This window comes from Lytechinus variegatus, chromosome 1 (genome assembly GCF_018143015.1).
Source record: "Lytechinus variegatus isolate NC3 chromosome 1, Lvar_3.0, whole genome shotgun sequence".
In the NCBI taxonomy this organism is placed as follows: Eukaryota; Metazoa; Echinodermata; class Echinoidea; order Temnopleuroida; family Toxopneustidae; genus Lytechinus; species Lytechinus variegatus.
The window spans coordinates 26,092,262-26,201,327 of record NC_054740.1 but is presented as its reverse complement, the minus strand read 5'-3'; the positions used below and the strand labels follow the sequence as shown (position 1 = coordinate 26,201,327).

Sequence of the window (109,066 nt, the reverse complement as noted above, 5' to 3'; positions counted from 1 at the left end):
CATCATGGAATGTGCAACTATAGAGAGAAGTCAGCAGTGAAATGTTACAAAATGCTTTGTTCTCTAACCAGAGTGTCCATTTCTACAGAATTTTTATTGTGACAGTGAATGTTTAGCAAAGTGTCGGTCAGTGGTGAATGGTGTTTGTTTAAAGAACGAAGTGTGTTTGAATACTACTGGAAATAACGAATTTAGCAACATTTCATTTTTGACAGATGCGCATTTATCACGTCTGTGCATTTCATGGTATTATGAGCATTACAAATGACACATGATTTGGTCCAGACTTTTGGAAACCTTGATGGCATTCTAGAAGGAATGTTGGTTGCAGTCCAACTTGAAGATGACTCACCATCCCCTTACATAGGGAAATTAACAAGATAGTGAGTGGTACATAGGTGGATATGCAAAGAAATGGGCACTGTGGATGCAAGGAGCAGGAAGAAATTATTGAATATACTTTATGTAGCCTCTGTGCTCTCCTGCATGTCGTGGGTGTTCGTTCGACACAACACCATTGCAATCTATTTTCTTATCCCTGATCGCACATTGACAATGATTGTCCATGTAACATAATGACAACAAAGCCGAATACAACCTACACAGTGCTGCATTCATGCCTTGCCATCAGATCAACACTTCCTTTTTTTGGGGGGGGGGGGGCTTATGTCTTTCTGATTATCGTCTGAAAATGACAAAAAATGCCATTAAAATCTTTTATTGTAGCGGAGATTGAGAGCTCAATATTGTTTACATTTTTCATTGACAATGTTCGCTGTCTTTATTTTTGTTGCATGAGATGCTTAATATAACTTATGTTTATCCAATATGCCTTTCACCTTGCATGACTTTACACCAATAATGATAACAATAGCACCCCATGTGTAGTTAAAAACAGCAAAAAGTAAATGCTTTATAGGCGAAGGGTACATTTCTTCATAATGGCCAAAGTGGTTTAAAATGAAAGTGACACCATTTTTTTAAAACTTGTTAAGTTATAGTTTCTTACCCAATATTTGAAATATATTTTGTTCTTTTCCCTTTTTAATCATCGGGTCCCAGTGACTGCTCACCTGCTTTTCGACGACCATCTGAACATGCCAGACAGACCAGAGACTTGTCACATCTCCACCGACATGACTAACCTACCAAGGACTTCCCACAGCTGACGCAACTCCACTGACAGACCATCGACCCTTGGACACCAACCTGACACGACTGCTAAACAAGACGAGACCCACATTTGGTGAGATTTGTGTCTCATCTAAAGAGTGAGATCCAACGACATGTGGACGCCAACCAATGCCTAATAGACCCAAACAGATGACTTACCGACGAGAATGTGACCCTCCGTGCTCAGGTAGAGGCTACCCGACCAAGGACCCAACGGCCAAACACGACTACCATTGACGACGAGAGGGTGATGATCAGCATTCCAGGGTCAAGTTGGGTGATGGCCAAGAGCGACTATAATGAGGCCTTCGACAGTCTTCCTCTGCAAAGGAGCTGATCCTTAAACTCATGGGGAAGGTTCTAACAAAGGGAAGAACGGGCAAAGTGCAATTTCTACTGAGGACAGGTGTTCAATGGCAAAGGAGAGTCTTAGCAGGAAGGTCTCTTTCCAAGCGATTGTAGCCCATGCAGAGCTGGTTTATCCTGGTGGGACTTCCACACAAGCCTTCCAAAAAGACATTCGGATAGCTGTCAATTCTAGTTGTAGGCGGGCAGACTATGTTTTGAGACATATGAAGGACCATTGAGCCTAAACCTTTGGTATAAGTGTATAAGTTCACTTCTAAATATTGTACTTGGTAGATGTGCAGTTATTTTTACCACTTATATTTGTGCATATTGTCATTAAGTATATTGCAAAGAGGTCACCAAGGAGAGTCTCAGCACAAAGGTTGGATTCCAGGCAAACGTAGCCCAGGCAGGCGGAGCTGGTGTATCCTGGTGGGACATGCACACACAAGTTTCAGAGAGATATCCGCACATTAGTAAATGCAAGTTGTAGGCGAGCTATGTTCTAAACCATAAGAAAAGCCATTCTGCTTAAACCTTTGGTATTAATGTATAGGCCACATACCAAAATCACAAAAGTGCCATGGCCATGTTTTTCTTTTGTAAATTATCTGGCGCAACCTACCCAGGGGGCACGGATTGGTTTTGAAAGTGGGGATGGGGGCTGAGCCAAAAGTGGGGGGAAGGGGGGGGGGGTTGACCATGCAAAAAATAATAAAAGTGCCAGGAACTCTGTTCCCATGGATCGGCCGATTCAGTGCCGCTGCTGCAAGGAGGTAGCCAATTGCAGTCGAATTTGGAAGAAGAGGACATTCCATGCATCACCACTCATGAAGACTTTAGTAAAGTATGTTTAGTGAAAGCAATGTTCCAGACAGCTCTTGTCGCAAGACTCAACTGCATGGGACACCGAGCCATACTGCCCGAAGAGCTTGATAGCGAGTAGGTAAAATTCACTCTTGTGAAGTTGTGTTGATTGAAGTCAGTACAGCTGGCAGCGACATGAACATGACTGATGCGTTTGTATTTTTTTTGGCTTGATTGATTTGATTCATCAGTTTTTTTATTATTTATTTTAAGCCTGGTATTACCTTCTATGGTTACCTCTGTATCAATCAATGCTTTGCAAAATGTTAAAAAAAGTTGCTACACAAAAGAAATTATGTGTTGCAATCTCCCCAAAATATGAATTTAACTTGATCTCGATTTGGAATGAATGACTTGCATGTACACTGTACTTCTAATTGATTGTGTAATGTCTAAATGGTGATAAGTATTAGTTCTGTTTCCTTATTTTTACTTTGTTTGTTTATCCATCATTTATCCTTACAGATCCTACCGATACTGCGCATACAAGATGTTCACATATTGGGTGCATGGTATCCTTGGCAATGGTCATCATCCGTCTGTGTATGAAGAGGACTGAAAAACTCTGAAGAAACAGTGGATTTATCAGTCTAGATTCATGCCCCAGAGAATACTGCAGCAGCTCACACCTCAGCCTCATGTCCAGCATCTGATGAAGATCCTCCTCCACCACCGCCACCCAATCTTATGGCGAAAAATCATTGGTGTACCTGCGGGAACTGTGTTCCCATAGGTTGGCCAATTCAGTGCCGCTGCTGCAAGGAGGTAGCAAATTGCAATTGACTTTTGGAAGAAGACAACATTCCATGCATCACTACTCACGAAAACTTTCGTAAAGTCTCGATAAAAGTATATTATGCAGTTTAAGAATACAACACAAAGATAGAAGTTTTGGAACTTGTAAAATGCAGATTGGAACAGGTAAAATGTAATTAATCAATGAAAGTATATTGTGTAGTCAAAACAAAACCGCGATAGAAATTTTGTATCACCGAAAATGCAGATTTGAACTATTAGGTTAAATTGTTGTGACTCTGATATTTTTTAACCATTGATCTATCCACTAGAGCAAATTGTGATGCAATACCATGAAAATTATTCCTGAAGCTAAAAAAAATGAATTTAACTTGATCTTGACTTGGAATGAATGACTAACATGTTATTCTAATTGATTGTGTAATATCTGAATGATGATTTCTGGGAGCATAACTTCTGTTTCCTAATTTTTACTTTGTTTGTTGATTACACTACAGATCCTACCGATAGTGCACAGACAGGATGTTCACATATTGGGTGCATGGTATCCTTGGCAAAGGCAACAGAAGAGTCATCCCAGCGTGTGCTGTGTTAAAAATTCGTTCAACATTTCTCGCTAGTGAGGGACATGAGTATGTTGGTTATCGAGAACTTCCTGATGGAGAAATACATGTAAAAGAAGTTCCTGAACAACTGGCTATATAGCTGTAGGACTCTGTACCATATGACCAATTTCAGCAGTAAAAACACTGTAGTTATGAGACGGTGGATCGCCCACCATTGCGATCGCAATGGTCATCATTCGTCTGTGTATGAGGACTGAAAAACTCTGAAGAAACATTGGATTTATCAGTCTAGATTCATGCCCCAGAGAAGACTGCAGCAGCTCACACCTCAGCCTCATGTCCAACATCTGATGAAGATCCTCCTCCACCACCGCCACCCAATCTTATGGCGAAAAATCATTGGTGTACCTGCGGGAACTGTGTTCCCATAGGTTGGCCAATTCAGTGCCGCTGCTGCAAGGAGGTAGCAAATTGCAATTGACTTTTGGAAGAAGACAACATTCCATGCATCACTACTCACGAAAACTTTAGTAAAGTCTGTTTAGTGAAAGCAGTGTTCCGGACAGCTCTTGTTGCAAGACTCGACTGCATGGAACACCGAGCCAGACTCCCTGAAGAGCTTGAGAGCGTGTAGGTCAAATTCACTCTTGTGAAGTTGTGTTGATTGAAGTCAGTACAGCTGGCAGAGACATGAACATGACTAATGCATTTGTCAATTTTTAGTTTCATTGATTTGATTCACCAGTTGTTGTTTTTTAAGCCTGAAATTACCCTCTATGGTTACAAGTATATCAATCAATGCTTTGTAAATTATAAATAAATTTGCTACACAACATAAATTATGTGTTGCATTCCATAAAAAATATGGAGCAAATTGTGATGCGATACCATGAAAGTTATTCCTGAAGCTAAAAAATGAATTAACTTGATCTTAACTTGGAATGAATGACTAACATGTTATTCTAATTGATTGTGTAATATCTGAATGACGATTTCTTGGAGCATAACTTCTGTTTCCTAATTTTTACTTTGTTTGTTGATTACACTACAGATCCTACCGATAGTGCACAGACAGGATGTTCACATATTGGGTGCATGGTATCCTTGGCAAAGGCAACAGAAGAGTCATCCCAGCGTGTGCTGTGTTAAAAATTCGTTCAACATTTCTCGCTAGTGAGGGACATGAGTATGTTGGTTATCGAGAACTTCCTGATGGAGAAATACATGTAAAAGAAGTTCCTGAACAACTGGCTATATAGCTGTAGGACTCTGTACCATATGACCAATTTCAGCAGTAAAAACACTGTAGTTATGAGACGGTGGATCGCCCACCATTGCGATCGCAATGGTCATCATTCGTCTGTGTATGAAGAGGACTGAAAAACTCTGAAGAAACAGTGGATTTATCAGTCTATATTCATTCCCCAGAGAAGACTGCAGCAGCTCACACCTCAGCCTCATGTCCAACATCTGATGAAGATCCTCCTCCACCACCGCCACCCAATCTTATGGCGAAAAATCATTGGTGTACCTGCGGGAACTGTGTTCCCATAGGTTGGCCAATTCAGTGCCGCTGCTGCAAGGAGGTAGCAAATTGCAATTGACTTTTGGAAGAAGACAACATTCCATGCATCACTACTCACGAAAACTTTAGTAAAGTCTGTTTAGTGAAAGCAGTGTTCCGGACAGCTCTTGTTGCAAGACTCGACTGCATGGAACACCGAGCCAGACTCCCTGAAGAGCTTGAGAGCGTGTAGGTCAAATTCACTCTTGTGAAGTTGTGTTGATTGAAGTCAGTACAGCTGGCAGAGACATGAACATGACTAATGCATTTGTCAATTTTTAGCTTCATTGATTTGATTCACCAGTTGTTGTTTTTTAAGCCTGAAATTACCCTCTATGGTTACAAGTATATCAATCAATGCTTTGTAAATTGTAAATAAATTTGCTACACAACATAAATTATGTGTTGCATTCCATAAAAAATATGGAGCAAATTGTGATGCGATACCATGAAAGTTATTCCTGAAGCTAAAAAATGAATTAACTTGATCTTAACTTGGATTGAATGACTTTCATGTACTTCTAATTGATTGTGTAATGTCTGAATGAAGATTAACCTAAGTTCTGTTTCCTAATTTTTACTTTGTTTATCCATCATTTATCCTTACAGATCCTACCGATACTGCGCATACAGGATGTTCACACATTGGGTGCATGGTATCCTTGGCAAAGGCAACAGAAGAGTCATCCCAGCGTGTGCTGTGTTAAAAATTTGTTCAACATTTCCAGCTAGAGAGGGACATGCGTATGTTGGTTATCGAGAACTTCCTGATATTCAGTTGTTTGTATGTAGGTGTGTATACACACCTATATACAAGCAACTGAACAGTCAAGCATTCACTCTAAAATTCAAGATACCTGAAGAAGGCCCAATTATGGCCAAAAGCTTGTGATTGTACGTCTCATTACTTATTCTAGCTGTATGTGGTTTAAGAGAGTGGACAGTTATGGAGATTCTCAAAAATGTGTTTGTCATCATTTCACTTCATTTATGCATTATATGATTGCGCATGTCCTAAAACTGATAAGACGTGAAGGAAATGGAAAGAAGTTGTTTTGATGGTGGAATCAGTCGATTTTATTACCTTTTCGGGTAACCCAATAACTTCTCTCTTTGCCTCTGCAGTTTGTTTTTAAATCCTGTATAGCTCCCTCTACAATGAAAAGTTCAATTGATTTCATGTGTTTACATTTGCTGCAGATTCCCATATAACCGTCGGTCTGTACTTACAGTGTGGATTGTCAATATGAAGCGAGCTTCATGGACTCCCTCCAAGAGCTCTGTAATTTGCTCTGATCATTTTGAAGATGCTTGCTTTATTACAGGACTGGGCAAACGATTCGTCTTATGCAGGATGCTGTCTCAACCATATATGATTTCCCGCCTCATCTTCGAAAGGTACAGTACATCATGTGTAATGAAGAAATATATTCTCTGTATTGTCTACCTTTGGTTTAACATTGTTTGAAACAAGAGCTCTGTAATTTGCTTTGATCATTTTGAAGATGCTTGCTTTATTACAGGACTGGGCAAACGATTCGTCTTATGCAGGATGCTGTCTCAACCATATATGATTTCCCGCCTCATCTTCGAAAGGTACAGTACATCATGTGTAATGAAGAAATATATTCTCTGTATTGTCTACCTTTGGTTTAACATTGTTTGAAACAAGAGCTCTGTAATTTGCTTTGATCATTTTGAAGATGCTTGCTTTATTACAGGACTGGGCAAACGATTCGTCTTATGCAGGATGCTGTCTCAACCATATATGATTACCTTTGGTTTAACATTGTTTGAAACATTCAATTTTTAGAAAAAAAATAATGAAGGGTTTAAAGAAATAAGGCTATAACATGAAACTGTCCCCTACATAAATACAGATTCCAGAAGTGAGACCACAGAGAGGTCCAAGGGACAAGAATTCCTCAGAATCGTACGAAGATGCATTTAGAATACGATATCGTTTCTCCAAGGAAAATGTCATCTACATCATCAACATGCTTCAAGCAGACTTGTAGAGGAACATGGAGAAGAACTATCCTCTACCAGTCAATTTACAGGTATCGACCATTCTACGATTCTATAACGTTGGTTTAATAATTCTTCAATCCTTAAAATCAATATCATCAAAAAGGGGAGGCGGAAGTGGAAGTGGATGACTTGGAAAACAGAGGGAGGAGAAATAACCTAATTTTTTTTCATGGGGTTCCTGAAAAAGATGGCTCTGGCTCAAAAGAGAATGACACCATTACAGTTGATCAGATTCTGCAGGAATTTGTGGGCCTTTCTTCTACTGATTACATGATTGATAGATGTCATCGAACCCCCTCTATGCTTTACTGTGTACTGTATGTTTATACCATTAACATGTTTGTCATTATTTCATTTTAATCTAAGCCAGTGTACTTTGCCAAGCTACAAATAGATTAGCAATTGTTTGCTCTATTTCTCTTTTGTATGGAGACTATGGCATGCCAGAAGGGAATCAAGTATTTATATTCGACACCAACTATAAAAAACTATTTGACCCGGCAAAATTCTATTTGACACAAAATATATTTGACAAAAAATATATTCGATAAAAAATATGTTTGACAAAAATATATTCGACAAAACATGTATTCGACAAAACATATATTTGACAAAAATATATTTGACAAAAATATATTTGACACAAAAAATATTTGACAAAAATATATTCGACAAAAAATATATTCAACAAAACATATATTGACAAAAATATATTTGATAAAAAATATATTTGACAAAACTATATTTGACACAAAATATATTCGACAAAAAATGTATTTGACAAAAATATATTCAACAAAACATATATTCGACAAAACATATATTTGACAAAATTATATTTGATAAAAAATAGATTTGACAAAGAAATATTTGACAAAATTATATTTGACACAATTTTATTTGACACAATTTCATTCGTCACAATTTCATTTGACCTACACATTTGGCGTACCATATGTGCGATGTCAAAAATATATTCGTCTAAATTTCTTTCCACAAAAAATTTCGACCAAAATTCATTCAACACTTTCGACAAAAAAATTTTTGACAATGTTTCATTTGATAATTTTATATTTGACAAAATTCAATTCGAAAAAATAGTATTCAAAGCTAAAAACATTTTATTCGACTAAAATTAATTCGATGAAATATCATTTCATTCGGCAAAATTTCATTTTACTACAAAATTTTGTTCGACAAATCATCATGCAGCTGGGCCATCAATCGCGATACCGGCCGATAGTACTAGTGCAGCGCCCGGGTTAGCGTACGCCGTAGTAACCGGGACGTCGGACGGGACGCATCAGGCAGCTAGCAGCAGGCCAGTACGGAGCTGGAGCCGCTGCGCCGGAAGCCTGAGTACACTATATCACGATTATGCCCATACATGTAGCAGTGTTGTAGTGCCTTGATGCTCGGCCTTGGCCTTAAGGCGCCTTAAGGCCTATTTTTTCAAAGCCTTGGCCTTGAACATTCAAGCCTTGGCCTTGAGGATTTTGAGCCTTGAAATTTCAAGGCATTTTCAAGGCTTTTTCAAGGCATTTTGTATTTTGTACTTTCATTTGTTTTATAAAAGTAATTATAAATGTTTCAATTGTTCTGTATATCTAATGACACTAAATACTATCAGTCAGCAGCAGCAGAAGCAGTAAGTGTACTTACCAGTGCCATCAATTGCAATTATCATCACATAATTATGTAACAAAGAGAAGTGATGAAAATTAATATTATTTATTGGTAATATGATGTAATCATGACTAATAAGGATAATGACAATATAATGATAATAATTATGATTAGGATTATAGTCAGTGGCGTAACTACAGGGGAGGGCATGGGGGCACGTGCCCCCCCCCCATCGGCTGACTAAACAAAGGAGGAAAAGAGGGAGAAAGGAAGAGAAACGTAGTGGGAAAGAAGACATTAATGTTCATTATAATGTTATAATTATGTTATGTTACATTACATAAGAAACATTGTTTTCATATAAATGAAACGTAATTGGCTCAGGGCATATATGTCTTCATTGTTCCTGGTTCTCCCATTGTCTGTTTACCGAGATATATAATCCTGTTATACTAAAACCTCCCGTTTTCAAGTCAATATACACCAAACTACCAAATATATTTCCTCGCATTTCGAGTTATTCTTTTACATGTACAATAGTATGCTTCTTTTTCATGAATACTTTAAGTGATTGTCCCATTTTAAGGTCTTAATATAAAACATTTCCTGTCCGTGCTTACGTTCGCAGTAGTGGATTGGTGAAAGATGTCTGCTCTCCATCAATTCCTAGAATGAGTCCTTAAAATGTCCCTTTTTCTGTTTTCTGATCTGAATATCAAAAATTTTCAGCTCGCGCTTCGCGCTCGCATAATTTGGTTAGTGAACTACGTAAGGTCTTCTTGAATTCCTACAAACAAGCCTTAAAATGCCCCTCTTCAGGTCTGAATTTCCTAAATTTTCAGCTCGCGCTTCGCGCTCGCAAAATTTGATTAGTGAGATGGGTATGTTAATCATGATTACAAGTGCTTTATTTGCATGTTTAGATGTAATTCTAACAAAATCAGCAAGCACTTATTGGCACTCCCATTAAATGACTGGTGAGATGTGTATAATCTTAATAGATAAAAGATTCCTAAAATATAGTCCTTAAAATCTTCCTGTTTGGGGTCAATATTTACAAAAATTTCAGTTCGCGCTTCGCGCTCGCATTATTTAGCGAGACAGGTACGTATCATAATTACAAAAGATTGATTGTAATGTCCCTTTTTAGGTTTGAATATCAAAAATTTTAAGCTCGCGCTTCGCGCTCGCATTATTTGACTAGTGAGATACATGTCCGTTTATTGGCACTGTCCTTATAAAAATATCTCTATTAGGTCAGTATACCTGGCAACTGGGCGCGCTTTGCGAGCTCACTAGGCAGTTCCAAGTTTTTGCTGGTGCCCCCCAATGCCGTGACCCACGTTACGCCACTGATTATAGTGATTTTATGACAGGAATAATTCTGACAGATCTGACTGCAATTTTGACAACAATTTTCATACTTTAAAAATAGCTTACTCTAAAGAATGATAACAAGGTTGATTTCTATTCCATTAGGTTTTCCTTGTATTATTTTCTTTGACCAACAAGAATGTTTTAAGTCTTAATGATATTCTGAAAAGATTCGGTAAACTTGAACACAAACTTCAATTTCGTCATTTCCAAATGGGCTATGGCATCGATGGCATGATGAGCCAAAAAAAAATTGAGGGACCAAGTATGGCATACAGAGCAAAATTTTAGGTTTCAAAATCAACAAATTTTTGGATTGTGCTTGCATAAATTATTGTTAAGTAAGGTTCGCATTCAATTTACACAAAAAATGCTTACAATGTCTACATGTAGTTATTAGGTCGGAATATTACAAATTTTTGAGCTCGTGCTTTGCGCTCGCATTATTTGATTGGTGAGTTATGTATCCTATTTATGAGTCACTAAATGCAGTCCAGAACAGCTTCCTTTTGTGGTCAGTAAAAATTTCAGCTCGTGTTTTGTGCTCGCGTTAATTTGTTTAGTAAGATGCACACCTTTTTCATGATTACAAAAACAGCTCGAAATATTTAAATTTCATTTCTTATTACATCTTATTACAACATCTCGCAAGGATGCCCTTTCAACATTGATTAGCACCATAATTGACCCAAAATCGAGTTTTACAACTTCAAAATTGATTTTTTTTTTCAAAACCACTTTCTCGCTATGCTTTCTATAGCGGGAAATTAAAGCCTAAATCAAAATATCTGTCTTATCAATTAGAAATCACTTAAAAAGCTTTGCTGAACTGCACCAAAATTCTCATTTTGACTTTGTAAATGCATTTTTGGCTTTGACCCCCCCCCCAAAAAAAAAAACATTCTGCCTCCCCTGTACCAGGTAGAGGAGAAAGACATATGTTGAGAATGGACATGCGAGGATCAGATCACCTTGGTAATAATAATTATTGCAATGTGAATCGCCTAGAACAATAATTTTTATGTCTAAATCTACATGATCTATCATGAAATTATTTTCGTTTTAAATGTACAAGGGTCAAAAATTTTGCTCGCTCACACCTTTTATACATTTGGTCCTGTGTGTCATGTATGCCGCCTAAGCATTGTTGTCTATTTTTTCCCATATATTGTACAATTGAAATGCCTTGGCCTTGGCCTTGAGGTTTTCAGGCCTTGGCCTTGGCCTTGGGTTTCCATGCCTTGGCCTCAGCCTTGGTTATTGAAGCCTTGGCCTTGGGCATTAAAGCCTTGGCCTTGGCCTTGGAGGTTTGAGCCTTGACTACAACACTGACATGTAGATCTACGTCAAACTCAGGTGAGGTTTCTCATTTATTTGGACGGCTGCTTTGTAGGTAAATAAACAGTGTATGATATTGCCCATGTAGTACGTACATGCGTTGCAATGTCCAGATCTGGGGTTTCCCCTAACAGCCCGAACACGTATGGTCAGTTCCCCCAATGTCTGCGCGGTCTCCAAAGTCTACGCACCCGCATATCTGCGCGATTCTATTAATAGAAGATACGCAACGAGCACGAACTTTACACATGCAATACATAGACAGGTATTCTTTAAAAAATCCGGCACAGAGTGGTGGAAAAATAATGAATTAAGGGTATTTCATGTGACAGCCTCAAAATGCAGCCTTTGTCATCAAAATCCCTGAATCGTGTGCAAGTGAATGAGTGCGCAGACATGGGGTACCGGTACCATTTTATTTTTCAATCTGAAAATGACTGCCTGAGGTTTTTTCCAAGAAAATCATATTTTTCTTTCAAATTTTTATGAGATATTTGGCACACTAACTCATTATGATGTAAGGAACATTGTCAACTGAAAGATTTTGTGAAATAAGAAGAAATTCATCTTAAATCTTAACTGAAATTGTTCGGTGCGCAGACTTTGGGCCCACCATCATACTACTATTAGTACTAGTAGTATTAGTGACTATATGACTATTGTAATTTGAATGACAAAGCAGCTTACGACTACAAGGTAAATCACCTAATATTGGTCATTAAACTAAAGCCTGTGTTCATGCAGTTTGTACATACCGTACATGTAACTTTTTTGTAACAAAAGTTGGCATTCATTTCAAACTGCCATACTAATTGATTTACATGTATGTGTCTCAATCTTGATTGTCTGCAGGAAAAACAATGTTGAATGCACAATATTTGACTTGCCATTCTTTTATCACCATATTGCAGGCAAAATGGTACCCTCAACACTTGCTTCCACTTCCAAGCTGATAAATGGAGAGATGAGGGCACTGGGGAAGATCCTGGGAGGAATATTGCTCCATGCCAGACAGAGTGTCTCCATCCTTAACCCAATGTTGGCAGAGATTGTACTCAAAGACTCAGCAACTGAGTGCACATGGGCGATTGATCTCATTCCTGATGATGGTAAGCGTGCAAGTGTCCAGAAGGTAATGGTGATGAAATGAAAAAAAGTAAAATTATGGATGTATGGTAATTTTTCCTTCTCATACACAGAAAAAAACTAAAGGCTAGCTAGGAATACCAGTGTTGGTGTTGATGTAAGTGGTGAAATAAAGCTGCCATTTTCTTCTAGGTTGTTCTTAAATGCATTCATATCATTATGTAAGTTTCCTAAGCTACGCCTTGGGTAACCCAGGGAACTCCCGCCCGCGTAGAGGGCGGGAGCCCAGGATCTTACGGGTAAAGGCATACTCACCTGACAAGCGTGAAGTATGGTCAAAATAATTCTCCGAATAAATAGTTAAAACAGAAATCAAGCACTTACCACAATTATATGGATGAAGGTCTAACGAGTGGTAGTTTTTCTGAAATCTGGGCACAGACTGGAACCTCAAAAAACGAAAAGTTCTCTCCTTCTACCCCCGTCTCGATCGGCCATTTTTGTTATGAATTAAGGGTGTATTCCTTCGTTATATTTATGGAACACTAGGAAAAAAGGTCAGATCTGCCAGTTAAGCAAAAAATCCAAGCGAAATACTCATCAAAATTCTAAGATGAATTCTTGGCCAAATCTTATGGAATTGAAATACCCACTTCGGCAAAGCATTTTATCTGATACAGGAGATATTGACAAAATGCTTAGATTTCCTGACTTGAAGTTGCTGTGCGTCACTGAAGCCTGCGGACAAGACTACATACAAACTAATCTACTTTCGAACTGATTAGCCAATCAGGTGAGCGTGTATACTTCAGTACTAGATCGCATGTTCGGTCAACCGTCAACGTAAGCGCGTAGTCTTGTTTCCAGCTTTAAGCACGCCGCAGCAACTGGTTTATTGAATACGGGAATACTAGGTCTATGAAATTATTTCGACAGCGTTAGGACCCTGTTGCATAATTCTTCTTTCAAGGTAACTCTGATTTCAATGGTAACTACCGTAAAAAAAAAAATAGGTATCAGAGCCATTCAGCATCAGGGTCTCTGAAGAACTTTAATACCACAAAAGTACAGATACCATAATGCCAAATGGTAAAGTTTCATGCAACGAGGACCAGACTGACATTGAAAATGAAACTTTACAGCAATAAGAAAGTTACGACCAGGAGGCATTTGTCATAGAACAGTATTTTTTATTTATTTATTCTTCTTTTTTTTTGCTGCTGTCCAAGTAAACTCAGCATTACATCATGTACATATTGCACTTCTATTTTTATATCTTGTCGGTTGAGAGTGATATCCCAAGAAATGCCACTCATTGTAAAACTGCGGTCTTCCAAGAGGATAGGGGTGCATGATGTGCCACCACCACCAGAACCTGCTGCTAAGGACAGAAGATTCTGAGAGAATGAGAAAACATAGAGCCAAATTAAAGGGAGATCAAGACGCATACAAAGTACATCTTAGGAAAGAAGCCGCACGTCTGCGTAACTATAGGAAGAACCTGAGCTCTGAAAAAAAAGAGAAGCTAGAGAGAAAGGCAGAATCATATGAATTTTTCTAATGCGTAGCCATGATATTAAATCATTACAATTTGGAAATTCCTCCCGAACATAAAGAAATCCTAAAAATGACTAACAGCAGAATCTTCATAATTTTAATTTTAGAGTCTTTACAATATTATAAATATTTACCTTTTTAATATACCACTGAATATTACAGCTGAATCACTGCATTGACATACATGTAATTTGAAATCCTTTTATTTTGTCCTGTTGTACTATATATATAGGAAATATGTTTCTTGGAGTGTGCAATTACTCGTTACCATATCTGTATGAGTTAAAGCAGTTAACTTAAGGTATCAAGAATTTTACTTCATATTGGCAACATTGGTTTAATTTGATTATTTTGTCTATGTTTGTTACTTTCATATTAGGTGATAGGTACAGTAGGCAGCGACATTGTCGTCAAATACATGGAGGAGACTGAACGTCCGGGTGTGTTCATCTGGCCTTCAAAGACTGATATATCCCAGGAGTGTTCCAAGAATCTTGTCAAGAGGATGCCCAACCCCATCTTTCTTGAAGATCTGAGCTCTCATAGACAGCAGTATTTTACATTTAGTGTCGGCGAACTCTCCTCAGAAGTTTGAACTGAAACATTACACAAGAGTAAACCTAAAGGTGTCCCAGAAATACTGTGACCCATTGTCATAGCAAAATCTTATTTCTATCACACTACCTTTAAGTATGGTGATTTGGGAGACTTTAGATGACGTTTATCATATTACTCTTACTTAAAGGACAAGTCCACCCCAGAAAAAAATTGATTTGAAACAATAGAGAAAAATCAAACAAGAATTATGTTGAAAATTTGATCAAAATCAGATGTAAAATAAGAAAGTTATGCCATTTTTAAGTTTCGCTTATTTTTCACAAAACAGTTATATGCACAACTCAGTGATATGCAAATGAGAGAGTTGGTGATGTCACTCACTCACTATTTCTTTTGTTTTTTATTGTTTGAATTATACAATATTTCAATTTTCACAGATTTGACAATAAGGACCTTCTTGGTTGAACCATAAAATGTTAAAACAAAGGTAATTCCACATGCTCAGGGAGGAATAAAACTTTGTTTATGATGACAATGAGGAGAAAATATATTTCATATAATAAAATACAAAAGAAATAGTGAGTGGGTGATGTCATCAGTCCCTCATTTGCATACTGACCAGGATGTGCATATAACTGTTTTGTGAAAAATAAGCGAAACTTAAAAATGTCATAACTTTCTTATTTGACATCCGATTTTGATGAAATTTTCAGTGTTATGCTTGTTTGATTTTTTTTTTTATTCAAGTCAACTTTTTGTTGGGGTGCAGTCCCTGACTCCGCGGCCCCACAGCTGGCAGAGGCCACGGCCGTGGACCTTGGTGTTGGTCTTGAAGTTGACGGTTGTCTCTGCCAACAGGATAGAGCTTCCGTCAGAGTTCTGACACTTTGGTGTATTTCCTCAAGGAGATCACTATTCGGATGGGGATGCGCCATTCTGATGGCCGGCCATGTGCAGACTGCGCGCGCATATCGAATGAATTTTTGGCATCGCATGTATGGTACGCCAAATGTTTAGGTCAAATGAAATTGTGTCGAATGATATTGTGTCAAATGAAATTGTGTGTGAATTAAAATTGTGTCGAATATAACTTTTGTCAAATATTTTTTTGTCAAATCTTTTTTTTTATCAAATATATTTTTGTCAAATACATGTTTTTTCGAATATCAAATATAATTTTGTCAAATATATTTTGTGTCAAATATATTTTTGTCAAATATATTTTTTTATCAAATATATTTTAGTCAAATATATGTTTTGTTGAATATATGTTTTTTGTTGAATATATTTTTTTTCAAATATATTTTTGTCAAATATATTTTATGTCAAATATATTTTGTGTAAAATATATTTTTGTCAAATATATCTTTGTCAAACATATTTTTTATCGAATATATTTTTTTTCGAATACATTTTTTGTCAAATAGAATTTTGCTGCGTCGAATAATTTTTTAGTTGGTGTCGAATATAAATATTTGATTCTCTTCTGGCGTGCCATAGGAGACACATAATTCTTGGTTATTACTTTTTCTTTTCGCTACTTTAATATGAAATTTAAGACTTTGTGTAATGCACCTTTGTTTTTTTTGGAATGCTTGTTGTTGGTTTGTAGGTTTTTAATGCAGAGCTGTTGCACGATTTGAAGCTATGCATTCCACCTTTGGCAGTAGCGCCTTGTGTTTGTTTTTGTATTTACAATGATCCCTCATCTTTTTCTTTATTACCTGTTTTGTTCTTTCTATTTATTGTCTTTTTGTAATATTTGTTTATGTTGTGGTAGATTTTATACAGGTTTTCCAGGTCAAGGCAGATTTTATCCAGGTAATGCTTCTTTTATTCTGCCACAACCACCCCCCCCCCTTTTTTGTATAATTATGTACATGTATATGATTGTTTTCAGTCATTGATCACTTGTAAATATTTGATTGATTTGAGATTGATTTTATACCAATAAATACATAAATATAAAAAAATATCAACAAAAAGGTACCTTTTGGGGGGATAAAAAGTTTGTTCTGCTCCGCATTTTTTCTAAACTAACAAATCTTCCATACACTTTAAACAAATGCCATTAAAAAGAAGGAAATAAAAAAACTGTTTTCATTTAGTGTCTAGAATGGCACGTGTTGAATTGAAAGAAAATTAAAACTGCAGTATGAAATGATTGTTCCTATTTGGAATGATCTACATTTAAATGGTAAATAAAGGGATGAAACTCTGTATTCAGCAGGTAGATTCACAATATTCTTGAGAGTGATAGGGCATAAGTAATTATTTTGCAAAGGAATATTTTCAAATGAAACATTTTGGGCAATGACAGAAAATATTTTGGGGTGTAAACCCCAACTTGGACCAGTTGGATGCAGGACGTACCATTCAGTCAACAACCATGCTGCCAGCAAGAAACTCAGACATATTACAACACTTAACAGAGCGAAGCTCAGCATTGTATAGTCGAGACATCTGTTTACGAGATAGTCGTCAGATCCCCCCCCCCTTCCCATAAGTTAAGGTCAGATATTTTAGTTTATGTTTATGACTATTAGTTCTATTAGTTAGTTGATACCACAAGGAGTCTACACACTTGGCTTTAAATATGTAGATTTTTTGTGGAAGCACTGTTCGCAAGAGCATGGAACCACATTATCAGTAAGATGTTCATACATGTATTTGATCTTTAGATCATGTCATTTGTATCTACCTGGGGAACGTCTAACAACGATTCAAACATGTCTAAAGGTTGCATTTAAAGATAAATGGCAGCTGTGTTAATGATTTAAAAATGAATTCATACAGAATCATATAAAATGACCATCCAAGTGTTTGTATGTACATTTATAAAAAAAAAATTGTACCTAATGATTCTGCAAGAAATTATGTAATCGCTGAGAAATTAGCAAAAATAAGCATGAAATTCGAGCTTTTTGTCTGGTCTTTTATTATCAATCAATTATGATACACTGCCTCACATGTGCTTATCTGTGTTAGTGATCTTCAGTTAGGGTGCCCAATCTAAAATTCTAGAATGTTTATTTGACTGTCTCTATGTTTATATAAATAATGACATGAAAGAGAGAACAAAATCAAAGCAAACATACCAACTCCCAGTTCCAAAGGTTTTCAAAAAGTGAAGATGTTAAGTGTCAAAATATGGAATTTCAAGGTCATCGATATGCCGCTTAAGCCCCGTAACTCCCTCCAGGATACATGTTTGTCATGTAAGTTGTATAATTTACTAGCTAGTTCAAAACTCGTTAATATTTCACCCTCTGTGTGTGTATAGGAATATAAATAAATTCATACATGTATGTCTATGTAGGGGAGTACGTGTAACAATGTACTGTCACAACCATTATTCATTTTCCAGAACAAAAACATTTTCCTCAATGATACTGACTGCACATAAAGTTGCAAAATTCATATAATTGAGAAATTAAATCAGCTTTGTAAAGAAAGCACATTTGAAACAGGCAGTGTTTCACTTCTAAATAAATAACAAATATATGACTAAACATCACACAGATAAAATAAAATGTAATTTTCAAAGACAATACTGAGCAGATCAAACCCTACTATTCCAGATCACTTGCACTGTCATCACTCCCATCCAAAGGTCAATGGTCGCAAAATGGAAAAACGCTCCTTGATCCCGAAATTACAGACTATACGTGGGACATCATCAGAATCGAACTTGATCACAAATGTGGTTGAAATTCCTGTGGTATAAAATCAGAAGTAGGAAATACACACCATAAGCCATGGGATAACATGAGCTGAAATTGATCACATGCTCAGGCATTTATAATACTGAACAGGCAAATTTGCTTTTAAGACTATACGATGAGTTCTTCTTTTGACCGATCATGGTTTTAGAGGATGGTTTAGCAAATAAAGATCCCTATCACTATCACATCTGGGGGCCGTTTCATAAAGCTGTTCGTAAGTTAAGAGTGACTTTAAGAACGACTGGTGATCCTTTCTTACGCGCTAAGCCATCGCCAATGAATATACCATTAACCACAAGAAAGGATCACCAGTTGTTCTTAAAGTCGCTCTTTTCTTACGAACAGTTTTATGAAACACACACCCAGCCAGCAATATTGCAATATTCTGAGTTGCGTCGTCTTGTAATACAGGCCCACTTGAATGATAACATACCAATTTACCATTCAATGCAATCATACCACACTAATTAGACAACAATTACTTTCACCTCCAACATTTTAGTTTCTCTGTATGAATAAATTTACAGGCTTATGTATTCTCTGTATCATTGATGGTTATCTCAAAATGTATATTTTGAAGAGCTGTTAAAAGTTCAAGTCAACCCCAGAAAAATGATGATTTGAATAGAAAGACAAAAAAATCAAACTAGCAAAACGCTAAACATTTCATCAAAATCGGATGTAGAATAAGAAAATTATGACATTTTAAAGTTTCGCTTATTTTTCACAAAACAGTTATATGCACATCTCAGTGGCATGCATATGAGACAGTCGAAGATATCCATCACTCACTATTTCTTTTGTTATGTATTGTTTGAATTATACAATATATCATTTTTTTTACAGATTCGACAATAAGGAGCAACTTGACAGAACCATATAGTATCAAAACAATGCTAATTTCACATGTTCAGGGAGAAATTAATCTTTGTTTCACTTGACCATGAGAAAATTAGAATATTTCATATAATAAAATACAAAAGAAATAGTAACGTCATCAATCTCCTCATTTACATACCGACCAGGACGTATGTGCACATAACTGTATTGTGAAATTTTCAGTGTTATGCTTGATGGATTTTTCTCTTTTTATTCAAATCAACTTATGGTTGGGGTGGACTTGTCCTTTAAAAGTACCTTGTATATATAATTCTCACTAATGCTCTTAATGATGTATATTGTGTGTATTAACACTTACGCAGCATGATGTGGTTTATTGTACTGTGTTCTACAGGCCCTTCCCCAATGGCAGTCCGGCCTGGCTGTGACAAGAACTGAAATACAACACAAAAGACACAATGAATTTGATTGTTTATTCAATTCTATATCCAATACAATACCCAACAACTAGCAGGTGACCAGTTAAAGGAGAGTGAAACCCTTGGAGCAAGTTACATGTAGCTTGTGTGAAAGTACATAAATCAAATGATAACATCATTAAAAGTTGAGCACACAAAACAAAGAAGAAAATATGAGCATTGGATTGTCGAAATCACTAATGCTATGAAATTCCTACCATTGGCAATGCAAACAAAGTATGTAATGACACACATATACAACTTGCCCCTTTGGAAACTAAAAAACTATACCCAAATATCTCTTCTTTGCCCATTCTTATGAGTATGACAAATAAATAAATACCGGTAATATAGGATTTGTATAGCGCACGTATCCACCTTGTTAGGTGCTCAAGGCGCTCCTATATTACCCGGCTAAGCTAGTCTACTGATTCCAGTGCACACAGGTTTTTGAGGAATTACTTCCTGCTGATATGCATTTACCTCACCTGGGTTGAGTGCAGCACAATGTAGTAAATTTCTTGCTACAGAAAAACGCGACATGACTTGGAATCGAACCCATGCCCTTCAGATTGAGAGACGAAAGTCTTAACCACTAGACATGAAGCCCCCACAGAATTAAATGGACTAATCTTGCGATGCAAATAAATTACCATTAGGTCTACAACCACTTTGTCTACTTTCCAACCATTGCGTCATGCCACATGGCCCATTCCAAGTCAATCAACAACCAGCTCATTTACTGGTCTCGTTGCAATTTAGCCCATTTACCAAATACCATTTCGTCTCCTTTCCAGTTATGCTACACTGACTTCATCTGATATTCACTTGGTCTTAGACCACCTAGTCTACATAATCAGATGAATTGTTACAAACTAAATTTTCAATTTACAAAATGAAAGTCAATAAGTAGATGAGGAAGAAATAAGACAATCATGGCATTAGACTAAATGGCAGTTAGACCAGGTGATAGTTGGACCAAATGGTAATTATACCAAAGTAATATTAAACTAAATGGGTATGACCATGGTGGTCCATGATAATGACTTGCAATCTGCAAAATAGGCCATCTGCTAGTACACCAAGTGGATTCAAAATATGTCTTTGAGAATTTAGAATATGAATGAGTTAAATCAAATCAAATCAATGAAATCTACGCAAATTTAATTCAATCACATCAAATCATATCAAATAAAAAATCAAAGCAAAGAAAATAACATCAAGATAAATCAATCTAATCAAATCAATTCATCAATTAAACTTAATCAAATTCAATCAAATTCAATCAAATTCAATGAAACCAAATTGATTCATCAATCAAAGTAAATCAAATCAAATTCAATCTGATCAAATCAAATCAAATCACATTAAATTCAATCAAATCAAATCGATTCATCAATCATATCAAATCAAATTCTAACTGATGAAATCAAATTCAATCAAATCAAATCAAATCAAATTAAATTTAATCAAATCAAATCTAATAAAATTCTTCGATGAGGAAGATCTAATAAGCTTACTTGGTAGATCATTCTTTGGAATGCTTGCTCTGTAGAGATATGCAGTACCCTGGAATATCCTCAAGGCACAGGTATAACAAAGAGGACTATGCCCTGAAATACCATTTAACTGGGTCTCTAAAGGTAGAAAACACAAAGACAGAAGCAAGAAATTAGTAAATACACAACTCTGCCAGTACCATAATGCTTGTATGTCTGATGATCCGTCTCTCTTATCTTAAAGGTCAAGCTCACCCCAGAAAAATGTTGATTTGAATAAATTGAGAAAAATCAAACTAGCATATTGCTGAAATTTATCAAAATCGGATGTAAAATAAGAAAGTTATGACATTTTAAAGTTTCACTTATTTTTTTACAAAACAGTGATGCACAACTCAGTGACATGCAAATGAGGCTGTCAATGATGTCCGCCACTTACTATTTCTTTTGTTTTTTATTGTTTGAATTATACAAAATTTCATTTTTTACAGATTTGACAATAGGGACCAACTTGACTGAATCATATAGTTTTCAGCAATGCCAGTTCCAAGTGTTCATGGAAGAATCAATCATTGTTTTACTTGACAATGAGGATAAAATTAGAATATTTCATGTGATAGAATACAAAAGCAATAGTGAGGTGATGACGTCATCAGTCTCATTTGCATACCGTCCAGGATGTGCGTACATGTATAACTATTTTGTGAAATTAAGCAAAACTTTAAAATTTCATAACTTTTTTTTTATTTTACATTTGATTTTGATGAAGTTTTCAGTGTTTTGCTAGTTGGATTTTTCTCTTTTTATTCAAAATGACTTTTTGTTGGGGTGGATTGTCATTTAATCATGGGAAAAGTTGTAACACCCTAAAATTATGACAACTTGCGCAGTTCATGGGATAAGGTTTGATGAGAGGAAAATGGAGGTCAGAATTACAAAAAAACAAAAGGTTGGTCATTGCCCACATAAAGTGGTCTGGTATGAATAGGGGCTACAAACTCAAACAGGTGAACACTTCAGAGATTATAAGCAATCAAGGATTTAATTCTGGTTGGAACTCAATTTACAATCAAGTGGAAAGTAGAATAGCACTACATTATATCTCATACATGTATGTAGTGCTCCAGGTTGGAAACTTTAGCTGAATTAATCCTAGGGAGTGGCAGTCACTGTGCAGTGCCAGATTCACGAGGCTCGATCACTTAAATGTTAACACCAATCATGGTACATGTAATAGTAACTCCCATCTATCTATGTCTTTTTGTCTGACAAGGCTGGGGTTTGAACTTGCGACCTCCTGGTTGTGAGACGCACGCTATACAAACATGAACCAACACACCGGTATCTACAGCAACTCACCGTCTGTTCTGTAATTATTAGCTGCAAGTCCACTCAATACTTCTTGTAGTACAAGATGGATATTATGATGGCCCTTTGATAACATGAAATCCTACATGAAGTCAAAATGTAACAGAGAAATTTACAAATTCAGACACTTTCAGGAAAGTAATTTTTATATTCTGCATTGTCATAAAGAAAGCAAGAACACACAATTCATGCACTTTTTTTCATAAACTTACAAAGCAGATATTTGTGTAAGTATACTGTACTTTGGAGTCTTCAATACATGATTCTCCAAACCTTTGTTTCTGGAAATACACCTTGAATTCTCACATTGTGAAATATCATGACCATTATAAAACCTTTTGAAAGAAAAAAAAAACAAGTCAAGCAATCCCACGACTTAATTTTTTCTTTCATTTTATCTTGCAAGATAGCATGGGTCACGACTGAGAATGGGAAAATTAAAGAAATATTACAATGTCATACCTGCCAACATTTGGAAACCCAAAATCTGGACAACCATCGGCTGGGGGTCCAGGGGCAGCGCCCCTTGTGGGGGATCAGGCCGCAGTGTTGAAATTACTTTTATTTTTAGGGAGCGATTTTTCATTTAACGAGAGCCATTTTTAAAAAAGTGATTTAGCGCATGGTTTTGCATTGCAGTTTTTCCTGCATGTACAAATTTATTTAGTGTTAAACATTGTTTATTTAATTGCTATTTATGTTTTCGTCATTGTTATCGATCGTTGAATTATTATTTCCTTTACTGTTGTCCATTTACATGTAGATCTAATGTTTATTGTTTGCATCTCACTACTTCTTGTATATTATATTAAATGGACGCTCAAAACTTTATTTTATATCCATTTTTGTCCATCAAATTGAAAAGGATGAAGTTTATCAAATTTGAACAGAACTTGCATTCAGAGGAATCCTTTTCATAAATACTTTTTGACTAAAACTCACTTGAAAATTATTTTATTAAATATTGAATGCACCACAGCCTGACAGCTAACATCACCATGTCAACTACTTCTCAAGCTAGGCTAGGCTATGTCTATGCTAGCGCAGCTCAGCAACTGAACAGAGCACAGCTATCAGTCAATCACCACCGCAAAATACAGCTACCAGTCAATCATCACCGCAACGCGGGCAGGTATGAAACTGCATTAGCGCCAATACGTGTATACACTAGAGCACTGACCGTTACTCTCCAAAAATCCCCACAGAAAATCCTAATTTCGGTCTGAAAATTGCGAGATCTGCGCCAAATTTCCTGAGCACCAAGTGGCTTAGTTCAGATTTGAGAAGTGGAGTCTCCGAAAATTACTCTAAAATAAAAAAAAAAGTGATTTTCTTCAGAGTTCACGATCTTATTTTCTTGCAAATTTAGGACGGTATCTTACAAAGTAGAATAGAAAAGGAAACTTTCTGCTATCAAAGTTACAGCAAGACATGGTGCTGCGCAGGGTTTTGAAAAATAGTACTATGGATATTGAGAGTTTGTAACTTGATACACATTTTTCTGAAGCGCCACGCCCGTGATTCTAAAAAATCCACTCAGTTACACGTCAGAATGCAACGATGCATGAAAGTACACACTAAGTTTACAATTTTTTGCCATTTTGAAAGTTGTAAATCTGGACGATCCCGATAAAAATGGGACAGTTGGCAGGTCTGCAATGTACAATAAATCCTAGGCAAAGAATAATAAGGATTAATATAATATAATATAAGATAATATGTAATCACTATGAAAGAGAAGCTTTGTGATTACTGGAAGGAGTTGAGGACACCGTGTTGGACCAATCTCAGTGGGTCAGCAGTTATGTTGCAATGAAGGTGAGACTTGCCCACATGTATTACGAAAATAATCAATTGAAGAGAACTACTCACTTTGAATATTGTTGATTCATATCTATTGTTGTTAATGATAGTATCCAGAACACTCTCACTAAATTTCATATCTAAACAGAAGAGACATGGAAAAAAATATACATCATTATGCATTCTAAATACTACCTTAAGCAAACATTACTGTAAAAGTCTTATATTTTGTGAAGTAGAGGTACTCCTGTTTACATGTAAATTTGAAGCTTTGGGACCCTAGAAATCTGTTTGTCTGGGGAGAAATTTGACATAGAAAGAGGTACATGTTCTCAAAAAAAAAAATGCTTAAATTTGGGCACATATTCGGCTTATGGTAGGTTGACACATGCAAGGGTACAGGTCTGTATTACTTTAGGAATTGTCAACTTCCTAATAGATTTCTCATACTTGTTTTGATTTTGCTATTATTTTAATCGATTAAGTTTGTTCTGTTGCTTATTCTATGATTTGCTTTATTTGTTTTGTTTAGCAACTAAAAACTAAAGGCCAGGGCCGAAAGCTTTACAACATAGTGTATACTTTGCTTCATCCTTGAATCTGCTCTACTCTTCACATACATATTATAACAATGATCAATGCGAATATATATATATATATATATATATATATATATATATATATATTACACACAAAAAGTTGTGTCCTGCAAAAATATGTGCCCATTCAGTCATTATAGAATATCCAGTAGAGTGTTTCATCAACACTTGTTGTCTGACAAGTGGACAGATTTGACAAATTTCCTTGATTTTGATTGGCCAATGTTACCATGGTAACTGTCGGATAAAGCAGAGTTTGTCCGATAAAATGACCAATAAATCCTTTCAAGAGATGCTCCAGAACACACATATTAGTTCTCAATTTTCTTTCTTGGCTTATGATACACACCTCGGAACCTGTTGAGACACCCTAGGCAGTTGTACTGCTTACAACCCCAGTACATATGGCAAAAGCTCCTTCGGCAGATACGACCTGCAGCAGGAATCAAAGAATGGTGAGAAATGCCGACAATGAGAAGGTCCCACTCTTTAATAATTTGAAAATAATGTTTGTTGAATGTATTTTATTTGAATTTTGATAATGTGTAAATTAATGTATATTGGAATGTGCAATATTTTCTCAACGGTTTTTCCATGAGGGCTTGCATGCCTCTGGGCAATAGTACTGAATTTTACTTTTGCGAGCCCTGGCCCATCGAAAAACTGTTTTCTTACTCTTTTCTTCTTTTCTTTCATTTCTCTTTACCCATATTCATTTATCCAATTTCAGATTGTATTTTTGTAATTACACTGTACAATTTTTGCATGTTTTTAATGGCCGAATAAATAATAATAACAATAATAACTCAAACCTACAGGAAAATGTGACCAGCCACTCCAAAAAAATAGTAATTCAGTCTTCAAATAGCAAAAATTAGATTATCTGAAAGAGTAATGCTTTAACTCTACATGTACATGCCCACTGTCAAATTTTGAAGTTGTAAATTTGAATAAATGACAAGATTAAAGAGTTTCTTTGACATCCTTGTGGACATTTCTTTTTGGAGTGTCTTGGTGTAGTGGTTCAGTCACTTGACCAAGGGTCGAGGTTTCGAATCCCACCCAACGCTAATGTCCTCTGGGAAGGCACTTATCAACGTTTGTCACTCTCCATCCAAGTGTTAAATGGGTCCCAGGATGGATGTGAACGTTGACCAATGTGATTAGATTGGCACGTGCGCACCGATAAATGGTTGCCTGGCCAGGAAACTCCCCAGAGAGTGGGAATGGTACACTTAATGTGTGAAACAGTGATGGATCTTATGACTAGGGTAATAATAATAATGTAAAGCACTCAGAAACCCAAGAATAAAGCACTATATAAATGTTACTATTACTATTATTATCATTATTTATGTGCACTATTGGAAGTTTCAATGGAAATGCACAGTGTGACATCTCATGTTTGAGTGAACTCCGAACTTCAAATGTATTTCTCTTTATTTTTTTTGAACTCGCACCAATATTCTTCTCCCTTCAATCAAGTACTTGTCAGGATTATAGTTGATTAATTTTGACAATATTATATATCATTTTAAAGCATAAGATGTGCCCTTTTCAAGCTCAAAATTCATTTTGGGCAACTTATTGATGGTTTTGGGGTGGGTGGTCACAAATAACAAAAGATAAGGCCAATATACTCACATATCTGTGGAGGAATATCTGGCGCTCTGGTTCTGTTTGGCATAGGCTGTAGGCAGCATGTGCAGGCTACGTGTTGTAAGGCATCAAGATTGCACTGGAATGGTGGAGGGGTTGGCATGGGGACAGGTATGCCTCCAACAGCTATTCGGACTCTCTTGGACGGAGATGAAGAGGTGGCAGAAGAGGTGGAGGGAACAGCAGCATCTCTTGAAGACGTGGAAGGAGCATTCCCTAGAGATCAAATAAACACATAAATAATATTAACCCTAATTCTCAGGGGGGGGCATAATGCCCCCCCCCTCGACAATTTTCCCGATATATCTGCTGCGCAAAATGTTTTGACCTCGACCCTTGCTGACTTTTTACTTTCAAGTCTCGCGGGTACGCGTTTACAACATTAACCCTAATTCTCCCGGGGGGGGGGGGGGGGCATAATGGCCCCCCCTCAACAATTTTCGCGATATATCTGCTGCGCGAAATTTTTTCACCTCGCAGCTCACTGACTTTTTACATTCAAGTCTCGCGCAAATTTTGAGACCAAATTTGTGACGCCCGGGTACGCGGTTACGACATTACGCAACATTATGCAAGTGCATGTCAGACCCAAAATTGCTCATAAACGTGATTTCATGTACAAATCCAATGCAAATTGCGTATTTAGCCAAAATTCATAAATGTATCATTATTTCTACTTTTACTGATTAAACTTAATTAATTTTGCCTTGTTTATGATCAGAATTATGTCTGGAACAATTTCCATTGAAAAAACAATAAAAAGCAAAAAGTAAAAAAACAACGAAATACATAAGAAATTCATAAAACAATAAAATACATTAAGAAATTTATTTCCAAACCAAATTTTTTTTGAATTACGATTGTTAAGAATGCTACAAAGAAAATTTTAACCAAAAATTAGCATTCTAGGAGCTTTATTTAGTGAATTAGAGCAAAAAGTATGATTTATGCATAAATTAGCATAATTAATTCATATAAAATAAAATCTCATTATTTTGGAAAATTTTACCATACAGCCTTGTAGATTACATCGCACACTACCAGCGTGCAAATTTTTGCGTCGCTCGCGCGATCGGCGGCCGAGATCTTAAGGGGGGGCCATGACAAGAATCAAAATACCCCGGGAGATTTAGGGTTAAGCAACATTATGTAAGTGCATGTCAGACCCAGAATTGCTCATTAACGTGATTTCATGTACAAATGCAATGCAAATTGTGTATTTAGCCAAAATTCATAAATGTATCATTATTTCTACTTTTACTGATTAATCTTAATTAATTTTGCCTTGCTTATGATCACATTTAAGTCTGGAACGATTTCAATCGAAAAATCAATTTAAAAAAGTAAAAAAAAACAAAGAAATACAAAAGAAATAAAAAAATAAAATACATAAGAAATCGGTCTTGGTACCAAAATCTTTTTCATTCACAATTGTTAGGAATGCTATAAAGAATATTTTCACCAAAAATTAGTATTCTAGGAGCTTTATTTAGATAATCAGAGCAAAAAGTATGATTTCACGAATAAATTAGCAAATTAATTCATATAAAATAAAAAATATATGAATTCAGTGAAATTTACCAATGCAACTGCATAGATTACGTCATTATCTACCATCATGCAAATTATTGTTGAGATCACGCAATCCGCGGCTGATATCTTAAGGGGGCCATAATGCCCCCCCCCCCCCTAGGAATGACAATAATCAAAATGCCCCGGGAGATTTAGGGTTAAGATGCAATGGAACAATACAAACATGCATTACTTGATGAAATATGCAATGAAATATACAAGATACAAAGTGCATTGTATCCTTTCATTCCTTTTTTTCATATAGACAAACAAGATTCAACATTGTTTTGTTATGGATTCATAAGCAAGTGTCAATATTGATGATGCTGATTGAAATATGTTGTTGATGATAATTCCATTTATTCAATTTAATTTTTTAAAAAGATGTTCCCTTTCAAGAGTTACTAGAATGAGCATGTGATGTGTCATTAATTAAGGTGAAATCAACCAATAAAGAAATTACATTATCTTATAAAATTACACATGAATGGAGACTTGAAATCTTACCATCACTTCTACAGGATGCAAACATGATGTCATCCGAGATCTTGTAATCTGATGATCAGTGTGGCAGTGTTTTAACCTGCATACATGTACTTGTATTGCTATGTGCGCCAAAAGCAGAAATGCGCAGCCTAACTCTGCCTAGAATCCAACAGAATATTTGGTTGCAATCACACTTTTGCGCATGACCTTGTCGCAGATCGTTACGACAGGAGTTGAAAGAAAGCGAAGCAATGGAAGATTCACCTTCGCTCAGACAAATTTTCAATGCATTCAGTTGCGGAAGTTTGAGAGAAAAAGTAGTCGGACCGACCGTATGGCCTCTGCATTAGCTTGTTTCAATACATTGTGTTGCCTTTAGCTGTAATTTGAGTGTTAGGAAAGCTTCCATACAAACCTGGCACCGCAGCAGTGCTTGTTGATGGATCCAGAGAGGTTTGAAGGGACATGACAGCATCTCTGTCCAATGGCTGTACATAGTGGGGACACTGTCTACAGGCACTGGAATAAAGTTTATAATGTTTGAACTATGCATGTTATTTATATCCTGGCCAATGTTTGAAATGTTTGCATCATGTAATTATGAACTAATATGTAGATTTTTTTTTTTTTTTTAGCCTGGAAAGCTACCCAACTCCAAATTCATCTCCATTTACATATTTTCTACTCAACTAATCTGGCACAAGGGTTTCATTTACACATCCAAATAATTAGTTCTTCATTAAGGGAGATTCTGCCTTAGATCTCATCTTACCAAACCTGACATCTATATACACGTGGCATTACGATTTCAATGAAAAGAAAAAGAGCATTAAATGGATGTTAGGAAATATATTCAATCAACGGCCAACTTTTATAACTGAAAGATCACTTTAAATCCATAACAAATTGTTTTATACTACTAGATGTAGTTGCAAGAAACAGGTCAGTAACCAATTGTAAATTTGCATATTAATCGCAAGCTGCCGAGACATAAAATTTATTCGGGGAACCCGAAAAAATTTGCTTCTGAATCAATACTTTTATACTTTTTTAAAACTTCTTTCAGTGCACCATAACATACCTGCCAACATTGCAAGTCCATAAATAGGGACAAATGTTCCATAAATAGGGACATACATGTAGGATGATTTGGGTGACAAGTTATTGTTTTCTTTCTCCCATAACATGTAATGTCCCTATGAAATAAGGACAGTGCAAAGTGCACCATAGGATTTATTAAAAAAAATTAGGAATATGGACAAAGCTATCATTCTCACCCAATCCTATGAACAAATGCTCACACAAATAGGGGCATACATGTACTATCATTTTGGGTAACACGTTACTGCTTTCTTCCCCCCCCCAAAAAAATAAAAATTGGGTCTGCCCCTATGAAATCAGGACATTTGCCAAGTATGTTATAAGATAGCTAAAGAGCTACGTACGGTGGTGGTGGTGGAACATATTCCTCCTCCTCTTCTTCCTCCTCATAATCCTCCTCATCATCAGGATCATAATCACCTTCTTCATCCTCATCGTACATAGGGTCATAGTCAAATGTCTGCAATAGTACACAAAAATGCATGCCAAAAGAATTCCAAGTGTCATCTTACATTCCAAAATTACAACAGTGTAGTGGTCATTGGATATTTTCTCACCCATTACATTCACATTTTGCATGAAAACAGACTCAATTCTGCGCTTCAAAGAGAAAGCACTCCATATTTGTTCCCACTCGCAATTTTTAGCACATACTGATCCTATTTTTCGGAACCTTAAAGACTCAGGACATTCATACTTTCCAAACTGCCATTTACAAGTACAGTATAAGTTCTCAAAAAATTCAATACCTACACTCTTTCAATATATTTTTGTATACAACAGCAACATTCATTCATATCCTACATGCCACTCATCCAACATCCACCTCACAATCCAGAAAAAATATTAGCACACAAAACAATCAGACATCACGGCTCAGACGTCTGGAATGATTTGCCCAATGATATTAAACTCACTGAATCTTTCTTTCAAAGCTTTGTAGAAAAATATCTTTTATTGAAGTATTCTTAAATATCACACATGCACATAAAGCCACTTGTACACACTTCATTTCTACATTTTTTTCTTTCTCCTTTTCTGATGATTTAAGATGTCAGATTTTTCTTCCAGGCCTATGGAATATAATTGGTTTCCATGTAGCCCTTCCTTTTTGGCTGCTATGACAAGCATTTATTTTGCTTATATAGTTTGCCACTGCATTTGTTTTTCACTACTTTTTCTTATCCTTTAATTGTATTCATGTCTAAATTTTGTTATGACACTGTTATAAATTTGTCACATTGTACTTTAATGCCATACTACGATTATGTCTATGTATTGTAAATTCATTTTGACTTTACAATAAATGCAGAAACTCCTGCAAAAAATTTCAAATAGCCCTTCAAGCACTTACTTTTACAAATTTTGTAATTGGATATTCGAAACCTACGAGCAAAGATATGCTGAAACCTATTCCATGCTTGAAAAGGGGTTTTATATTAAAAAACAAAAATACTTTGATATTTTGATCAGGCAATCAATCCAAACACAATACATTAAAAAGCAGTGTTATGTGGTTGCTATCTAGATTCTTTCCCTTCAATAACAATATGAATGGGTCTATCAATCAAAAGACCTACATGTACTACAGAATTTGAAAATTGAGATTAACAAATAATTCCTTGGCAGTCTGTTAATTTACTGTAAGAATTTTTTTTTTACCTTATTAAATGGAATACTGCAACGGGCATCCATTTCTTCCAAGTCTTCTTTTGTCCTCTTTTTGTCTGCAAGTCATGCAAAATAAATATTCAATTCAGAGATATTTCACAATGCAATAAAAATACATGACAGCTTTAGACATTCCTTAATACATGCCATCAATTAAACAAAAGTTGTGCAGGAAATCTGCATAAACCATGGTTTCAACCAACGTTTTTCAAAACCACCTTTGTGATTTCTTGCCAGAGTTTACAAGTCAATTCATTATGACATAATCTTCAGTGACTCTTACATTGACATGTCATTTCCTGTCCATTGGAAACAGAGGAAAGGATTTAAAATGATGATCAAAGAAACTCTTTTCAATCTTACCTGGATTTTGTTTGAGATAGGCATCCACTAGGCTGTTAACAATGTAATTATGGCCTATGCGCTTAACATGTTTTCGACACTGCAAGAGGAAATATACACAAAATCATATAACATAGTGTTATATCTATTGGATATGAAAACAAACAGCTCTAAACATGCTGATCATCATCATCATAATCACCAGCATCATCAACACCATGATGATTATCATCACGACCATCAATATCATCACTATCTTCATCATCATCCTTATTGTCATCATCATCGTCATAGCCATCTTCATCAATATCACCATCACAATCTCCATCACCACCACCACCATCATCATCATCCCCACCACCATCATTACCATCATCATCGCCATCATCATCATCATCATAATCATCATCATCATAATCATCATCACCATCATTATCATTATCACCACCATCACAACCATCATCATCATCATCATTCCCATCATCATCATCAACATCATCATTGCATACTCACTTGAGGACATCTCTTCGAGTGTTTCATCCAACCCGATATACATGCAGCACAAAAGCTATGCATACAAGGTTGAAGGCTGTACCACAAAATGGAAAAAGAAAAGATGCATGTATGAGAGCTAGATAACATTCGGCGAAATAATCTATTATGTTAAATACCATGGAAAGCATTGATTTTGACTGGTTCCAGAGGCCAACTATGGTCCTTGTCATAATCTTTCAATTATAGAAAAAGTAAGTTTTTACCCCAGTTCCCGACGTGAAATCTTTAGTGATATTCCATACACTCTTCATGTTGTATATGGAAAAAATCATTGCAAAAAAACATAGATGGCTAAATATAATTATGCAAATAGATGGATGGATGGATGGATGGATGGATAGATAGATAAACAGATAGGACGACATTGATCATTTGATGGATAGCCTGATAAATAGACAAAGAAAAGCTGATGGAGATAATAATATCAGGGCAGCAGGAGAAAAAAATAAACGGATACACGGACCACAAAATGACAGACATATAGTCAAATCTTTAAATACCTGATACACTTATGCAGTATATCTTGGCAGATGCTGCATATAAGGGTCTCAAGGATGTCATCTGATTCTTCTTCCTCCTCCTTTGGAGATTTTACCCCTTCTTTTTTCTTCTTCTCAGTATCCCCATCTCCCTTTTCAGAGGCAGCAGCCTTATCAGTATCTTCTATTGCGTTGGAAGATTCAACTGAAACGGATGAAGCTGCTTCTCCTGCTAGCTTTTCTGCAGGATCTTCAGCTACGAGTATTTGAATGACAATATTGCAATCGACTATCAGAATGTTCAACGTTTTAATGGTAATCCCACCAGGGAATTCAAGAGGGCGCTTCTGGACGGTATTGCAACTTGTTGCACTCACCGCTATCTTCATTACGAAGATCATTGCCGTCATCTGCATGCAGCTGTCAATCATCAGCCAGTCGTGCAGCACATGCACTGTAAACATACGCTGCGCTGCTTTCAACTACATTGGCGCTGGTTCAAACATCTACCGATGTCATTTCTCACAGAAGCAGGAGGCGGAGCCAACCTGCCAGGATCTTCGAAAAGCAGCTTATACCATACGCAAACTGAGAATTGTCAAGAGCAGTAGCATTCAGGACAGGTGCATGTAAGTATCGTGTAACATTGGTGTCAATGGGCAGCTGGCGCCACCTGCAGCGCGCACGAATGTCCAACAATATCCTCTTGACTTCCTGGGATGGATTACCTTTAAAGAAATAGAACCCAGATGTCAGCAATACCACTTGCTTTATAGGTAAGACCAGTGAATCTCAGGAGCAAAACTGGCCGGGTATTAAAGACACAGTAACATTTTCTAGGCCAAATTGTTATTGCACAATGGTGGGCAAAATGGTGTTAAGGAGTAGACGACCATCTGAGCCCCGTCTTACAAAGAGTTATGATTGATCCGATCAATCTCAAATATATGGAAATCCATCATTGTCATAATTTTTTCAATGGAAATTTGCTTAATATCCATTGAAAACAAAGAGAAGCATACTGATTTGTCCAAGAAACAGTGAATGCATGAATATACGTCATTTCTAGAAATATTTTGCCCTAACACATAATTATGTTAGATGTTGATGTTAGTGGCCTTCCATAGAAGTGATTGATCAGATCAACCACAACTCTTTGAAAGACAGGACCCTGCAGAAATTTGAAAACAGAATTCCATGACTTTTCCATGACTAAATTGCAGCTTTCCACGACTTCCTTTTGGGCACGTTTTCCAAAATCAGACACGTTATGATGGCATTCACTTCCCCTCACAGCCATCAGTTCCACCCACTATCTTACTCATGACATGTAATATCATTTATATGGGCCGTTTCTGACCAGGATACCATGAGAGTTGCGAGACACGACATACTGGAAAGCTGCCAAAGCAAAGATGTAAATGCAAATCCATGACTTTTCCCTGATTTTATTTAACAAATTTTCCCAATTCCCAGACTTTTCCCTCACTTTCCGAGACCATAAATTTTTCAAAGGATTTTCCATGAATGCAGGGACCCCGATTACATCATCCCTCCCCATTTAAATAGCACGATCTCACACATCAAGGCGAGTGTCTCAAACAGGCAACCAGTCATGGAATAATAATATAACTATCAGGTAACCAGGGACAACAACCACAATTGCTATAGGAAATTCACAACATGACTGAAATCACAACCCTCTAAATAAAAGGCATGCATATAAATCAAGAAAAGTAAAATTACAAGTTTAACTAGATATTCATATCTGCAAAAAACCCTGGGGCCTGTTTCAAAAACTGCTGACAAGTTATGCAAGACTTTACACACAGTTGGTGATCCTTTCTTGTGGTATACTATGTAACCATGTAGAGCTGAGATCACCTCAGATCATGTTCTAGTTGTTCTTTAGAAATTCATAAACAGTTTCATGAAAGACCACCCTGAATTCTTCCACTGAGATTGCATTCATAACATAGCTACTAAAATCAATACAGTTCAATGAAACTTACATGGAATTTTATCATCCTTGTTTACATCTTCCTCTCCTGCTTCAAGCCTTTTAGCAGGTTTACTTCCATCATCAGAATCCTTCATAAGAAAAAATATGTAAAAACTGTGGTAGGCTCCTTGCATTAACATTGTGCCCAATAGCAATAAAATATGTAAGTCATCAGTTGTGTCTTTAACATGACAAAATGGAGTGGAAAAATTTGCATTGAAATAAAATCGGCTTTTGGTCAATACACATACATGGAAATGGTATTATGTATTGCAGACTCTTGCCTTGATCAACCCAGGTAAGGTGAATGGGTAGCCGATAGGGTGCATTCTTTGTTTTAGCCACTACGGCAGCTCAGCTACAGGCAGGTTAATCATAAAATTCAAAGTTGTAAGCACAGTAGAATTAATTTAGTAGGTGCAATATTTCATGGACCTGCATACATTGTATGAAACTGGTCATAACTTATGTATGAAAAGTTCAACCCATCTAATTAGTAAAGACACCAGATTTTGTGGGTTAGCCCATCATCTGTCAATTCTGAGCTTTAACGCTAAGAAGACTGGGGAGAGGGCTGATTCAACCCCCATCAACATTTTTCGCGATAAATCTGCTGCTCAAAATTTTTTTTTACTGTGTCGCTCGCTGACTTTTACTTTCAGGTCTCCCGCAGCTTTTGAGACCAAAATTAAGACCCCCGGGTAAGCAATTTTGAAATTACGCAACATTTTGTAAGTGCATGCAGACCCAAAATCGTGTATGTATGTATTTCTTTGGGTTTTTCATTGCTTTTAAATGGATATTGCAGGGGACTTTCATTTTGACCATGAATAAGATACATTTATGAATTATGGCAAAAAACATTATTTGTATTTGATTTGTATGCAAAATCATACTCTTTGTTCCAACTCCCTAAATAAAGCTCTAAATGTCCCTTTTTCTGGTGTAGAAACTTTTTGTAGGTCTCTTAGCAAATGTATATAAAAAGAAATTGCGATATCAGATCAATTTCTTATGTATCATCCTGTTTTATGCAATCTGTTTTCCGACCTCTGGTTTTTCAGTGTGTTTTCAATGAACTTTGTCAGGGAATCTTTTGGGATCATAGACAGCCTAAAATAAGTCCATTTAGACCAACATAACAACAAAATTATTGATACACTGTACATTTATGATTTTTGGTTGAAAACACAATTGCTTTGACTTTGTACACAAAGTCAAAGCAATTGTAGACAGAAATGCAGAATTGTAAAAACCCTTGTCAATTAGGTTAAAAATGTACCCTAAAAAATATATGAAAGAAAAACAATTTTTTAAATGGTGATATAGACTGTTCAATTATTATTGGATTTGCATCTTTCCTTTGATGATAATACGTTTGAACAATAATAATTACATTTCTGCAACTGCGAAAGAGTGGCATGTTAAATCACATCACTACCGTAATCAATTTGGTATCAATTGCTACCTACTTTTTACAATATATAATCTTTTTCAGGAACAATAACTATCAGATTTTTATACACCAAAATTGTAAGCCTTAATGAAATGGACTTTTATAATCCTTCAAAAAATACAGAATATATAAATTTTTGCACTGCATACCTCATCTTTTTTCCTCTTCCTGGAAGCCCCTTCTTCATCTTCTTTGTCTTCGAACACATAATCTTCTGTATTTTCATCTGAACAATAAAAAAAGTCAAGAGACAATCTTAAAACCCCACCTTACAGTAATTTACACTCAAACCTGTCTATAGAGGGAACCAGAAAACTGGTTACTGGAGGTAGGTGACCTTTATAGTCAGGTTCTATCAAACATACATATATTTCTTTCGAATGGAAAACAATTTTGGTGGCTACTAAAGACAATTTGCAACTATAGAGAGGTACTGTACATGTAGCCACTAAGAGAGGTGTGAGCGCAGTTGTATTTTAAAGGGGAATCCGGTCATGGCCATAAAATGTTGTGTTGGAAAAGAGGAAAATACATTACAGAGAATGGGGAAACTTTGAAAGAAATCGGACAAGCAATAGAAAGTTATACATGTAGCTGCTTTAGATTTGAGATCACTAAGACTATGTACATGTAGATTTCAAATTGGCAACTCGGTAAGTAAATTATGACAAAGGGCAAGGACAACTTTCCCATAGGCCAATAATAATCAGGGATTTGTGGTTTTCTCCTAAGTACCAATTCATCTGGGGCAGTATAAACATAAGCCAGGTAGTATATTGTTTTATGTCCTAATGAAAGAATGAAGTGGTTCTGCCTCTGGACAATGAAACAGAGGGTCGTGGGTTTGAATTCAAGCCACGTTTAATATTTGTCAGCAAGAAATTGATCACATTGTGCTACACTGAACCCAGGTAAAATGAATAGGTACCTTGCAGGATTAATTCCTTGATGCACAAAAAGGGTTCATAATGCACAATCGAATACACAACTCCACGTAGATCTGTAATCATACAGACTGTATGCTATCAAAATTGTTTTCAATGAGATACATGTAAAAGAATACCTGGGTCATCCATTTCTTGTGTCTGATCCAGCCGTTCTTGCTCAGCCTCCAGCATTGCAACGTCTTCATATCGGTAAACTATATCTATGAAATAAATCAATAGAACAGTATAGAGTTTAAGGTTATTAATGATCAGGAGCTAAATTGTTCAGTGAGTTGTATTAAACTTCAACATCAAACATCGAATGCAAGTTAAATTTCAACCAATGAGAGGCAGGTACTCAGGACTATTTGAATTTGCTTTATTTTACAAATAATATGCTTTTTTCTTGCTGTGTAATATGCCCCTTGTGATCTCCATATTAAAGTTGTATCTACTTGATCCCAACAATTTAACAGCAAGGAGAGAGAGAGGGGGGACACTAGTGCCCACAAATTTAATGCAATAATTGCATTATTCCAATAAGAATGTCTAATGTTCACCTTTACCTACAAGTAAATCACACTCTTCCAAATATCTACATGTAAATCACACCCGTCCAAATATAAAGGAGAAATTGACATTAAAAACAAACTTCTGTCCCTAACAGTTACTTCTGCCAGCTTTATTCAAGGGAAAAAAAAAACAACAACAAAAACAAGACAGGATACTGATTTTCCACTTCTGGAAATAAACAAACCTGTAATTCTGTTTCAAACTTGATCTATAATGGAATTATTTTTTGCCATAGAAGATGTACTAAGCAGAAATGTGACTTCCATTTTGCTATAGTATATCGAAAGAATTTCACATGAAAAGAAAAGAACCAAACAGATTTTCTGTTTTGATCTTACAGGCTGATCACAGTTCTTATCAAATTGTGCTTATTTTTGTTTCTTCATTTTACTTACCTCTAGCCCCTTCTTTGCCCTCTTGGAGTACAACTGCTATTTCATCCCTGTGAAACAATCTTTGTTTCTGAAAATGTTGAAATTCAATACAAAATAAGCCGATTACCATTATTACTTTCTCTTGCAGTCAATTTCTAAACATGGTATAAAATGTGGAAATGCACAAATGTACAGGAAAACTTGATGCGGCAGGCTTGGATGCCATATTTCTATTCAATTAATTCCTGTTAATTCCTGTTTATTGTAAGTCGCCCTGCGTGGCTGACATGGTTTTTTGGTGCTCTCTGAGCTGTGTATAATTTCTACTGTTTACATATATTGTTTCTCATTAATAATTGTACCAGATAGGTTTGTTATTTGCAAGGATACTTGTAGCCAAATTTGCAACTGTATCTTGCTTGTATTGATGAGATATTACTGGATGTTCTTGTACATGGTTTTGATTTGAGCTTGTAAATCTGTAAGCCATTTTGTACATGTGTGTTATATGTCCAGCTATCACCATTCAAGGTCGCTCAACTTGAACGGACAGTTTCTATCTATTGAATGCCTGCATTAGAAGCACAATGGAGCCATTGACACTGTGCCTATTCACTCTCACTGTGTTAGCTTTTCAAGTGTCAACTGCAAGTCTACCTTGTGAAATTGAATACAACACAGGACACCCAGCTAAGGAGATTCACTGTAAGTACTCAAAACTTCGAGTTTCTTATTACTACAATTCGTCTGCGACATTTCAGCTCAAGATACTTCAGTCTGGCGATGTTAGTCCTAATCCAGGACCAACTAGTGAATACATCACCAGATGTCGTAGTGTTCCTATTCAGCGGAACTCCGACGGAACTAGAGAGCGTATTAAGTACGACAGGTCGATTTTGCTTCGAAGCAATCCTGCATGGGCCCATTTGAATCCAATGACTTATAATTATGACTTGTCAAGGATTGTTAATAAAACTTCAAAGAACAGAGGAAAGGTTCATCCCGACGTATGGAGGAACATCAAGGAGTTAGGCATCCAGGCTCATCTTCGAGGAAAGAAAAGATCGAAAAAGAATAGTCAGAACACAGACCGATAGCTACATCACATCTCTTGATCCACCTAGTTGTATTCCTTCACCTATACCGGTTGTTATAACAAGGCAAAGGAAACCAAAGTCTCTGGTTTCAAGAGAAATCAATTGTGATAATCTTAAGGCAGTCCCTATTGTATGTAGCTCTGTAGTACAATCCAATAATAATGTATGTCTAATTGTCTATGGAATGCACATTCTATTCGTAACAAATCAACCGAGATAACAGAGTATGTACAAGAAAATGATGTTGATATGCTGTTTATTACCGAAACATGGTTAAGTGAAACAGATGATGTAGTGATTGGGGAGTGTACACCACCAGGTTATACATTCATAAGTTATCCCAGAATCTCTAGTACTCGAGGAGGTGGTATCGGCGTATTGTTCAAAACATCATTAAAAATGAAGAAGAAGAATGATGTATTCGTTTCTTCAACTTTTGAATTTGCCCATATTACAGATATCTCAGGCTCAGTTCATTTTATTGTTGTGTACAGACCCCCTCCTTCAACCGTGAACATGTTATCTCTGTCAGATTTCCTTGCAGAATTTGATGAATTTATCACAGAAACTTCTCTGATTCCAGGAAAGTTAATAATAATGGGCGATTTTAATGTACATTGGGAAAATGCATTAAAGAATGATGTCAAACACATTATGAATACTGTGAGCGCTGCTGGGCTGGTACAGCATGTCCAGGGCCCGACCCATATCCAAGGTCACACCTTAGATCTTATTTTTACTCGTGATGATGCTTTCTTATTTGATTGTCATACGCTAGAAATGTGTTCATCAGACCATTACATGATTCATTTCTCCTTAAGAAAGGAGAAGCCCAATCCTAGTTTGATTACAGAGACCTTGCGCAATTATCGCAAGTTAGACAAAGTAAGGTTCATGAATGCATTGGAGGAATTAGTATCGTTAAGACCACATGATCATGATTGTGATGCACTTTTTAATTGGTATAGTGTTGAAATCACTAAAATTTTGGATGATCATGCACCACCCAAAACAAGAACCTGTGCTCCAAAGTCGCGCTCTCCCTGGTTCAATGAGTCTACACTTGTTGCCCGCCAGCACCGCCGTCAAGCGGAAAGAAAATGGCGCAACAAGGCTAGATTCGGACCGAAAACTATTTTTGGAGCAAAATGATAATCTTAACAAGGTTATTAGTGTAGCTAAAGTGAATTACTTCCAAGAGAAATTGAGTTCTTGTGATAGTAAGGAAGTTTATCGTATTATTTATTCTCTTCTGAATAAGAAGTCTGGTCATCTACCTATACATGACTCAGCATATACTTTGAGCTCACAATTTTCTCAATTTTTTGTGGAAAAGATAAGGAAGATTAGAGAAGAAATTGACGCTCTGAATGTTGTCCCTGACACTAGGTTTATTGATTCAGTTGACGAAACTATTCCTCTCTTTGAAAGTTTTCAATCATATACTCAATCTGATGTGTCCAAGCTTATTATGAATTTCACTAACACATCCTGTATGTTAGATCCAATTCCGACATGGCTTCTAAGAGATAATCTTGTTCAGTTATTGCCATTAATCACCGACATAATTAATAACTCTTTATCTACAGGTAGTTTCCCTTTAGGAGCACATTCATCAATTGTTAGACCACTGTTGAAAAAGCCGAACTTGGATAAAAATGATCTTTCAAACTACAGACCAGTTTCTAATCTCTCCTTCCTTGCTAAACTCATCGAAAAAGCAGCTTGTTCACAACTAGTTCAACACATCGAAAGCAATAATATGTTTGATTCTGTTCAATCTGCTTACAGGTCGCATCATAGCACAGAGTCGGCATTGGTTAAAGTTAAAAATGATATCATGTTTTCCCTTGACTGTAACAGAGTTGTTTTGATCGCACTTTTAGATTTATCTGCTGCTTTCGACACGATCGACCACAAAATTCTTTTATCTCGTCTTTACAGCAGAATAGGTGTGAGATCTACAGCTCTGTCATGGTTTGAGTCGTACCTCACAGGATGGTCCTCCAGAGTTAACATTACTGGTAAACTATCCAAACCCACTAACCTTGATTTTGGTCTTCCGCAAGGTTCGGTAGTAGGCCCCATCGGGTATTCTATATACACCCTACCAGTTGGTAATATTATTACACATCATTGTATCAACTACCATCTTTATGCCGATGACACCCAATTGTATATTTCATTTAATCCGAAAATCCCAGGAGATTTAGTTGTCGCTCTGTTTCGACTTCAGAACTGTATCTCAGATATTAGAAACTGGATGACAGTTAATAAATTGAAGTTGAATGACTCAAAAACAGAATTCTTCATAGCGGCCTCTCCACACAGTCTACGCAATCTGCCAGATCTGAAGTTAACAGTCGGCGATATATCCATAAGCCCTTCAGTTACTGTTAAAAATCTTGGTGTAATTTTTGATAGAGAAATGTCAATGGTTGACCGTGTTTCTCAAATATGCACTACTGTAACTTTTCATTTAAGGAATATTTCTCGAATTAGAAGATATATTACTCAATCTGCCTGTAACAATGCAATTCGTTCTCTAGTTCTGTCCCGTTTAGATTACTGCAATGGTCTTCTCTCTAACATTCCTGTTACTCAAGTAGATCGCATTCAAAGGCTTCAAAATTGGGCAGCTCGAATAATTTATCAAGTAACAAGATTTCACTTCTCTAAACCACTCCTTGAATCGTTACACTGGCTTCCCATACGACATCGTATAGTTTTTAAGTTACTTTTGTTAGTTTTTAAGTCTCTCAATAAGCAGGCACCTTTATATCTGCGTGATTGTTTGACCCTATACACCCCTCGCAGGAATGTACGAGCCTCCAGTGACCCATTCCGTCTCACATATAAAATCACTAAGAAACTGGCTGGAGATAGGACTTTTACCATAACCGCTTCAAAATATTGGAATCGCTTACCTTTTACTCTTAGACAATCACCATCTGTTCCTTCATTTAAAAAGGGACTTAAAACCTTTCTTTTTTCCAATCCAGATTTTTAGGATTGTACGTTTTCATTTGTATAGTTGTAATAATCTCCTTTTCTTCTTGTAAGCGCTTTGGGCCATTCTGGGAAAAGCGCAGTATATAAATAATAATAATAATAATAATAATAATAAAATATCTCAGATGATATCTTATTTTGTATTCAAACAAATTCAGGCATCTTCTTTACTCAACTTGTTTACTTCATTTTATTATTCTACTTTCATCATTATTATGTTCTTATGTCTTCATTACTTTACTGATTAATTTCATTTTCAAAATTTAATTTCATTTTTATTAAAATTTATATTTTTTTGTTTTATTTTGTATTCATTATATTCATTATTGTTCTTTTGTGGGTGTGTGTGGGGGGGGGGTAACCTAGACTGCACATGAAAACAGGTGAATGTTTTATAAAGCTATTTATACACTGTAGGTTACAAGTGACTTAAAGGGGTGGTCTAGGCTGGAGATATTTATGTCTCAAGAAATAGCGTAAAATACACAGAGCAAAATGCTGGAAATTTTTTCAAAATAGGATAACAAATACATGTAGGGGAAGGCGGGGTAAGTTGTGACACTTTTTGCATTTTGCATGTTAGAATTGATATGACTAGTAATATTGTAGAAATAAGTACCTTGCCTTTAAATTTGATTCTTGGGAAATGTTTTTCACCTACATATAACTTTCTACGCCCACACTGAAAGTCATCGTGACCTTTGAAAAAGCCAATGTCAAATGGCTCAACTTGCCCCATATATGGGGTAAGTTGTGCCACCGTCTGGGGTAAGTTGAGCCACAAAAACTACATATAAAATGTATGGGGGGAGAACCAGCATGTCAATTTTTTGTTTGAAGTCTTTTCACTTGCTAATTCTCTATAAATACTAACATCCTTTAAACGGAAAAGAGCAGTCATGTAAATTTGCTCCTTTCAGCCTGCATTTCAATCGACTTTTATGGTTTGTTTGTTTTTTAAGATACATTATAAGAATTACCATGGCTCAACTTGCCCCATGCTGTTTGGCTCAACTTACCCCAGTCCGAACTTAGTGCGATAATTTTGTATCCACACATTTATTATGCATCCATCATATAAAAGATTATGACAAGAAGATCCATACCTGGACTAACAATGTTGTCATAATGTCTTTACTATATTCAAAGACGTGTGTGTGAATAAAGTACTTATCTATTTCACACTCTTTTTTACTTTTTTGGCTGAAATTCATACTTTTCCCTCTAAAAAACTACTTTTTGTTTCAAAGTGGAAAACAATGTGGTGCGGTTAGGGGTTATGCTATGGGTCATCAATACATGACACCACCACAATGTCTGACTCATTCATTATTGGCCTGGGGATGGTGGCCCAACTTGCCCCTATGCTCAACTTACCCCGCCTTCCCCTACATATAACAAATAATTACATTTTAAAGATTTGCACTTTTCCGGTTCTAGGCATGTCTTTATGAATATTCATTAGTTGGGCAGATGATGTCATATCCCCACTTGTTCTTTTGTATTTAATTATAGGAAATTAGGTTTATTAAAAAAATTTCTACGAAGGACTAACAATTGTTTTGACAACTGATTATCAAAAAAGTGCATTAGTTATTTATTGCCGCAACTCACTTCATCACAATGGAGACACAACATTTACAAATGTATGAAAAAATGAAATATGTGACTTCATGTAATAACATAAGAAAAAGGAAAGTGGGGATGTGACATCATCAGCCCACTTAATGAATATTCATGATGATGTGCATATAACTGTATTCACGAAACATTGATAAACTTTAAAATTCAATAACTTCCTTGTTATCCAATTTTGATGAAATTTTCAGGATTTTACTCTATTTATTTACGTGTAGATATAAATATTTTCAGCCCGGACCATCCCTTTAATGAACGGCTGGTGATCTATTCTTGTGGTAAATGATGAACACAAGATTTTTCATTGACGTTACCTATTAAAAAAGATCACCCGTTGTTTGTAAAGTCGCTTGTAACTTACAGTCATCTTTATGAAACACTCACCATATACTATGTATGAAACCTACCTGTCCTTTGCCAATCTTGACTCCATTTAACCACGTACCATTAGTACTGCAGAAAAAAACAAAGAAAGAAAGAAAATGAAATTCGAATGAAGTTCACTGGATTAAAATTCATTTTTTTTATTGAAATTTTCGAAATGGGTTTTGGACAAATAGATTATTGCTCTTCCTTCACCACGACACATACTTTTGCCATATTCCTAAATGCCCTTTGTGATACGCCACAAACAATAAATTGCCACTTGGTCTACACCCACTTTGTCTACTTTCCGTTAGGTCTAATGCCACACACCACCTAATCACATTTCCTCTACACTGGGGGCCGTTTCATAAAGCTGTTCATAAGAGCGACTTTAAGAACGACAGGTGATCCTTTTGGTAAATGGTATATTCATTGGCGATGGTAACACGCGTAAGAAAGGTTCACCAGTTGTTCATAAAGTCACTCTTAACTTTAATACGAACAGCTTTATGAAACACCCACCAGTTCATATAATAGTCCATTTTCTATTTTTGTTAATTTTCAGTTCATTTTATCTAATATCCACTTGATCTATTAAACATCAGTATTGTAAGATGAACAAATTATGACTCAAGTCAATAGGAACAAAGTGGAAATTACATGTAGTCCAACTGGGCATTAAGCTTAATAGTGGACCAAGTGTAGTATACCTGTAGACCAAAAGACATTTAGCCCAAATTGATAGACCAAGTCGGTTAGCCCATGTGGTAGTAGACTATCGTGAAGACCAAGTCAATATAGACCTACAAACTTCCCCAAAATGAAATACAGTTTGAATTTGACCAACCTTGTATCCTCCAGCCAGATAGTATTGTTTTTCCTGGACAGATTGCAATGTCTTCCTGATATGAATTTATTATCCGGCATTGACAGGTCACAGGCTATGTAGACGAAATGAAAAAATCATATTGTAATATTTGACATGCGACCAGATATCTTATTATCACAAGACAGCACATAGTCTCACCCAAACAAACACACTATTTTCTTTAAATATCCCATTAACATTAGAGGTGCTCACGGGCCTGCTTCAAAATTGTCGTAATCATGTCGGACGGCAGTTAATAATAGAAGCTGCTGTTACATTGTTACAATACAGATTACAGATAGGGAGGGCTTACATACAAGATTAAGAATTTTGAACTTTGTTGAATTATTATGAATTGTTATATATTGGCAGTCTATCAGTTTCATATTCTTCTCTTTCTTTCCACTCTTCCTTATTCTTACATTTTTATTTTGCTTTCTTTGATGTAATACCAGTTTAAAGGTGCTTCAACCAATCAAGCTTTTAATGTAGCTTATGTTGCAACACCTTTCTATGTTCATTATTCACTTGTGTTCTTTATATTTTTATATATTATCTGTGTATTCTTTTACATTGTTCATTGTGAACATGCATGAAAAAATATATAAATAGATATTATTTGTTACATGGATATCAACTTAAGTATCAAGAGAGAGTCTGCCACCCTCTATAAGGGTCTAGTAGCTTAGATACATGTACTCTTAAAGCTACTACATGTAACAAAGAAAGCATGCTGGCTACATAAACATCAGCAAGTTTTTTTCCCCATCTTCTAAAAATATATTTTTGGTTTATTTTCCAAATACATAAACATCAGCAAGTTTTTTCCCCATCTTCAAAAAATATATATTTGGTTCATTTTTTAAATGAATAAGATGTACATGCACATGTATTTGTTTGAAAAAGAAATTAACATTCTATAAACAGATAAATGTGGGAAATGAAGTTAGGGCTTACCTTTAGAATCCCTATGTCATGAACTAAAGTGTGATGCCTTGTTCTAACACTGTTGCTCTCATAATCGATTATGACATTGGATGCTAAATTTACTTCGAAGTTAGCCCATTTACATGATTTAGGGCGAGATCTTTTACAGGGAAAGTTTGTTAGAAATCTCAGAGGTGTAAATTGCGTCATTGACCGCGGTATCCCCAATGATGGGGAACAATCCCTGGCTCCGTGCCCATGGAGAGTAAGCACATGTTAGCAAATGATTTTTACTCTCTAGGAGCATCCCTGGCTAGATCTACACATCAGAGGTTCATGACATTGCCATTGGATTCTAAAGGCAGCCTAGCCGGGAGGCTCCTGGGGATTAATATCATATAGGGACAGCGATTTCCCGTTTAAAAAAAATTGCCTTTTCCGTTTTAGAAAATCATAAATTCAGTTTCAGCATGTCAGAAAATGGAAATTCTGTTTCCCCATAGACTTTGTGTACAAAGTCTATTCCGTTTACACATTGACTAGCAATATGACAACACTCGCGCTGGTCAAAATTTGTATCTGCCACTGTACCAACAATGCTATAGCAAGGCTCGACATTAGCGGTGGCCCGGGGCCACCAAAAATTCATCTCGGGCAACCATTATTGAAAAATGTTAAGTTTTGGTGGCCCGAATCGGGCAACCAATAATTTTCAAAGTAGCGCAATTTTTCTCCCGATTTTGCGTGCATTTATCAACTTTCTACAGTTCAAATTGCAAGTCAATTCGTAATGCGCCTTTTTTGTTAATCTACACACAAATACACACACACATACAGATTGCAGTCATGACAGTATGTAGGCCTACCGCTAGCATACAGTAACTATTATTCGGCCGACCGTGCCGGCTGTCTGGCTGAGCTTTGCATGCGTGAAACCACTGCAGCTGGCTGTGCACTAGCAGACTATTCAGACTCAGGGAGCTGCGATGCGAAATGTTACTGCTAAGAAATCTTCCCCAGAACTTTGAAAATCTACGTCAAAGTCACATTTTACACCAATGAAATGCCCTTCTACTGTCCATATTACTGAAACCTGATAATTTGCAAGCATTAAAAGGAGGAATTATGACCTCTCTTTTGACTCAAAAAGACCGATTTCCAAATGCATTAATACACATAGGTGAGTACATCACAGTCCCACATGTGCATTTGTATGTATGTTGATATTTGGTTTATTTTCGAAGCTGTCTTGAATAGACAGCTTCTTTCTTTCTTGTTTATAAATGACTTCTTAAACCACTCTTAAGGAAGTAAATACTTTGGGAAGGCATTTTATTGATATGAAATGTGAATTTTTTCCATCATTTTGTCAAATATAGGGAAGGAATATTCTCACTGTTTTTTCCAGATAACTTGCCGTTTTCTTATTTTTTTCTGTCATTTTTTTACAGTGATTAAACCATTTATACCCCTTCCCATTGAATATGCCTGATTAAAGAACATGTTTCTACTGAATAATAATAATTTTCCCCATTTTTTCTGATAATTTTGTCTTATTCATTTTTCTTACATTTTCTTTTTTTTCTCAATTTTTTTTCCTGTTCTTTGTTTTTTCTTACTTCATTTTTTTGTCTTATTTCACTTATTCATTTTTACAATTTTTGCTTTTTTTTCAATATACTATTCTAAAAATTATTTTTGTTTATTTCCCCCTTTTATACATTGTTCTAATTCTGCAGCATATTTTCTGTGATTTTCTCCTGCTATAATATGCTGGAAAAGAGAAAATAAACTGGATTTGGGGCCTGCATTTAGGTTTTACGATCAAAAAGGAAGGAAAAATCATTGTTTTGTAAATCAATCTGAGTTTGCTATATGCACTATTTATTTACTTTACCATTATGAGTGTGTGTCTATACGGAGATTAAAAGTCCACACAACCTGGGAGCAACACAATTCTTTTATTCTCTTTCAATCATTTCATATTCACAATGATACATTGTAGAACAATTTATATATTACCACAAAATAAGCAAAGTAAAATAACAGCAAGCACGATTTATATACAAGATGTACAAAGAATAGTGGTACGTGGTAGTGACTGCAGAATATTTCAGTTTGTTTTATTCATTTTTAATTAATGTTTTTCTTTATATTTTTCGGGCCACCAAACTTTACTAATGGGCCACCAAAAAAAATTATTTGAAAAAAAAAAAAAAAGTTAATGTGGAGCCTTGGCTTATAGAATCCGTTCTAATCGGATCTATGTGGGTTCAGAAACACATTTAACATCAATACATCTTTTATTCTCTATTATTAGCATTATTTCATGGTTAAATGAAATTTCATCCATAATTTTGGGGTTTTTTGGACATCGTTTTCAGCAGTCAATGATTTTCACCTATCCGTCATTTTGGATTTCAAGACCCCAATATCGTACTGTTATATCTTTGATCATGTAGAGGGCAGCAACACACGACCGTGTTGTCCAAACGATGTGTGCATGTGAATATTGTTTTTCCCAACCCGGCCCGGGTACGGGTGAGGGGTTCGATCGAGTGTGTTGAAGTAGAGTGCAGTCACTATGTGTGAATTGTCATGACTGTAGCAAAGTGAGATCATGTTTCTGGGGTTTGTGGCCATTTAGTAAAAAAATACTTGCATCGGCCGATAAATATCATGAATCCCAACTCGATGCTAAAATATTTCGCACACTAGACCAGTTGAAGCAGGATTTAGCATTCATAATTATCGGCCGATGCAAGTATTTTTTTATCAAGCACTGCTCATTATATTGTTGTCCTCTATACGCGTCTTGTAGCTAAACTCAAAGTAGAGGAATAAAAGCAATATAGCTCTATGAAGCTGCTTGCTATTGTTGACCTCGTACCATCTAATATCCAAGAACCCCAGGATGACAAAACCTACTTTTGGGTTGAAAAAAGGCTATAAAAATTGGAAAATCATCTTTTAACTCTACAAATCATAGGAAAAACAAATTGCCTGCCCCAAAACCATATGAATAGACACCAAAACCAGAGAAAAAGACCACCAAATAAAGAAGTTGTCGCCAAAACTGTGATTGTGGGGGGGGGGCTTTGGCGGCCATTTTGGATTCTGGTCAGGCACACTTTTTTCTCGGACCTGAGACAAAAAATATTGTCATTTCATGTTGTGATACATTACAAGGAATTAAAAAAAAAACTGTTGTCATATTGAAATTACAAAAATACTTTTGACCTATGTAGAGCTACATGTATAGCCCATTCCTACTTATATTATTATGAGTAGGCCTTCATGTAAACCAAATATCTCATGAAAAATAAATATATGATTTTCTTGGAACAAACCTCGGGTGGTCCTTTTGAGATTGAAACAAAAATGGTACCCCATGTCTGCACACTCATTCACGTTGCAAGCGATTCGGGAATTTTGATGAAAAAGGTTGCATTTTGAGGCCTTCACATGAAATGCCCAAAATTCATTGTTTTCCCACCATTTTGAGTCAGAATTTTTTAGTATCCAGGCCTCTCGATTAACTTTAATTTTTGGAAGTCAGCCGGGCACCCTGGACTGAACTTTAGGTGGTCAAATGGCAGTTTAGGTGGTCACCACATGCATATCGAAAATATTGTATCATGATTGTAAAGTGTATCAACTCTGTATGCGTATGTTTGCTGCGAAACACTACATTTTAATTTTGCATTGTGTGATTATGTACATGTAATTATTTATGATGTTTATGTAATGTTTTTATTTTTTATTTGTAAAAGATTCCACAATTCAGCCTCTAGCTGCGAGAATCACTGAAAATAATACTGAATACAAATACAAAGAAAGAAAGAAGGAAGGAAGGAGGGAAATAAATAAATAAGGAAGGAAATAAATAAAGAATGAAGGAGAGAGAAAAAAGGGAAGAAAAGAGAACAGAGAAGATAAATGGAAAAATGAAGTAAAGAGAATGATGGGGAAAAAATGAAAAGAGAGAGAGGATAAATCAGGATGAAAGAAAGAATAAAGGAAAGGAACATGCTTCATTCTTTTAAATAATTAAATAAATAGATAGATAAATAAATAAATAAGTAAACAAAGAAAGAAACAAACAAAAAAAAAAAGAAAAACAAAAAAAGAAAAAAATGGAAGATGAATTAATGTGTGAAAGAAAGAATGAAGGCGAGAAAGAAAAAGAAAGTAAGAAAAAAATGAGGAAAGAAAGGGAATAAAGATAGATGGAATGAAAAAAAGAATTAAGGAAGGATAAGAGAAAGGATGAAGAAAGAAGGAATGAGGAAACGAAAAAAAATAAGAGAGAAAAAGAAAAATCAGGAAGGAAAGAAAGAATAAGGGAAGAATGAAGGGGAGAGAGAATGAAAAAAAGAAAGTAATTGAAGAAGGAAACAGAACATAAAGAAAGCGGAGAAGGGAGAAGGAAGCAAAAAGAAAATCTCGAGGAAAGAATGAAGGAATTAAAAAGAAGAAAAGAATGAAAAACAATGAGAGAAATAAGAAAGAATGAATTAAGATAATAAATGAACATAGAATTAAAGGAAGGAAAGCTAGGAAATAAAGATAGATGGAATGAAAAAAGAATTAAGGAAGGATAAGAGAAAGGATGAAGAAAGAAGGAATGAGGAAACGAAAAAATAAGAGAGAAAAAGAAAAATTAGGAAGGAAAGAATAAGGGAAAAGAAAAGGATAAAAGAATGTAGCAAAGAGAGAACCAAAGAAAGAAAAGAATGGAAGAAGGAGCTGAAAGAAAGAAGGGATTACAGAAATAAAGAACAAAAAGAAGAACGAGAGGGAGAGAGAAGGGAGCAAACAAAAATTTAAGGAAAGAAAGAAGGAAATAAGAAAAAAAGAAGGAATGAAAGTATGAGGAAAGAAAGCAAGGAAAGATTGAAAACAAAGATAGATGGAACAGAAAAGGCCAGCAGAAAGGATGAAGTAAGGATTGAAAACAAAGAAAAAGAAAGGAAGAGGAAAATTCAAACTTAAAAAAAATCCAATCATCTAAAAAAAAATACAGATCATTTTTTTATATATATCATAAAAATTGATAGAAAACTAAAATGTTCTAGAATAAATTATTAGATTTCAAAGTGAAACTGTCAAACTTGAAAATTAATGTATGTGAATCATCACGGCATCACACTCACACAGCTACAAGTTCACACCGATCTCAAGATTCAAAACGAAAGCTGAAAACTCAATAACTTGCTCCTCTGATCACATCACCAAATCAGTAATATGAGAATCCATATAATCATAACAAATTCCCGCCGAATTTGTGATTATATTGGTGGAAAAATATTTTTCATGTGGAATTGTTCACTCTTTGATCGGGGATGTCCAGGTACTTCCGGAGTGCAGGTAAGCACAGCCTGAATGCCTGCCACACACGGGCGGGAGGCCCGGCCATGTGCACCGGCTAGTACATGTTTGTATGCTGACTTTGTGTGTGTGTGTAGATTGAAGAAAATAGCGCAAAACCGGCTTGCTAAATAAATTGAGGGAATTAGTTGTTAACTTTGTTTTCTCTCTTTTTTGCTTGTGAAATATGGGAAAACGTTGAAAAATTTCATTTTCGGTCTTCTACATTTATTTTTTCTGGTGGTCAGCCCGGGCACTATTACCCGACTTTTAGGGTGCCCGACGGAGCTTTAGGCGGTCAATGGCCCCCGGACCGCCACCAATTTCGAGCCCTGGTATCTTTCTATGTATTGCATGTGTAAAGTTTGTGATGGAATTCACCTTTGCAAAACGGAATTCAGGTTTTTGCTCTGTACATTTTCAGTGACAAAACAAAGGATTTCAATTTTTTAGATCAATCACATTGTTGAAACGGATAACAGTTTTCAGAAACGAAAAGATCATTTTTAATGGAAAATCATTACGGTTAGCAGACAAGTAGCTCACGATCTCTGACTCAAGTAATTAGACGTATGGAGATTTATGATGTCTTTACGGAGTTGAGAAACGGGCCCCAGGAGCATCCTGGCCTGGCTTGGTAATCCAGGGTGACCAGACATCCCGTATTTCCCAAGATCGTCCCATATTTTGCTTCTTTATCCCATTGTCCCGAAAAACCCTTCCTGTGACACCTATTTGCCCCGTATTTCAGAATATTGAACAAAATGTAGTAAATACATTTAAAAGTGACAAGTTTTCATCCAATAACCAACAGATGATGGAGCAGAGATAACAACAAAATTGATAACTACACTTTTTCAAGTTCTGCGGTGATATTCTTGCTAACCCAATATATTGCAAACGAACTAGCCTGCTACCTGTGTGGCAGGCTACTACTAGCTAAGTATGTAGGATCGGAGCACATTCTCAATGGTGCGAAAAATGACATGATGAACAGTTTTTTCCACCAATATACTCACAAAATCAGCAGGAAATTTGTATAATCATATTTTGGATTCTCAGATTACTGATTTGGAGATATAATCGGAGGAACAAGTTATTGAGCTTTCATAACTACATCTAGTTGTTTCAGCTTTCATTTTGAAATTTATTGTGTATGATGCTGTGATGTTCATCTAATCTTTAAGTTGACAATGTTTTGCTTTGAAATTTTATTCATTTCTATAACAATTTAGTTTTTTAGGTTTTAACTTAGAAAGTTAGATATATTTAAAAAACACAAAATATCATTGATTTTTGTTGGATTGGATTATTTTTGTTTGCTTAAAGTTTGAACTTTTTCCCTCTTCTATCATTCTTACTTCATTCTTCTATCCTTTTGCTTGCCCTTTTTTTGTTCCATTTATGTTTATTCTGTCTTTCTTTCCGGATCCTTTGTCCCTTTCGTTTATTTTTCTTTCCTTCTTTCTCTTACTTGCCTTCTTTATTAAATTAACAAATTTCCTTTTTTATTTCCTTCATTCTTTCTTTCCTTAAACTTTTCTTTGCTTCCTTCTCCCTTCCTCTCCTTTTTCTTTTTGTTCTTTCTCTCCTTCCATTATTTTTTTTTCATTCTCTCCTCCCTTCTCTATCCTTTCTTTTATTCTTTATTTTCCCTTATTCTTTCTTTTCCACCCTTCCTTCCTTTCTTGTCGGATGCTTTATCCAACAAGTCCTTTTTTATCTGACAGTTACCATAGAAACAGTGACTCTCAGCCAATCAAAATTAAGGAAAGATGTCAGATCTGACAACTTGTCGGATGAAAATGTTTATGAAACGCTCCCGTTTTTCTTCTTCCAAAGACAGAAGGAAACTTTTTTCTTTCCTTCTTTCCTCCTTCTTTTTCTTTCTATCTGTATTCAATTTAAAGGAAAGACTTCCAAATGTCCCCTCCACTAATTTTTAAAAATACTTATCCAAAACCCCCTTCTGTCTTTCTCTTATTTCTTCATTTTTCTTACTTCCGGTGAGAACTTGGATTCGAACCTCTCGCTGCAGAACAAAGCATCTCCAGTCTGTCACCTTACTCACACTGAGCTAGCAGGAATTGTTGAAAGCCAGGGGTTTCATAACAGTTATCAACCGATATTACGACTAGTCTACTCTCCAAGAGTATTGGGTGTTCATTTTTCTGACTAAATAAACCGATGCCGTTGGGAATTACACACACTCAAATTTTTGATGGAATAAAGCCAATTTTGGTATGTATCCGACTTTTCCTTCTTAAAACTCTTAGATATATGTTAGATAATTCTTGATAAACCTCCATATTTTTTTTCAATTTTAGTGCAGGGGACATATGGAACTCTTGGCTCAGTCTTGCCAATTCAAACAATGATGGAAACTTTTTTCTCTTTCTTTCATCCTTCTTTTATTCTTCTTATATGTTTTCCTTCATTTTTCTTTCTCCTCAGTTCATCTCTTTTCTTTCTCTCCTTCATTCTTTCGTTCACTCCCAGATCTTTATCTTTTTTTCACTAGTCTAAGACTGTGCAACCTTCATTGTTGATCTTTTTTGCCAATCACTGCCAATTGTCCTGTATTTCATTTTGTGAAATCTGGTCACCCTGTGTAAGCCCCGGGGGGGGGGGGGGGGGGGCACTCGACCAAAAAAGTGGTGGGGGTGTGCCGCGGGCGAGACAAAAAACGGGGGCCTTGGAGCGGGCTTATTGTAAAATGGAGGGTCCTCGGAACGGGCTTCGGAACGACAATTGTTTGTGAAAACGAGGGTCCTTGGATTCTTGGAACGGATCGCCAGCGTGACTGTGAGTGCGTATGCATCGCTATGGAACGGTTAAATGCGTGCATGATGCAGCTAGCGCGGCCTCCGCCGGGGGAGCTCTGCGGCCGCTTTTCATCAAAATTGCAGCTCATTCAATGCGATTGGAGCGGCGTAACGAAAAATATGCGAAGCTTTGGAGTGGATTTCTCGCTTCTTTTTCCTCGATAAGAAAATGCTATGCCTTGGAACGGAAATTTGAAATGGGGGTCCCCTCCGGCCTCCGCGGCACATACCCACTATCATGACTATGCATTCTATACTGAGTGCCCCCCCCCCCCCCCCACCCCCGGGGTATAAGCCCACTGCACTCTGGCTAACATACAGGAGCACGAGTTTCGCGCAATCCACCATGTCCACGGGCCGGCGAGCGCGAGCAGCTTGCTTGGTCTTTGGAACTCACGACTGACTCTGCTTGTTCGAAAACACAGAAGCACCAGTCGCCTTTGGCAGCGGCAGAGCTTCAAGCCAGTGGCCGGTGGATCTCCGCTGCGATGCGGTTTCCGCCAACACGTAAGAATGAGATCTATTTAGTTTTAGCCCTTACCTTTAGCTCTCCCAACGGAAAATACATCGTTTGAAATAGGGATAATAAGACCATCTTCTTCGCTTATGCAGACAAATTGTGCCCACGGGCTGTTTGCCATATTTCAAGGAAATTTCTGGAGTTAGTTGCGGCGGTCTCAACCCTCAGTCAGATCTTGGTACGGTACGGTACGTACGACGCATGCGTGGTACTGTTAAAATGTATACCGGTACGTACGTACGTATACGAGTCATAGAGATGTATATTATTGACACTAGAGGGCGGACTTCATCAAATTGCTGTGATTCCATGTTCGGGGCTGCCGCCATCTTAAAGAGGGCAAGAGCGCGGATTTATAACACACGGCTCTATGGGAGAATATCACATATTTCACTTTTTTACATCATATTTTAAATTTAATGCTGTATGCAACGTTAAAATCACAAGGCAAAACATTTTTATGTTAAAATATATGATAAACATGCATATTTTATAAAGGAGATGGACTGAACATCCAGAAAACGGGGGAAAACGACAAGGTCGACTGAAGAGCACCGTGACAAGGGTGTCAGATAAGGTCAACTTAACACTTTAGAGTGTTCATATGTTCTCATTATTTGGTGCTCATTTGACACTCAGTGTTCAAGCAATATACTGTATTGAAACAACACTTAGAGTGTAAAATAAACACCAAATACTCAGAAGTGTTGAAAACGGGGGAAAATAGGTTGCTGTACGTGCATTACCTATGATGTAGATCAGGGCTTGGTCTGAAGTTTCCCCTCCTTTCAGTTAATTTTGAGGAAATCAAAGTAGAAATCATATGGTGAATCACTGATAACCCATTAAATATTGGAGACTATGCGACGTTATAGCTATATTTAACACCACGGGTGTTAAATCTAGCAGCCCAATCAATAAAGGACCTCACCATCTGGTGTTGGAGTTACACTGCCACTGGTGTTAAGATTACCAACATTAAGGATGTTAAAATATATCAACACCAGTCTTGGTGTTCGATTTGAACACGAGTCGGAGAATGTTATGAAGTTGACAACATTTGGTGTTCATTTGACACCCTCGAACACCTGCAGAAACGAACATTTAAACGAAAGTTTAAATCACCCATTGGTGTAAAAAAAATACCAACACCACTTACACCAGCTTTGGTGTAAGTTGTTTCACGGTTCGGATTCACACCATTTGGTGTCCGATTTCAAGTTCTTCAACACCTGCAGCCTGACGGTGTAACTTAACACTAGGGTATTTTTTTAAAATACCCCAACAACAGACAGTGTTGAGTTACTCCAGTGAAGTGTAACTTCTATCCAACACCCGCCTGTCACGGTGTTGTTTCAACACTTCTGAGTATTTGGTGTTTATTTTACACTCTAAGTGTTGTTTCAATACAGTATATTGCTTGAACACTGAGTGTCAAATGAGCACCAAATCAAGAGAACATATGAACACTCTAAAGTGTTAAGTTGACCTTATCTGACACCCTTGTCACGGTATATGCTATATGATGGCTAATATATTGAATAACTACTACTCAGTCGACCTCGTCGTTTTTCCCCCGTTTTCTGGATGTTCAGTCCATCTCCTTTATAAAATATGCATGGTTATCATATATTTTAACATAAAAATGTTTTGCCTTGTGATTTTAACGTTGCATACAGCATTAAATTGAAAATATAAAAAAGTGAAATATGTGATATTCTCCAATAGAGCCGTGTGTTATAAATCCGCGCTCTTGCCCTCTTTAAGATGGCGGCTGCGCAATACATGGAATCACAGCCGCATTACGCGCGCGTCAATGCGAGCGATTACTCTAGTGTCAATATACATCTCTATGATACGAGTACGATACGAGTATCTTGTCTTGACTTGATTTTTGTATAACAGTTTTGTCCTACGTGATTCGTTTTTTTTTTTGGGGGGGGGGGGGGCTTCGAGATCAAATTCTGCTTGTTATTCTTTAACTTAGATGTAATACAAGTGATCATAATTGCATGAGGTGACAATAGAGCACAAATAGAATATGAAATAAACTTAAAACAGAAATACAAATTGATGCAGGGGCACAGCTATAGGCCTAGTTGGGAGCACCGCAGAATGGTTTTGAAGGGGGGGGGGGGGGCGGAGGCTGATCACGCCAAAATCATAATGATGGTAATTTTTACGTTCTATAGAAATAACAAAAACTCTTAAGTCGAGTAAAGCACAGGGCCACGGTAGAGTTAGCAATTGTCTCCTTAAACAAGTATACCTTGTAGGCCTATTGCACCCCCTCTGAGGGATGACTCATATATCTCTTACTCAATACTGGGAAATGTGCAGAGTGCTTAAAAATTGCTAAGAAAGACAACCCTCATTGAATAAGTATTTATAGACCTATTTATCGATTAATTGGCCCTATATCTAAAATCATTGATAAGATTATTTACAAGAGACTATACAAGTTTTTGGATACACATTATTTATTCAATTCAAATCAATATGGTTTCAAAAAAAGTCATTCAACTGACTCGATTCAGTTGACTCGATTATATGATAAAATAACAATTCTATAGCCAATAAAGAACATGTAACAGGGGTATTTATGGATCTATCAACCTGAGGCATTTGATACGATTGACCACCAAATTTTACTTTAAAAACTATGGAATTTGTGGTTGCCCTTTCCTGGTTTCAAAGCTATTTAACCAATAGAAAACAATGTATGTTGTATAACGATATTTCTTCAACTTTTCTTACCAATCAGATGCGGTGTCCCATAAGGATCGATATTAGGCCCATTATTAATTTTGTTTAATTATATATCAATGACTTAACTTCTCTTCTATAGTTCATATTATTTGCAGATTACACTAACATATTTTACTCACATCACAACCTTAACACCCTAGTTGACACACAAAATAATGAGTTACTGAAATTATCTTTATGGTGTAAATTAACGTAAGATATTGTCTCTCAATATCAGCAAAACTAATTTCATGTATTTTAAACACATACAATCTCATACAAATTACTTACATTACAACATATTTATAGGTAATGTTTCTCTTGAAAGAAATCATCAAACGAAGTTTTTGGGTGTCGATCGTCATTGACGAAAAATTAGATTGGAACGAACATATACGCCATATAATAACCTCTCTTTCTAGGAATGTTGGTATGCTATATAGATTTAAGAAATATATTCTTTGCAAAACACTTGTGTTGCTTTATAATTCATTGATTTTACCGTATATAACGTATAGCAGTTTAGTATGAGCTACAACGAACAAAACAAAATAAATTCTATTCAAAACAAAAATAAATTATATTCACTTATTGCAGAAAAAAACACTTCACATTTCCGGTTCACAATATTTATCTCACTCCAAACCATTATTTTGCCAATTAAAAACTCTGACAGTATTTGACATTAATACACTACAGAGTTTATTGTTCATATTCAAATATTTAGATGGGATGCTACCGAATTCATTTAAAAAATATTTATACTTTGAATAAAACCATTCATGATTTTACCCACCCGTAATTCTTCTAGTTTACATGTAGTCGATCCAAAACTACTTAGTGCCCAGAGATCCGTAAGACATCATGGTCCTGACCTTTGGAGTCCTCTCCCAGACTCAATTAAATCATTTTGCTCCCTACCACGGGTGTCGATCAGGGAGGGGGGATGGTGGATACATCCCCCCACTTGGGGGGTGGCCTGTATTATCACCCCCCCCCCCAATAATTTAGGGTAGAAAAATTATAGGCCTAATAATGATGATGAAAAAATGAAAAGTTTTATCATGATGATAGTACTGATTACAGTATGCTATCAATCAGTTAGTTCCCTCTCAATTTGTGTATATTGTTACTAAATAAAAACATTCTTTTCCAGGACTTTTAAACAGATGGGTGGAGGTTGAAAATGAAAAAGAATGAAATGTTTATTTATATGATATTTTTTAAAACATGACATAAAAGGACCCCGACGAAAAACAACTTTTGTTGATAGGGTGTTCCATTCCACCAGTGGTGAATAAATTAATCTTAACACATCAATTAATTTAAAAGGATGGGAAAATAAACGGGAGTAAAAGGGTGGCAAGATACACAGGGAAAACCCATGGACGTAAATCCCAGAGGGTAACTTTTCTCAGATTCACACCTCCCCATATCAAAGTGCATGATGTTTAATTGTCCCATTTAATCTACAACCCTTTTGAATATCACTTCATATTTGTAATGTAAAATAAGTAAATCGCCAGGCATCGCTGTCATAAGAACTCATTGTAACCAAATTCCAATCCGCGAAATTAACAAGTTAACAAAAATATCTCTTTGCGCATAATAACAAAACGCGCTGGTCATAAAACATGTAAAAGCTCTTGAGCAAATTATCGCGGACATATATCTGGGGCCAAAAATGGATGCAAAGCGCAAAAATATTATTATTTCAAAATAACAAACTTCTTTCAAGCAACCCCAAGCAAGAAAGCAAAAAAAAAGAAATGAGAAAGGAATCTGAAAGTCCGCTTCAAGAAAAAGAAACAGCTTTATAAGTGACTTAGAACGGGTTTTCTTTTGTGCACTTATAAAGCATTTAAAACATGTTAAAATCACGGGTTAAAATCGTCTAAAGCCCCAGTCACATATAGAACCCGGACCCGGGGTGGTCCGGGGAGAGATCCGTGTTGGCGCCTTGGGCATCCTTGGAGGTCCGGGGTGGTCCGTGTTGGTCCTTGAACATCCGGGAGGCCAACACGGCAGTTTTTGACTGTCAAAAACATCCGGCGTCATCCGTGGACTGCCGGGTTGGCAAAGCCATCCGGGATGGTCCGTGTAGGTCCGTGTGGCTACCGTGTAGGTCCGTGTGGCTGCCGTGTAGGTCCGTGTGGCTGCCGTGTAGGTCCGTGTGGCTGCCTGGAGTATCCTTGGCAGTCCGTGTTTTTTTTTCCATCAAATCATTACAACGCTATTTACTTTATGAACTTTTCAGTAGTTGTTAAACAGTTGACACAAACATGCTTAATTTATTTATGATTAAATGGATGATTAAATGATTCAGGATATTTTCTTACGCTTTGGAGATTGGCCCCAACCTAATATTTGTAAACTTGGTGCATGTATGAATAATTCGTTTTCTCTTTTTTTTCTAATATTTACCCCAACTTTGTCTGTTATTATTATTTCACATTTCATTTTTTAAATATGTTGTATGTATATGTTATGTACCTGTTACATCGAAATTGTACATTAAGTTTTATACTACTGCCCTTCATCGACAGTTATGTGTCATGACCTGGGCCTATCTTAATTTTTATTATGTTTTCAATTGAATTGGAATTTTTTTTTCCTTTATTGTGATTTCAATAAAGTGATATCAAATCAGTGGCGTAACTAGGATTTTCCACAGGGGGGGGGGGGCAAAATCGTCCGCCAAAAAAATGACAAGCCAAATTTTTTTTATTTAATAAAAAACGGTTTCAATCACAAATAAAGGATTTCGTACCCGAAAAAAGATTGACAAGCAAAAAAAAAAGGTTTTCAATCACAAATTGGAAGTTTTGAGTTTTGATATCTTTTTTAAAAACATCATAAAATAATGTTGCGACAAGGATGAGAAAAAATGAATAAAGAAGTATATCAGCTCATATTATGAGCAGATTTAATTTGCCGTGCTGGTCAATATAGCTGCCGTGTTGATCCTTGAGCTGACGTGTTGATCCTTGAGCTGTCGTGTTGGTCCGTGTAGCTGACGTGTTGATCCGTGTAGCTGACGTGTTGGTCCGTGTTGCTGACGTGTAGGTCCGTGTTGCTGACGTGTTGACGACGTGCTCTGCCGGCATGGTCCGTGTAGATCCGTGTGAAGCTGCCGTGTTGATGCCGTGTTAAGCCCCAGTCACATATAGAGCCCGGACCATCCCGGATCTGATCCGGGGTGGTCCGGGGAGAGATCCGTGTTGGCGCCTTGGGCATCCTTGGAGGTCCGGGGTGGTCCGTGTTGGTCCTTGAACGTCCGGGAGGCCAACACGGCAGTTTTTGACTGTCAAAAACATCCGGCGTCATCCGTGGACTGCCGGGTTGGCAAAGCCATCCGGGATGGTCCGTGTAGGTCCGTGTGGCTGCCGTGTAGGTCCGTGTAGCTGCCGTGTAGGTCCGTGTAGCTGCCGTGTAGGTCCGTGTGGCTGCCTGGAGTATCCTTGGCAGTCCGTGTTCTTTTTTCCCATCAAAACCATTACAATGCTATTTACTTTATGAACTTTTCAGTAGTTGTTAAACAGTTGACACAAACATGCTTAATTTATTTATGATTAAATGGATGATTAAATAATTTAGGATATTTTCTTACGCTTTGGAGATTGGCCCCAACCTAATATTTGTAAACTAAGTGCATGTATGAATAATTTCTTCTATTTTTTTCTAATATTTACCCCAACTATGTCTGTTAATATTATTTCACATTTCATTTTTTTCAATATGTTATATGTATATGTTATGTACCTGTTACATCGAAATTGTACATTAAGTTTTATACTACTGCCCTTCATCGATTGTTATGTGTCAGGACCTGGGCCTATCTTAATTTTTATTATGTTTTCTATTGACTTTGTAAATTTCTTTCCTTTATTGTGATTTCAATAAAGTGATATCAAATAAAATATCAAATCAGTGGCGTACCTAGGATTTTCCACGGGGGGGGCAAAATCGTGCGCCAAAAAATTTGACAAGCCAAAAAAAAAAGTTTTCAATCACAAATAAAGGATTTCGTACCCGAAAAAAAATTGACAAGCAAAAAAAAAGTTTTCAATCACAAATATGGGTGGTGGCTCGTCAGGGGGGGGGGGGGGGGCAAACTGCCCCCCGTAGGTATGCTAGTGAATCGAATCGAAATTAAATTTGTCGTTCAAGACTTGAAGTACTTAACACTACTGTTAAAACCATAAACTGTGTTGTATAAAAAACAGCGTTTTTACTGGTTAAGAAAGTTTTGAGTTTTGATATCTTTTTTAAAAACAGCATAATATAACGTTGCGACAAGGATGAGAAATAGTTGATAAATAAATAAATATCAGCTCATTATTATGAGCAGATTTAATTTGCCGTGCTGGTCAATAAAGCTGCCGTGTTGATCCTTGAGCTGACGTGTTGGTCCGTGTAGCTGACGTGTTGATCCGTGTAGCTGACGTGTTGGTCCGTGTTGCTGACGTGTAGGTCCGTGTTGCTGACGTGTTGGTCCGTGTTGGTCCTTGTCGCTGACGTGTTGGTCCGTGTTGCTGACGTGTTGGTCCGTGTAGCTGACGTGTTGGTCCGTGTTGCTGACGTGTAGGTCCGTGTTGCTGACGTGTTGGTCCGTGTTGGTCCTTGTCGCTGACGTGTTGGTCCGTGTTGCTGACGTGTTGGTCCGTGTAGCTGACGTGTTGGTCCGTGTTGCTGACGTGTAGGTCCGTGTTGCTGACGTGTTGGTCCGTGTTGACGACGTGCTCTGCCGGCATGGTCCGTGTTGATCCGTGTGAAGCTGCCGTGTTGATGCCGTGTTTACAGTCATCCGGGGCAAAACTATCCCGGACCTCCCCGGATCATGCCGGCATTGCCGTGTTGATCCGTGAGGATCCGTGTTTATATGTGACTGGGGCTTTACAGTCATCCGGGGCAAAACTATCCCGGACCTCTCCGGATCATGCCGGCATTGCCGTGTTGATCCGTGAGGATCCGTGTCTATATGTGACTGGGGCTTTAAGGAAGTTTAGAGTTTTGATATCTTTTTTTAAAAACGTCATGATATAATGTTGCGACAAGGATGAGAAAAAAATGAATTAATAAAAAAATAAATATCAGGTCATTATTATGAGCAGATTTTAATTTGCCGTGCTGGTCAATATATAGCTGCCGTGTTGATCATTGAGCTGACGTGTTGATCCTTGAGCTGACGTGTTGGTCCGTGTCACTGACGTGTTGATTCGTGTAGCTGACGTGTTGGTCCGTGTTGCTGACGTGTAGGTCCGTGTTGCTGACGTGTTGGTCCTTGTCGCTGACGTGTTGGTCCTTGTTGCTGACGTGTTGGTCCGTGTAGCTGACGTGTTGACGACGTACTCTGCCGGCATGGTCCGTGTAGATCCGTGTGAAGCTGCCGTGTTTACAGTCATCTGGGGCAAAAATATCCCGGACCTCCCCGGTTCATGCCGACATTGCCGTGTTGCTCCGTGAGGATCCGTGTCTATATGTGACTGGGGCTTAAATCCCCTTTTACACCTTCACGGATGCAACACGGATCATCACGGATCTCAGTTCGTGATGATCCGGGGTGCCAATTTTGTATTTTCTAGCATTCCCGGAGTGAGTACGGAGTTAACTGGTTATTAACACGGATATGTACGGAAAAGTACGGAGTCTACAAGGATAGGCAAGGTAGCAATAGGGATCCTGTTTGATATGCTCCCGGAGCCAACACGGAATACCCGGATGATCACGGATGTTACTGGGTCTTTACACGGACCTTCACGGTTGCTCACATTTTCGTCCCTTTTTGCAGCATCTGGAGCATGCTCGTGCTTGGTTATGAATACGGACTATTGTTCATGTACGCAAACAATACAAACATTTGACCCCGGATAAAGCCGGTATCAACAAGGATCACCCGGTTCTTACAAGGAGCCTCCCGGATGCATTTGGTAGCTACACGGATGTACAAGGAGGCTACATGCAGGGATGAACACGGATGATTATCAGTCCGTGTACTCCGGGATGAAAAATTGAACATGTTCAATTTTTCTCCCGGACATGCCGGTACATCAAGGATGGCGCCGGATGAGTAGCCGGAGTGTACACGGTAGTCCCGGACTGTACACGGATGACCCCGGATTGACAATCCGGGATGATCCGTGTTGCTTCCGTGAAGGTGTAAAAGGGGCTTTAAGCCCCAGTCACATATAGAGCCCGGACCATCCCGGATCTAATCCGGGGTGGTCCGGGGAGAGATCCGTGTTGGCGCCTTGGGCATCCTTGGAGGTCCGGGGTGGTCCATGTTGGTCCTTGAACGTCCGGGAGGCCAACACGGCAGTTTTTGACTGTCAAAAACATCCGGCGTCATCCGTGGACTGCCGGGTTGGCAAAGCCATCCGGGATGGTCCGTGTGGCTACCGTGTAGGTCCGTGTGGCTGACGTGTAGGTCCGTGTAGCTGCCGTGTAGGTCCGTGTGGCTGCCTGGAGTATCCTTGGCAGTCCGTGTTCTTCTTTCCCATCAAATCTTTACAAATCTATTTACTTTATGAACTTTTCAGTAGTTGTTAAACAGTGCTAAATTTATTTATGATTAAATGGATGATTAAATGATTCAGGATGTTTTCTTACGCTTTGGAGATTGGCCCCAACCTAATATTTGTAAACTTAGTGCATATATGAATAATTCGTTTTCTCTTTTTTTTCTAATATTTATCCCAACTTTGTCTGTTATTATTATTTCACATTTCATTTTTTATATGTTATATGTATATGTTATATACCTGTTACATCGAAATTGTACATTTCGTTTTATACTACTGCCCTTCATCGACAGTTATGTGTCATGACCTGGGCCTATCTTAATTTTTATTATGTTTTCTATTGAATTGGAAAATTTATTTCCTTTATTGTGATTTCAATAAAGTGATATGAAATCAGTGGCGTACCTATGATTTTCCACAGGGGGGGGGGGGGCAAAATCGTTCGCCAAAAAAAATTGATAAGCCCAAAAATAAAAATAAAAAACGGTTTTCAATCCCAAATAAAAGACTTCGTACCCGAAAAAATTGACAAGCAAAAAAAAAGGGTTTTCAATCACAAATTGGAAGTTTTGAGTTTTTATATATTTTTAAAAAACATCATAATACAATGTTGCGACAAGGATGAGAAAAAATGAAACAAATGAATAAATGAATAAATAAATAAATGGATATCAGCTCATTATTATGAGCAGATTTTAATTTGCTGTGTTGATCCTTGAGCTGACGTGTTCATCCTTGAGCTGACGTGTTGGTCCGTGTAGCTGACGTGTTGATCCGTGTAGCTGACGTGTTGGTCCGTGTTGCTGACGTGTAGGTCCGTGTTGCTGACGTGTTGGTCCGTGTTGGTCCTTGTGGCTGACGTGTTGGTCCGTGTTGCTGACGTGTTGGTCCGTGTAGCTGACGTGTTGGTCCGTGTTGCTGACGTGTAGGTCCGTGTTGCTGACGTGTTGGTCCGTGTTGACGACGTGCTCTGCCGGCATGGTCCGTGTAGATCCATGTGAAGCTGCCGTGTTGATGCCGTGTTTACAGTCATCCGGGGCAGAACTATCCCGGACCTCCCCGGATCATACCGGCATTGCCGTGTTGATCCGTGAGGATCCGTGTCTATATGTGACTGGGGCTTTAGGAATGATGGTAAGCCCGATGGCGCACGAGAAGCCACACAGTTTGTAATTTGTGCTAGTCTTTATTTGTCCGAATCTGCATTTTATCATCATGCATTAAGAAGATAAAAGGATATTGCCAGTCGGGTTAGCTTTAAGAGAGAAGTTGTATACATCATGCTCAATAATCAGATCACTTTGTATGTGGTCCAGACAATCTTTGTCATTTTTTCTTTCGTATGAGTTTAGAATAGGCCTACTTGTAACACAAATTGAATTTTCAACGACAAAATTACATAAGTGCCGGACACTGCAACAATCTCAAAGAACACCATGCATATCAACCACTCCCAAATGTCCTAACTTGTGATTTTAGTGGGGGTAATGTTGAAAGATCCCCATCCATAAGAACATTAATGTCAATCATCCCCCTAACCAAGAATACCGATCGACACCCATGCTCCCTACACTCATTCAAAGGTAAAGTTAAGGTCGTGTTACTATCGGAATATGTAAAATAAACTTTCTTGTGTCATAATCGTGTTCTATTTTTCCTTTTCCATCATCATTGTAATTATTTCCACCACCACCACCACTGTCACCACTATCATCACCACCACCACCACCATCATCATCATCATCACCATCATCGTTATCACCATCACCTTCTTCATCATCTTCATTTATCATTATCATTGTTTGTGTTTTTCTTGATATTATAGCAAGTGTGTTGGCTTGTTAGAATTTTTCTTCTCTTTTTTGTATTATACTTAATTAATACTTGTATTATATGGTAAATAGATGGTTCAGTTTGTCATATTTCTTTTTGCTTACATTGGCAATCCATCCTCTGCTACTAATTTTATGCTAACTGATATATGCCTGATTTATTGTCAATACAAGTTTAGACGATTTGTCTTGAATTGCCTGCCAGTGCCGCTGCTTTAATTAAACGAGCGCCCGCTCGTTGTGGGCGTTGTGGCATGCGCCTGTAATCCAAGCTATGTGGGGAAGTTACAAATTGATGCAGAGGTTCGGTGTTCGAGCCCTGGGGAGCGTTTCATCAACATTTTTGTCCGACAAGTTGTCAGATCTGACAACTTTTCTGAATTTTGATTGGCTGAGAGTCATTTTACTATGGTAACTGTCGGATAAAATAGGACTTGTCGAATAAAACGTCTGACAAGTCCTTTCATGAAACGCTCCCCTGGTCACGTCTTTCGGATGGTGACGTTAAATGTCGGTCCCAGAAGTAAATAATCATATCTGATTGATACACGTCTGACAAAACTCAAATAAACACCCACACATGCCACATTTTACTCATGAATTCGAGCCTATTCGACGTATTTGTGACTATTGATGATGACGGAGACAGCTTATTGCGATTTTTGTACCCCCCCCCCCAGATCTTTGGCTTAGACCATCCCGTTTTCCAAAAATGTTTGGACATTATATTAAATCTTTAAAAAATCATATTCTTTTAATAAAATTCTTAAAAATCTTTTTAAAGAAACCGCCTGATCAAAACGAGTAAAATCTATTCATTCTGTTAGAAATAGTAAAAATATAGGTGAAGGTTTGAGGGTTCGAATTCCATTAAAGATTAATAAAATTAATAAAATATTGAATTTTAGATTTGTGACGTCAAACGAGCAGCTGCCCCACATGTAAAGTAATATAAAATGCATAAATTTAACATTTCTTATCGTCCCTGATTACTTATTTTTGTTTTATTTTTAGGAACGGGTGTGAAATGATTTGTCTACAAAATATATATGTGTATGTTTATATATATATATTAATATATATGTGTATGTGTGTGTGTATGTATGTGTATATAATTAATATAGGCATGATAGGGTTCAGTAAAAAAAAATCAATTTTGTGAGAAATTGATTTTTTATTGCGTATTTACCATAATTTTATGATTTGCAAGCCCAGTTTGCAGGAAAGCTGCTTCCATATGACGTCACAAACAAATAATTGAAATGCTATAACTTTTTTTGATGGATTTTTTCTCGAGCCTTATATTTTTCTGCTATTTTACCACAAACTTTTTGTCAGGATGAACTTACCCTTTAAATCTCAATATCCTCTCGGATGGTGGCGTATATATGCAAACAATATTAAAGGTCAAATCCACCTCAGAAAAATGTTGATTTGAATCAATAGAGAAAAATCAGACAAGCACAATGCTGAAGATTTCATCAAAATCGGATGTAAAATAAGAAAGTATGACATTTCAAAGTTTCGCTTGAGTATTTTTAACAAAATTATGAACGAGCCAGTTACAGCCAAATGAGAGAGTTGATGATTGTCACTCACTCACTATTTCTTTTGTTTTTTTATTGCTTGAATTATACAATATTTCAGTTTTTATGAATTTGACGATTAGGACCTCCTTGCCTGAAGCACAAAATGTTAAAATAATGGAATTCCACGTGTTCAGGGAGGAATGAAACTTCATTTCACATGACAATGACGAGAAAATCAAAATATTTCAGATTTCAAACAATAAAAAACAAAAGAAATAGTGAGTGAATGACATCATCGACTCTCTCATTTGGATGTAGCTGGCTCGTTCATATAACTGTTTTTGTGAAATGAAGCAAAATTCTGAAATGTCATAACTTTCTTATTTTACATCCGATTTTGATGAAATTTTCAGTGTTATGCTTCTTGAATTTTTCTCTTTTTATTCAAATCAAGTTTTTGTTGGGGTGGACTTGTCCTTTAAGTTACGCCCCCTCCCCCTCTTCCCAACTGCACTAATACATGCTTGCATGGTATAAACATGGACCTATTATTAATATTTGTGATAGGTCCATGGTATAAGCAAGGGACGTGGCAACATAGCGTGGAAATTCAATTTAAATTTAACCCGTTATGCTCATTTCGCTTTTAAAGAATCCTCAAATTTACCCTGATATTAAACAGAAGAGGTTGATCAAAAACTTGACATCCATTTACATTTTTCTGTTTTCTTTAGTTTAATGATTAAGAGAAAATATTAAGTTCACGAAATCCCCGGCATTAAATATTCATTGTTTAGTAATAATTAGCGACATTGGCAAATGTTTACCATTACGAGTGGTACAAAATCTAATCTGGTGCGTTTATCTTTGTTACAAAGATCCAGATTCTTTTGAGAATTTCTTCCTCTTTTTCCCCCTTTTTATTTTGCGATATCTACTAAAAGGGACTAAAAGTCCACTCTTGGAGGTGAAAAAAAAATCATTAAAATCAAATGGATGAATATGTTACATGAACATATAATACAAATATTTTACCCTGATGATTTCTATGAAAATAAAGTTTCCTAAAATAAAAGGGGCGCGAAAGAAAGCAAGTGAGTGAGCTTTAAAAATCGTGTGCCATTTGAAAAGGCCTATTTGAAAAAAAACTTTATGAATTAAACTATATCAAATTCACCTTGAAATAGAGCGAAGACTTTGTCTCTCTATTCTCTTTTATTTACATCTTTTTTTTTCTTTCTTTACCTTTTTCCCTTCTTTCGGTGGTTGTGCCACCAGCCCTCAAAGTGCCCCCGTTAAACATTCCTATTTTCTCCTAGATGCACCATTGTTAACAAATTAATGTACCTTAAAGGGGAACGAAACCTTTGGAAGTATAGGCTTGTGTAGAAACAGAAAAATCAAAGAATAAGAACAAAGAAAGTTTGAGAAAAAATATTGTATTCACTAATGCCATGGAGATCCTCCCATTGGCAATGCGGCAATGATGTGTGATGTCACATGTGAATAACTTTCCCTTTGATGGACTATAAAATAATACCCCCAAAATTCATCTTTCTGCTTCTTCTTTGTGATACAAACTCTTTGTTCATGATGTATTACATGCCCTCCTATATAGACAGAACACATGATCTACTGATATAGATGTGATAAAAGAGGCAGTTTAAGTGAAACATACTAAAGTAATGGGGAGAGTTGTTCACAAGTGACATCACACCATAGAGATGTATATTAATTAGCGTTATTAGTATACATCTCTATGCATCACACATCTTTGTCGCGTTGCCAATATGAGGATCTCCATAGCATTAGTGATCGCAATATTCAAACGCTCATAACTTTCTCATTATTTGTCCGATTTTTCTCAAACTTTCGTTGATCTGTTTCTTCGATTTTTCTTTTTTCACACAAGCTATTTTGTTCCAAATGTTTCATTCTCCTTTAATGAACTCTATTTTCATTTTCGGACTATCGAACAGATTTAGGGCCTGTCTGCAATTTGTTTCGTTTCGAAATATCGAACCTTCGGAATTATTTGAGCATGTATTTTATGTTCACTGCTCTTTCTGATGGTATAAACGTTAAATTTTGTTCTTGAATCCAAATCAGATTGATCATACACGTAATACTAAATTCCAAATCGCACACACGCACATCATCACCCACAAACTTTAACACGCCCACAGTCGCACACGCATCTATATCCACACTGTTTTCTCACGACTTTGTAAACGTGATAACCGTGCACAACCTGAAAATGGTGTCTGTCTTTAAAATGTCAACATGGATCGCGAGTCCGAGAATAATGAAATTCACAATCGTGAGTTAATCATTATGAATGATTTTTTATTATTCAAATACAAATGTTTAGATGTAGATCGTTTAAATATTTTCCATTGGCTGGAATGCTTTGAGCAAACAAAGCCTAGGAATTCGAAGCATTGTTAACGTACGCCATCCCACGGCTTTGTTTGGCCAGTATGTTCCGGCGCCCCCTAATATCCTTGAAAATTGTATAGATCATAATTATTTCAGATTTTGTGGCGAGCCAGTGCAATATTGAATTCGGCGAGTACATTGTACGTGCAAATATTCTGATTTCGAGGTTCAATCCATTGTTAATAGAGATTGAAACCCTTGGAACAATCTAGATTGCGTTAAAACAGAAATAAATGAAAATATATAGGTCAATGAAAGTTTGAGAATTATTGGAGAAATAAGAAAGTCATATGCAATTGAATGCTGAAATCGCTATTGTTATGGACATCTTCTGCTAATGCGACGAAGAGGTGTGATATTACACTTGCACAACTTGCTAATAACTCGATTTTATACTTATTCACTTAAATTCTCACTTATATCGAGCTTATTTTGTAGATCAGGGCTCCATAACACAAAACTGTTTTATTGCTTGTCCACTAGTTTTTAGAACTTTGATCATATTCTTTGATTTGTCTATTTTCACACAAGATTACTTGTTCCAAGGTTTTTATTCTCCTTTATCATGGAATTGATCACCCTCCTATTCTTTGTACAATCTCAAAATGCCGAATTGATTTCTGCAAAATTAGACAATATCAATACATTGTTTTGTTCTATCAAATCGAATTTTCTTCAAAATTAAATCTACATGATTTTGCATTGAAACACACCCAAAGTCCTGCTATATACTATTGCAAACAATGGCACACGTGCAATATTTTCCATCCAGCTTCCAGAATAGACGTTATGAGCATAGAGCTATTTGTTAGCTCCATGTTATGAGTGTATAATATCAGCCTTCATTATGAAAAGAAATTACGTTGCATTGACAATGCATGAAGACACACACACACACACAAATTAAAATGAATAATGAACGCATTACAACCGGGCGGCACCAGGGCATTGTGTTAGGGGGTGATCATGTGCCTCACAGGTGCGGACTTCCCCCCCCCCCCCCCAATTATAACAAAATTTGGCATTATTGATATTTATAGATAAACTAGTCAATAGGTTAATATATAATTTTTCCCTTTTATTATGTCGTCAGTCCGTTACTCTCTTTACACTATTAAAGATATATCTAAGTCATAGGGGTTATTGCCCCTATCCCACCGCCGAGGTACCACCCAGGCTATGTAGCTCACGAGAAATTGTGTTTTTTTATGAAATAGAATAAATATAAAGTAAGTGTTCAACACTTATTCCAGTTAAGACCATACTATCATGACTAAGTCCGGTACTTAAGGTTACATCATACCAAAGTTATTTGTTAGTAGTATTGACAGAGTGAAATAAAACCAACAAACCGATTAAAATAAGAATGTGCGAAATAAGCTCTCGCCTAAGGAAACAAATGCACATATTTATGTATCAATGTAAATTAAAACTGTATGATCGAAATCACATAAAAAATAGAGGTTCACCTATGAACTTGAATTATATATTATGATTAAAGAGCAACACACATGTTTATCTAAAATTTCACTCATGCTATTAAAACATTTTGTAGGAGGTCGGGAGGATAAACATATTTTGTTTTAGTGTTAATCTTCGAATTACAAAGTAAGCGATCGTTCATGAGTATACATTCTGCGTAATATGCAAACACTATTTTACTGAAATTTCAGAGGTAAAACTTGATCAGGGGCGGATCCAGCTTTCGCCAATAGGGGGGGGGGCGAAAAATATTTTCAGCAACATTTTTCTCGATTGGCCGCCATAATTCTATTTTCTGTTGGTTTTCAGGGGGTAGTCCTAACTAAAGACTGAAGGTTTAAGTATATGTTAGTTTTTTTTATTGTTATAAACAAGATAAGGTATCTCATGTGGTCTTAATGTATAATGCGAGCGCGAAGCGCGAGCAAAAAATTCTTTGATATTTTATGTCCTTAGAACTGATTCTGAGCAGTTTTTATAATCATGAACAAAGATAAGTATCCGACTAAACAATGCGAGCGCGAAGCGCGAGCCGAAATTTTATTACAGTAAAGTGATAATTAAGGGACTCAATTAGGACTGTTTTTAGTGATTAATGAAGAGGATACAAGTATCGCCAATCAAATAATGAGAGTGATATTCCGACCTGAAAACTGGACGGTCTAAGCGCGTTTTTATTTAAAATTTAAGAACAAGCTAGTGTGTCTCAAACAATCAAATGCAAGCGCGAAGCACGAGCTTAATTTTTTGATACACTGACATGATACAGGAGCATTTTGACAAATTTTGGAAATAATTTCCAAAGAGGATAGGTATCTCACAAATAAAACAATGCGAGCGCGCAGCGCGAGCTGAAAATTTTGATATAACAATTTGTGTAAATCAAACAAAATAATGAAAGCTTGATCTGTGAGCTAAAAATTTGTATGCAAATTGATTTCAGAACTGGATATATGAAGTGCCATTTAATCCTCTTGAATGGGATCCATTACACAGGCAATGCGAGCGCGATGCCCGAGCGAAATTTTTTACATCAAGTCTATTTTCCAATTCTTCCCCTCATCTTTTTCTTGTTTCCTTTCGGGGTCGGGCCGGCCGTTACGAGGTTGTAAATTACACATCATGGGTATAAAAGCTCTTTCTTACTTTTCTTCCTGCTTTTCGTAGTTTCTATCAAGATAAAGAGTACACTTTTTCTGCAGGTTGTCAAAAATAGGGGGGCTGGGCCGGCTCGGCCCCCTCCTGGATCCGCGCCTGTTGATCGTAGATAAACAGCGTGGTTGATGGAATTAAAATGTAAGCCAAGCTTCAGTACTTGATTAAGTTCTCCATGAGATATTTTATGGCCGTACGTTCTTTTTTTTGTTGTTTTTACCTCATTTGGGGCAAAAGTAGCAAAGAACATAAGTCCCGTCTTATTAGTGATTTTTTTTTCTTGTCCCCTGCAAAAAGGTAAGTAGCCCAATGGAAAAGAGCAATGTCTGTTTTCATGGATTAACATGTCACGGTATTTTGATACTCCAAAATTTAACTTTTTATGTTTTTATCGGTATCTGGGGAATAAAATCTATCAATTTGTGAATCCATATCCTTTTAGCGAGGGAGTGAAGCATCGATGTCAAATGCATTTTGATTTTCTTTTCATTTAACTTTATAAATGATTTGCTTCATATTTAAATTGAATTTCAAGTGACAATTGCAGTTAAAAATTAGTATAAAAAAGAAAATGGACAAGGGGTGGGGTAGCTACCCCACGTTCCCAACTGCGTACGGCCATTACTTATATGGTTATCGTGATACACATGGGTTCGATGTAAAATATTATCATTAGAATGATATCGTGACCAAACATATTCAGGCACAACATGATATTGATTTAAATAGAAACTGGACTTTGTAGTTTGTTGTATCCATAGCAACACGACCGAGCAGACGTCTAGGCAAATAACTGAAGCACACTGACGACTGCAGCCAGAAGAAGAATGCCAAATCCTGTTGAGAGCTTTACGGCTGTTATAAAAATTCAAAGAGTAAATAAAGAGAATTTTATAAGCGCACAAAGTTTCATGACATTAATGTTATGAGAATTGAAAGCCGAAATGGCTTATTTCAAATGGGGACATGACATTATCAGCTAACATACTGTATTGTCATGACAGCATTTTATATGCATATATTTTTTTAAATACATTGCTATTCTTTATTGTCAATATTCACTTTATCAGACTTTGATTGATAAATATTAGGCGTGGTGCTCATTAACTTTTACTATATTTATTCAGAAATTATTATTTTCAGAAGTCCTTTTCTGCAGTATTTCGATATGATGAATTTAGATGATACGAAAGGAAAATATAAATGTCAGTAGTTATTTAGTCGCTCTTCTGTAAATTCCCTCAACAATTCACAATAGCAGGAACAGGAGAGCGTTTCTTCACCATTTTTGTAGAACCTGATAACTTTGCTTGATCTTTATTGACAAGGAAGCATAAAAAATACTGTCAAAGAAAACATCTGACAAGTCCTGTCATGAAATTTTCTCCATTTTTTTTAAATTCCCTTCCTTTTTAAAATGCATAATTTGTTCAAATTCGGGAACGACGCATGGTGTGCTAGTAGGGAAACTAAATGTAAAGTTATTATTTTTTTAATCAAATTAATATATTCATACAACACACACCTCTGAGATTTCATATAATTTCCTTTTCTTTTCCTTTCATTCTCTCTCTTATTACTACTTAAATAATCATCATGGTGGGGGTCGCACCATACATTATATTTTAGAAGAAAATTACTCTGAACTTTCCACTAAAAGATAAGTGCACACCAACATAATGCCATTGAACTCATAAACATCAGTGTGTCGGGGCTATTAGTGGTCGGCTGGGTGTGCCTCTCGTCTTTGAAAAAGAGGAACGTCGGTTCGAATCCTAACCGTGGCGTAACTTTCTCTCACAAGAAATTTATTCACAAGGGAATACATATACAGTGCGTATCAAAAAAAAGTTTACACTTTGAAAAAGCCCTGGGAATTAAAAAATATACAACATGTGGGTAATTTTTTTCACATATAATCTTAGGTTTGGGTCTCATCTATCCAATGAAAGTAAACGTTTTAACAGAATGTTACACTTGAGTGAGCACTGTCCATTTTTGTAAAGCTCGCAGAAATATGTTTGCGCAGAAATGCTTGTTTTCATGCTGTGTCCAGGAGAAAGGGTGAAATCAAACTTACCCTGCGAAACATTTCTCACACATTTCCCTTGCACTTTTAGTCAATTGAAATAAAACGGATACATTAAAACATTTTATAACAGTTTTGTCACCCAAATTGGAATTTCAACACATAGTAAGCACAACCTTTACCCTTTTGTGCCAGCTGGATCTGAGGACATAACTGAATCTGAAAAAAAAGTTTATATCAGACATCTCCAGCATTTTTTTCACTAAGTTTTTATCATTTAAAGTGGGTTTACATTTCATTTTTCAGTTAATACTTGTTTCTCCACACTTTTCCAAAGCTTGACAATGATTAACAAAATGAAAATCAAGCCTGAGCCATTTCATGTAAATCACAGTTCAGTGTAAAGCACATATCGTCACGATGGCCCTCGGTGTGTGGGGGGAGTGCATGGGGTGGGGCACAATGCACTCTTCGAAGTGTTTTGGTCAAGGAAACAAGTTGAAAAGGTAAAATATATCTTCGAATCAATTTTACTAGCTAAATTCCATGTGTTATTCATGATTAAGGTCTACTTTTATTCGCATAACTATTTCAAAATTCTGCGCAAATCATTTTTCACTAACTTTTCAAAAGTAAGTGGTGCTCACTCAAGCGGAAATATTTTGCGACAGTTATATCGTCATTTGCTTAAATGGATCTGCACCAATGGGAAAATGTGGAAAATTCGTCAGGATATTACAAATGTATAATTTTACAGGACTTTTTCTAAGTGTAAACTTTTTTTTGATACGCACTGTATAATGCACTCAATCCTGGTGAGGAGAATGTGTATTAATATTTATAATGTATGTTTGATTTGTATTTGCTTGTAATGCTGATAATGGAAATGGAAAATAAAACTTGAACTTGAACTATCCGGCAGAATCTTGAATTCAACAAGTGCTGGAAGCACCAGATGGAGCTAGAACCGTATATAATTTGCGCCTTAAACATGATAAATGGCGATTTTTTTTTTTGGGGGGGGGGGGGTGTTTTACAAAAAGGGTATATGCAACTATTATCTATTAAAAAGAGAGTTCACGTGTAAAAAACCACCTCGATTCGACATGTATTTTTGTTATTTCACAAAAACATGATTCATGATATTTGCACACGATCTCGAGTTCTCAATAAATATTGTCATGAGATCAATCTTTAGGGAGTGGTTTGGATCAAAATCAGATGCTGACATAGTGTAAATGTCAATATTGTTTTGCTTTTTACTATGGCATCGTGCCAAATGGTAAATAAGTTTTTATCTGAAGTTTTAGTCATCAAGTAAATATGCAGATATTTGATCATGGTCGTTCATAGAATAGGGGTTAAATTTCATTGGGTAAAGTAGGAAGTTCGTTTAATAATAATTTCAGCGAATCATGTGATTTTATTCGAGTTTTATCCAAAAGAATAACACTGTCGACTTGTTCTTTCATCTTGACTTATTATTGGTATCAAAAAGTTCTCCGGTCTGAATATGATTATATCTAAATAAACAGAGTACAATTCGCTGAACAAACTGCTGAAATTTCATCGAAATATGATAACAAATAACGAAGTTATTGAATCTTATATTTTACCAATATTTTTTGAGAACAGATTATATATGCACACCGTCATTAATCTCCGTAAGGTGGGCTGATGATGTTGTGTCCCTCCTTTCCTTCATAATATGTTATAATATAAATCATATTTTATTCCACATTTCCATACATGCGTGTATGATGAGTCTCCCTTGTAACAAAATAAGTCGCAGTAAGGAATATCTTATGCATTAAGTGACTTTTCGATCATGAAATACAAAAGGAAACTTGAGAATATTACATCATCAGTTTGCTCATTTAATATTTAAGACATACATAGACATTTCACTAAAATAATGCATATTTTAAAATGTGATAAGGTCGTATATAAGTCCTTGTCCGACTTTGTTAAAAATTTTCAGTGTTTTTGTTTGTCTGAATTTTCTTCATCTGTTCATAACATTATTTTAAGAATAGTTGGTGCTTTTTTCTTAAATGACATTATTACCATTTTTGCACTGCATTAACATTCGTGTCAAAACAGACCTATTGTTTTAGCCCAGATAATTTTTGAGGCCGAATGCTTACAATGTACATCACAAGAAAAAAGGAGGAGACGAAATGTCAAAGTTGTCGTGTACCTATTTTTCAAAGCAACAATACCTTCCTTTCAATGCAAACAAATATTTGAATAAAAAAAATCACCATTGACCCTTTTTTAACTTGGCTTTTTAGATCATTTTTTTTGCTTTCAACCATCTACAGATGGAAATAATACAAAAAATATAGTACGAGAGTTGGCACTTTAGACACTACTTTGTCAGATGGGAGAAACGAGTCTAAAGTGATGATCTCGACTTATATCTAAGTTTTTTTTTAAATAAGTCATCAGGAATCACAATATTCACAATGGTTTACATGATCAAAAATAAAAACAGGGAACATAGGAGGGAAAAAAGGAGATTAAATGAAACATGCTAAAGTGATGTTACTTTGATTATGATACCTGGTTCTCACTGTCATGCGATCACTTACAAACGCGATGATTGGTCCTTTGTTACTGATTGCGAAAAAATTGAGCCATTCATTTCTTTTCGCGATCAATATACGATTGACACAACGGATCTGATACGATCTTATATGATCTGATACGATCACTACGATTACTTTACGATTAAGACCGCCGTTTCAATAACCCCGTGGGTTTGATATGTATCTTACCATCTGCAGTGGTCATTTCAGTAGTTGTAGTATTGGTAACTGTGGTAAAGAAATGGAAAGTGCGAAGCTATAGTGGTTTGAATCATAAGCAGTTACACACACCCTCCCGCACATCCCCACATATACAAGAATATTGTATTCGACTTCCTTTGATTATTTTGTTCATTATATATATATATTCAATATATATTATATATATATATTCAATATATATATATATATATATATATACACTCTAAAAAATGAAGTGATAATTGATAATTTAGCTCTTAAAGAGCGTGTATAGTGACTGCACTTCGGAGTGCTAATTTGTCTAGTTCAAATGTGAACTATATATATATATATATATATATATATAAGTAACAAAATATGCTGAAGATAAAAGGTAATGCTTTCAATGCCAATATAGGACCTCCGTCTTCTTCAGGAGTATATACAATGACATTGTATATACTCCTGAAGAAGACGGAGGTCCGTCGAAAATTCGAGTAAATAAAAACTATATTGGCATTGAAAGCATTACCTTTTATCTTCAGCATATTTTGTTACTTGTCTATTAGAGAAGCCAATACGTGAAACTTTAAGATATATATATATATATATATGGCGGCTTGTCATTGTTCCAAATCCACCTTCACCCGACAAAGGAAATTATAATTGGTATAGTGTCGAAAATCTGTCTATCTGACGGTCAATCGAATTGGGTTCGGCCTAGCCACTAACCCGTCTCTGTGGTCTAGTGGTTAAGGCACCGGCGTTCAAAGCTGGGGGCCCGGGTTCGATTCCCGGCAGAGACATTTTTTCGGCATCACCAATTTTTCAAAAGGGTAGATAGCTCTGGGGAACCTTGATTTAAGCTACGCCTACCATTGTTCTCTTCATCAATTTCTTTACAATATTTAAATAAAAAAGAGTTGCCAAAAGCTGTTGTACATGTATAACTTTACATATATATATATATATATATATATATATATATATATATATATATATATATATATATATATATATATATATATATATATATATACATGTATGTATATAGCTCGAGGGAACCTTGATTTAAACCAAAAGCTGTTGTACATGTATAACTTTACACATCTGTATTTCTTCTCCCATACGTGTCCTGTATCGAAGCAATAGATTTGATCCAGCTGAGGCATGGCGGCTTGTCATTGTTCTAAAACCACCTTCACCCGACAAAGGAAATTATAATTGGTAGAGTGTCGAAAATCTGAAGGTCAATCGGATTTGGATCGCCCTAGCCCCTAACCCGTCTCTGTGGTCTAGAGGTTAAGGCACCGGCGTTCAAAGCTGGGGCCCGGGTTCGTTTCCCGGCAGAGACATTTTTCGGCATCACCAATTTTTCCAAAGGGTAGAGAGCTCAGAGGAACCTTGATTTAAGCTACGCCTACCATTGTTCTCTTCATCCATTTCTTTACACTATATATATATATATGTATAACCCCTCAAAACAAGTTCTGCATTTCAATGTTGAGGAATGATATTTAGCTTTGTTACTGAGGTATGAAAAATGAAACTGGTATCACAATTCCTCTTTACAATGATGTGCCATCAGCTGTGATTATGTAATCATGGAATGTGCAGTTACCCTGAATATAGGAAAAAGTTAAATATATTCAGTCAAATATATATGTATATACATATATATTCAGTGAAATATTACAAATACTACAAAATGAATTGTTTTCTATAACTAGAGTCTCCATTTCTATAGAATTTCGACCATGCAGGCGGTTGACAGTGAATGTTTTTCAAAAGTGTCAGTGGTGAAGGGTGCTTTTGTTAATAAATGAGATGTGCTTTAACTGTTGAATGCTATTCGGGGAGTCAATGGTGCAGGGTGTTTCAGATGAAAATTGTAAAAGATGAAATTTTTGCTTTGCTTAGTGCTTGCTTGGAGTGAAAGCTTTCATTAAAATTCAGTAACAATGAAATTAATATCTTTTTTAAATGACAAGGTAATTCATTGCGCTAATGAGAATATACACAATGTGTGGACTTTCAGGCATCAATGCATGATAAACATCACTTAAACCCGGTCCATCCTCGAAAACAATGGGACATTTGCTATTGGAAAGAACGAAATTTGCAACATTTGATTTTTTTTTTACTTTGCTGCATATTTATCATGTCTGCACATTATTTGATAACATTAGCATTACAAAATAATGACACATGATTGTAAAGATGAATATTCACGCTTTCCAATGATACCACTTTTACGTGATGATAGCACACTAAAAATAGAGGGAAGCTCGATCGAGCTTAAAAATCGAGACTTTTGAGCTGAAAACTGGTAAGGACGTTTGAAATAAACAACACGGTAAACAAGCGCGAAGCGCGAGCTGATTTTTTTTTCTGATTTAGAACTATAAGCAGGACTTTTGAAGCAATGTAACCATGAAGAGTATGGGCATGGAACTCGCAATCATAAACACAATGGGTATCTAATCACACAATTTTTACATTGTTAATCAAAATCGGACAGTCTTTATAATAATGAAAGGGATGGATAACAATCTATGTTGCGAGCGCGAATCGAGAATTTTTTTATATTTCGACTTGAAATTCAAACATTTTCACACGTTTTTATATAAAGGAAAAAAAAGATGCAGCATCTGTAATTGACAAGCTGTGTATCTAAAAGGTCAAGTCCATCCCATAAAAATGTTGATTTGAATCAATAGAGAAAAATCAAACACGCATAATGCTGAAAACTTTATCAAAATCGGATGTAAAGTAAGAAAGTTATGACATTTTAAAGTTTCGCTTATTTTTCATAGAACAGTTATATGCACAACTTAGTAACATGCAAATGAGAGAGTCGATGATGTCCATTATTCACTATTTCTTTTGTTTTCAATTGTTTGAATTATACAATATTTCAATTTTTACAGATTTGACAATATAGACCAACTTGATTGAACCATAAAATGTTAAACAATGGTGATCCACTTGTTCAGGAAGGAACAAAACTCAATTTCACATGACAAGGGGGAGAAAATCAGAATATTTCATATTTCATAATCATATAAAATATAAAATAAATAGTAAGTGTGACATCATCAGTCCCCTCATTTGTATATCAGCCAGGATGTGCATAACTGTTTGGGGAAATTAAGCGAAACTTAAAAATGTCATAACTTTCTTATTTTATATCCAATTTTGATGAAATTTTCAGTGTTATGGTTGTTGGGTTTTTCTCTTTTTATTCAAATCATTTTTGTTGGGATAGAATAGCCCTTTAATGAATATAATGAGAGCGCTAATTAACCGCGAGCTGAAATTTTTGATAGACCCATTCTGACCCGAAAGGGTATTTTAAAGCACTGTCCAACATGAAGTAAAAATTGGGAAAGGATATGAATCTCACTAAAGATGTTTTTTTAATAATTTGACCTTTAGCCTGGACATTCTATTCACTCTCTGTAGAATAGCGCAAGCTGACAATTTTTGATATCTTGACTAAAAACTTACATTTTCACACGAGTAATTGAACAAACAGCGGGCGTTAAGCGCGAGCTGAAATTTTAACATACCAACCAGAAAGGGAAATATTAAGAACTGCCAAATATGAAGGGAGATTGTGGAGAGGATATCGATCTCACTTAATATATGATACGAGCGCGAAGCGCAAGCTTAAATCTTTTTGAGATTTAGAACCGCCCTGCGCTTGCATAACAGAAAAATCATAATTTTTTCCAACATCTCAGACTTAACTTCGTTTACCCTGTCCCCTCCTCTCTCTGATTCTACTCCTTCCTTATGTTTTCCTTTCATTTTCATTTTGTCAGTTGTACTGGTAAAATTATTATTTTTCCATCGAGGCTTCGCCCCTCGAGAATAATAGCAATGTCAGTCCAACCCCGGACGAATAATATTTGTATACTATACTTTCTCAAAGCCTGATATATTTGTATACTATACTTTCTCAAAGCCTGATATATTTGTATCTCACATTTATAATATTTTTTTGAAGCATAAAGTTGAAAGATTGCAAAGTCTCATCAAACGTTTGAATTTGACAACACTATATGCATGTTTTACTATCAAATGCCTTTCATTTAACTGCAGATGTCAACATGAGGTGGTTTCAGTTCAAAATATTGAACAGAATATTTATATGAAAGATGCTGTTACGATTCCCAATTAGTTACATATGACTTATGTACTTTTTGTGATAATAATGAAGAAACTATTATGCATATTTTTTGTTCTTGTGCCCACACAAACGAAATATGGTCTCAACTTGAAATTTGTTTTTCTCGCAACAACTTGCATATCAAATTTCAAACCAGAATAACTATTCGGTTTTTACGAAACAATAATGGTGCTCTTAATTGTATTTTTACAATGGTTAGAATATAATTTTTGTAGCAAAACGCAAACACTGTCTTCCAGTTTTCGACCATATTTTGTCTAAAATAAAATCTTATTATGGTATGAAAAAGTATATATATAAAACAAATCTCAAAGAGAAGAAAATCATTAAAAGAAAAAAAAAATTTACTTTATTACATTTAATCTATCAGATATATATATATATATATATATATATATATATATATATATATATATATATATATATATATATATATATATATATATATATATATGTATATATATATATATATATATATATATATATATATATCATATATGTATATATTATATACATATCTTGTACGGATTCTTTGTTTCTATTGCACTTTGATTGTCTTTTTTATAAAAATATTACGACAATTTCATGGAATATTGTATTGTACATAATTCAACTTATGTGTCATATACTGTGTTAATTATTATGTATTGTTGAAAAAATATATATTATAGTGAATTCAATAACGGAACCCTGTGGAAGGGTTAAAAGAAAGAAAAAATAATATTTGTTTCTCATTATAACCATTCATAACTGATTGCGATGAAATTTGAACCATTCATTTTTTTCTGCGATCAATACGATTGACACGACTTATCTGATACGATCTGATACGACCATACCCCACGAGTAAGACCGCCGCGGCGCGCAGTTCAATAACCCCGTGGATTAGATATGTATCTTACCATCTGCAGTGGTCATTTCAGTAGTTGTAGTATTGGCAACTGTGGTAAAGAAAATGGAAAGTGGAAAGCTATAGTGGTTTGAATCCAAAATTATAGGCAGTTACCCCCCCCCCTTCACACCCACCCCTAACCCCCATATAAATATATATATATATATATATATATATATATATATATCTTACGAACAACGCGGTTGTCCCTTCGTTACTGATCATGCTGATTGCGATAGAATCTGAACCATTCAAGTTTTTCTATACGATCAATACAATTGCTGTCAATGTCGACCGATCTAATACGATCATTATAGTTACTCCACGAGTAAGACGACCGTTTCAATCTTGGCGCGGAATATGACAGTGGGAACCAGGTAAAACCCCGTGGGTTTGATATATCTTACCATCTGCAGTGGTCATTTCAGTAGCTGTGGTAAAGAAAATAGAAAGTACGAAGCTGTAGTGGTTTGAATCCAAAATCATACGTAATTACACACATACACACGCACACACCACTTCCACCCTTACACATACCTTCACACACACATATAATGAAAATAATGATATATGATAAAAATACATTTCATGAAACGTTGGAATATTTTTTAATTATTGAAAATCCCCGTGTAACGTATACTAGTACTCGATTCACCTTAACGTCACTTATTTTTACCTACTAAATCCATTGTTCTGCATAACATCGATTTTCCTCATTTCGCTTTTGGCAGATAATGATGATGATAATGACAATAATAGTAATAATAATATCAATAATGATAATATTTAATCTTTAAACTATAAATAATAAGAGGAATAAGAGGATCGATAGTAATCATAATCCAGACTTTTTGTGGATCTGTTTATACAATTTTATAAACACTAAAAACGCTGTTTAAAACTTTATTGATTTATCAAGTTTATGCAGCATCGCTTACATTAAGACCAAGTTGTTTAAGTTTAAACAACCATGCTTGATTTATTGAAAATTAGGCCCAAGTATTATAAATTAATTGTGTTGTTTAAGATTTAATAGACTTATTTAAAGGTTCACAATATCGTAAAACGCGTTGTTCAAAAAAAAATAGGTCGGCGTCATCAGTTCTGTTTACCAGTTCATGAAAGCCATTTAATTCCATATATTTTTCCGAGAGGATAACGGATTGCATGGACTAAGCTGATCATTCTGAGGTGGTTAATTATTATTCTAGCGGACCAAACATGGAGTAGTGTGTGTGCAATGCTTTGTAACCAAAACAAAATGGCGCTATATCAAAATGACTTTTGAACTAGATTGGATTAAACAGGATTTCACCGATTTAGGAGACACTAAGTCTCTTCATTCCTAATTTGCAATCTTCAAGACCCTCTATGAATTTCAATACACTTACCCCCGGTAGTAGTTGGTCCTTGAGTCACAGCTGCAATGACAGTTTATAAACAGGAAATGTTATAATAAAAAACAAAAAAGTTTGTAACATTTAATATCTTGAATATCCAAGAAAGATTCTGATACAGTCACAAACGATGAGTACAAAAATGACTTTCTACTAGAAGCATGCTACATGCACTCCAAGAAAACAGACTCCTACCGTCTCTTGCATAAAACTATTTACCTGAGATAACTACGGTAAAAACTAAAAATTAAGGTTAGTCCAATTTTTGCCATTGACTTTAACACAGGGTAAAAATCAGGTAAAAATACCTGAGTTTTCGCAAGTAAAAATTTTTATGCAACAGGCCCCTGGGGTGTTTCATAAAAAAATGAAGTATGACTTTAGTCTGACCAATGCAGTCATGCCTTCTCTTCCTCAAAACTAGACATTTGAGTGCGACTTTAAGTCATACTTATTTTTTTGTGAAACACCCCCAGTGCCCTGTCTTACAACTAGTTACGATTGCTCCGATCAATCTCAAGTATATATAGAAATCCAGCACATCATTATATTTTCAATAGGAAATTTGCACATTGACCTTTGTAAACAACAAGAGCCACACTGAATTTTCAAGGAAACATTGCTATGAATGTATGAATATACATGTAAATCATATCTAGAAAATATTTTGAACAAACATGCATTTAGATGTTGACGTTGCTGGCTTTACAGAGTGGAGGTTGATTGGATCAAGCGTAGCTCTTTGTAGGACAGGGCCCTGATCGCTTTATGGCCTATAATATATATATATTTCTAAAGGCAGTATCATCGGTCGGTTTTGAGTCCGTATGGTCGGTGAGACTGAAACCTAAGCCTTCATCAGGGGAGCGTTTCATCAGTATTTTCATCCGACAAGTTGTCAGATCTGACATCTTTCCATAATTTTGATTGGCTGAGAGGCACTGTTCCTATGGTAACTGTCGGATAAAATGGGACTTGTCGGATAAAACGTCCGACAAGTCCTTTCATGAAACATCCCCCTGGTCCCCGTCTTACAAAGGGTTGTGATTGATCCCATCAATCACAACTATGGAAAGCCAACAAAGTCAGATATAAAATGCAAGTTTGTTCAAAAGGTTTTCTATATATGAATGTATATCTATAAATTCATTGATTTCTTGACGATTTGGTGTGTTTTCGTTTTGTTTAGAAAGAACATTTTGCAAATTTCCTGTAGAAAAAAAATATGATACTGATGAATTTCCTTAGAATTATATTGATTGGATCAATCGTAACTCGTAAGACGTGGATCCTATAATATGAGTAAAATTCTATTGTGCATGGATTACAATTTCAAAGATGTTTCTCTTATCATCACGACCCAGACGTACACTGTAGAAACTGTGGTGTTAAAACTGACACCAATTGGTGTTAATAGAGGACCACACCCTGAGGTGTTAAAATTACACCCTAGAGATTGAACATAGCACCAAAGGGTGTAAATGTAACAACCAAAGGTGTTGTAATAACACCTATACGTGTAAAACTAACACCACCAAATTAACACCGGTGTAAAATAACCGGTGTGGTCCTCTATGTACACCGGTTAACACCACAGTTTTTGCTGTGTAGGCTTTTCAGTCGGAGAAAGCCAAGTCGGAGGAGAAGTCGGGGTATTGCCCGTCTGGATAGAGATACTCCGACCGGTCGGGGTATTGCCCGTCTGGATAGAGATACTCCGACCGGTCGGGGTATTGCCCGTCTGAATAGAGATACCCCGACCTTCCTCCGACCAAGATACTCCTCCAGGTGTCCTGGGATGTCTTGGTCGGAGTACATCTCTACACCGACTGCAGCTTCCTCCGACCGAAACAGCCTTTGTCTTGCACTGCAAAAACTCCGGTGTTGATTTAACACCAGCCCGGAATCTATATATGTCCACACCAGTGAAGTGTTAAACAACACCAGTTTCATTTTGGTCTAACACCAGAAAGGTGTTTATACAACACCAATTGGTATTAACACAGCATCGGTTTCATTCCAAACCGGTGTGGTTTTAATACTTCTCTGGTGTGGACATATATAGATTCTGGGCTGGTGTTAAAAGGCATCGGACTTTTTGCAGAGTGGTTGTGTTGATAAGAGAACTATCTTTGGAATTCTACTTCATGCACGATGGAATATTACTTTACTCCGTCTAGGATCCCGCGTATAAACAAGGTTAATTATAAACAACTAAACTCTTCAAATTCTTTTGCTGAATCATGCGAGAAATTTTCATAATCAAAAGAATGAAAATTAGATAAAATGAGATTTAAAATAACGTGTTATTCATCATCCAGATTTTGATTCTCTTAAGTTTTTTTAATGTTATTTATGGTAATAGGCATCATGTTGGCATTGCTTTTGAGTAAATTTAAGAATATGAAATCCTATTAAAATTATATGAATCAGTCTATTCTAAAAATTCTTATTGTGATCAACAATTAGAAAACGATAATGATGATGGTGATGATGCAAAATGGTGATTATGATTATGATGGTGTTGACGATAGGACTATCAGACTATGATGAAGATGATGATCCCATTACGTAGTTGCAAACTCTACCACTTTCGGCGGTAGACTATTTTATTTATACCGCAGATTACACATTGAAATTTTCACTTCCAAAAGTTTCTTTTATTTTTTCAAAAGATACTACCGCTCTTTCAAATATTTCATAATTTCTACGAAATAATAAAATGGGCAGTGTGATATTACAAACGTTAACTTATAAGAAAAGGTCCAAGCCTGAAATGGTCTTTTGAGCTTTGTCTTCTGACCCCATCATTCTCATGAAAAAAAAAACATACCCAAAGGTCATGTGTACGAAGTGTAAACATATTTGATGCAGAAATAAAGAAATTAATAAAAAAAATGCCCAGAATCTTAACCTTTTGAACTTTAGCTGACCTTTGACCCCATCATTGTCGAACCTCTGCATCATTTTGTAACTTCCCCACAGCTTGGATTACAGGCGCACGCCACAACGCCCAGTATCATGAGTCACGGTTTTTATATTTTTTTCGTTATAAGTTTCGATGAAACGTTCCAGTTCTTCTTAATGTCATTTCCACAGTTCTGAAATTTATCCTGATAACCTTTTTTATAATTTCTTTTCAAGATTCACTACAGACTGGTCAACATGCCAATGCCAGCTACACTCCGGCACCATATCTTGCAAGGAAGAACCATACACTGAAATTTGCTGTGCCAAAATCGACAATTGATTCCTACAAATACTCCTTCTTCCCAAGGACAATCCAAATATGGAGCCCCCTGCCTGGCGAAGTTGTAGACAAAAACGCTACACCAGCATTCAAAGAGGCTGCGCTTCCAACCGGATCTCTTGTTCTTTAAGATGTATCCAAGTTTTTACTTGCACAACACACTCCCTTTTATTGTAAAATAGAGATCTCCACTATGGCACCAATCTTTCCCGACAAATTGCAAAGTTCATTCCAGTTTAGCTTATTGAAGCTGTGAGAGGAATTGTCGTATCAAGTAGCTGTATAGAGCTGAAACTTAACCTATATAAATGATACTCATTAAAAAAATCAGTGGTAGGGTTGACCAAGTATCCCTGATCATCTTGATATTAAGTTCCAGGTCACACACTCCTTGTCAAAGACCGGGGTTAAAGATCCACAAGGGTTAATTAACTTGACCATTTTTATTGTTTTCAACATCTCTCGGGTTATGATTTGAATCTTTGAGACAATGTCGAAAGTATAGGTCCTTATTGCATAAAATTACATATAACAGTTCGGCAAATAGATGAATGAAATTTCAGGTAGCTATAGTCGAAAGTGTATTTTATCATCATAATTAATAATGCGCAAGACGAGGCCTATTCATCTACCGCTGCTTCTATTTTGAGGAGAGGTGAGAATGGCAACGGCGTTCTCTTTATTTGATTATGATGCACGATGATCATGATTTGATGAATGTCTTACTTTTGATTACGTTGTAGTCGATTTGACAGTCTCATAGGCTCAATACACCAACCTAGAAATGTTCTTTCCGATGAAGTTTTTTCTTGATTCGTGATTATATGGGGTCCTAGAACAAATTCAGCTTGGTTGCTTAAAGTTACCGTTTGGGCAATTTTGCTAATTTGCATAAATCCAAAATGGCCGCCAGATGCTATCTTGAAAACCTAACTTTTGAACCCCTGTCCACAAAATGATGAATGATAACTCATTTTAGGGGTTTAGAGATGTGTAGAATCGATTTCTGTGATCATTTTTGCAATATAAAGTCATCTTCTGGTCAAATCCAAGATGGCCGCCAGATGCCATCTTGAAATCTTGAAAAATTGACTTTTGATCCCCTTGCCCCAGAATGACGAGTAATACCTGCGTTTAGGGGTTTGGGAGTGTGCAGAATCTCTTTCTGCTTTCTATTTTGCAATATAATGTTATCTTTAGGTCAAATCCAAGATGGCCGCCATATGACGAGATCTTGAAATATCAACTTTTGAACCCTTTGCCCCATAATCATGAATAATAACTCTATTCGTGAGTCATTTGGTATGTTGATTCAATTCATGCTGTAATTTTGCATAATGGATAATTTTCAGATCAAATCCAAGATGGCCGCCAACCGCCATCTTGAAAAATTACTTTCCGAGGCTTATACGTGTTAGAACTAATGTAAAGGGATTTCAGTGAAAATACTCATTTCTTTTATTAATTCTCAAGTTTTTGTCCCAGAATCATGAATAATCCCTCTTTTCGTGAGTTATTTAGTTTGTTGGTTCCATTTCTGTTAATAATTTTGCAATATAGGATCATCTTCATGTCAAATAATCCAACATGACCACTAACGCCATATTAAGAAATAAAACTACATTACTTCCGAGACTATGAACCTTGAAGAAGTGCTCTCCCTAATAAGGTTGTTATGTATTGGAGCTCATATAAGGGGATTTCAGTGAGAATGATTCGTTTCTTTTAATCACTCCATTTTTTGTTCGAGGTCAAGTCATGTCTAAGATGGTCAGATGGTTGATAGATTTCGTCATTAACCGCTTACTTTAGAATGAAACCATTCAAGGTTTGGGCTATGATTTCGGGAGTTTTGACCCTTTTTTATTCATGGGCAACCATACCTTTCCAGTGAAATTACCTTAAAGTATTATTTTAATTAAAACGTGATTTCTCCGTAATTTTTTTTTTTAAAAAAAATAGTTTAATTATTAACTTCCTTTATAATTATTATTGGACTTTTCCTCCTGACAAGAGCCATTGACTTGGTCAGCAGGAGTGCACTCTTAAGCCTCCTGCAGAAGATAGGCTCCCCCAAGACTGTTCCACGGTCAGGATTGTTCTCATTCGTGAAATGTTTTACGGAAACGATGTCGCCCCTGCCTCTCATGAAGTGGGAGTACAAGACCTAGTCATACATAACAGCTGCCTGTCCTGTGCATTTAAGGGGTTTGGATCATCCATCAGCCTTTGAGACAGTCAGAAATCTTGATAGACTCAAGACACCGACTGTCCTCCAGATATGTATATCAACAGCACACACTCGTCTGGTTGTGGTGGACTCCTCACCTACCTTGGACCGACTATATGTCTCTTGCCCCCTTTCACAGGACAAATCTGTCACAGTCATGGCCAAGCTCCTGCACGGAAGTAAGTCCTGGAAAACTTACGCCGGCCAAGAAAAGTGACTAAACACCTTCCATGTCAGCTGCCTCGGACGTATCATGCACGTTAAGTGGCAGGACAAAGTGAAAAATACAGAGGCCCTTCAGCTTACGTGCTGGCATCAAAAGCTTATTCTCGCTCCTTTTTTTAATAGTCAAAGGCACCTCAGGTAGTTGGGGCATGTTTGCCGCATGAAACCTTGGCGAAACCCTTCTTGGATTCGCCAAGGTAAGGTGAGCTGTGTGATTGGTCTCACCCCATCGATAGATCACACCTCCGTTATAAAGACACCTGCAAACATGGCAAACGTGACATAAAACTTGCCGGCATAGACACTAACACTTATGAAGGTGTAGATGATAGTTGCCATTCTATGGAGAGCTACTAAGTACAGGGGTCAAGACTTCAGAAAATAATCGGAATGCTAAATTGGCAGACCAAAGGCCTAGGAGAAAGGCTAGGGCAGCATCTCTATATAAACGTGTCTCAGCGCCATCCTCCTTCATCTGTAAAAATTTGCTCTAGAGACTGCCACTCTAGAGTGGAGCTCTATAGTCACTCTCGAAAATGTAAGGCCTAGCGCTACACCATCGTCTTTGAAGGCGAACTGATGCCTACCAATCATTGGGCACATTGATTTAGAAAAAATTATTGATAAAACACTTTCAAATTCAAATAAGACCCTAAAAGCCTCTTCAATACAAAGGTATGGATGGACCTTAAACAAATAAAAATACACTCGAAATGGATCATAGCCCAAACCTAAAGAGGATTCATTCTAAGTTGAGCAATTAATGTTGAAATCTGACATCTAAGAAGTAACTTCACCTTGACCTTGAACTTGAGAATTAATAAAAGAAATGAGTATTCTTACTGAAATCCCTTTACATTAGCTCTAACACGTATAAGTCTCGGACAGTAATTTTTCAAGCTGGCGGTTGGCGGCCATCTTGGATTTGATCTGAAGATTATCCTTTGTGCAAAATAACTGCATGAATTGAATTAACATACCAAATGACTCATTAATTATTCATGATTCTGGGACAAAGGGTTCAACAATTGATATTTCAAGATGGCGTCATATGGCGGCCATCTTGGATTTGACCTGAAGATGACATTATATTGCAAAATAGAAAGCAGAAATGGATTCTGCACACCCCAAAACCCCTAAATAGAGGTATTACTCGTCATTCTGGGGCAAGGGGAACAAAAGTCAATTTTTCAAGATGGCGTCTGGCGGCCATCTTGGATTTGACCTGAAGATGACCTTATATTGCAAAAATGATCACAGAAATTGGTTCTACACATCTCTAAACCCCTAAAACGAGTCATTAATCATCATTTTGTGGACAGGGGTTCAAACGTTAGGTTTTCAAGATGGCATCTGGCGGCCATTTTGGATTTATGCAAATTAGCAAAATTGCCCAAACGGCAACTTTGGGCAACCAAGCTGAATTTGTTCTAGGACCCCATAGGAACACGAATCAAGAAAAAAAAACTTCATCGGAAAGAACATTTCTAGGTTCGGAAATGTCAAATCGACTAGTTGATAAAGATGTCAAATGTAGAGATAAAAATCGTTTACTTTTAACTGCAAATACTTACCGGCACCTTCAGTCAGTTCGTCTGATTCGAGCCCCACGTAAAAGGTATCGTGGTCAAGAGCTACAGTACCACTGGAAAAAAAATATTGTATAAAAGAAATAATCAAAAATGTTCAGAACGATGATAATGATAAAATCAACATAAGATGTTGTTTATATTGATTTAAGGATTATGATAAAGTTGATTAAAACTATTGGAAACAATATTATTATTTGATAAGATAGAACCCTTCCCTTTCTTGACTGCGCCCCCTCTTGGGGTTATGAATGCAAATATACAATTTTTCAGTGGGATTATTTCATTGCTCGTCAAATTGTTTAGAGGAAATTTAATGGTAAATGGTAGTGATTTTTCACCTGATAGCCAAGAAATCATGAGTGCTTGTAAGCAAACAACCAGAGGACAGACGGTTGAAGGTCCCTTCCGAGGGAACTGGTAATGAGGATTTAAAGGGCACTAGCGCACCAATTGGGAATCGAGCCCTGGTCACCGAATATTGTGGAGGTGCCGTGGCCGAGTGGTCTAAGGCGCCTGGCGATATATGGAAAATCCGGGGTTCAATCCCCGGCACCTACACCCGTGAGCAAAGTATTTAATGTACAGTGCTCTTTTATCCTGCTTTCAAATAAATGGAAAAAAGATTACGAATCCATTGCTCTACCGACTGAGCTATGGCCGTTCACATTAATATATATATATATATATTTAATTATCTTTGTCCCAAATTATGAAACCCTGAGTTCATTCCTTTGGCATGATCTTCCAATTATTTCTTTATAAAAGCTCACTATTATAGAAAGATTTACCACAATCTCAAATACCCATAGTACATAAATAAATGAAAGACTAATTGAATAAATTAAAAAAATAAATAATATAAATTATAATCACTGAAAAAGTGTCTGCATTTATATAAATAACAACAATAATAATAAAGATCATAATAATAGTAATTATATAATATTGACTGGCATAGAATGAGATACAAACCTATAGCCCGATGTGAATCCAATATTGCCAAAGCCGAAGGCGCGGGCAATATTGGATTCAGATATATATATAGTGAATTGATTTTTAAAAAATCCCCCAAAATCTTTGTTCATAAATTTCCCCCAAAATCTGACTCATAAAATTCCCCAAAAAATTTCCAAGGGTCTCTTTATCCAGTGTCTTGAAATCACCCGGAAGAAATTTTTCAAGCAGATACTCATGGAATACAGCAACGGTCTGTTTCATAGACTATTTGGTATTTTCAGAGTCTTTGTCACTATATTTTCAAATTTGTCTGCACCATAACTAGGCAAGCGAATCTCTTAGAAGTAGCCATTTTCTCACGTCACATACCGGTACACACTGTGCATACACATATTCGTTTGTCTATGTGCATGGCATGCATGCGAATCGCACTATGCGCTGCGCTGTACTAGAGCCGCGCTGCGCTACAACTGCGGTCTCTTCACAAACTGGTTCCAACCGGATTTGGCGAATATTGCCCGCTGTTAAATTTACACAGGAATTCAATGGGAAAATCCGGAAGAGAAAATACGGCATGATATTGACCGCTACGAAATCAGAGAAAGCAAAATATGGATAATGATTGCCACGGAGAAACACTTCGTATAGGTAATAATAGTAAATATGATAATTATCAAAAAATAATAATGACAATAATAGTAATGATAATAATAAAAGCAATAATGAAAATAATAACAGTAATAATAATAATTATCACAATAATAATAACAATAATGATAATACGCCTAGGGCCTAATAACAGTGATAACCTTTCATCAACGTGAAGGGCGAATCTCTTGTCCTCCCCCTCCCTCCCCGCCCTGTAACGTAAAAGGGATATCAATAGTAACGAATATCTATTTTATTTCATAATTTTCACAGTTTCCGAAAAAGTATCATCGCAGTGCAAACTATTTTGCAAGCATACAAGGCGTAATATCTGATATTTAGATCTCATGCAAAACTCACAAGAATGTAATATTCCCTGTTAGGTCTGAAGGGGCGTGCCATGTAAAGGATTGTTCTGTCTTCTCTGTGTTATTGGTATGGGTGACTGTATCGCCTGCATTTGTGCACGTGAGAAGTTGTCCAATATCACTGTCGGGTTCCGTGAAAGTCCCCACCACGGTGCTATCATCAACCTTACGAGCCTGCAACAAAAAGCCTTGGAAATTGTCCGTACCAGAAGCGATCGTGATCGAAACTGTGAATTACAAAAAAGAGGAGTAAAGAGAATGAGAAGGAACCTCAGAGGGGCGGGGTAATTGGTGAATGAGGAAAAATAGAAAACGGGATAAAAATGACGAGAACAGGAGGAATGGCGAATGGGTGGTCATGGTGGTATATAGCATGGACCTATAGGTCCATATGAATATAGACAGAATTTATGGCATACAAGACGGGAAGGAATTTGTGATTAACTATAATAACAGCCGGGGGGGGGGGGGGGGGCACTCAGTATATAATGCACAGTGGGTATGTGCCCCGGAGGGGACGCACATCTTTACACTCAAATTTCCGTTCCAAGTCATAACATTTTTGTCTTATTGAAAAAAAGAACAAAGAAAGACGCTCCAAAGCAAAGCATTTTCTTTTTATCGAGAAAAAAAGAAAGAAATCCGCTCCAAAGCTTCGCATATTTTCATTACGCCGTTCCAGTCGCATTGGTCTGCTACAATGAGTTGCAATTTTGGTGAAAAGCTGCCGCAGAGCGCTGTCCGACCATCGCCTCTGCGCGAGCGCACCCGGCCGGGCTAGCTGCATCATGCATGCATGCCCGTTCCAAAGGAATGCACTCGCACTCACAAGCTGGCGATTCGTTCCAAGGACCCCCGTTTTCACAAACATTTGTAGTTCTGAAACCCGTTCCGAGGACCCTCCTTTTTACAGCAAGCCCGCTCCCAGGCCTCCGTTTTTTGTTTCGCGGCACACCCCTACCACTTTTTTGGTCGGGTCTCCCCCCCCCGAGAATAATAGCGACTGTCAGCGATTAATCCGACCAGAGGCGTCGAATATGGGGGGATGCAGGGGGGCGATCGCCCCACCAATGAAAATATTGGGGGCAAACATATCGTTTTGCCCCTTCAATTATTCCGCTTGTGCTAAAAATAAAATAAGATTGTAATGTTACACAGAGATCAGCAAGCGAGATTGAGATACACAACTCGTTCTTCGTCTAAAATCTTGCTCAAAATGTCCACTTTTCAGATTGGAATATCAAAAAATTTCAGCTCGCGCTTCGCGCTCGCATCCTTTCTGCAACAAAAACCCATACTTTCCATGATTAAATAGGTTCATATGGTCCCGTTTTCAGTTCTAAACCTCAAAAGAACTCCCACTTCGATTTGCAATAATCTTTTGTTATATACCCTGTTCTTTATTAAAATGTCCATTAAACTCAATTTTTTTTGCAGATCGAAATACCAAAATTTATATATATATATATTTATATATCTACATATATATATGTACACAGATATATATGCATATGTGTGTGTGTGAGAGAGTTTATTTGTTTTATTTGATCGAGCGCCTTTGGAAAATTGATTCATGATTTTGCCCCCCAATCTGAAAAATGGATCGACGCCCCTGAATCCGACCGGGTACTCATTTTATTTGCTCACCATCAGGGTCGAGTGCAGCACAGTGTTGATCAATTCCTGGCTGAAGGGAATAGCGCCATGCCTGGGCATCGAACACATGACCTACTGTTTAATATAAATTTATATTGGACTACATGCAGGCAAGGGTTCAGAGTCAAATCTTATGCGGAAGATACTGATCCAAACTTATGACGAAAATATCGTTTCGTCGATACACTCACTCATAAGGCAACAAGACGGAATGTTTTTTAAAGCAGATAAAATCTATAAATGAGGTCACGAAGTATTATAGGCGAATATGCGTCGTGGTTTAACGGTTCTAATTCTCATCTTCAGAGGGTCGTGTGTTCGAATCCCACGTCATAGCGTCCCTTCGCAAAGCGTCAATCCACACTTTATAATTTGCCTCTCTCTACACATTAATTGAATGAGTACCCGGTAGGATGCGAAAGCCGTTGAAACATGCCTAGCAATTGAGTCTTGAATGGCCGAATGTTCCCCCAGCGAGAGAAGAAAATACATACGTTGTGTGTGTGCATGCCAGATTCCATTAACTCTGGTAACAGTAAGCACGCTTTGAAACGCAAAGTATTAAGCCCCGGGGAGCACTCCATCAAAAAAGTAGAAGGGGTGTGCCGCGGGCGAGAAAAAAAAAACGGGGGCTTTGGAGCGGGCTTACTGTAAAAAGGAGGGTCCTCGGAATTACGGGTTTTTGGAACTACAAATGTTTGTGTAAACGGGGGTCCACGAAACGGATCTCCAGCGGGTGAGTGCGTATGCATCCCTATGGAACGGGCAATCGTGCAGGATGCAGCTATATGAGCGCGGCCTGAGACGGATGCGCTACCTGGCGCTAATATGTCGAAAAACGCTCTACGGCCGCTTTTCACCAAAATTGCAGCTTCTTGTAGCAGATCAATGCGACTGGAACGGCCTGACGAAAAAAATGCGAAGCTTTGGAGTAGATTTCTTTCTTCTTTCTCGATAAGACAAAAATGCTATGCCTTGGAACGGAAATTTGAGTGTAAAAATGGGGGTCCCCTCCGCGGCACATTCCACTATGCATTATATACTGAGTGCCCCCCCCCCCGGGTATAAAGCGCTATATAAAATCAACTGTTATTATTAGGCACATTGTTTATTCTACTAGACAGGCTTGGCCTCTATTGAAACAAATATTTTTTTCTCCTTGTGTGCTGCGCTTACTTGTAGAATAGACCCATTACGCCTAGATAAGAATACATAAACAGGATGGTCAAAGCGATAGGGGCTACAGAACCGCGGAGAAAGCAGGGGGCACTGGTACTTTGTAAATTCCAGAGGTAAATAATGCCTTTAAAAATGAAATGTACCCTTTGGGAATTGATACTATTTGTTATGATATTTGTTTTTCCTTCATCTTTGCTTGACTTTTTCTTTTGAATCCTGAGGACATTACATTTTATGCATAAAAGGAAATTTGGTATCGCACTGTAATCACTTCAAGGGGTGGCAAAATTAGGGTCTCCTACGGCAAATTTTTAGCCGTACCCCCCCCCCCCATCATGCCAATCCCATTCACTTAAATGCAAAAAATGACAATCTTTTTTTTCTGAGTGAAATGTTACTTCTCTTTATTGTGTATAGCAAAAAACTGACTAAATCGAAATCTGCTGTGCTATATTAGCATAGTGGTGCTTTTCTTTGTTTATACATGTTTATTATTATGATTTCTTGACGGGAATGTCGAAGAATAAAGAAAATGCTTTGTTCGGCGAATGGGCATATTCTGCCTATAGAGGGGCATTTGTCCTCCCGCCTTACAGTATTTGTTTTATGGGTGACATAAAGGGCCCTATAACTCCATCTTTTCCCCGTGATAACAAAGCCCTAGTAAGTATATTCATGTTTTCTTCAATAACAAACTGCCTTCTCTTAGGTAAATTTTCAGGTAGTCAATTTCTCTTCAACAAACTAACCTCCTTTTTACACGGTAACAAAGTTGTAATTTGAATGATGATTCCAGTGAAAAATAAGGCTAATGACCAATAGCACGTGTGAAACCAAACGAGAACATGTTTTGAATCACAAACGCTAATCACGGTCACGATTACAATAGCAATCATCATTATAATGATGATTCAAGATTTATGTGTGAAAGGCCCAAATTCAATTTGAGTGGAAGAACACCCCTTTCCTGTTTTGTTCGAACTTTCATAATTTTTGTAAGGTCTCCATCTTCTGGAATTCCTGAAAAAAGTTCGAAAAAAAATCCCTTTTCACGTATGATTGTGATCACACTTGACTGCATACTCACATTAAATATTTTGGATAAATGAAAGTTGTATACTTCTTTATAAATTTTTACAAAGAGTCCTTAAAGTGTCCCTTTTTCATGTGAGTATATAATTTAATCATATAATGTAGTTGCTGCCTATGGAGAATAACATAGGCAGCACCCCCTCCACTCCTCGGAAAATATATATTATCATTATATTGTCTTTCCTTTAGGAGCGGGTGTCAGATGATTTGACTATTGATCTACAAAAGGTACACTAAAACACCTTTTTGTATTTTTTTTAGAAAATAACATTTTATTGAATTTTTATTCATGACGTGGGAAGCTCTTTGCATATGATGTCACAAATAACAAAAATAATAGCTTTCTAAATCTATGTATTTTGTTTCCTATTTTCTCGATAAGCTTTTTTGTTTCAGTTTCATTTTTTTCTCATTTCCAACAAAACAGTTGACCAAATTCACAAAGAAAACACAGTTATAGCAATTGAAATGTATCAAAGAAACATATATATATATATATATATATATATATATATATATGCTTTATATCGCATTAAGCACTTTGCACAATCATCGGCATCTTCGCATCTATGGATATATATATATATATATATATATATACATATATATGTATAAATATATATATATATATATATATATATGGCGGCGACAAGGGAAATTTTAATTGTTATTGTGTCGAAATTCTGTCTATCTGACGGTCAATCGGATCGGGGTCGCCCTGCCACTAACTCGTCTCTGTGGTCTAGTGGTTAAGGCACCGGCGTTCAAAGCTGGGGGCCCGGGTTCAATCAATGAAAGTAATAATAGAGATAATAAAAAAGTTAATGATACTGATAATCACAATAAGAATAACAATGATGATTCTAATAACAAAAATAATCATGATAACATTTCCTCATCTATATTATTGTACATGAACTATGAAATGCATTTTTTTCTGCTCTCTTTATGTATGTAAATATCTAATGACTAGAAATGCATTTATAATGTTATGTGTTGTAAATATGAATTTGATTTTTACCGATATGGAAATAAAGACATTGAACTAAAAAACTGAACATTGACAATACAAGAAGGGACAAAAACAAGGAGAGCTAGGTTCTTACATAGCCAATCAGAATGTCTTAAGTTTTCTTTTGAAGACTGAGAGTGAAGGGGAGTTTTTCAAATCTATTCGCAAAGTATTCCAAAATCTAGGACCTTCAAAAAATCAGTGTATTTTGTGCTGAAAGTGTTTTTAGTAAAGTTAAATGAGACTTTTCAGACTGTCTAATGGGATATTTATGAAGAGTATGATGTCATGAAAAACTAAGGGAAGAGCAACATAATTGAATTTATACATAAATTCTCCAATGATGAAACAAGTAGAGATCTCCTACTTTGAGAATATTGTGTTCATGGAAAAGTGGATCCGAGTAACAATATAATTTTTCCAACAGAGTTTGATGAGTGTTTCTCCAAAGCAAAAGTCCATAATTTAGGTAGGGAACAAGAAAATGATAAAGAATAAGCAAGATGGTTGTGGAAGATGTGATTTTAGTCTGTTGATGATACCAACATTTCGAGAGATTATTTTGCAAATATTTCGATATGTATAATTTCCAGGAGAGCTTGCTACCAACCAAAAGACTAAAAATATTGTGTGAGAAACTTGCCTAAGTGGGGGTATTGTCAAACATAATCTGAGTCGGTAATGTAGCTCAGGAGTTACTTAATAATATGTACTTCGTATTCAAAAGACTAAATGACCATGATGACAGTTTATTGGTTCTTATCAATTCTAAGACATTTCGCAACTCTGAATTGATGACATCAACATGGTGAGCTTCTTTGAAAATCGGGGCTCTGCAATTCATAGTTATGACTATTACATCTATTACGAAGGGCCTACCTTCAAGTTCGCCGCCTGGATTGTACTCCGAGCCTTCAACGGTGAAGCTGTAGGGGCTATTGGCGTTATCTGCAGGATCAATAGGTGTGCTTGTGTCCTGAGTAACGTTAACATGCCCTGGTTTGGCAGTACCACAAGCTGAAACCGGTGCACCAGTTTGATATGCCACGGTGAAGGCGAAGAGCATTGACAAGGCCACGACAACTAGCAACAGAGATGTTTTCACACTGGATGAACCCATATTCTCCCCGTGTATTTCTTTATAGATCTGTCTAAAGCACTAAAAAGATTCTCAGTAAATTAATAAAAATAATTCAGCAGACGGTCTTGATAGTCGAACTGGTCGATGATGGGTTTTTTTTGGTAAAAGCGTTATTTTCAGAGTCCGTGCAAGGAATCGCGTAGAGACAATAAGACTGCAATGAGATGCTTAGGCCTACTCAACTTTTATGAAGCAGACAAGTGATTGTCGATATGGCCACTTTTACGAATCGCTGCCAATGTATATTGACTTTGCATTCTAGTCAATATTTTCTCTCGCTTGTGAGATAAGAAGAATAAAGTCATGTAAGATGCCTATTTGCATGTTCCGTTGACGTACAAGGAGAGGGCATGGGGTATCACCAGGTGCTGATCAAGGATTTTTTTTTTTATTTATCTCTATTCTTTTTTTTTTTGGGGGGGGGAGCATTTTGGGTAACGGAAACATCGCTCTGTGAATGGCAATAACTTTTTTTTTCTTCTTTTCCTTATTCTTTTTCTTCTTCCTCTTCTTTTCATTCTTCCTCTTCTTCTTTTTTTCTTCTTTTTCTTCTTCTCCTTCTTCTTCATCATCATACTTATGCCATATGTAACTGATTAATGTTGATGTTGTTTAAGTGTTATTTTAAGGAATTCATTTTCTTGTATAATTTCTGTTTCTTTAAAGTGCATTGAGAGTCCTTTCAGGTCTGAAATGCGCTACAGTATATAAGAACTGCATTATTATTATTACTATCTTTTTATATGCACGGCCCCTTGTCAAATTATGGCCTAAATAAAAAGTGATAATTTATACTTACCTTTGTTGAGCGCTATAACCTTGTTGTATAACAGCAAATGTTACCCTAAAGGGCCTCGCAGAGACATTTGAAAATGGAAGGAGGGGGGGGGGGGGCTGAGATCATCTTAATGTGTAATTTCCGCATACATTCGTAATTCCGAAGCTTCGTTATTCCGAAGGTTCGTTAGTCTGAAAACGGAGTGAGGTTCGTAATTCCGAACATTCGTTAGTCCGAAGACAAAATGATAAACGAACCTTATTTCGTTTTGGGTTTAACGAACCTTCGGAGCATCGAACCTTATTTCGTTTTCGGATTATCGAACCTTCGGAATAACACCACAAATATTCGGATTAACAAACATCGAGGTATGGGCAATTTACGTGTTTCGGAATTACGAAGTATAACCGTAATTCCATATTCACACAATCCAGTACACTCTTTTGAATACTAACTTTCATTCTATATTTTTTTTCGGCATCATTTTTTTTCAACTTTCAGTAATCATTTGAAAATACCAGGTCGGTTGATCGCCCCGCGCCCTTCACCCGTCACGCTGCCATCAATGACTTCTAAAAATAGAGATGATATCGTCAGATAGGGGAAATCGTTTCGGGAAAATACATTTTGTACAAGTAAACGAAATAAATAAATGTATAAGGAAGTTCATCACCAAAATTGAGGTTGACCATAAAAATATGATGCCAGTACACAACAAGCAATTCGCTCTCTTTGTATATATATCGTATAAAGAAAATAATATTTACCCAAATCTAATTATGATTTATTGCAAGAAAAGATTTCTTGTTCATTAATGCATTAATGAACTGGTGCTTTTTTTTCCAAAATTTTCCTCCGAAAAATTTGCTCACCCCACTTGGAAAATCCTGGATCCTCCCCTGGCACGCCATTCGGGATAAGAAATCGATTTTTTTGTACGATATTAAGTGTGGGTGTGCTAAAGTACAATTAGGCGTGGCTTCTTGAGATGTGTATTATGTACATGTATACATAACTCCTGACGCAGTAGGTGAACTATTAAGGGTGATGGAATGTCATTCGAATTAAATTTAGTACAAGGGGGGGGGGGCACTTACAATGACGAATGGATACCATGCGAGACCCAAAATCACGTAAAAAATGTTTTTTTCAAGAAAGGGCACGTTACGTTAGTAACGTAATAAGGGTGTCAAAAACACTAAAATAATGAAAAAGGGGGTATCTATTTCGATAGGAAAGCTACGTGTTTAGGGTCAAATTTGTGAGGGTATAAAAAAAACTAAAATGTTTTATAAAGGATGTACTTGCCTCAACAGTCAACAGTGTACGATTTGCACGAGGTGCGGGAGGTGGGGCCGTACTAAACCCAATGGTGTACATAGGTAAGGGTAAAGCTTGCGACAAACGTCCGTGACATAACACTGTTTAAAGTATTGCATCAGACCAAATGATAGAAGACGAGTTTGCAATTGGACAAATTGGCATCAGACGAATTCAGTTTCATTTTGTCTCCGTCACTGTCATGGATTCATGCACTTTCGAAACATGCCATTTATGATATGATAATCATCCCTTACGGATAATAGTTAAATATTTACATGCCCTGCTAGCGACGTGCCCCGCCTTTCGTGTTTTCTGGGTACAAAGGACGAATTCTTTATTGATCGTTGGCGGGAAACTCACTTTATTTGATTTCGTGTACATGAATCAAATATTTTGAAGCATTATCATCTTTCCTGCCAGTCGCCCACTAACCCACATTTCCGTTAACGTTGAATCTAATCAAAATACATTATCATCATGATTATTGGGGGTCTTTTTGTTGGAATTTCTCAAGATCCAAGGAACAAATGTGACGGAGATTAGATGGAGGAATATCAGATTATGATCCTTAGAGAGTGAATCAACTTTAATTCGCTGGGCTGATGCTCCTATTTCTTCACAGCTATACTATGCCACTATTACTACTACTTCTACTCCTACTTCTACTACTCCTACTACTACTACTACTACTACTACTACTACCCACACTTTTTGAGGAGGGGATGGCCTGTACAACCCCCCCCCCCCCATTTTTTACGAAAATGAAAAAAAAATCACAAGAGATAATTGTTTTATTGGTTAAAATTCTCCCTGATATACCGCTTAACAAATAAAACAATATTATTGAATCATAAAATACAAATAAAGCGCCAGTTCACCATTTCCAAACGAAATTAATTTCAGCCCAGTTGGCACTGTAGTGAATTATATTGGTGACATAAATTGAGGATATAGAATTGAAATTGATGAAGAAATGACAAAGAAGCTTTTTTGTGATCTATGAATAAATTTTATATGAATTAAGTATTAATAATTATCTAGTCAAAGTTTTTTAACTCTGTGTAGATTCTGTAGAACCTTGGTGAACCTAATAGCATTCAGATGGAACAAAAATAACCAAAGTCAATCAACAAATAAATAAGAAATTTTTGTGAGTTTTGAAAATATATAAAAAATAAGCATATTTAATGAGTTTCAAAATTCTATGTTGAAATTTTGTATCACCACCTCGAGCTATTATATAAAGCAAACAAAATTAAAATTGATCTACAAATGAAGACGAAAGAACATTTCTTTGTAATTCTTTGTAGAAGTTTGGTGAACCTCATAAAGTTCTACAAAATGGAAGAAGAAAAAAGTAAAAATCGGTCAATAATTAAAGAAGAAAGAGCATTTTATGTGAATTTTTAAAAATATGAATAAATTAATTTTCCATAAATTAGCATAAAAACTGTTCTAGTCAAATTTCAAAATTCTGTGAAGAAGATTGGTGAACCTCATGAAGCTCTACCAGATGGAAGAAAAAATATAATCGGTCAACATATAAAGAAGAAGACGCATTTTATGTGAATTTTTAAAAATATGCATAAATTAATTTCGCATAAATTAGCATAAAAATTGTTCTAATCAAAATTTCTAAATTCTGTGTAGAAGATTGGTGAACCACATAAAGCTCTTCCAGATGGAAGAAAAAAAAATCAAAATCGGCCAACAAATAAAGAAGAAGACGCATTTTATGTGATTTTTTCAAACTATGCATAAATTAATTTCGCATAAATTAGCATAAAAATTGTTCTAATCAAAATTTCAAAATTCTGTGTAGAAGGTTGGTGAACCTCATGAAGCTCTACCAGATGGAAGAAAAAAAAATCAAATTCGGCTAACAAATAAAGAAGAAGAATCATTTTATGTGATTTTTTCAAAATATGCATAAATTATCATAAAAATTGTTCTAGTCAAAATTGAATTGAAATTGAAATCGGACTTGAAATGGCGAAGTAGTAGCATTTTGAAATTGTGGACGGACGCCACGGCATAAGCTCATCTTTCCCTTCGGGCCGGATGAGCTAAAAACGGGGGAAAGGGGAAAAGGAGAAAAGAGGGAGAAAGGAAGAGAAACGTAGTAGGAAAGAAGACAATATTATTAATTTTAATGTTATACTATATTATAATTATGTTATGTTACATTCCATAAGAAACATTTTATCATAACTTTATGAAACATATTTTTCCCAGGGCCTACGGAGTGACATATGCTTTTTTTCTCCTGACACAAAAAGTGATTGCCCTTATATATGATACATTTTCTGTCCGTGATTATACGTTCGCATTAGTGGATTGGTGAGACATGTCTGCTCTTCATGAATTCCTAAATCAGTCATTAAAATTTGCTTCTTCTGATCTGAATATCAAAAATTTTCAGCTCGTGCTTCGCGCTCGCATCATTTGGTTAATGAAATACGTATGGTCCTAGTTAATTCCTACAAAGAAACCTTAGAATGCCCCACCAATTATCTAAATTTTCATCTCGCGCTCGCAATATTTGATTAGTGAGATGTGATTTGATTTGATTTGATATCACTTTATTGATAGTCATGATTGCAATTACTACAAAAAGTGTTTCATGTGTTCAGATGTAATTCTACTAAAATCAGCAAGCACTTGGCACTCGCATTAGATGACTATATGCATACTCTTAATGGATTCCTAAAATATATTCCTTAAAACCTCGCATTGTTTAGCGAGACAGGTACCTATCATGATTACACAAATTTGATTATAATGTCCCTTTTTAGGTGTGAATATAAAAAAATTCAGCTCGCGCTTCGCGCTCGCATTATTTAATTAGTGAGATACATATTCCTTTAATGACATCGTACTTAAAATGTCTCTATTAGGTCAGAATAACTGCCAACTGAGCGCGCTCACTCAGTGATTCAAAAATATGCTGGTGCCCCCCCCCCCATGCCGTGACCTAGTACGATGCGCCACTGTGGATGTATTATTCACAATATACCTTGCATATCTAAAAACATGATTGCAAAAGAAATCGTAAGATATTTCAGTCATCCCCCTACCCATATATATATATATATATATATATATAACAAAATATGATGAAGATAAATGGTAATGCTTTCAATGCCAATATAGTTTTTATTCTTTACTCGAATTTTCGACGGACCTCCGTCTTCTTCAGGAGTATATACAATGTGTGGTATCAATCAGACATTTCTGCCTTCCTGGACATTCGTTAGCGGATGTGAAAGTGTGCATATTTGGGGGAGGATACAAATCAGCGGACGAGAGAAGAACCGCTGAACTACGAATAATTGTTAAATGTAGGAGCTTTGAGGGTGATGGTATGAACCGAGATCTGGGATTCCTAAGCGGATATTCATTCTTTCGTTAGTTTCGTTAGTTCTTAAAAAGAAAAAAATACTTTGACAAGCGCCACGATGTTTGGTATCATATCACACAGGAATTTCTCTTATTGTTCAATAATACCTATCCGTACTTAATACTTTTCGAGAGAACCATTTTCACTTAACCTATTTGATCTTCGTTCTATCATCTCATCTCTTAAATTTCTTATTGTTGCGTAACAAGAAATGTTATTGCGCAATATTAATTGTTACGTAACAATTAGATAATTACAAACAAGCGGTACTATGTATGTTTCTGTGAAGGGCGCGCATCCTCAGCCAGTCATCATAATATACAAATAGCGAATAGGCATGAGTGCGATGGTGCGAGATTTCGCATGAGGTGAAAGAAAGATGCTCTATTCAACGAGGCGTTAGCCGAGTTGAATAGAGCGTTTCTTTCTTTCACCGAATGCGAAATCTCGCACCATTGCACGAATAAGAATATTCGCTATTTGTGTTGTACAACGCCTCGGAATCTAGCGAAAATATGAAAAAACACAAGAGCCGGCACAAGAGTTTTTCCCTCCAGTAATCTATGAAAAGGGAGCAAAAATATTGAAAGCAAAAAGCAAAATCCCACAAGCCGGGCCCACAAGCGCACATGATCTTGGACAACATTGCGCATTTAGCCAGCGGGCTGTACGCGCATTGTTACCTTATTCAATGAAATCGCATTGTGACGTCACCTCCTAAAGCCGTGCAATGGTACATTTTGGATGGTACGTCTTGTGTGCAACGGTACGAATGTGTGACATTCAGCCTCCCATTTGATCGCGTACAACAAGCTAAGTAGGCGTTGTACAATATACAAATAGCGAATAGGCATGAGTGCGATGGTGCGAGATTTCGCATGAGGTGAAAGAAAGATGCTCTATTCAACGAGGCGTTAGCCGAGTTGAATAGAGCGTTTCTTTCACCGAATGCGAAATCTCGCACCATTGCACGAATAAGAATATTCGCTATTTGTGTTGTACAACGCCTCGGAATCTAGCGAAAATATGAAAAAAACAAGAGTTTTTCCCTCCAGTAATCTATGAAAAGGGAGCAAAAATATTGAAAGCGAAAAGCAAAATCCCACAAGCCGGGCCCACAAGCGCACATGATCTTGGACAGCATTGCGCATTTAGCCAGCGGGCTGTACGCGCATTATCACCTTATTCAATGAAATCGCATTGTGACGTCACCTTCTAAGGCCGTGCAATGGTACATTTTGGATGGTACGTCTTGTGTGCAATGGTACGAATGTGTGACATTCAGCCTCCCATTTGATCGCGTACAACAAGCTAAGTAGGCGTTGTACAACAACATCTGTCTGAGGATGCGCTCTCTGATTGATACCACACATTGTATATACTCCTGAACAAGACGGAGGTCCGTCGAAAATTCGAGTAAAGAATAAAAACTATATTGGCATTGAAAGCATTACCATTTATCTTCAGCATATTTTGTTACTATCAGAGAAGCCAATACGTGAAACTTTAAGATATATGTATAGTAAATGCCGTAGAAATAAAATCATAGATTTAAAAGGAGCATAACTCTCAAAAATGAAAGGTAAAGTCACACTCAACGAACGTAGAGGGCAGCAACACACAAGCTTCAGAGTTATCAATAGACAGAGTGGCGAAACCGGAAGTGTGCTCTGATTGGTCCGATATTTCATGGAGCTCCAATTAGTTCCCTCTGGCATATTTTCTGCGCTTGTGATCTTCTGCTGGGTGCATACCCCCGGAAATATCAATAAACTACAAATTTTCTCACATTTAGTGATTAAATACCTCGACACTTTCCACTCGTGGATATATTTTCTAGACGCCAATGTGAGTATTTTAACATATAAAGTTGCCTTTTTTTAGATACATCTGGTGTTATTTTGCATAAATCGGCTTCCAAAATAATGTCGAAAAAAGTGTTTGGTAAGAGAGAAAAATTGCATTTTTTCAAGTTTTGTGTAATCATGTTTTTCACAAATTACCTCAACGTGTTGAAAATAGTGTTTTACCTTGACTGTCAAGGTTTAATGATCTTTTAACAACTTATTTCATGTTATTTGGGGAGAAATCCATTTAATTTCTACCAAAAACAGTTCATAAAATTTAGCATATGGGACTACCCTTCATAAGACCCTAGCCAAAGATAAGGAGCTGCGCCGCCGGAGCTTTCGGCGGCGGAAACCTTAACCCACCCTATAGGCCTTAGGCGGTTAATTGCAGGGATGACGCCACCAATGAATGTGTGGAGGCACTTTTTAACTTTGGACTTTAGTCTAGCCTAGGTCTAGTTCTAAGTTGCTGGTCTTAATCTTAAATCTACTAATATATAGATGGAAATATCTCATCAGAGAGGAAAGTGTCCCTATATTATACTGTAGACTCTGTTTTTGTTATATTTTATGAGGCAAATGTGTTAACAATTTTAGAAATAGATATTTTTATAAAAAACATAGATCTAACGTTAGGCCTTAGTAGTCAGGTTAGTAATAAGTCTTAAGCACTGCATGCAGTGCAGTTGTTAGATTAAAATTGTAATCTAACAACTGAACTGCAGACAGTACTCAAGTCTATTTACTCGATCTAGACTAGGGTCTAATGTTGGTGAATATCTACAGTAGATGTAGACCTAGTCTAGGCCAAGATTTATTCTAACTAATTGATATTTAGAGGTTAAAATCCAATAAAAGAGCTTCGATCTACCTCTCAAGACAGCAGGTGAATCAATCTAGATTCTAGTTAATACAAACAGAAGGAATAATGACACAAAGTGCTTTGGTCTATGTCCTCAATAGCAGTGATGGTGCTAGATCTACATGTACAAATATATTTATCAGGGACTGCATATTTATTGCTGTATTTAACCCAGCTATGTTTGGTTTATGGAGATCGTTCATCTAGCTACAAGTTCAGGGCCTCCTGACAGTACTGTAATTTTATTCACTCCTAGTGTATGTCAGTGTAGTATTAAAAATGTGTTAACATGTGCTTTGACCTTAATATGACTGTGACAACAATGCTTGCGTGGATTGATGATGGAAATGGCACAGGTCTAATGTGAAGCCACATTTAGCACCTCAAATCTTCATTATGGATTATCTGCTGATAACTGTACTTGATCACTAATTTTGTTATCATAATTGCATGTGTTTTCAAAGATCATGCAATTAAGGTAATGACCTCAGTGACTACAAGTTTTAAGCATCTTTGGAAACAACTAGCTGAACAGAGTTTACTCATTTCAAAGGTGGTTTCTGGTAAGTCATAATCTAATAAACATCTCAGCTGATCATGTTTTAAAAATAATTTATCAGGGAAAGAAAGTTAACACAATCAGGAAATAATGCAAGATTGAAAGTAAAATATATTTTCATTCCCCCTTATAATTGTGCAATTTGGAAAGAATGAACAACATATATTGATATGGTTTTTATATATGATTGTTCGTTATTTTCATAAATGTATTGTTAGGGTATTTCCTCTTTTTTGTTACAAATGCATCATGTCATTGGGACTATTGTATTACATTTTCAATAAAATGCTCTTATTATCCTTGTGTTAGGATGTACATTTATATTTCCATGTATACCCATCTTTTTTATCTTATATCAAAATGCATTTATGCTATTTTTATATAAAATTCATATGAAACGTATCTCTTTCCTGTCCTCAATGAATTGATTATGTAATTTCCCCTTCAAATGCAATGTACTTGATGGATGGATGGATTACAACATACTGCATTTTGATGCTGATCTCCGATAAAAGAAGAGGAAGAACAAGAAGAAGAAGAAGAAGTGTCTTATTCAAATGTGAAATTCATTATTAAAAAATCTAGTTTAATTAAAATTGATTCAACAGCCTGTTTATTTTTAGTCTAATGCATGTGATAATGTAATGGGAAAATTGAAAAAAAAATGTTAACCATTATTCTTTTTACCAAGATATGATTTTCCGATTGAGATTTATTTCATTCTTATTGTCATTCTCGATGTATATATAGGATAGGCATGCGCAATTTAAAAGTTTTTATGAGCTTTATTGGATGTGAAGGATTGAGTGACATAACGCAAGATTAAAAGCAAAGTATTGTTTGAATCCATCTTATCGTGCATAGAGAAATATATTTCTCACATGGAAATCACTTATGATATCTTATTATTGTTTTCTCTTTTAAAAAAGTATCAGGTGATCAGGAGAGGATCCAGCTTTTGCCAAGAGGGGGAAGGGGGTTGGGCAGAATTTTTTCACC

General features: G+C 36.4%; 2 protein-coding genes across 5 annotated transcripts; both read right to left on the bottom strand.

Moving 5' to 3' along the window:
- Positions 1–13,306: 13,306 nt before the first annotated feature.
- Positions 13,307–55,155, bottom strand: LOC121410182 (E3 ubiquitin-protein ligase CHFR-like). Of its 2 annotated transcripts, XR_005969286.1 has the most exons (21): positions 54,977–55,155; positions 45,293–45,386; positions 44,487–44,532; positions 38,354–38,420; positions 37,523–37,606; positions 36,609–36,685; positions 35,014–35,092; positions 33,023–33,257; positions 32,481–32,556; positions 31,989–32,067; positions 31,617–31,681; positions 30,299–30,414; positions 29,269–29,372; positions 26,781–27,011; positions 25,486–25,569; positions 24,607–24,677; positions 22,726–22,816; positions 21,388–21,504; positions 19,768–19,843; positions 18,418–18,560; positions 13,307–14,126 (listed from the first exon to the last, which is right to left on the bottom strand). XR_005969286.1 is itself a non-coding variant. In XM_041602096.1 (20 exons), the coding sequence occupies exons 1-20, from the start codon at positions 55,074–55,076 to the stop codon at positions 18,524–18,526; spliced, it is 1,929 nt and encodes a 642-aa protein (XP_041458030.1). In that variant the 5' UTR covers positions 55,077–55,155; the 3' UTR covers positions 16,261–18,523. The 2 variants fall into 2 exon arrangements, 1 of the variants encoding a protein (XP_041458030.1); XM_041602096.1 differs by lacking the exon at positions 13,307–14,126 and having other exon boundaries at positions 16,261–18,560.
- A 17,719-nt stretch (positions 55,156–72,874) lies between these two features.
- LOC121410164 (putative defense protein 3) lies at positions 72,875–99,498 on the bottom strand. Of its 3 annotated transcripts, XM_041602071.1 has the most exons (8): positions 99,034–99,498; positions 93,208–93,442; positions 91,225–91,295; positions 83,940–83,969; positions 82,956–82,979; positions 82,559–82,597; positions 77,471–77,509; positions 72,875–73,516 (listed from the first exon to the last, which is right to left on the bottom strand). In XM_041602071.1, the coding sequence occupies exons 1-8, from the start codon at positions 99,272–99,274 to the stop codon at positions 73,443–73,445; spliced, it is 753 nt and encodes a 250-aa protein (XP_041458005.1). In that variant the 5' UTR covers positions 99,275–99,498; the 3' UTR covers positions 72,875–73,442. The 3 variants fall into 3 exon arrangements, with proteins under 3 accessions (XP_041458005.1, XP_041458013.1, XP_041458019.1); XM_041602079.1 differs by lacking the exon at positions 82,559–82,597; XM_041602085.1 differs by lacking the exons at positions 77,471–77,509; positions 82,559–82,597 and having other exon boundaries at positions 99,034–99,497.
- Positions 99,499–109,066: the final 9,568 nt, after the last annotated feature.

Bases quoted from the DNA above. Each gene is read 5' to 3' on its own strand.
- LOC121410182 (XM_041602096.1), bottom strand. From the start codon at position 55,076: ATGGCAAACAGCCCGTGGGCACAATTTGTCTGCATAAGCGAAGAAGAT. The intron at 38,421-44,486 runs GTAGGTTTCATA...CAACATTTTCAG, and splicing joins TCAAGATTGGCAAAGGACAG to AAACAAAGATTGTTTCACAG. The intron at 30,415-31,616 runs GTAAAAAAAAAA...GTACTATTGCAG, and splicing joins GCAGTATTCCATTTAATAAG to ACATTTGACTATGACCCTAT.
- LOC121410164 (XM_041602071.1), bottom strand. From the start codon at position 99,274: ATGGGTTCATCCAGTGTGAAAACATCTCTGTTGCTAGTTGTCGTGGCC. The intron at 91,296-93,207 runs GTGAGTTTTGCA...TTTTTTTTCCAG, and splicing joins ACAGGGAATATTACATTCTT to TGGTACTGTAGCTCTTGACC. The intron at 73,517-77,470 runs GTAAGATACATA...TTTTTATAACAG, and splicing joins TGAAATGACCACTGCAGATG to CCGTAAAGCTCTCAACAGGA.